This window comes from Thamnophis elegans, chromosome 2, assembly GCF_009769535.1.
Source record: "Thamnophis elegans isolate rThaEle1 chromosome 2, rThaEle1.pri, whole genome shotgun sequence".
Lineage (NCBI taxonomy): Eukaryota > Metazoa > Chordata > Lepidosauria > Squamata > Colubridae > Thamnophis > Thamnophis elegans.
Window position 1 is genome coordinate 152,307,765 of NC_045542.1, and position 143,202 is coordinate 152,450,966.

Below are 143,202 nucleotides of genomic sequence, written 5' to 3' on the forward strand. Positions count from 1 at the left end.
CTTTCTATCCCCCCCCCTCTCGTTAGTTCTTTCGGTAATTGGTAATTGGTCAAGATGGGCGACGCTGCATCTAATGGAATCTTTAGTTTCCTTTCATTCGACCATTGTGATTGGGGGGGGGGGACCTTTTAGAACGGCGTTTCTTGCTTTTCTCCCGCTTTCGCTTTGTAAAACACACGTACAGACAAACACACACGCGCGAACACACGTCTGAAACGCGCCCTTTTCCTAAAGAAGTCCTTCCAAGGGAGACGGGTCTACATCGCCGTCTAAGCTTCGCCCAATTCTTTGTAAATTACACAAGCCCTAGTGCGGATGTTACTTTTGTCTCGTCCCACCCGCGTGCTCTGAAGTGGATCGTTTCTGTGGAAGTCTCTTGTATAATCCTCCCGCCCAAATGTAGTATATATAACTATAATTTAGTGTTTGTATGAGTTTTCCCAGAAGCAGTGTAAAGAATTAAGAAGTGAAGCAGAAGGGTAATATTTCCATTAAATCAAATTCAACTGTTCGACATTCATCAAAAAAAAATTGCAAAACTGTTTCACAATAGTCTTCTTTCAGAGTTTTTTTTTTAATTTGCCAGTCTAGTCTCAGATGGTCTTTGTAATCCTCCATTCATATATTTAAAGCAGACGTAAAGTGAGATTTGGACATTAAGTGTGAAACCTACTGGGTCAGGCTGGACAGCCTCTTGGAGCCCTTTTACTTCTATATTAAAAGCCACATAGACAAGAGTTGGAACTTGCAAAAGAAACAGGAAGCCAGTGCCTAACCACAATGTCAAAATCTATGTCAAAAGTCCAAGGTTCAATTAAAGTTCGTTAATGACACGTACTCCATAAACAAAAGGAGAAGTAAAACCCCATCTCCTTATAAGGCTTTCTCCTTAAGGTAACCACTAAGAAATGTGTTAAGTATTTCCGTGTTGCAATGCTTTTGAAAATGTGTAAGAATGCCTGCTTCGATAATTAAGGTTGTTCAGAATTTGCAATGCTAGCCATGGGCTAGCTTTTCTGAACCTGGCTGCCAAATAAACTTTTCCTGTATCTTGAGAAGTCTTAACGCCTGTCATTTTCTGCAACATATTAACATATATTAACCCTAATTAGCTATTGAGACCAGCCTAGCTCAATTTGCTGCGGGATCTGATATCTTGCTCAAAAGATGCTATAGAGAGCATGAGAAACACTATGAATGAGGATGAAGGTTTGTTCTCCTAGCTTGTGGGTTGGTTTCCGAATGTTTCCTTTCCAGGCTAGGTAACATCCTCGGTGGAGTTTAGGGGATGCCTTAAACACTGAATATGTTACCTAGCCTGACAACGAAATGTTGGGAAACCAACCCACTAACTCAGAGAATAGCAACAGCAATAAACACTTAGACGTATATACTGCTTCACAGTGCTTTACAACCCTCTCTAAGTGGTTTACAGAATCACCATATCGCTCCCAACAATCTGGGTCCTCATTTTATCCACCTGGGAAGGATGGAAGGCTGAGTCAACCTTGAGCCTGGTGAGATTTGATGGGACCATTAGTTTACTTTGCATAACAAAGATAGGAGTAGGAGCCTTCTACAGAAACTCACCACATGGCATCTGGGAACTCAACCAAACTTGGTCTCAAAACACACCCTAGAGAGTTGCCTCTGCATGGCCCGATGGAAGTCTGACAACCAATCAGAATACATTTCTTATACAGGAACAGGAAAGGTGGGGCCGAACAGAGAGTATAAAGCCAGGAACTTTCAGCATCTGCTCTCTTTTTCTTCTTCACCCAACATCTGGATGCATGTGATCCCCCTTTTCTGTTCAGGAGCTCAAGCCATGTGATCCTGTCCACCATTAAACCATTTTTCCAAACAGCCTCCATGTTTCCAATGTTTTTTTCCCCACTTGGAGCTGAACCCAGGATATTTCTTCCAACAATAGGCTGAAATTACAGGACTACATAGCATTGCTACAAATGTTTTCTTCCACTTTAAAGGCATTGAAATTATCTCTCATTTTTTTCTAATAGTAAAGGCTCATTCTTGTTTTGGGCAAGGGACCCAGGATGGATAGATGGTGAACCCCCATGAAAAATATAAACAAATAATGAACCTTCACCTTCACCCTACACCCGAATTACAGATATTTGCCACTATTGCAAACACTATGAATGGCTAACCCTGCCCACTCCAACATCTGCCTTCCAACGTTCCTTCTGAGAAAGGCTGATCGAGCACGGGGAAAGTGAACCACCAGTACCCAAGAAAGAAGTCGCAAACTACTTCGGCCTCACATGTAGCAAGGTGGAAAAGGCAAAAAGCTGATGCTTAAAACAGGAACTTTTTTAAGAGGCTGAAATGTTTGAAAACTAAAAGAACCACAAAAAAGGGAGATAATAATAATCCTTTATTAAAAACCACATATTAAATTCTAAAAAAAACCACACTAGTTTTCACTTTTATTATGCAAAAGAATCACCTTGCCGTGATTATCAAGTGTGTGTATGTGTTCAAAATAACATCCCCTGAAATGATTGTGTTCAGCTCTATTTCTCCATATTGAGAGCTGTTCCCCGCATTAAAACTTTAATTGGAAGCCTCTGTTAAAAGATTAAAATGATAAAATAGCCGAGACTTTCTTTCTCAACACAACACCCTCCAATACTACTTGGGAATTTTGATCCCTCCAAGTCTGGTGGATTTCACAACAGGCATGGTTTCATTAAAAAGAACGTAGCAACTTTGTAAAAGATTGATTCCACATTTTCAGTTTGCACCTAAAATTCATCCCAAGGGTTTGGTGCTGAGGATGAGATGGAGGGGAAAAAGAGAGACAAAAGGAAACTGATGCTAAGAAAGATCGAGAGGCAGAAGGATCTGGTGGTGGGTTTTTCTGCCTTAGGGACAAATCGAGATACGGGTTTTCTTCCGGATCCAAAAAAAAGGGTAAATGGGTTCTCCAGCAAACGAAGTTACTGAGAAGGCATGGAGCAGGTTTCCTCTCTCGCCATCACAAAAAGCCACTCGGCCTCCATGGTAGTTCAGGGAGACTCGAATCTTCTTGATCTCCCAATGTATTGGCTCAGAGATTAACGCTGGGGGGTTTATGTACTCCCACAAGCTGCCATAACGCTTTGTCATTGCCCAGATCCCTTCCATTTTACAAAGGGCCTTAACACCCTTTCTCTTCACTGAACTTCGGGCAACTCCAACACCCCAGTCGCCCTCGTTTTCCACAGCAACTTCCCAATAATGCCTGCCGGTGACGAACCTCTCGCGCCCCAACACACACATCATGTGGTCAAATCTCCTGTTGTCCTGGACGAGTTGTTGGCTTTTTGTTCCCATCCAGCAGCTTTTAAGATCTTCTGAGAGGATGAGCCTGGGATGAGCTGTGTCCGGATCCAGAGTCACATTTGCTAGGAAGAAACACAATTACAGAAAGTCATCCCTAAGAGGGAAGCTGCACATCGAAAGCTCAAACTTTAATTAAAAAAATACTATCTGATATGCTTTTTGCTATGCCATGGGACTTATTCTTACCGATGAAGATGCAGAATTTTTTTTTTTTTTTAAAAAAAGATTTGTGTCTCCTGAAAATTGTAGGTAAAAATTAAGAGGATCCCAGTTAGAAAAGACTTTGATAAATTGGGGGAGAGAGGTTGCAATCACAAAACTATTGGATTTGTAGCCTGGAGAGGAGAGGTGACTTAATCAGTAAATAACCTTTCGTTAACTACAATAATAACAATGAAATGTTAATGGACAATATTTAATGATACATACAGGTGTGTTACCGGGGTGGGGAGGAATGCTTAGATATCTTACTTAACCGAATTAATTTTAGAACATGTCATAAAGGTGCGTGGCACGACATAACCGTGAACGTCAAAAGCGCGCCGACAACACCGCGGCGCTAAAACCGCGATGTCAAAAGCGCGCCCACAACAGCGCGCCGACAACAGCGCGCTGACAGAAGCGCGATTTAACTTAAGGTAAGGTTTAGGTTTAGGGTTAGGTTTAGGGTTAGGTTTAGGGTAGGTTTAGGGTAGGTTTAGGGTTAGGTTTAGGGTTAGGTTTAGGGTTATTTTTAGGGTTATGTTACAGCGCGCTTCTGTCGGCGCGCTGTTGTCGGCGCGCTGTTGTCGCGCGGTTTTGACGGTGCGGTTTTGTCACCGCGCTTTAGTCACACGCGCTTTAGTCTACCGCGGTTTTGTGGTGGAACCATAAAGGTGTAATGGTATTGGAGATCTATTGAAATTGCAAATGAACGCCAGTAGGTGGTTGTGTCTTCTAATATAAATGATTCTAGATAAAAACATGTTTAAACAATGGTAACCAAATGAGAATTATGGTACAAGGATAGTAAAATACATAACTTTTCTTTCTTGACTTAAAATGTACAACATTATTTGAATGAAGTATATGTAAGGACTGTGGAAGAAACGCACGGAATATATTTGTAACCAATCGATACGCTTTCAACAAGATATAACGAAAGATGATTTTTTTTCTTTTTTTTTTTTGTTAAACTAAAACAATAAAAAATTTTCTCAAAAAAAAAAACACTATTGGATTTGTCACTCTCAGAGAAATGCTGGCTTTCAGCAACATCCTCCAGTTCACCATCCAATGACGCTGTATTCTGACATGCTTGAAAAATGTGGATTATAGTTTGACGATCAAAAGGAGGGCATTTTGATAGTCAAATCAGAAATCGCAGAGAATGGTGTGGAGACCTAGAGGCGGAGCTCTTGCCTCACAATCAGGAGGCTGTGAGTTCGATCCTAGGTAGAGACAGATATTTCTCTCTCTGGGTATAATGAGAATCTATCTGCTGAACAAAACTCTGCATTGGTGACAGGAAGGGCATCCAGCTAGTAAACACTCAGCTCCATTCAGGTGTCCTGACTCCACCCCGCAAGGGATTCCCGGGTCTTTAAACAACGAACATAGGCAGAAACCACAGGACTAGGTAGCATTGCTATAAATGTTTTCTTCCAATTTAATGGCATTGAAATGATCTCTCTTTTTTTTTCTAATAGAAAAGGCTCATTCTTGTTTTGGGAAAGGGTCCCAGGATGGACAGATGGTAAACCCCCATGTAAAATATAAACAAAGAGGTTTGTGGTGATTTAGCCACCCCTCAGCCCCAGAGATATACCTTTATGAATCTGATATCCAGCTACCAAGACATCTAAGGGAATAGAGAAAGAGATTATGTAACCAAACACAACACTTCTTCGAACAAAATATAATTTGCTGTTAAAGTATTATAGACACTTCATTTCAAGATCACCTAACTAAACAATAGTTGAGCAGATTCTGAATATTAAATAATATTAAATATTAATATTAAATGTTTCCAAGCCTTCCAAATGATTTATAAAAATTAGAGTCATGTATCCTACAGGTTGTTGATGTTTGGCACAGAGAGGCACAGCAATATTAGATTTTTAAATCACAGACTAATTTATAATGCTGGTTCTGGCTAAGTGAGTTGTGTGAACTCAACTAACCAACAACCACAGTTAAACAACATGGTGTAACGTGATACTTGAATCCAAACTTTGCTTTCCCTAAATATGAAATGTTTTCATATTTCATATTCCTAGTTCTGGGTAGGCAAACGAAGCTCTGATGTCCAGTTACATACATAAAAAAGGTAAAGGTTCCCCTTGCACAGATGTGCTAGTCATTCCTGACTCTAGGAGGCGGTGCTCATCTCCGTTTCAAAGCCGAAGAGCCAGCACTGTCCGAAGATGTCTCCATGATCATGTGGCCGGCATGATTAAATGCCGACGGTGCACAGAACTCTGTTACCTTCCCACCAGAGGTGATTCCTATTTTTCTATTTGCATTTTTATGTGCTTTCGAACTGCTAGTTTGGCAGAAGATGGGACAAGTAACAGGAGCTCACTCTGTTACACGGCGGTAGGGATTTGAACCACCACACTGCCGAACTTTCTGATCGACAAGTTCAGCATCTCAACCACTGAGCCACCGCGTCCCTTAATTACATGCATAAGGCCTTGCAATTCTTCAGCAGAATTTGAAATTACCGGTAGACTTAGTTTCAAATGCAAGATTGTGTAATTCAAATATTAAGCAACTCCCTAAAATGCCTTCCTCTTGAAAATTTCAGGAAAAAAAGTCCTTCCCAATAATTCCTGGAGATGCCAAGAATTGAATCCAGGTTTTTTTTTTTCATAGAAAGCAAACACTATTTTTAATTGAGTTTTTTTTTTAAAGACAGTGAGTCTCTTAAAGGCACTGTGTGGATCTCATTCAGAAAGAAATCCTTGCTACCTCTCCAGCCTTCCTCCATTCCTTCCTCATGCCAATCTTATTTCCACTTAACAACTTTGATAGTAGAGTTCTGAAACAAAAGCTGATTAAGCCATTGTGATTGCTTCAAAATTCCTCCAAAAAAAGTAAAACTTTTGTAGAAAGTTACCCCCCCCTCCTAGAAAAATGAAATATCCTGGGAAATATTGAAAAGGCAGACCATATTTTCCAAGATCAGAAATGGAAGAACATGTTTTTAGGCAGGAAGCAGACTCACCATTAATACCCCCCCCACACACCTTTATCAATGGGCCATTTAAAAAGCCTGAGTCAGTCTATTCTACATATCAAAGATCTCCCCCTTCAGCTCCAGGGTGATGGGATTAAGTCATGATAGTATTAGCTCTTTACCCATCTCACCACAGGGCACCTGCAAGAAGCAAATGCTCAACCAAACCTGGACTCAAAGTTGCCCCTGCATGGCCCCATGGGAGCCTGACAACCAATCAGAATACAAGATCAAGATCAAAGGCCAGAGAGGGCATAAAACCAGGGGCTTTCAGCATCTCTGTCTCTTTTTCTTCTTCACCCAACATCTGGAAGCATGTGATCCCCTTTGCTGTTCAGGGGCTCAAGCCATATGATCCTGCCTATCATTAAACCATCTTTCCAGGCAGTCTCCATGTTTCCAGTGTCTTTTCCCCCACTTGGAACTGAATCCAGAAGGACGTTTCTTCCAACACTTTCTGCTCAAGTGGCCCTTAAATTCCCTACCGATCAGGCCCTCCTAGTTTTTCAATGGCCCCAGCATTTACCTGCACTAACCTCTGGCTCAGCATCTCTCCATCACCAATGATTATGTTTAGTTTCAGTCCTTTTCTTACCTTTGAATTGTTTCATGAGAATCCCTAGGAAGGCATTGAAATCAAATAAATCCCAGACTATCAATTTCATCCATGGAAGAATCGACACTGGATTCGTAAGTGTTTGCTTGCACCTAAGAAGAAATAAACAAACCGGTGGGGCCATCTTTTGGGGGGAATAGAAAAATCCAGGACAAGATTTGTCTTTATAGTGTTGAACATCCTCAGATCCAAAGCTGCCCAGTAGACTCGTTATGAAAAATGAACATTGTTCTCTGCTCTATAGATGAAAGGAAGTGAATAGGTTGCAACTGAAATTATAGGCCTGTGATGGAGAACCTTTTCGGCATCAAGTCCAAAAAGGAAGCATGCACACACGTATGCGCACTCATCTAACCTGCAACTCAGAAGAGGAGCTGCCCAGGGGGTATGCAATAGCAATAGCAATAGCAATAGCAATAGCAGTAGACTTATATACCGCTTCATAGGCCTTTCAGGCCTCTCTAAGCGGTTTACAGAGAGTCAGCATATTGCCCCCAACAATCTGGGTCCTCATTTTACCCACCTCGGAAGGATGGAAGGCTGAGTCAACCCTGAGCCGGTGAGATTTGAACCGCTGACCTGCTGATCTAGCAGTAGCCTGCAGTGCTGCATTTAACCACTGCGCCACCTTGGCTCCAATGCACACATTGGAAAACATGCATTGTGCAGCTAGTCTTTTGGTGGCTGGCGCACATGTGCGCGCGACGATCAGCTGGCCGACATGCACGCTTGCGGAAAATGGAAGGCCAGCTCTTCCAGTTTCTGGCACTGCCGCATGCACAAATCCCAGCTGATCGTCAGACACGCATGTGCGCCAGAAACCCGCAAGAGAAACGGGTAATGCCGCACGTGCCAGTCGACATGACTCCGCATGTCACTTTGGGCTTGCGTGCCAAAGGTTCGCCATCACGGTCATAGGCGATCAATATGTCTTAAAAGAGGCAGCCTCCAAACTTTGGTTCCCAGAGCCTTTCCTGAAGCATGGGGGAACCTACAATTATCAGTGAGTGGTTGAGAATGTTAGGGCCTTTTAAAGCTACCCAACCGTAACAAGATAGGAGCCAAACAAAGTGTATTTAAGCTGTAAAGGCTCCAGGCATCCATATTAATTCTTCAACTATCACTCTTACAAGGTACAGGCTTCATTCATGCCAGTGAAGTCATATCAACCACAAAGGACAAAATGTGATCCCAGACTCAAAAGGTCTGCCCGCCCCTTGGCCCCAAACTCTGATCCCTGTTTCCCACATTTGGGTGGATAGTTCCAGCTGGCTACACTTTTTCCTTTGAGAAGTCGTGGGAGACTTGATCATCTACAAGGTAATAAGCCTATTTTATTTATGGAATTTGCATCCCACCATCTGCCTAAGAATGGTAATCTAGGATGAAGCAGGTAAGAGGGATCAGTGTTAGGAATATAATTCTAACAGTTGGGTTGGCAATATATAAATCATGTAGCAATGTGTAGTGGCCCGGCAGGTGCCGTTGGAGCTGCCGCCAGACTCCGACAGCGAGGGGTCTTATGAGCCGGCCCTGGAGGAGGTGGAGGACCCTAGACAGGGTGCCGACTCTGAGCAGGGCGAGGAGAGACTGGTTGGCCACCAGGTGGCCCTGGAGCCTTGGATCAGAGGGAGTGATCAGTAAAACACTTGTGAGTTGTTTGGGGATGCATGCCGTCGAAGGGCTACTCAGGAACAACTGCGTAATTATAGGAGATGATTACGCTCAGTTGATGCTTATTAAGATCCTCTCCTGATTATAAAAGAGACTGCTTGTGCCACGCCCTTTTCAGAAGTCAACCTTCATGTTAAGGACTAACAAGAAACAAACATGGCAGGCTGGATTGCTGCCAGAGTTTGTTTGCACTGCTGCCAAGTTTTGTAGGACTTGCTGCCAGAGTGCTTATCTCTTTGCTTATGTGGCTTGCAGCCAACGAGAGGTTTGACTAATTAAAAGAAACCTTCTTATTTACGTTGGTTTCGGCTTTCGTTCCTGGACGGAGGAGGGGGGGATCAGAACACAATGCTATACCTGTTTCTTTAAAGCATACTGTAAAATGTGATTGGTTACTGTTTTTCCTCAATCAGCCATAAGAGGAAGCCAGAATGATTGTTAGCTCTCTGTTCGTTGGATGCTGGGCTGATCTGATCTGAGTGGAAGTGCCGTGAGCTATTGTACGTTTTGCAACTGCTAGCAAACTTTGAATGCCGGACTGTTTGTATGATTATGGACTATGTTATTTGGATTATTCCTTAACTGAAAGACATTGATGACTGACTGTCTTATCCGTGTATGACTTGGACTGTTTGATGGACTCTGATACCTCTATTTCCACGAAAGTAAAAGCCTATTTAAACTGCAGTGGTAACTGCATGCTGGTTTGTGTGATCTCCAACACAACTCTCACTACGCTTCTCTGAACGTACTCGCTTTCCCAACGGGGAGCTTACCTAACAATCAGGATAAAGTCTAGTGGTCCTAGGCAGAAACAAACGAGTAGGAAAGCTACTCAGGAATTCAAAAGCCCCCCCCCCCCCGCAAAAATTCATATTTAACCAGAACCACATGCAAAGTGGACTCCAAGACATGTCTCTTAGCCATCTATCATGATAAATAATTCTTTGTTGACTTCTCTTAAGATCATCATTGCTGATTATCCTCAATGATCTTCTGTTAAGAACACTGGATCGTCATTTAGATCATATTGTGAGCGGCAATGTTTAAGTTAAACTCTACTCATGTAACTTGGCTTGAATACGTGCAAATATAATTTGTATTAGATTGTCTAAACAAATTATGCAAATTTGATTATCTGTTGTGATAATCAAATACATATGTTTTCATTTTTGACATGTCAAAATTTCTTTTTTAAAGGTCTCAAATTGGAGCATCAACAAAAAAAAATGGGTTTCTATTATTCCACTAATTTGCACTAGTAGCACACATAAAAACAAAAAATTGACTGTGCCCTGGGCCTTGCCATTCTCCTTGTGTCCACAATTCCAATTTAGGGAGAAGTCAGCTTACCTCTTTAAAGTGCTTCCCACATCCTAGAAGAGAGAAAGAGTTAAAGTGGAAAGGAATTAGGTAGTTGTTCATATCAAAAGTGCCTCTCAAATCCCAGACTGGAATAATACTTGGAAATGTGACCATTGTGTTGTTTTATATCAACTTTCCCAAGCCTTTGTCTTCTCCAGATATGTGGAATTTCTCATCCCAGAATTCTCATCCTCAGCAATGCTGCTTGGGGGATTTTCATTATCCACACCAGTGGTGAGTTCCTACCAGTGGTGGGGTTCAAATAATTTAACAACCGGTTCTCTGCCCTAATGATTTCTTCCAACAACCAGTTCACCAAACTGCTCAGAAGCTTAACAACTGGTTCTCCCAAAGTGGTGCGAACTGGCTGAATCCCACCACTGGCTGCTACCGATTCGGATAGGTTCGGCCCAACAGGTAGTGGTTTGGCAACCTGGGTTGCTGGAACCGGTAGTGACCCAGGCCTGCCACACCGCAGAACCGGTTTTCCGGCTGCGCCATAGGCGCCACCATCTTATTTTTCGCTTCTGCACATACGCAGAACAATTTTTATTGCACTGTGCATGCGCGCATCAAGCGTGGGCGCAACATGCCCACAAACGAACCGGCAGTAGTGCCTGATGGAACCCACCCCTGAACCACACATCTTGAAGCAGCCAACTCAAAGAAGACAGTTCAGTATGCAAAAGAGGGACTTGTCAGCAATTTATACTGTAGGTCCTCCCAATTATACAGACTCTGCTTGGAGGGACGTGATGTGTCAACTTCTCCATTCATGTCTCAGTTGCAGAAAGAACTATTGCTCGACTTTAGCACCTGCCTTCCTCATTTCACTCTACTCTTCTCCTGCCCAGCTGAGAAAATCAAAGCTAGACTCTATCCTAATCTACATATTGGAGAGATATTGGGATGCTCAATGGGTATCCTGTGCAAGCCAAGATATTTCCGTTATAGATGCTGAAGTCTTCTACAATATTTCTCCAAGAAATGTTATTTCAGCCACTTCCATGGGCCTTTTCCCATGGAAAAAGTTGAAGGGCCCTCCATTCATCCTTCAGCAAAAAGCTATAGCCATAAAGTGGACTGTCCTTCTTTGTTGATGGCTATCCTCTCAATTCTCATTTGCTTCTCCCTTCCAAGATCATTGATGGGGAAAAAATTGGCAGATTCTACACACCTTGAGATTGGTCTTGGATGGTGTCAGAATAAGGGCATGCTATTTTAACACCAGTACAGCTGAGGATGCCCTGCATCTCTCTCTCTCTCCAATGATTGAGAATGAGATGAAGGCAACCTCATGAGGGCAAAGCAGAAAAATAGAAGCTATGTGCCACAATTAGATCCAAGTAGGAAAAAGTCCTCAGTACCTTTTTGGAATGTCCTCCATGTGTACTGGATTGCAGTAAAGTTGGTTAAGGTTTAAGGGATGTGCCCCAAGGACCACCTACCACACTCCCACAATCCATCTATATTTCTCGGACCATAGGTTGGGAATCATGGATTTAAAATCTGCTATAAGCCTTGGTCTTAATATCAAGGAAAGCCATCAAAAGACAATATAGAAAGAAATAGTAACAGCAGGATAACTGCAGTAACTACATTTCACAGAGCAAAAGGAGATAACAAACCCAGATTGTTTTGTTATGAAAACAAAGCAAAAATGTCTCAGCGAATTGCAAATGAATATAGGAAGGCTACTGTAGAATCAGGAAGGCCTCCAAGGATAATTACAGCAGCCAGGCAGATACATCTAGGGGAAACTGTTTTTCCAGATGTCTTTGTCCCAATTTTGGAATCTCTTACCTGCAGAAGCTCAACTGCTGATTGTTGGCACTTCTCCTTGACTGTCTGGATAAGTTCATCAAAAGTTGAGACTTCCCGGAATAAGACGGCTGCATGTTTAGCCTTTTCCCACATTATTCCCTTCTCTAAGTTTTCAATAACTCTAAGCAGCAGAAAGTGCTCTTGTTGTTCCAAAAACTGACGTATTCCATTAAATTCAGCTATGACAAATTGTCTCTCTTCTTCTAATTGTTGCTACAAGCAGCAGATGGAAAGAGGACAAATCAGCTTGGAAATGGCATTCAGCATTAGACACAAGACACCAGTTAGATGCCACAATGACAATTATGCAAACAATTCAAAGTAACACACTTTGTGATATCTGTGTGATGTTGTCTCGATGGGCATGTCACCATGAGAATAACTGTTTGTAAGGTACAGCATAAATTAAACAAGAGGCGCAAATTCACAAAATATACCCCACCCTTTGAAGTGAGATTGAGAAAGCAGATCCAAGGGCCAATAGGTTTTCTTCATTTGAAAACAGAGTAAAGGTAGTCCTCGATTTAACAACAGTTGATTTAGTGACCGTTCAAAATTACAATGGCACTGAAAAAAGTGACTTATGACCGTTTTTTGCATTTATGGCCATTGAAGCATCCACATGGTCATGTGATCAAAATTTGGATGCTTGTCAACTGGTTCATATTTATGATGGTTGCAAGGTCCTCGAGTCACATAATAACCTTTTGCAACCTTCTAATAAGCAAAATCAAAGGGGAAGTCAGATTCACTTAATACTTTGTGTTACCAGCTTAACGACTGTAGTGATTCACTTTACAAATCTGGCAGCTGGACTGAGTTTGTTTTTCCTTGAAGTTGTTTCACTTCTCCTCCAAGATTTTTCAGTTCAGTTCTTCAGAACTGAAGAAGCTTCTTAGATGAGAAGCAAAGCATCTTCAAAGAAAAACCAAGTAAGTCCAATTGCCTCTTGAAAAAGCACCTTTGGGATAACTTGGACAGAAGAACACTCAATAATCCAATGGTTGTATATTGCAAAATAAAAATTTTAAAAAATCCCACTCTGGCAAATCACCATGGTAAATTACTTCCGTATGGTTGAAAACAATATGGAATTGCCTATTTAGTCTCCAGGAATCAAAGCGAAGGGAAACTGCAAGATTTCCAAAATGCTGGTCCTTAGAATATTCATGGAGAACTAAACTATTTTAGGCAAGCATTTGAAAGAGCATTAAAAAAAAGCCATTTTTTAGTAAAGCATACAATTAGGGAGGCAGCTTCGGTTCTTTCGTCCGAGTGATATTTTGAAATCCTTTCTTTTTCATCCTTTAAAGTCCTCATGACGTTTAACAACTGGCCCTAGAAGAAGAAGAAAAGATATTGAGATAAACATTGAATACTAAGAGGATATCATCACAAGATAATCACCAAATAGTAGGAGGATATCCAGGGGCAGGGGTAAGCTTCAAAAGTTTTAGCAAGGGGGAAGAAGACGGGGCTTAGCAGTGAGAAGACGGAGTTTCAGGCTATTCCTGAAATTCCCCTATTCTGAAGGAATTTTTGGACGGGTCGAAGACCCTAGCTGTCCCGTAGAGACAGTGAAAGGTGAGGGGAGATCCAGTGACCTCAGAGATGATCGCAAAGTCTCTGGGGGGCGTGGAATTAACCCCTCCTGCCAACTCCTTTCTGGATTAGCTGTATGCTAACCGAAACTGCAGGTTGCCCCTAAGAATGGTATGAGTGGATTCAACTGGTAAGCTGATTTTATTACTCAAAGAGAGACGGTCCGCACTAAAATTTAAGCTAATTGGAACCAAAGAACAGAAGAATTTAGCGGCGAATTGGTTTTTTTTTTTAATGGATTTATGACTGGTGGTTACCCTATTTCTTAAACGCTTTAAGGAATTCTTCAACATTTCCCCCTGACTCTTTCTAAGTGGGTTGTAAAACTAACGATCTGACACTTTTATTGCTTGGCTGTGTTGGTCTAAGATCAGATAAGATCGCACAGCTCCCAGCGTGTTTTTACTTGCAAATATCTTAGAGTCTCTAACTACGACACAACATGGCGTCGAATTATATTCCCAAGGGCTCGCTTCATACACTCTTTTCTGCATTTCGAAAACTGTTTGATTCTTATCAAAGATTTGGAAAAAAATTGGATTATTTGACATTAAAACTTGAAGGAAAAGGTGAGAACGCTGAATGTTTGAATGTTCCTGAAATACAAATGAAAAATGTGAGAAATGACGTCTGTTCTATCTCGGAGGAAGGAAGAAATGCTATGCTGGAAAGGGGGGGAGCTAAAGAAACTACACTTTATGAAACATCATTGGCAGATTCCATAATTCCACCTTCGAGAATTAAAGTCATTTTGAAAAGTTTAACAAGCCTGGGACAACACTATTATCTCATCAGAGACATTCTGAGCAAAAAGGTGCGAAGATATCCCTGTTTGGACTTGCTTATAAAAACATTTGGTAAATCTATTCAACGAATGGCAATAGGACTGATAAGGTTTTGTTATTGGAGAGACATAGGCTGACAGATGGAAGAATACAACTTAAAATTAGCTAAATCTAATTACTCTTATTTGTAATAGATATAGCTGAATAATAACTGATATTGATAGTAATGTATATAATGTGGAGTTGATATGATAAATAATAATTGGATATGAGAAAGGAAGGTTAGAAATACTTTTGGACTATATATAAAGGTTATTAATTACAATAATTACCACTATTAAAAAATAAAATAAAATATATACAGTTAAATATTAATTAATATGGGGAAAATGTTATGATATATGATATAACTACATAAAGAAGGGAGAATGATAATAAACTATACTGCATGGAAGATGGACTTTTTGGTGTCAAATATTATGGATGCTCAGCTAAAATAGGATATGAGGATAATAGAGGATTTTACAAATAAGTAAATGAAATGTCAGCATGTGGTTATGGACTAAATCTTTGGCATAGTTAAGGTTGAAGGATGTTTGAATAACTGTAGTTAACTAAAAGTGGAGGTATAATGATGGCAATATGGTAAACATTTGAGTTAAGATATTTGAATTAATATGCATTAATGGAAGAGATGCACCAAAACATGTTGTAACCAGCTGTTATACTTTTTTTTATATAATATATACCTGTGTTGTTTTTTCTTTTTTTGTTTTTTTGTTTTTTCTTCCCTGCCTTGTCCTTTGTTCTTTTTGTCTTTTTTGTTCTTTTTTTTTTTGTTGGTTTTTTTTTTTATTTTTTTTCCCCACTGGTGTGGGCATGTATTGTTTAAGAGTATTATTATTATTAATATTTTAAAATAATAATTACAGTCAAATGAAAATGGATATACGACGATGGTGATATGTATGAATATCTGAGTTAAAACACTTGAGTTAACATGAGTTATGTTTGTTGACTGTGGAGGAGATGTACGAAAGTTTATTTGTGACCGACTGATACACTTTCTATAGCATGTAAAGAAGGATGTTGTACTTGTTTTAAATTAAAAATTAAAAAAATAATAATAATAATAATAATAAAGTTTTAGCAAGGGGTTCTCTGCCCTGTTGCTGGGTGGTCATGGCCATGGTGGGTATGGCCTAGTCAGCTTCCTGCACCACGGGGGGGGGGGGCTCTCCCCGGGCTCCGGAGGCTTTCCTTGAGCCTCCAGGAGGGCGAAAACGGCTCCGGAGGGTCCGGAGGATCTCTGATTTTTCATCCGCCTCAAATCTGTGCACTCCCTGCACTAACCTGCATCCAAAACGGGCTGCGTGGGGACTCCTGGGAGGGGCGGGGTGGGTGGGGCCAGTCAGGAGTGGGATTCAGGGGTTCTCCAAACTGCACAGAATCTTAGAGGTTCTCCCGAACCCCTGCAAACCTCCAGCAGCTCACCCCTGATATCATCAAAGATTGTAGCAGTCCCAGTTCTCTGACTTTTTCATCCATCCCAATTAATAATGATTTTAAAAAGCCTAATCAATTTTAAGCAGCAGAGCTCACCATATTTTTCAGTGTATAAAATGCACTCCCCTCCCCTCCGAAAAAAAAGTGGGTGGAAATGTCTGTGCGTCTTATAGAACTAATGTTGCCGAAGCCCCGCCAATCGCTGGCCCCTTCAGTCTCTGCCTCCCAGCAATTTGCCTCCTTGCAACAAACAGCAAACAGCCTGGTCAGCTTCAGCAAAGCTTAATTTAACACCAGCAGCTAATTGGTGGTTGGATCTACCTCCTGGAATACCCTAGGCTGCAGGGATTTCCGCCACCCATCGCCACCATCAGCGCTGTCACCTATCGCCATCTCGGTGCACCCCATTTTCGGCCTCCGCACGTCTTATTTTCAATCAGTTCCAGGTGATGGCGAGGCCAATTGCTGGGAGGCAGAAACAGATTTTTTTTCCCCCTTGTTTTGGTTTCCAAAGCTAGTTGTGCCTTATAGTCCAAAAGATGTGGGCAAACTTCCCAGTGGGAACAACTGGAAGAACAGCAACCTCTTCAATACTTTATAGTAGAGTTCCCCAACACTTCTGGCTTTGCGGACTGGCTGGGTAGGGTGGAGGAGGGGATGTGTGCAGCCATGCACACTCGCTTGCCCCTTCCGTCGACCGGCTCCTATTGGCTCAAGGCCTAGTAGTGGGCTGCGACCTATGGATTGGGGACCCGATTTAGAAAACCTCAAATGCCTGATATGGGCAGCTTCTATCAAAGATTCCCACTGTCAGGGTTCCAAGTAACACCCACAGCGAAATAAGACTCCGAGGCTTGAGTTTCCTCAAAGTTGCATTTTATTACAGATGTCCTACTGGCACATCAGGGAAAACCAGAATCTGAAAGCTTCCAGTTTTTACCCACCCAAAGGAAAGCTCAAGGTCCTGCCCAGCACCCTCATGTCCGTCACATGGTCCAATCAGGCACCGTCCCAACTGGAGATGCCTCTCTAGTCACGCCACTCCAGGTTCAGGGCAAGATGTCCTTGACACTCGGAGAAAGGAACGTTATTTTGACTACCGTATATACTCGAGTATAGGCCAACCCGAATATAAGCCGAGGCACCTAATTTTACCACAAAAAACTGGAAAAGTTATTGACTCGAGTATAAGCCTAGGGTGGGAAATGCAGCAGCTACCGGTAATGATGTCCCGTGCAGCCGCGGGAGCGATGTCCCGCCTCCTATGACACACGGCACAGTGATTCCTATCATTGGATCACTGTACCAGAGGAGGTGGGACATCGCTATGTGGCTGCTTGCCATAACAAGGAGGAGGTGGGACATTGTTGCAGAGCGGCAGGAGGGGGAGGAAGGGGAATCGTAAGACAGCCCTGCATTACATTAGAACGTGAGGAGGGGGGATGGTGCGGTGCGCGCTGCGCGGCAAACTGACACAGAGGGAGGGGAAACTCACAGGGGCGCCGGGCCATTCACGAGCGTCACCCAGCGGTATGGCCCCGCCCCTTTTTCTCCTCCATTTCGGGCAAATTTTTCACTGACTCGAGTATAAGCCAAGGCGGCTTTTTTCAGCCCAAAAAGTGGGCTGAAAAACTTGGCTTATACTTGAGTATATACGGTATATATCTCCCCTACTCCATATAACCACTACCACCACCATTTTCCCAGACCATTATATGTGGTAGGCTGAAGGCCCAACGCAAAAGATGGCTTCCAGAACTGACACCCACCTTGTACTCTCGGGCAGCTTCAGCCACAGGGACAACATCGTGAGTCAGATGCTCCTGAGGTGAATCACACATCGAACAGAAGAGGACGAGCTCATTCTTGCAGAAAGCCTTGAGAGCTGGAGGGTGTTTCTTACACACACGGCCCTCTGCTGTGATTTGCTTTATATCAAGACTCAACTCTTCAACCAGTTTTGTAATATTCGCCAGCTGGACGTTTGTTATGAAGCTCAGCTGAGGAGTGTTCTCCATACACTGAGGACAAGCAGTTATGGTGGGAAATTCGCCCCAGTAACTCTCAAGGCAGGAATGGCAGAAATTGTGCCCGCAGGCAAGCGTTGTCGGGTTTAAGAAACTCTTGAGACAAATGGAACACGTTAGTTCCCGTTGCAGCTTCCGTACAATCTCCTGCAGATCCATGGCTCTTCTTCTACCTGAGTTGGGAAAGCTAATGCAGTTTCTTTACTTGAGTGGCAAAAGGCAACAGGTGAAGGAGTTAATAGCAATATCCTGTGCTCTGGAGCTACAGAAAAAGAACAGATTCTTGTATTGGAAAAGAAAGGAACTAGGATCAGCATATTACAATCCCCACAATCATCCCTCCAAATAGGTGATCTTTCATTGTAGGAAGTTTACAAAAAAAACCTCTCCTTGAAAAATAAAATATCCTGGTGTTGGAAGAAATGTCCTTCTGGGTTCGGCTCCAAGTGGAGAAAAAGACACAGAGACATGGAGACATGGAGGCTGCTTGGAAAGATGGTTTTAATGGTGGACAGGACCACACGGCTTGAGTCCTGAACAGAAAAGGTGATCACATGCTTCAATGTTGGTGGAGAAGAGAAGAGTGGAAGAGAAGCTGAGTCCCCAGGTTTTATGCCCTCTCTGGCCTTTGATCTTGAGCTTGTATTCTGATTGGTTGCCAGACTCCCATGGGGCCATGCAGGGATAACTCTCTAGGCTGCGTTTTGAATCCAGATTTGGTTGAGTTTTCAGATGCCATGTGGGGAGTTGGGTAAAGAGCCAATATTATCATACCTTAATCCCATCATTCTGGAGCTGAAGGGGAGAACTCTTTATTATGTAAAGTGGACTAGCTCAGGCTTTAATGGCTCATTGATAAAGGGATTGGGCAGGAAGCTGCAGGCAGCTATTCTGTCTTTTAAAACATGTTTCTTCCTTTTCACACAGACTCACTCTTAATAGCCCCCACCTTAGTCAATGGGCCATTAAAATGCCTGAGCCAGTCTACTCTACATAACAAAGACATCCCCCTTCAACTCCTGGGTGAAGGGGTTAAGTCATGATAGTATTAGCCCTTTACCCATCTTCCCAGGAAACCTGGGAAGAAGCAATGCTCAACCAAACTTGGACACAAAGCACAGCGTAGAGAGTTGCTCCTGCATGGCCTATGGGAGTCTGACAACCAATCAGAATACAAGCTCAAGATCAAAGACCAAAGAGGGCATAAAACCAGGGACTTTCAGCATCTCTGCCTCTTTTTCTTCTTCACCCAACATTGAAGCATGTGATCCCCCTTTTCTGTCCAGGAGCTCAAGCCATATGACCTGTGCACCTTTAAACCATCTTTACAAGCAGCCTCCATATTTCCAGTGTCTCTTTCCCCACTTGGAACTAAAAGGACATTTCTTCCAACACCATTCAAAATATATGAATTACATTTTCAGTGTTTGGGTGGAATGCCAACCCCTGCCTTCAAAAAAGAGCCATGCATTAGGCCTATCCCCCTGCTACAATAACCCAACAACCCAAAGCATCTGAAGGCACATCAAGAAGCAATGGATGGAAACTTAAAGAAGGAGAGAAGCAACCTGCAATGAAGGAGAAACTTCCTAACCATCAGAACAATCAACCAGTGGAACAGCTTTACCTTCAGACGTGTTGTGGGTGCTCCATCACTAGAGGTTTTTAAGAAAAGTTTGGACAACCTGTCAGGGCTGCCTCCACTCCATCCCTAGGAAAAACCCTTGACTCCATAAATTTAGAGAAACTATGCTTTTACTAGGAACGAACTGAATGCAGCAATGGTCGGACACGATCTGGAGAAAATTCACGTGAAGAAACAAGAGGAGGAAAATTTCAGAGCCCATCCGCTCAGTAGCCAGGCAACCAAAGTTCAATCGTCAGCCAGAAATATGTTTTGAGAAAATCTGTGGTCCAAGTGCACTGTCCTCCTTCATACATTCCAAAGCCTGGACAGTTGGCCTTGAAAAATACTGAACAACTCAAGCTGGCCTCCCTGAGACCGGGTCTCCTCTCCGCCTCTCAGAAATTTCATTTCCATCTCCTGCAACACTTCCTCCACCACAGGGGTGGGTTCCTGCCAGTTCTAACCTCTTCTATAGAAGAGGTTCCATAAATCTACTATGCCGTTTAGAACTGGTTCCAGCTCCCTCCCCCTGCCCGTCCGCACATCATCAAGATGAAGAGCGAGAGGAGAGGAATTCTGGGAGTTGAAGTCCACAAGTCTTAAAGCTGTCAAGTTTGAACACCCCTGAGGTTTTTTTTTTTTTTCTAAAGGGTTAGGGTGCAAGGATCTTGTAACTTGACAGCTTTAACACTTGCACACTTCAATGCCAGAGTTCCTGAGCCAACATTTTGGTTGCTAATCAAGAGCGTTGTTAAGTGAGTTTCACCACATTTTACAAGTTGGCTGTGCCCACCCAGTCACATGGCTGGCAAACCACTCCCACAAAGCAGGCCACACCTACAGAAGAGGTTCTAAAAAAATTTGAAACCCACCACTGCTCCACCACCAACATTTCTTGGCAGCTGGCCGCAAGCTTAAAAGTGAAGCTGAAGACTGACACTATCACTTGTCTGAAATTGTATATTATCGCCTCCTTGAGGGGAATTGGCCTAGAAGTCTTCCAAGGTCCCTTCCCACTCTGTTATTTTGTTCTGTGCTAAAAAGGTACAATCAGCACAAAAGGTATTCTCAGAATCCTTCTGATGTTTTACTAGGAGACTATTGTGCTTCTCCTTTTACAATGTTATCTACACAACTACATAAATTGGGGGAGAAACAGCTACACTTTTCCAAAATGCTGTTTCCTTTCTTTTTTTCCATACCTCCCAGTCCATAAGCAACTATCATTTGCTCCATGACTTTTTAATAGATTTGGAAAATTCCCATTTTGAAAGTTGACCCTTGTTTACTGCTCCTCCCAAACTTGAAGGATCCACTTAAATTTGATTTTATTATATTTATATGCTGCCCTTTTCCCCCCGAAGTGGACTCAGGGCGGCTCACAATTCAAATCAGGGAAGGGGGGTACAGACAAAAAATAAAAACGAAACATAACAATGCATAATTTAAAAACACACAACAATCATACCATTCGAGACAGGGGCAACAGCTCTTTAGCCCCAGGCCTGTCGGAACAGCCAGGTTTTAAGGGCTTTGCGGAAGGCCTGGAGGGTGGTGAGGGTTCGAATCTCCATGGGGAGTTCGTTCCAGAGGGTCGGAGCAGCCACAGAGAAGGCTCTCCTCCGGGTAGTTGCCAGTCAACACTGGCCGGCGGATGGAATTCGGAGGAGGCCTAATCTGTGGGATCTAATCGGTCCTTATAAAGTTTATATATGTAATGTAAGATTCATTCACATGCATTGAAGGCTTCCATTTATCAACATGTCTGCCACAAGCCCAGATAAGCTAGTTTATTACTAGTTTGAGTAACAATATATAATTTCAGAAAACAATAACATTCAGAAAGTAATCTTTGTGTTCGTTATAGCAAAAATAAAGTTTTGTAGTGTCTTAAAGACCAATATTAGAGCAAATTATGTGGTAGCATTACTTTCGGAAACTGTCCATTTCATCAAATCCATGAAGTATTATTGTGTGCGTATCGCCTTTAAAGCAAAATGCTTAGTTAGAAAAGATGCTAACTAAATAAATTTAACACACACACACTACCTTCCTTTTGGGAGATGAAATTAGTAATCTGTAAAAATAAAGTAGATTAAATATAGGCAATGCAGACAGTTTGCCTTATCTGTAAATAACAACCATTCTCACAACACCAAATGTATCATGCTTATTATTTGAATAAAACAGTTAACGCTTGGGGTTTTTTTCTTCATGTGATCCATGAGTAACACAAATTAAAATCTACTAAATTACCTGAGTTCTATTAGGCATCTTTCAGTTTGTATTCTAAGTAGTCTTTAGACTTTTGGTCATTCAAGCAGCCACCACCAACATAAATTAAGAATATATTCTCCTTTCTAGCTCAACATTAATAGGATTACATCTAGGACTGAGGATTTCCAAAAAAAATAAAATAAAATAAATAAAGGCAGGATAACAAATAAAATTAAAATACAGTAACAAAAAAAGAACAAAAACCAAAGAAACTAAACCAAAATCAAATTCAATTTAATTCAATCAATTTGGGTCTAGTGGTTAAGTCACCATGCTGGAAAGCAGAAGACTGAGTTCTAATCCTGCCTTAGCCATGAAAACCAGCTGGGCAACTTTGGGCCAATCATTCCCTTTCAGCCCAACGCACCTCACAGGGTTGTTGTTGTGGGGAAAATAGGAGGAGGAAGGTGTTTTGGATAGATTTACTGCCTTAAGTTATTTGCAAAAATAACAAAGGCAGGATGCAAATAACTAAATAAACTGTCTCAAATTTTAGGTTTCCCTAAAAATAGTTAGAAATAGCAGGGGGAAAAAGTCCGGAATTTCTCCAAGAATTCTCTTGGAATACGCATCTTGGAACATCTTTTCAGCAATAGCAACAGGAATAATTTTTGCAAGCATCTTGGGAGGACATTGATTTAAAGCATTAATTTCTTAGAGCAAGAGATACTAAAGGAAACAGGACTAAAGCAGAAAGAGTCCAATTTAATACTTCTCAGGTTTGTTTTTAAAATGGCCTTTTCTGAAGCCACTCAGCTTTATAAATCAGGTTTTCATCATCACCAACGGGGAGACGCGCGTACAGACAAACATCACAAACCTACAAGGCGGCGCTCTTTCCCTCTACATAAAAAATCCCCTTTCCTACCCCTGTCTTTATAGGAAAATATTAAACTACCATTCCCGAAATGCTCTGCTGTGTCTGGCCTCGCCCACGCCGAGCAGCCGCTTCGGGATTGGAGCGTTAAACAAGAGAATTGAGCAAAAAGGCAATTATGATTGGCTGAAATCGGTAGCACATGTTGAGGGGGATCTTGGCCTTTCTTTTTGACAGACGCCCCGTTTCTTTCGGTTTTGCAAAAGTTTAGCTCATTGGAGGACGTAAGCAGGATGAAAATTTTTGCATGCGGCTTTTGAATGCAGTAGATTTATATATATATATATATATATATATATATATATATATATATATATATATATATATATATATATATATATATATATATATATATATATATATATATATATATAAAAAATATGTGTATATATATGTAAAAGAAGCAAATAGTGTGAGATGATTCATAAGATAATTAGAGCTACTTTTATTTTGCATCTCCTAAGTAGCGATTCTGATGTGAAACATAAGAATTAGTATATCCGGGATTAATGCAAGGGAAGTAACTGCTTGCTAGGAAAACTTTACTTGCAACTTTGTTCTGAGGAGCAGTGGATAAAAATGTAAAATGAGCAATTAAAAAACAGTAATCGTGACACTTCCCCGAGGCACCCTTTACTCAATTGAGGATACATTATCCTGAGAACAGAACATAAACATACAAATGTGTGTGATAATTTAGGATGTTTTTAATGTTAATATGTGTTAACGTAAATCTTAAAACTCTCACATTTTATTTCTGATTTACTGCTTAGCGATCATTATTAGTGGTATTTAATGTTTTTAATTGTAAAGCTTTCATCTCGGTTTTGCAAGGCAGTGTGAGGAAACTTTACTTTGAAGGGTGGAGCCTGTAAATATTTAAAATTCTTCAGTCACTTTGTATCTATAACAGTTGAATTGGCCTGAATCAATCCAGTATTGAATGAAGGCCTGTTCATTGAAAATATGGACCATAATCCAGCTCATTGATAGGACACATTGAGTGTGTGTGTGTGGGGTGTTCCCCAATTATTCAATCTAGAGAAAACAACTGGCCCAAAGTCTCCAACCAGTTTCTGTATTTAAACCAGTATCTCCCCACTCCTACAGCACCAAATTAATACTACCCTACAGTGACTCAAGCTGCCTCAAAGAAAAGGGTCAACCTCTTCTCCAAAGCAGCTTAAGGCAAGATAAGCAATGGATGGAAACAATACAATACAATACAATACAATACAATAGCAGAGTTGGAAGGGACCTTGGAGGTCTTCTAGCCCAACCCCCTGCCTAGGCAGGAAATCCTATACCATTCCAGACAAATGGCTATCCAACATCTTCTTAAAGACTTCCAGTGTTGGGGCATTCACAGCTTCTGGAGGCAAGCTGTTCCACTGATTAATTGTTCTAACTGTCAGGAAATTTCTCCTCAGTTCTAAGTTGCTTCTCTCCTTGATTAGCAATGGTTTCCAACCATTGCTTCTTGTTCTACTCTCAGGTGCCTTGGAGAATAGTTTGACTCCGAACTAATCGAAGAGAGTACCAACTAAGAACTAAGGAGAAATTTCCGGACAAAACAATTAATCAGTGGAACAATTTAGCCAGAGGTTTTGGGTTCTCCAACACTTGAAGTTGTTAAAAAGAGTTTGGACAACTATTTGTCTGAAATGGTTTCCTGGGGGTTGGACTAGACTAGAGGATCCCTAAGGTCCCTTCCAACTCTGTTATCGCACCTGGACCTCACATGGTGGGAAGAAGATTCAAACTTGGGTCTCCCCACTCCCAAGTTCAATACTTTCATTGCTACACCAAGATCATAGATAGATCGATACCAACAAAACCACAGGTTGATTCCTTAAATACGCCAATGGTAGTTTGTATTTCTCTCACAATCTGGATCAGTTTCCCAAATGCACTCACATGTGGGACAACATCCCTTATTGACAGACAGCAAAACCATTTTAATTGGCATTGGTCACTAAATGGGGAGCACAAAATTGAGTTTTTTCTGTATTTCCTGCTATGTGAGGAGCAGGGTGTATGAATTTTATTATGGTGTTGGAAGAAATGTCCTTCTGGGTTCAGTTCCAAGTGGGGAAAAAGACACTGGAAACATAGAGGCTACTTGGAAAGATGGTTTTAATAGTGGACAGGATCACATGGCTTGAGCTCCTGAACAGAAAAGGAGAATCACATGCTTCCAGATGTTGGGTGAAGAAGAAGAGAAGAGAGAGAGATGCTGAAAGTCCCTGGTTTTATGCCCTCTCTGGGCTTTGAACCTGAGCTTGTATTTTGATTGTCAGGCTCCCATGGGACCATGTAGGGGCAACTCTGTAGGCTGTCTTGAGTCCAGATTTGGTTGAGCATTGCTTCTTCCCAGGTGCCCTGTGGTGAGATGAGTAAAGGGCTAATACTATCATGTCTTAATCCCATCACCCTGGAGTTGAAGGGGGATATATTTGTTATGTAGAATAGACCAATTCAGGCTTTTTAAATGGCCCATTGACAAAGGTGGGGGCTATTAAGAGTGAGTCTGCTTCCCGCCTAAAACACATTTCTCCATTTCTGATCCAGGGAAATATAATATTCTTCCTTTTCAATATTTCCCAGGATATTTCATTTTTCTAGGGGGTGGGATTAACTTTCTACAATGGAAACAACGGATAATGGACAATTGTAACATTAATCTTTATAATAGTCACAGACTAGCAAATGCAGTTGTAACATACATTTTCTTAAGAAACTTAAGTGTAACAGAGTTACAACGATGAAATGCAAATACATTTTTAATTAAAGCTGTTATTTCTAAACCCTTTTTATTAGTTGTTTTATTTCACCAGATCCCGAAATAAAATAGCATACTGTTAAATCTTATCCTCCAAGAACTGAGTACTTTATCTGTACTTCCCCTATATGAGATGATATGATGCAAAGTAAAAGAAAAATATGACAAAATGAACTCTGTGTGCAGGCAAGACACAAAGGCATCCAATAGGAATTATGATGGAAATAATAATAGTAATCATGTTAACAAGTCCCTTGGGCTTTCGTTAAACAAATTGAATGTGCTGGAAGGGCTCTTACAAATGAAGAGTATGAGTTGATTTTTACAGTAAGGAATTAAAGTCCTGGCTCTCTAATTTAGTTGCTCCTACCCCTGAGGCAGCTGCTCTATTCATCTGCTGCTCTCATCAAAAAAGCCTCTTGGGAAATTGTCTTAAAAAGTGACAGAGTTGGTATCCAAGCAATGTTTATTGGCTTCATAAGCCACAGTTTCAAAGCTGAATACTTAACAGCAATTAAAGGGAAGGCAGGATTTCTTTTGATGTAATCATTCAGTCTTACCATATTAAATTCTGGATCTAAATCTGAGCAAGTGATATGTCTATGGAGATTCTCAGTCATCCAGGTCATGATTGCCTCAAAGGTGCTTTTTTCAAGAGGCAACTAGACAAACACCTTGAAAAAAAGTACTTTGGGACATGAGCAAGTTTATCCAAAAGGGAAATCCTGATCTGAACATTGGATCCTGTAGAAAGAACGACCAAACTCAGAGGAAGAGTGGGAGTAGGCGAAAGATAAGGGAAGAAGGAAAGGGAAGAAGGAAAGGGAAGGAGAGGAGGAAGGAAGGAAGTAGAGAAGGGAGGCAGGCAGAAAAGAAAGGGAAAATAAGGTGGTGTTACAACAGGAGGAAGCGATGGTAAATAAAGCAACCCAATGTATATTATAACCTATTAAATGAAATAATAAATGTATAAGAATGATAAATGTAAAGAAGAATACCAATTATGTGAATGTATACTTAAAATAGTATGTAAGACAACAAACACAAAAAAAAAGTTGGGGGGGCGACCAAACTCAGAAACAACTTGCATTGTTGCATGAAGGATAAAGAGTTTCAAAACAAAACCAACAGTGCTGATGTGTCAGGCCTGTCTCCGTTCAAAATCCCAAGAAAGAACACCCTCGACTCCATTGAAGTAGAGGTACTTTTACTGAGTTTGAAGCCATAGCAGCAAAAGAAAAGCAAGATCTGAGCCAAAAGGCACGAAAGGTATATATTGAAAGTTTCCCCAAATGCGTCCCCCACCCTGGGACCCAGGCTGAATGTCCAATCCACATCCCGCATAATGTCATGTGGGGCACATCTTCAGGTGTTTTTGTCCATCTGGAGTTCTAGGAAGGTTGGCCTTAACCAGTGGTGGGATTCAAAAAATTTTACTACTGGTTCTGTAGGCATGGTTTGGTGGGCGTGGCTGGTGGGTATGGCAGAGGAAGGATACTAAAAAATCCCCATTCCCTCCCCACTCCTGAGGGAAGGATACTACAAAATCCCCATTCCCTCCCCACTCCTGGGAGAAGGATACTACAAAATCCCCATTCCCTCCCCACTCCTGGGAGAAGGATACTGCAAAATCCCCATTCCCTCCCCACTCCTGGGAGAAGGATACTGCAAAATCCCCATTCCCTCCTCACTCCTGAGGGAAGGATACTGCAAAATCCCCATTCCCTGCCCATTCCTGGGGTGGGGGATACTGCAAAACCTCCATTCCCACCACACTCCAGGGGAAGGATACCACAAAATCCCCATTCCCTCCTCACTCTTGGGGGAAGGATACTGCAGAAACCCCATTCCTTCCTCACTCCAGGAGAAGGATCCTGCAAAATCCCCATTCCCTCCCTACTCCTGGGGGAAGGATCCTGCAAAATCCCCATTCCCTCCTCACTCCTGGGGGAAGGATACTGCAAAATCCCCATTCCTCACTCCTGGGGGAAGGATATTGCAAATCCCCATTCCCTCCTTACTCCTGGGGGAAAGATACTGCAAAAACCCCATTCCCTCCCCACCTCACTAAACTCTTTCCAGTTCTGTTCTCCTGTTCAGAGCAACAAAAGAACACCCAGTGGATCAGCTGGGACTCAGGAGGCAGCAAACAGATGGGGGCAGGGCCACTCAAAATTTTTGCTACCAATTTCCCAGCATCCCTCAGAACCGGCTAAATACCAACTCTGGCCTTGACTCCATTGCAAACAACTTTCAGCAGCACAGTAATTCTTGAAAGCAAACCTCCCTTTTAGTTCACATGCGCCTTCATCGCACCAGCATACTTCTCAAACCTCAATGCCATGTCACCCACTCCCCGTTACTATGGCAGCCGGTAGCAAGCAAGCATCAAAGGGAAAACCCAGGCTGGAGATCCGACTGACAAACAGTGCTGTTGTAACTTTGAACGGTTGCGAAATGAACTGTTGCATAGGTAGTCCTCGACTTACAACGGTTCATTTAATGACTGTCCAAAGTTATGCCAAGACTGAAAAAAGTGAGTTATGACCCTTAACAACCATTGCAGATCATCACAGAATCAAAATGCAGGTGCTTGGCATGTTACTCATATTTATGACGTTTGCAGTGTTCCAGTGGTCACATAATTTTCTTTTGAGGCCTTTTGACCAGCATACTCAATGAGGAAGCCAGATTCACTTAACAAACATGTTATTCACTTAACAACAGGAATGATTCACTTAACTGTGGCAAGAAAAGTCGTAAAGTGGGACAAAACACATTTGACAAATGTCTCACTGAGCAACATAAATTTTTCGGGCCAATTGTGGTTGTAAGTCAAGGACTAACTGTACCTGCACAATATTTTTCTAAAGCTGGGGGTGGGGGAGGAAAGGAAGCAGACATCAACTCAACCAGTTTTAATACATCTCAACACTGAAAACCATAACCATCGCATCAACTCGAGTTTCAGATACACAAACTTAAAACATTAACCCCGTGCTCTATGTGAAGCGTACATTTAGAGTTTGCATTAAAAGCTTCCCCTGTTTTTTAAAAAAAAGTCCTTTGGAAAGCTCCTTGGTTAGAAGCAAGAAGCTGGTGTTTTGAATGAATTAGATTCGGATAAGAATCCAAAATTTAAAAAAAAAGGCAAACTAAAAGTGTGGTTGATGTGTTGCTTGTCTCCTTTGTAAGGCTGCGTCATGGAAATTGGAGTGCGAGGCTTTTAAAAGCCACCAACATCCTTCCTTCCAGTCAACTTAGGGGGTCAGGGTGAGAACAGCCTTGTGAGAGAGGTGAAAAAAAGGAACAAAGGCCTCTTTGGAGGCTGTGTTTGTGTAGGTATGATGAAGTATTGTTGCTTCATCGGCGTCAAAGAAAGACAAATGCTTCCCGGGGTAATTTAAAAAGACCCGAATCTTTCTCGGCTCCTGATTGGGTTGCAGCGGAGAACAATTGTGAGTTTCAAAAGCAAAATAGTCACTGCCACGCTTCCCGATGGCCCAAATGCCACTTTTGGGCTCAATGGAGATGGTATTCTTCCTCTTCACAGATTTTTGAGCCACGCCCACTGTCCAGTCCCCCTCGTGGCCCATGGAAATGTCCCAATAGCTCCGGCCCTTCTTGAACTCCTCGCAGCCCAGCACAATGTGGCTCGTGTCAAATCGCTTACGACTCTTTGGAAACGATTGCTCCTCGTTTCCCAGCGTCACGCTTTTGCAGTCTGTCGATAGGAGGAGTAGAGGGTGAGCCGTCTTCTTGTCTAAAGTTATCACCGCTGGAGGAGGGAAGAAGTAAAAGATGCAGATAAGCAAGCATGACGGTTGGGGGAGCAATCTTGGAAGCAAACCCTGTGTTTCCCCAAAAATAAGACCTACCCCTGAAAATAAGACCTACCGCAAAACTACGACCAACCCCCCAAAATAAGACCTAGCCACAAAATAAGACCAACCCCGATTTTTAAGGGCGTGCCTAATATAAACCCTACCCCAAAGTCCCCATTCCCTCCCTACTCCCGGGGGAAGGATATTGCAAAATCCCCATTCTCTCCCCACTCCTGGGGGAAGGATACTGCAAAATCCCCATTCCCTCCCCACTCCCGTGGGAAGGATATTGCAAAATCCCCATTCCTTCCCCACTCCTGGGGGAAGGATACTGCAAAATCCCCATTCCCTCCCCACTCCCGGGGGAAGGATACTGCAAAATCCCCATTCCCTCCCCACTCCCGTGGGAAGGATATTGCAAAATCCCCATTCCTTCCCCACTCCTGGGGGAAGGATACTGCAAAATCCCCATTCCCTCCCCACTCCCGGGGGAAGGATACTGCAAAATCCCCATTCCCTCCTCACTCCCGTGGGAAGGATATTGCAAAATCCCCATTCCCTCCCCACTCCCAGGGGAAGGATACTGCAAAATCCCCATTCCCTCCCCACTCCCGTGGGAAGGATATTGCAAAATCCCCATTCCTTCCCCACTCCTGGGGGAAGGATACTGCAAAATCCCCATTCCCTCCCCACTCCCAGGGGAAGGATACTGCAAAATCCCCATTCCCTCCCCACTCCCGTGGGAAGGATACTGCAAAATCCCCATTCCCTCCCCACTCCCGTGGGAAGGATATTGCAAAATCCCCATTCCTTCCCCTCTCCTGGGGGAAGGATACTGCAAAATCCCCATTCCCTCCCCACTCCCGGGGGAAGGATACTGCAAAGTCCCCATTCCCTCCCCACTCCCGTGGGAAGGATATTGCAAAATCCCCATTCCCTCCCCACTCCTGGGGGAAGGATACTGTAAAATCCCCATTCCCTCCCCACTCTGGGGCCAGCCAGAGGTGGCATTTGCCAGTTCTCCGAACTACTCAAAAATTTCACTACCGGTTCTCCAGAACCTGCTGAATTTCACCCCTGAATTAGGGCATCCATCGGAACCCTGACACCCAAACATTTTTAGTCTTTACTCCCATGCATGTCTGGATCTAGTAAAAGTAATTTGAATAAAGCGCCAAACTCAGACTGAAAAAGATTTTAGTTATTTATCTACCTGTGCTGTTTATTTAGGTAGTCCTCACCTTACAACCATTTGTTTAGTGTCCGATCAAAGTTACAAGAGCACTGGAAAAGGTGGCTTATGGTCTTTTTTCACACTTACAACTGTTGGAGCATTCCCACGGTTACATGATCAAAATGAAGATGCTTGGCAACTGGCATGTATTTATGACGGTTGCAATCTCCCCGGTGTCATGTGATCCCCTTTTGCGACATTTTGACAAGCAAAGTCAACGGGGAAGCTGCTTTCACTCAACAGCGTTGTTACTAGTTTAACAACTATAGCAAGAAAGGTTGTAAAAAGGGGTAAAATTCACTTAACTGTCTCACTTAGCAACGGAAAATTTGGGCTCCATGGTGGCCACATAAGAGTTTCCAAAAGAAACTCTAACCAGGGAATAAAAAAATAAATCCATAACAAATAAAACCAATAGTTAAAACAATATAATCATAGCCCCACCTCCCTCTTTAAAAAAACCATCTTTAAAGTCACAGAAAGCTGGTGTGATCAAACGTGGATTCTCTTCTATCCTCTGCCTCTGAGGCAAATAACTTCTTTTTTAATTAAATGCCATTCAGATGGCAAGAAAGAGGATTTCTGCGGTGGTCCAGAGGTAGAGCTCTCGACTCACCATCAGGAGGCTGTGAGTTCGATGCTAGGTAGAGGGAGATATTTCTCTCTCTGGGCACAGTGAGAATATACCTGTTGAACAAAACTCTGCATTGGCAACAGGAAGGGCATCCAGCCAGTAAACACTCAGCTCCATTCAGTTGCCACCCCGCAAGGGAATTATGGGTTCATTAAAAGGTGATGATGAAGATGGCAAGAAAGAGGTCTGAACAGCCTCCCTCTCTCCTAATTTTGTCTATGCTAGTCCGGAAACTTACCTTGCTGCAGGGAGAACCCCAATTTCAGACTTTCTGGAGAAGAAAACAAAGTTTGATCATGCAGATTGTCTTCATTTGTTCTCTTTAATACTCTCTGTTACTCCCCCTGCTCCCTTAAGTCAAGAGTTCCCTCCCTAAAGTTTGTGAATCGTTTTATTTCAAAGATTTTTTTTTATTCTCTTACATACCAAGTATACATTTACGTAATTGTTATTCATTACATTTATCATTTTTATACATTTATTATTTCATTTAATAAGTTATAATGTACATTTTGGGTTGCTTTATTCACCATCCCTTCCTCCTTTTGTAACACCTCCTTGTTTTCCCTTTCTTTTCTCCCTCCCTTCTTTACTTTCTTCCTTCCTCCTCTCCTTCTCCTTCCTTCTTCCCTTACCTTTCTCCTACTCCTGCTCTTCCCCTTCCTACCCTCTCTCCTTCTCTCTCTCCCGCTTCCATCCTCCTCTCCTTACCTCTTTCTTCTTTCCCCCGTCTTCCTTTCATTCTCTCCTCCTCTCTCTCTTTCTTTTTTCTATTATTGTTGGTGTATATTTCAAAACTCAGTTTATGTTTCCTTGGGATGGTATTTCTGCCAACCCAAATATAATTTAGTACTATTTCTTATTCCCTTACCTTCATTAGTCTACCCTAGTTATGTTTTCCCCCTTTATATCTCACTCTTGAATATATAATTATATTTAATATTTTCTTTTTTGTTTTCCCCTTCTTCCCCCCCCTTTTCCATTTAATAGTGAATCATTTTATTTTAATGCAGCACCGAATAAGAAAATAACTGAGCTGACTTTATAAAGCACACAGGTGTGCAAAATAGCAAATAAATAACTTCTAAACTACAATACAAAGGTATTTGTTTAATGGGGCTTCGGGTGGTTGGTGTTAGAAGTGTGATAACTGAGAGAGTCTGGTACAGACTTACAACCACTCATTTAAATGCCTGTTCAAAGTTAACAACAGTTAACGGTGGAGTCCTTAGTTGCTGCCTGGAATACAGCGGCAGCGGGGGCTCTAAACCGGATTGCGCCTTTGCGATCTCTCCGAGGCAGCGGATCCAGGAGGGCTCCTTGGTTTACCAAGGAACTCCGGGAGATGAAGCGCCAAAAGAGATGCCTAGAGCGCCGCTGGAGGGCCAGTAAATCTGAGTCAGACCGAGCACTGATGAGAGCCTTTATCAGAGCCTATCTCGTGGCAATACAGGCGGCGAAATGTTCGCATTTTGCCGCCCTTATTGCATCTGCTGAATCACGCCCAGCCGCCTCGTTTAGAATAACCCGCTCCCTCTTGAAAGGGAGGGATGCGGATGACCCTTTACAAGGTAGAGCTGAGGAATTTGTTCAGTATTTAACGGATAAAGTCACTTGGATTCGGACAGAGCTGGACTCCAATTGCACGGTACCAGCCGAAGTACTGGGGGAAGGTCTTGAGCATACTTTATGGATTGATTTTCAACTTGCTTCTCCTGAGGAAGTGGACAAGGCCATGGGAGCGGTGAGTGCCTCCACTTGTATACTGGACCCGTGCCCCTCCTGGCTGGTCTCGACCAGCAGGGAGGTGACACGCGGCTGGATCCGGATGATAGTTAACACCTCTCTCCGGGAGGGAACTTTCCCGCTCCTCCTAAAGGATGCGGTGGTGAGACCCTGCCTGAAGAAACCTTTGCGGACCCAGCCATTTTGAGTAACTATCATCCAGTCTCCAACCTCCCCTTTGTAGGGAAGGTTGTTGAGAAAGTGGTGGCCTCTCAACTCCGACGGTCCTTGGATGAAACCGATTATCTGGATTCCTTTCAGTCGGGTTTCAGGCCTGGTTACAGCACGGAAACTGCTTTGGTCGCGCTGATCGATGATCTCTGGTGAGCCAGGGATAGGGGCCACCCCTCTATCCTTGTGCTCCTTGACCTCTCAGCGGCCTTTGATACCATCAACCATGATATCCTTCTGCGACGGTTGCGAGAGGTGGGAGTGGGAGGCACCATCCTCCAGTGGTTCTCCTCCTACCTCTCGGACAGGTCACAGTCGGTGTTGGTTGGAGGGCAGAGGTCGACCCCAAGGCCCCTCAATTATGGGGTGCCGCAGGGTTCGGTCCTGTCCCCCTCCTATTTAACATCTACATGAAGCCGCTGGGTGAGATCATACGCCGGCACGGGATTAAGTACCACCAATATGCGGACAATACGCAGTTGTATCTGTCCACCCCGTGCCAATTCAGCGAAGCAGTAGAAGTGATGTGCCAGTGCCTGGAGGCTGTTTAGGGTCTGGATGGGAGTAAACAAGTTGGCATTCAATCCAGACAAGACCGAGTGGCTACTGATGTTCCCTCCCAAAGATTGGCCAAATATTCCATCTCTCAGGCTGGGGGGGGGGTGAAATTATATGCCCCTCAGACAGGGTTCGCAATTTGGGAGTTCTCCTGGATCCCCAGCTGACTTTAGAACATCATTTGTCAGCTGTGACCAGGGGGACCTTTGCCCAGGTTCGCCTGGTGCACCAATTGCGACCCTACCTGGATCGGGAGGCCCTTCAGACAGTCACTCACGCCCTTGTGACCTCAAGACTGGATTACTGTAACGCGCTCTACATGGGGCTGCCCGTGAAGAGTGTTCGAAGACTCCAGCTGGTCCAGAACGCAGCCATGCGAGCGATCGTGGGTGCACTCAGGTACACCCACGTCACACCTATCCTCCACGAGCTGCACTGGCTACCCATTAGTCTCCGGATCCGCTTCAAGGTGCTGGTCGCTTCCTATAAAGCCCTTCATGGCATTGAACCTGGGTACCTGAGAGACTGCCTCCTGCCGATCACCTCCCATAGACTGATTACATCACACAGGTTAGGTCTTCTCCAGATCCCATCTGCCAGCCAATGTCAGCTGGCGACTCCCCGGGGGAGAGCCTTCTCTGTAGCAGCTCCAGCCCTCTGGAACGATCTCCCCGTGGAGATCCAGACCCTTACTACCCTCCCGGCCTTCCGCAAAGCCATTAAGTCCTGGCTGCTCCAGCAGGCCGGGGGGGCTTTCGAAATACCCAACCCCTCGGAAATTGTGACTGTTGTGTATTTTAATATGTTGTTTTGTGTATTATCCCCTTCTCTTGTTTTATTGTAAGCCGCCTGGAGTCCTTCGGGAGTGGGCGGCATACAAGATCAATAAAACTAAACTAAACTAAACTAAACTAGTAGTCCTGAAAAAAAATGACTTATGACTTTTTCATGTTTACAACCACTGTAGTGTCGGCATGGTCACATGATCACAATTTGGATGCTTGGGGACTGGTACCTACGACGGTTGCAGTGTCCCATGGTCATGTTTGCGACCTTCTGACAAGCCAAGTCAGATTCACTTAACAACCATGGTATTAATGACTCCAGGGATTCAATTAACAACCGTGGCAAGAATGGTCGTAAACTGGGATAAAACTCACTTAACAACTATCTCACTTGGCAACAGAAATGTTGGGCTCAATTGTGGTCCTTGTTCGGAGTATACTCCTAGTGTTGGGTAGGCAATATAGATGCATATACAACACCAAATGGTCGATGTTGCTTTAACTGGGTGAATGTACTTATCAGCTCTAATTAACTTTGCAATAAGAGGGAGTCAGGAAATCTCACTCTCTCTCTCTCTGCTTGTCCTATGCTTGATAACTACTTGCTCGCTTGATGACTGGAACGTGAACTGCGACTGTAAGCAATTGTTTGTTCTTTGAATTGTGTTTGGACAAATATCTAATATCACTGCTTGTGAAGCTATTGTTAGTAGTAAAGCTACTTGTTTTTACTAGCAGTGTCTGAGACTCTATTCGTGTGTTTTTTCTACTAGCGACGTTCCTTCTCTCTAGTTGTACATTCCGCTGCGCTACTTTCTGTCTCCCAATGGAGATACCCCTAACAGTCCTAAGTTGAGGACTGCCGGTATATATTGGCCAGCATCCTCTTTTACCTTGGAATTGCTTGAAGGCTTTCTTCAGAAAGATGTTAGCATCCCATACGTTCCATAGTTCCCACCGATTCTTAGGAGGGAAAAGCTTGAGATGTTGCAGAATCTCCTTCTTTTTACACCTGATGGGAAACAGGGTATTAATTCATTTTCTTTCTTTCTTTCATTCATTTATTTCTACTTATCGAGAATCTCCATATAGTAAAAGACAAGAAACGAAAAACAAAAAGGTAAGAAATATATACATAATTTCCAATCTCCCCTCCATAAATATTTTGCAAATCCCTTCAAGCCCCACCCCCTTCATTTAATCCACATTTGTAATCATTTTCAAATCCATGAATCATCCATTCACTTTTGTCTCCTTTTAGTAAAAGTCCATGTAAGGTTTCCTATTTTCCCCAAAAGTTTTCATTCCTTGTACTGTAGGAAGTTAGCATCCACCCACCCCTCCTAGAAAAATGAAATATTTTAGGAAATATTAAAAGGGCAAAATATTTCCCCTAAAAGGGAGGCAGAAACTCAGCCCCCTGCCCCCCCCCACCTTTGTCAATGGGCCATTAAGGACTGAGCCAGTCTATTCTACATAACAGGCAGAGCCATAATAGGAATCTCCTTCAGGCAGAGCCATAATGGGAATTGCCTAAAGCCCTTTCATTATATCTTCATTCAGCAAGAGTCAACCAAGCTTGGGACTCAGAACAGCCTACAGAGTTGTCCCTACAAGGCCCCATGGGAGTCTGACAACCAATCAGAATACAAGCTCAAATTCAAAAGCCCAATAGAGGGCATAAAACCAGGACACTCTCCGCATCTCTTCCCTTTTTGCCCAGCATATCAAGTCCTGTGATCCTGTTCATCAATAAACCTTCTTTCCAAGCAACTTCTGTGAATCCAGTGTCTTTTTCCTCACTTGGAACTGAACCCAGATGGACATTTCTTCCAACAGTACTTTAACCAAACAAATCAATTTTGCCTTTTCAGCAAACTCTTTACACTTTTACCATCCATTCCTCTATTGTGGGAATTTTGTAATCCTTCCACTGCAGGGCATACAATAAATGTACGGCAGTTACCATATAGAATATCAATCTACCATGAGTATTTTTCAATTCAGTGTCCAGAACTCCCAATAAAACAAGTCCTGATTCCCTTGAATATTAATTATAATTACTTTATTGTCATTGTACTTATAAACAAAGTATACCCTTACAACGAAATTCACATAACACCCAGAGACCAGGCCCAACACACATGACCAGTAGCTTTAAAATCTGTTTTCATGAAATGTTTTGAAAGACTGGTGTTGAACCATATTAAGGCAAGTCCTCCATCTATTTTGGACCAGGGCTGAAATCCAGCAGGTTCTGGAGAACCGGTAGCGGAAATTTTGAAGAGTTCGGAGAACCGGCAAACGCCACTTCTGGCTGGCCCCAGAGTTGGGTCGGAATGGAGATTTTGCAGTATCCTCCCCATGGAATGGGGTGGGAGTTGAGATTTTGCAGTATCCCTCCCCTGCCAGGCCTACTAAGCCATACCCACCAAGCCACACCATGCCCACCAAGCCATGCCCACAGAACCGGTAGTAAAAAAAAAATGAATTTCACCACTGCTTTGGACCCATACCAATTTGCTTATAGGAGTAATAGATCAACTGGTGATGCTATGTCTATTGTTGTCCATACTGTATTGAATCATTTGGAAAAAGGGGGAACATACGTAAGGTTGTTATTTGTGGATTACAGCTCTGCCTTTAACACCATTCTACCCAATAGGTTGTTTCTTAAAATGTCCAATTTGGGTATAAATCAGAGGATTTGTTTGTGGATAAAGGATTTGCTGACAGATAGATCACAGTCAATAAGGATGGGATCTCACCATTCTTCTACTCTGATACTAAGCACATTGTGTGCTAAGCCCCTTCCTTTTTTTCTCTGTTCACACATGACTGCACCCCATTGTATAACACCAACGCAATTATTAAATTTGCGGATGACACAACAGTAGTGGGGCTCAATAATAAGAACAATGAGTCTGCTTATAGAAAGGAAGTACAAGGGCTGACATTGTGGTGTAAAGAAAAAATAATCTTACACTTAACACCAAAAAAAATTAAAGAATTTATAACTGACTTCAGGAGGAAGAACGATGTACATATACCATTGTACATAAATGCCGAGGAGGTGGAGAGGGCTGTTTTCACCCTCCCCAGGCTTCAGGAAAGCCTCCAGAGCCTGGGGAAAATAAAAACTCCCCCCACATGGGCATGTGCGGGGAGGGTCACTCGCACATGTGCAGGTGGGTGGGGCACGCGTGCACACAATTTTGGCACGCCTTTAGAAAAAGATTAGCCCTCACTGACCTACATGATGAAATGAGCTACATTTTGGGAGCTGACATGATCCTCCGACATTTATATGTACAGTCCAGCTTTATGATGTCAGGTAGCTTTAGTTCCAATGCATTTCAAGAACAACAGGACAAGGAAATATACATTCAGCATTGCTGCACATATTATCTCTTGTTTTTTGGATCAACTTACCTTTCTAGAGTGCTGCTTACATCCTAGAAGAGAAAGAGAACAGTTTCAGTACCAGTCACAGACCATTCTGGAAGTTAAAAATGTTGATAGCAGCTCATATTTGGGCTCATCAAAGAACCATCCACTTAGCACAGGAAGGAGAACAGTTAAAGCTGGAATTATGATCACAATTTCTTGCACTCATAAGTTGAGGCACCACGTGACCAAATTCAGAGTTGCAACTGTTTATTTTTTACGACTGTCATTACATGAACATTGTGGTCATTAAGTGAATTCATTTTTCCCCATGGGCGTCATTTTGGGGGGGGGAGTTTTGCTGGAAATTGGAAGAAAACACTAGCCAAAAAATAATAATAATCACAAATTGCAGTCACATGACCACAGGACACTATAAAAAGCCATGAAGGTGAGCAGGTTGCCAAGTGCCCAAAAAGGTGATATCACAGTCCAACAGGTGTGCATGTGTGCAGCCATCATAACTCCAAAATCAGGTTGTTAGTAGGTCTAGGGCAGAGGTCAGCAAGCTTAAACACTCAAAGAGCCATTTGGACCCGTCTCCCACAGAAAACACCGGGAGCCCAAAACTAACATATGCAGTTGAATTAAACATTCTGTTTTCTTTTGAAACTTTTCTTTTCTTGGATTTATCCATAGTTGGCCTACTGGGGGGTTCAAAAAGCTCAGTAAATCGTATGGCAGCAGTTATCACACATTGACAATTGTGACGCAAGTTTTGAGCAATAGGGAGCCGCAACAGAAGGATAAACGAGCCACACGCGGCTCAAGAGCCCCGGATTGCTGACCCCTGGTCTAGGGAAGTCCACTGTAACTTCAAACAGCCATTAAGCAAGCTGTTTAGGATTACCTGTATTGGGAAATTGAGAAACCTGAATTAAAGACACCTTTGTGGAACAGGGCAACGGTTGAAGTTGCATTTCAGCACAGAAAAGGTGGGGCTTTTGTAGCCATCCAGTTACAACTGAACTAGACTTTCTAGCCAACAGCCAGGTCAATGGTGATAGATGGTAGGATTTGAAGATCAGAAAGATTTGGAACAGAATAACAGAGTTGGAAGGGACCTTGGAGGTCTTCTAGTCCAACCCCCAGCTTAGGCAGAAAACCCTGCACCACTTCAGACAAATGGTTGTCCAATCTCTTCTTAAAAACTTCCAGCATCCCACAACTTCTGGAGGCAAGTCGTTTCACTGATTAATTGTTCTAACTGTCAGGAAATTTCTCCTTAGTTCTAGGTTGCTTCTCTTCTTGATTAGTTTCCACCCATTGCTTCTTGTCCTGCCCTCAGGTGCTTTGGAAAATAGCTTGACTCCCTCTTCTTTATGGCAGCTCATGAGATATTGGAACATTGCTATCATGTCTCCCCTAGCCCTTCTTTTCATTAAACTAGACATACCCAATTTCCTGCAACTGTTGTTTTAGCCTCCAGTCCCCTAATCATCATTGTTGCTTTTCTCTTCACTCTTTCTAGAGTCTCAACATCTTTTTTTATATTGTGGCAAACAAAGGGTCTCTAATGGGCCTCAGGTTCCCACTCCTGCTAGGAGGAGCGTCACTAACTACAATGTGGAACATACTTCTGAGTAACCCACCTAATATTGTGCCAATGGGAATACGCAGACCAGGGGTGTCAAACTCAAGGCCCGGGGGCTGAATCCGGCCTGTGGGGTGCTTGGATCCCGCGGAGCCGCTCTGGAAACAGTGAAGGATTGGCCCGTGGTGCCTCTTCCAGCAAAAAATGGAGGTCGGGAGGGTCACAGATCTGTTTTCGTTGGCAAGAGTACTGCAGGCATCCCTAACACAAGTGATGTCGAGCTGGCCATGCCCATCCTGGCCACACCCATCCACCTGCCTTCCCCCTTCATGGGCAAACAAAACCCTGATGTGACCCTTAATGAAACCAAGTTTGACACCCCTGATATAGACCCTGGCAGTCTAGATGTAAATAAACTATAATTCCCAGCATTCAACCCCTTTTGAACATGCTCGTTTAGGCTGTTGGGAATTGAAGTTCACTGTCTGCAGAGCCCCAGGTTTCCAACTGATAAATAATGAACACAGGAGTAAGAATTTGGTGTATGGTCTCCTGCTTGGGTGGGGGGTTGGACTAGATAGCAATAGCAATAGCAGTTAGACTTATATACCACTTCATAGGGCTTTCAGCCCTCTCTAAGCGGTTTACAGAGTCAGCATATTGCCCCCAACAACAATCCGGGTCCTCATTTTACCCACCTCGGAAGGATGGAAGGCTGAGTCAACCCTGAGCCGGTGAGATTTGAACAGCCAAACTGCAGAACTGCAGTCAGCTGAAGTAGCCTGCAGTGCTGCATTTAACACTGTGCCACCTCGGCTCTCTGATGACCTACAAGGTCCCTTCCAACTCTACGTATCTATATTTAGTTATTGTGGTAATAAACCTCTGCTGGGAAATATCTCCCAGCTTACCTGCAGTAGGTCATTTGGTTGCTGGCCACATTTCTTTTGCAATTCTCGCATCATCTTATCGCAAGAAGAGAATTGCCAAAACAACTCATCCATTCGTTCCTCCTGTTTCTGGATGGCATTCTTCTCCACCTCGCTGATTTTGCTGTTCTGAGTATGTTCTTCGCTGTTCAGAAAGCGGCGTAGCTCCTCAAACCTATCCTCCACCACTTTCTTCATGGTCTGTGTCGCTTTCTATGGGAAGTACACACAAAGAAAAAGGTGTCAACCCTGAAGCTGGCCTGACTGAGGCCGTTTTGAGAGACTTCAGTGCTGACACATTGGAGAAGGATAGGAAGGGGGCAATAAAGATAGTTTGGGTGTTGTAGTCAAAGCAAAATAATTTCTCTTGGGAATCAAGGACATTCCTGCAGGGGCTTGGAAGGAGGGAACTGGAGTCACCTAGCAACCGGACATTATCCTGATTGAACCATGTGACTGATTGTTTTGAGAAAGTGACAAACTTTTACTTTGAGTTAGGTGAAAACCATGTGAATATTCAGAGTCAGTTTTCACCAGCTGGTGCCAATATGACACAGTTTAAGGAACTCAAGCCTCGGACTCTTTTTTCTTCCCAGCCTCCAGCCCTCTAGTCCACTAAATTGCTCTGCACTCTTTCTAAAGTCTCAACATCTTTTTAGCATCGTGGCAACCAAAACTGAATGCAGTATTTAGATTTATCCCATATTAGAGACCAGATTTCGAGTACCTCATGGATCAGATTCCTTCAAATGAAAGATGCCATTCTACACATTTACAAATTAAAAGGAATTCACTTAAAAAAAAAACTTATATAGTGACTTGCCAGCAACATCAACACTTACGATTATATCTAGGCTTTCTTTCTCTATAGACGATTTATGCTGCAGAATTGCACTTTTCTGATTCTCTATATAAACAAGGAGCTCACGGAAATAATCCTGAAAAGAAAGGAAAAAAAACATAAGTTTGTTGAGCGGATCATCTGTCATTAATAACAGGTTCCTTCATTAAAATCAGTAGGCAAATTGTTTGAGTTCCATCTCTTTTGCTTTAGAAAGCCACCACTTTCTTCACCACAAACAAACATTGCTTCAACGATGGCCTATTTTTCACTTTTTTGTTCCCCAGACTTCTTAGCTTGCCCATTCACTTGGGGCCAGGGGTGGGTTCCTGCCAGTTCTAATGTCTTCTATAGAAGAGGTTCCACAAATCTACAGTGCCGTTTAGAACCGGTTCCAGCTCCCGCCCCGCCCCGCCCATCCGCACATCATCAAGATGAAGAGCAAGAGGAGGAATTCTGGGAGTTGAAGTCCACAAGTCTTAAAGCTGTCAAGTTTGAACACCCCTGGGTTTTTTTTTCTAAAGGGTTAGGGGTGCAACTTGACAGCTTTAAGACTTGCGTGCTTCAAATGCCAGAGTTCCTGAGCCAAAATTTTGGTTGTTAAGCAAGAGCATTGTTAAGTGAGTTTCACCACATTTTACAAGTTGGCTACGCCCACCCAGTCACATGGCTGGCAAGCCATTCCCACCCAGTCACATGGCTGGCAAGCCACTCCCACTCAGGCACATGGTCAGCAAGCCACTCCCACAAAGCAGGCCACACCTACAGAAGAGGTTCTAAAAAAATTTAAAACCCACCACTGCTTGGGGCCAACTGAAGGTCAAAGAATCACACAAGATTACAATAAAAATGTGGAAAAAACGATGGCTTTCTTGGTGTTAGGGACTACAACATTCAAGAGCCCAAAATAGCTAGACCAAGATTTAAGAGGGAGACGCTGTAAGAGCAAAGTCATGTTAGGTACGTTTTTTGATTAACATGCAGGTAGTCCTCCACTTACAACAGTTTGTTTAGTGACCATTCAAAGTTACAATGGCATGGGAGGGAGGAGCCAGCTTTGCGATGATACATCGTGCGGACTCAACAGTCTGAGTCTGCAAATGACACTTTTGCCCCTGGACGGTCCGGCAGGACCTAAACTGTCCCGAAGAGACAGTGACTTGGAAGACAAAACCTTGCTGGTCGCAGCGACACCACAAAGTCCCTGATCGCCCCAAGGGAAGCGCTTCCAACCGGCAGCAAACAGGCAGCCCCCAGACTGACATAGTCGGAGACGGCTCCGGAAGGAAAGAAGAAGTGAAAGTGTTCCATCTGGTGAGGTTTTATTTTACTTTCAAAAGATTGCCCTAAGAAACCTTTTTTTTAAAGATAAATTAGTCCTCTAAGTGAGAATATAGCGGGGAATTTAATCCCTATTGGACTGCCTTAGAAAGTTACAACAGCACTGAAAAAAATGACTCGTGACCATTTTTCACTCTTATGAATGTTGCAGCATCTCCGTGCTCATGGGATCAAAATGTGAGTGCTTGGCAACTGACTCGTATTTATGACGGTTGCATATATCCCAGACTCGTGTGATCACCTTTTGCGACCTTCTAATAAGCAGAGTCAATAGGGAAGCCAGATTCACTTAACAACCGTGTTGCTAACTTAATAACTACAGTGATTCACTTAAACTAATGTGGCAAGAAAGGTCGTAAAATGGGCCAAAACTCACTTAATGACTATCTCACTTATCAACACAAATTTGGGGATCACCTGTGATCGTAAGTCGAGGACTACCTGTATTTTATTAAAAGGCAGAAGATTTTGAGAGCTGTAATTCACTTAAAATGGGATCAGTAATTTGGTGACATAGCGGGACCACATGTTGTCCAAACCTGCCTTAACCCAACCATAAGGTAAAGGTAAAGGTTCCCCTGGCACCTATGTGCTAGTCATTCCTGACTCTAGGGGGCGGTTGTCATCTCCGTTTCAAAGCCAAAGAGCCAGCACTGTCCAAAGAAGTCTCCATGATCATGTGGCTGGCATGACTAAATGCCGAAGGTGTGCGGAACGCTGTTACCTTCCCACCAAAGGTGGTTCCTATTTTTCTACTTGCAATTTTTTACGTGCTTTTGAACTGTTAGGTTGGCAGAAGCTGCGACAAGCGACGGGAGCTCACTCTGTTACGCAACGCTAGGGATTCGAACTGCCGACCTTTCTGATCAAGAAGCTCAGCATCTTAGCCACATCTCTCAACCCAACCATAGTTTAGGGCAAATAATGGAAGGAAGTGCACTACATACGGAAATTACCATGGGTGTCCAAAAGAAAAGCTTTTTAGAAATTAAACAAGCAAATAAATTAAAATCTGAGGTTTTTCAATTGTGCAGTACTTGTAACTATCCCATCAGCTTATCAAATCATTACACTATGTAATAAACTCCTTTGGAAGGAAAAATATATGCAACAGATGTGTTTGTGTTTCATGCTTTGCCATTCAAGGAGTCAAAAGGCATTTTGTTTTTTTACTCAGCAAATTGAAGAGAGTCCAGTTTTTAAAATTTTTCTTCATTTTTTTTAAAGAAATCCATTTAAGTCACTGTTTCCCCTCTTAGTAACTTTAAGATGTGTGGGGTCCTTGGTGCTCTCTGAGCTTGCTTGTTTTCTTGCAGATGTTTCATTACCCAGCTAGGTAATATAATCAGTGCTAGTTACCTAGTTTGGATAACGAAAGAGGTCTGCAAGAAAACAAGCAAGTTCAGAGAGCACCAAGGACCCCTCATGTCAACCCTGAGGTACAAATATTCACCTTTAAGATATGTGGATTTCAATTCCCATAATCCCACAACCAGCTTCTGACCCATGTTTTTGTCCACTTTTTTTTTTTTAAAAAAAAACAGACTATTATTATTCTAGCATTTCAAAAACAAGGATTTCCATCCACCCACCTTAAATTCCTGTGCTGCTTGCTCCAAGCATATCTTTTCTGGCACATTTACTCAGTTTCCCTGAAAATAAGGCCTCCTCGGATAATAAGCCCAATCGGGCTTTTGAGTGCATGGGCTAAAATAAGCCCTCCCCCAAAAATAAGCCCTCCCTGAAAATATTGCAACACAGCAGCAGCCATGAAGTGACCACACTCGCCGCCTCTTGCACCTCAAAAATAATAAGACCTCCCCGAAAATAAGGCCAAGTGCTTATTTCGGGGGGGGGGGGGGTCAAAAGAAAATAAGACCCTGTCTTATTTTCAGGGAAACAGGGTAAGTCATTGTTTACACACACACACACACACACACACTAATTTTAAGATGTGAGGGGTCCTTGGTGCTCTCTGAACTTGCTTGTTTTCTTGCAGACATTTCATTACCCAACTAGGTAACATCATCAGTGCTAGTTACCTAGTTTGGATAACGAAAGAGAGCTGCAGGAAAAGAAGCAAGCTCAGAGAGCACCAAGGACCCCACATTTCAACCCTGAGCTAAAAATATTCCCTTTAAAAATGTGTGGATTTCAATTCCCAGAATCCCACAGCCAGCTCCTGCCCCAGGTTTTTGTCCACATTTAAAAAAAAACACAAACCCAGATCATTATTATTCCAGCATTTTAGAAACAGAAGATTTCCATCTACCCACCTTAAATTCTTGGGTTGCTTGCTCCAAGGAGATCTTGACGTGACCTTCATGATCTTTGGATCCAGCACACCACTTGCAGAAGGGGGCTTGGTGATTCTTGCAGAAATATTTCCAAGGCGCCTGATGTTTCTCGCAGGCCTCTTTGCCTCCTGCCTCCTGCTTCCGCTGTTCGAGCAACCTTGCAAATTTTTCCAGGGATTTGTTTGGGAGAACCCCCTCCGTCCCGCTGGCCATTTTGCACTGGGGGCAAATGTACTGCAAAACAAACTCCCTCCAGTATTTCATAACGCAGTCGTGGCAGAAATTGTGCCCGCACTGAAGCAGCACGGGGTCTCTGAAATACTCCAAGCAGATGGAACAGGTCACTTCGGAGCAGAACGTCTTGATGGTGATCTCCTGACTCATGGTGCCGATGCCAAGAAGTTGAAGGCCATTTTGTTCTTCCTAGAGGATGTAATAATGCTTGAGCATCAAAGTTTAGGGAGAGTTCCCTTTTTTTGTTTACTTATTCATTTATTTTTGCCACTCCTGCAAAGGTCAACCGGAAATGGAAACTAGGGTGAGGTGGGATTGTCACCCATCTTGTTTGGTGGGATTGTCTTCCAATCCCACCAAAACATTTAGTTGTTAACAAAATAACTGAGTTGGAAGCAGGGGTGGGTTCCTGCCAGTTCTAAGCTCTTCTATAAAAGAGGTTCCACAAATCTACGGGGCCGTTTAGAACCGGTTCCAGTTCCCTCCCCTCACCCGTCCGCACATCATCAAGATGAAGAGCGAGAGGAGGAATTCTGGGAGTTGAAGTCCACAAGTCTTAAAGCTGTCAAGTTTCAACACCCCTGGAGGGTTTTTTTCTAAACGGTTAGGGGTGCAAGGGTCTTGTAACTTTACAGCTTTAAGACTTGCACACTTCAATGCCAGAGTTCCTGAGCCAACATGACTAGAGGAGGAATTCTGGGAGTTGAAGTCCACAAGTCTTAAAGCTGTCAAGTTTGAACACCCCTGGGTTTTTTTTCTAAAGGGTTAGGGGTGCAAGGGTCTTGTAACTTGACAGCTTTAAGACTTGTGTGCTTCAAATGCCAGAGTTCCTAAGCCAACATTTTGGTTTTTAAGCAAAGCATTGTTAAGTGAGTTTCGCCACATTTTACAAGTTGCCCATGCCCACCTAGTCACATGGCCAGCAAGCCACTCCCACAAAGCAGGCCACACCTACAGATATGGTTCTAAAAAAATTTGAAACCCACCACTGGTTGGAGGGGACCTTGGAGGTCTTCTAGTCCGAGGGTGTAAAATTGGATTTCTTCAATATCTGTTAAGTGAGTTTTGCCCCATTTTACAATGTTTCTTGCCACAGTCATTAAGTGAATCACAGCAGTGACTAAATTAGTAACCCGGTGGTTAAATGAATCTGGTTTCCCCGTTGACTTTGCTTTTCGGAAGGTTGCAAAAGGGGATCACATGATCCCAGGACACTGCAACTGTCATAAATGCAAGTCAGTTGTCAAACATCCGAATTTAGATCATGTGATCATAGAGATAATGCAAAGATCATAAGCATGAAAAATGGTCCTGTCCCTTTTTTCAGTGCCACTGTAAATTTGAATGGTCACTAAGAGAACTTATGTTGTAAGTTGAGGACTACCTCTATTTGGTTGTAAATATATTTAAAATCAAATAAGCACTTAGCTATTATATACTACTAAAATACTTAAATAATATTTGCTATTAATTAACACCATGTCATCTTTCCAAGGCCTCCAAGTCAATAAATAACACTGCAATTAATTTATTAATTATGCTGCCTTGCACATCATTACACCATGACACAGAGGCAACTCAGTTTGATTCCAAAACCTAGATGAGGGAATAGGAGGAGGGGCTTATCAAATTTGCAGATGACACTAAACTGGCAGGAATAGCGAATACTCCAGAAGATAAGCTCAGGATCCAAAAAGATCTCAACAAACTTGAACAATGGGCCCTATCCAACAAAATGAATTTCGATGTGGAGAAAAGCAAAGTTTTACATTTAGGCAGGAAAAATCACAGTACAGATTAGGTGAGACCTGGCTCAAAAACAGCCACTGTGACCGGGATCTTAAAGAGTCCTAGTGCAGTGGTCTCCAACCTTGGCAACTTTAAGACCTTTGGACTTCAACTCCCAGAGTTTCTCAGCCAGCAAAGCTGGCTGAGGAACTCTGGGAATTGAAGTCCACAAGTCTTAAAGTTACCAAGGTTGGAGACCACTGTCCTAGTGGATGATCACTTAATGATGAGCCAGCAGTGTACAACAGCAGTGAAAAATGCTAATACAATCCTGGGTTGTATAAACAGAGGCATAGAATCAAGATCGCGTGAAGTATAAGTACCACTTTATAAAATCCTAGTAAGACCACACCTGCAACCAATTTTGGTCACCATACCACAAAAAAGTTGAGACCTTGGAAAAAGTTCAGAGAAGAGCAACTAAGATGTTCAAAGGCCTGGAGACTAAAACATATGAAGAACGGCTGCAGGATTTGGCTAGTCTAATGAAAAGAAGGGCTAGGGGTGATATGATAGCAATATTCCAGTATTTGAGGGGCAGCCACAAAGAAGAGGGAGTTTCTCAACAGTGGTTAACTTAAGATGGGTGGACTTCAATTCCCAGAATTCTGAGAGTCAAAGTCCACTCATTTTAAACTTGTCAAAATTGAGAAACGCTGCACTATAGACTCTGTGGAAGGGCTGTGGAAGAGGGAGGAGGCTACCTTAAGTTTACCTTTCTCCAACTTGTAAAACACAAAGGGTCTCCCACCCAAAATTGTTTCCAGCTTGGATAAAGTCTTAGTAAGGCATATCTGGAGCACTGCATCCAGTTTTGGTCACATTACCCAAAAGTTGTTGCAACTTTGGAAAAAGTGCAAAGAAGATCAACTAAGATGATTAAGGACCTGGAGACTAAAACATGTGAGGAAAGGTTGCAGGATTTGGCTAGTCTAGAGAAAAGAAGGACTAGAGGTGACATGATAGCAATATTCCAGTATTTGAGAGGCAGCCACAAAGAAGAGGGAGTTAAATTATTCCACAAAGAACCAGAACCAGGACAAGGACAAGAAACAATGGTTGAAAACTAACCAAAGAGAGAAGCAACCTGCAATTAAGGAGAAACTTACTAAGGGTGAGGACAATTAACCAGTGGAACAGCTCTGCCTTCAGAAATTGTGGGTGCTTCTTCATCACTGAAGGGTTTTAAGAAGAAACTAGAAAGCCACTTATCTGAAATAGTATAGGTTCTTCTGCTTGAGCCGGGGGCTGGACTAGAAGACCTCCAAGGTCCCTTCCAGGTTCTATTCTATTCTAAGAAAACCCGGAGCCATTCAACAAACCAGATTTAAGACGAGAGAGAAATCCGTTTACTATATATACCCAAAGCCAGAAGCAAAATGTCCGGACCCGGCTGGTGGAAAGAGAAGGGCAGAGCGCATTCAGACACACGTGCGCCAGGAAGGGGAACCGGCGAACAGCGCAGAGAAAAAAATCGAAATCGCCGCGAAAACGACCCCTCCCTTTCATTAGGAGCCAAGCCTGCCCCGCCCAACCAGCCGCTGGCCACGCCCATCTGGAATCCTCATACTAGAATTTTCGGGGGTTTCCCCGCCCCTTGTCTTTGATCTTCCTGCTCGCCCGCTCCCACCCGCGCGGAGACGCTAACCGCGGATAAGAGCGCCTTGACTGTTTCCACCTTCCACCGGTGCATCTGAGCCAGGTGGCCTTGGAGTCGCGATTGGCCCACATTGGCAACACCGGTCACAGACAGAGCTCTTCTTTCCCGCGTTTTAAGCTTTTGGGGTGTGTTTTTTTTTCGTCTATGGAGGAAATTGGAAATAGATAAGTCCTTGACTCACCACCTCAATGGAGCCCAACGTTTCTTTTTTTTTTAATTGAAAATTTTAAAAAAGCTTTCACAAATATTTACCTCCCCTCCCCCACCCTCCCCACCCGAACCCAACCCCCCCCCCAACCTTCCCCCACCCCCTTCCCAGAGCAAATACAGGGTATAAATCTTTAACAAACATATTCTAAAATAAACTAAAAGAAAGTTAGTATCATCTTTCATTTGTGCTTTAACTCCTCTTTTGTTAGGCTAACTCTAAACAGAGTTCCTCATTCCTCGCTTATTCAGTCATAAACTATCTGGAATTTCTTAGTCCCGTATTTATTCTGAATATAGTCAATCCATCTTCTCCACTCCAGTTTATATTTCTCATCTGAGTGGTCCTTAAGCTACGCTGATATTTTAGCCATCTCTGCTAAGTTTGTTACTTTTAATGTCCGTTCTTGAATAGTAGGCAAATCTTCCTTCTTCCAGTATTGCGCCACCAATAGTCTCGCTGCCGTTATTAAGTACAAAATCAAGTTAGTCTCTATAACAGTACAATCAGTAGTTATAACTAACAGGAATAACTGAGGGGTAAACTTTATCCTCTTTTTAAAAATATTTTGCATAATCCACCATATTTTTATCCAGAATGCTTTAACCTTTTTACAAGTCCACCATATATGGTAATATGTGGCATCAGCACAATCACATCTCCAGCATTTAGGTTGTAAATTCGGATACATACAAGCCAGTTTTTTAGGATCTAAATGCCATCTATAAAACATCTTATAAAAATTCTCTCTCGGATTTTGTTTCTGTTGTTCAGTGAGACGTTTGTTGAGTTTTGCCCCCTTCTACGACCTTTCTTTCCACAGTTGTTAAGTGAATTGCTGCAGTTGGCAAGTTACTAACCTGGTTGTTAAGTGAATCTGGCTTCCCTGTTGACCTTGCTTGTCAGGAGGTCACAAAGGGGGATTCGCATGACCCCGGCACCCTGCAACCGTCATAAACATGAACCAGTTGCCAAGCGTCCAGATTTTGATCATTTGACCATGTGGATGCTGCAAAGGTCGTAACTCTGGAAAAACGGTCCCAAGTGCCTTTTTTCAGTGTCGTCGTAACTTTGGTCACTAAATGAACTGTTGTAAGTCAAGGACTACCTGTTTTGAAGGAACCTCTCTCTCCCCACCCAAGAAACACAACACATAGGCTTGGAAAGAGTTCCTTCTGTTTTCTAAGGGACTTTGAACGTTGCTGTTGGAGAAGACTTCTGTGGACAGGTGGACAACCAAAAAAACAATGGAAACCTTGGGCAGCTTTAAGATGTGTGGACTCCAACTCCCAGAATTCCCCAGCCAGCATAAGAGTTGAAATCCACACATCTAAAAATTGCCCAGGAGGGTTGAGAAACAAATCAACTCAAGAGTTCTTGCTGGAGGTATGAACCATCACGTTTGAATTACCCTGCTTTGGACACATTGCGAAAACCCAACTGTCTACAGAAGGCTCTGATGGTGAGAAAGTAAGCGAAAATAGGACCAGCAGCAGGGGGGGGGGGGGGAGAACACAGTGATGATGGGAGAACCCTTTGCAAAATCTGAGGGGCCAAGTTAAGGATAGATCAGTGATGGCTAACTTTTTTGTCGTGTTGTGCACGTGTACCCACAACCATAATGCAATGCAAGTGCAACATGTACACCTGTGCCCCACCCCCCTGTGCATGCACGCACAACACCCTGTGCTCTCTCCACACACACACACACACACAAGCATGCACGACCCCACCCCCACTCCATTTTGGCACCCTGCAGCCTCCTGGAACCAAAAATGGGCCACAGGGGGGCCCCCACACATGTCCCCTGTGCACACACGCATATCTCCTGCATGTGGCCCATCCCTGTCTATGCGCAGCAGAGACCTGAAAATCAGCTGGCCAGCAGGAGGTGTGCACGCATGCGCAGTAGAGCTGGGCTGGGGCGATAGCTTGCGTGCCCACAGAGAGGGCTCTGCTTGCCACTTGTGGCACATGTGCCATAGGTTTACCATCAAAGGATAGATCATGGGATGTCGCTATCCTATTACTCTGAGAATGCCTTTCTGCTGTTAGCAGGCCTTTGCTAGGCTGCACCTGGCAGCAGACCTTCTATAGGAAATGGTTTAGACAGGTAGCTAGGTAAGACTTGCAGAGTCTGCACATCTAGCCACACAGGACGGATATAGCCGACCACAAACTGTTCTTGACACCTGTTTGCTTGTTTTGTACTTGCTTGGAAAACAGCTAAAGTAGGGCACACGTGAAACTTAGGAAGCACGCAGTTATCAATTCTGTTATTGGTCTAGATGCATAATTTGTAACCAATAACATTTGCAAGGTTTGCAAACCTCATTTGCGTATGAAAGTTTATATATTCAGCTTTGCTACATAATAAAGTTGTCATTTCACCCAGAGAGATCTCGTGTCCTCAAGTTCTTTCTAGGATTGGCTTCGTGGGTGACCCCCCTTGATTGTTGTGCCCAGGTGCCGCCCTGGAGAAGCCGTTTCCTCCAGGGACGGACTGCGGTACTTCAATGGGAGAAAACCTATGTGGTTACTAGGAATAAACAGCAACTTAAGAGCCCATAATCATTTTTATTATCTTCCATAAACATTAGAGATCCATGGGAGAAATGTGGCTTATTCTGCTTTAAAGGCCTCCAGAAGTTGTGAATGCTCCAACATTGGATGTTTTTAAGATGTTGGATTTCCATTTGTCCGAAGTGGTGTAGGGTTTCCTGCCTAAGCTGAGGGTTGGACTAGAAGACCTCCAAGGTCCTTTCCAACTCTGTTATTGTATTCTAAATGGGGTTCAAACAACAGAAGAACTAGGATTTCATTGGCAGAATGAATCACCAGTAGCCAGTGGTGGGGTAGATAAGGGGCAAGCCAGAATTAGTTCAGCTTCATACCTGTTAAGCATTAAATATAGGCTACACAAGCCATAATCAGTTGGCCTTCAGTATATACCAAACTGTGGAGTCCTTGATGCCAAGAGAGGCTTTCTCACATGTTTCATTATCAAATGAGTGCCAGATGTCATTGCTTAGGTGGGTAATGAAATATCTGCAGGCAAACCACTAAGCTCAGAAAGCACCAAATACCCCTCCCCCACTGTTTACCCCAGCTGCAAGTATCCTCTTCTACTGATGTACCAAACCATAAGCCATGATTTACCACAAAGATTGGAGTGACCCAATCTTCTAGGCCAAATCCAAGCAAACTATTTTATATTAGTATACAGTAGAGGTGGGTTGCTCCTGGTTCGGCATGTGCAGAAGCATTGCACATGCGCAAGCACAAGCAAACCGGTAGTAAACTGGTTAGCAACCCACCACTTGTATACAGGCCTAGTGTGGCCTCTGTAGAAATTCAGCAGTGTCAGAGTTCAATAGCTTGTGAGTGACAGGGAATAGACTAACATCAAGTGCACAGTTCATATTTCCACTTTATGGAGATTGCAGAACCCCAGGCTAATCTTTTTCACAAGATTTTTTTTTTGGGGGGGGAGAGGGGGGGGAATGGCAAGAAGACAACAGGAGAAAACACAAGATGTATAAGCTATAAGGAAGCTATAAGAAACCTCACTGAATTTACCTCTAGTGATTCCCATTAGAGGCAAACTACTCTATAGGTAGCTGACTCTTCTTGCATCGTGTCACTCAAAATATGCACTGTGCCTAGTGTATGGAACTTGTAATTCAGCTACACTACAATTCCCAGCAGCCCCAGCCATGAGGTGTAACACAGCAACCTTGGACTCCTTGCTCTCTTTTAGGGAAATTCTGTTGGCTAAGTAAAATTGTCCACTTGGTTTGAATTTGTCCAAACTCGAGTTATCCCAACAAGTTTCATAGCTGGACTGTGTAAGAAGAGATTTGCTTCTTACCTTGCTCTCCTAGGCGGCCAAAATTTAGGAAATATTCAGTGGCATCTTTGAAAACTAACCCTTTTATTTAAAGCATAGATTTTCATGAACTGCCTCTGATGCCTTGCTTCACAGAATTAGTTTCAACTTAGAACTGAGGAGAAATTTCCTGACAGAACAATTCATCAGTGGAACAACTTGCCTCCAGAAGTTGTGAATGCTCCAACACTGGAAGTTTTTAAGGGGATGTTGGATAACATTTATCTGAAGTGGTGTAGGGTCTCCTGCCTAAGCAAGGGGTTGGACTAGAAGACCTCCAAGGCCCCTTCCTACTCTGTTATTCTATTCTATTTATCCCAGCACACATTTCTTCATATTTGAACAGGAAGCAAAATTGGAATTACTCCATGCAAAAAAGCAATTTGTACAGACGAGCAAAGGCTGAACGACAGAATCAGGCAAAGGTAGTCTCACTTTATTCATGCAAGTTTTATTTTGGGCTTCATAACAAGGGATGGGCTTAATCAAATCTGACAGCTTTAATTTTCACATCGCCAGTAATGGAGAAGTAGTCCACTGTATCGGTTTCCAGTCTATTTGGGAACATGATTTCTTCCCCCTTGTGCATTTTCACAAGGATTTGTTTGGTATCAAAGCAGATAAAGAGCTGGAAGATATGAAAAAGAAAGTCGCTTGAGATATAGTTTATTATATTGTTCAGACGCTATAAAGTTTTGTGAGAAAGAGGGCATCTGCTTGGTGTCATTCTTGAGACAGTAGGCTACAAATCTGCAGACTCTGAGTTCTAGTGCCATCTTGGGCACCAAGCCAGCTGGGTGACTTCGGGCCAGTCTCCCCGTCTCAAGGCCTGGGAAACAAACCCTTGCAAAGAAAACTGCCAGCACTTCTTCTGGGAGTCAAAAACCAGGAGTCAAAAGCTGACTTGAAAGCATACATAAAGACCATGCACACACACAAATAAAGATTGGAGCTTTAAAACCAAAATATTTCATTAGCTCCCTTGAATGTTCATCAGCTGGGATACAAATCATGTAAATACAGCAAACCTTGGTTAAAAGCTATCATTTCAAAGAAAGCAAATGTCCAGCTTTAGACAACACCTAAGGTAATTGCAAATTAGCTTGCCAGGTCAATTACATTCTTGTAATGGTAAACTATTAGTGCAATGGGTTCTAAAAAAACCTCATTTAATCCAGAAGACTTGAATTGGTTTTCAAGCAAATCCCTCCAATACAGCTTCCCCCACTCCATCTTGCCCAGAGATCTCAATCTTTCTGTTTATCTTGATAAGCTTACTTTGCTTTTATTGTGATTAGTTGTATGTAGACTTCAGTTTTCCTCAACCTGGTGCCCTCCAGGTCTGATAGCCATGCTGGGGGTGGGGGGTGGGGGTGGAGGTTGGCATCTGGAAGATACCAAGTGGAGGGGAGACCAACAGTTTTTCTTACCTTGAATTCTTCTCCCTGTTGGAAAGGGAATGCTGTCTGCCTGACTTCCATCCCCCATTCTCCACACGTTTTGGAATTGCAAATAATGGTCCTAACATCGCCCTTACTGTCAAAGCGAGGGTTGAAGTGAAGGGCCAGGTCAGATTCACTCTGGCCCAGGTTGATGGCAAAACTGGAAAGAACAAGTTTTGATCATTAGTAGATAGTCCAAGAAATCTATTCTGACATTCAGACCTCTATATCCAGAGTACATGTGCAAATATAGAAAGAAGACGTCCAGAGAAGTCCTACTTACAAAGGCTACTCTGGACTTTCATCTTTACTTCCCAAGTGCAAGGGAAGGATTAACCCTTTCTCTTCCTGCTAGAAAATATAGTCTGACTACATTAGAATAAATGTAAAGGTTCCCCTTGCACATATCTGCTAGTTGTTCCCAACTCTAGGGGGCAGTGCCCATCTCCGTTTCAAAGCTGAAGAGCCAGTGCTGTCCGAAGACGTCTCTGTGATCATGTGGCCAGCATGACTAAATGCCGAAGGCGCACAGAATGCTGTTACCTTCCCACTAAAAGTGGTGCCTATTTTTCTATTTGCATTTTTACATGCTTTCGAACTGCTAAGTTGGCAGAAGCTGGGACAAGTAATGGGAGCTCACTTCCATTACATGGAAACTTGGCAACTTTGAAAAACACTGTCCTTGCACTCAACATGCACATGCAAAAATATCTGAATTGTAGAACAATTTCAAGCTGAAGCTTTTTTCAAGTCGAAGACCAATAGGCTTCATTTTCTATGTGTTTTAAAAATGGTGCTTGAAGGAGTTTATATTATTTGACATTCATTAAGGGTCATTATATAACCATGCAAAGACAATTCATTGTTACATTAAAAAAAAAAACTACCCAGGTTCTCCAAAAAATTTCAACAAATGATAATTTAAAGGACATGTAGGGGTCCAACTATCGACTGAACAAAAATGATTTCAGTGTCCCTTTATCGCAGAATGAATTCAACCCAATATCCTTCCAACCCAATATTCTTTGTGATGTAATTACAATTCTATTATTGACAAACCTTTCAGCATTTACTTCTATCCTGCCTTTCACTTTGATGCAACCCCCAGGCTTGATTTTCGCTTGAGCGACCAGTTGCTAAAAAACAAGAAGAGCAGGGCGTGAGAATTGCCAAACTTCTAGCCCAAAACAGAAAAGAACATTAAACAATATTCTGTAATTATCTCACGGCTGATAACAATTGAAAGCACAGGAGGAAAAAATTAGGAAAGAAAACTTCCCCTAAAGTTTTAAACTAGAACTTCTATTTAAAGCAACATACAGGATTTCTTGGACAGATGTTGTACTACCGTAAGTCCTTTTCCAGTTCATTTTTTTGGAACAGTTCTTTTCATGCAAAAAAAAGCACGTGTTCCTCCTTTGTGCTTATATGTGCTTCCCTTGTTATTTTTATAGATTAAAAGACACAAGACAGATCTATCTAAAAAACAATTACACATATTTCAAATTCTGGAAGTGTTTTCACAGAAATCTAAAAATGATTTTCCACCCACTTCAGAGTTTCCACAAATTTTCCATCTCAACTGTATATAGACCATAGCTAAATTCTCACATCACAGTGTGATTTTCACATGGTTTCATGAATAAACCACAATTGACTAGATTTGTACATCCTACTAACCTATTTGTGTTAGCTTTCTCAGGCACAACAGAGAGGAGACATGACTAATTCTAGTTTGTTGTAAAGCTACATTAACAGAATCTTGCAAGTCTGAACATAGGATTTTTTCCCCATCTTTTTTATAGCCTGAGAAATTAAGGATGGTCCCTCCACCCCAGCCTCTTTCTCTGCCCATTACGGACCTACATGGTATGCCCACACTTATCTGAATGTTCCCTAGGCAGCATTACTTCATTCTGCGTTTCAAGGTCTTTCTCACATCCCATTATAATTTGTATTTTGCAACCTAAAAATGTTTGGCTTGCACATGTTAAGCCAAAGGTATGCAAACCCAATTAAATTTTAGCATGAATCCATGTAGCTTGTTTTGTTTGGCTAAGTTCCTGTAAACTTAATTGCTGATGAATAAAGTCACCCTAGCTAGGTAGAAAACAACTACTATACATGAAGCTCAATACATACAGCTTTCCATAACAATTTTATGTCAGGAAAAGAAGAAAAACAAGCCTGAAATTCAGTATGAGACTTCAGCTGTGTTGAAACCCAGGAGATCAAGTAATTGGGGCAGTTTGGTAGTTTAGCTTAGGAAGTACAACACATTTATGCAAAGGTATGTAGTACAACGTTTGTGCACACTGCAGAGAAAAGAGAGAATGTTTTCTCACAGTGAGAAGTCAAGTTTTGCTAAGGAGAACAATTAGTGAGATATCCAAAGCACTGGAAAATAAATATGTCTTTGTTCACTACATAATCCTATTATACACATAAGGGTAAGGAGCGTTCAATTCACAATGCTCTAAAAATGATTGGATCAAAATGTGGAAAAGAAACCCGACAGGCTGGGTTAATTATCCATAGCGTCCGTGTTTCTCAGCAGTGGTTAATTTAAGATGGGTGGACTTCAATTCCCAGAATTCTGAGAGTCAAAGTCCACTCATTTTAAACTTGCCAAAATTGAGAAACGCTGCACTATAGACTCTCCCACCAGGGCTGTGGAAGAGGGAGGAGGCTACCTTACGTTTACCTTTCTCCAACTTGTAAAACACAAAGGGTCTCCCACCCAAAATTGTTTCCAGCTTGGATAAAGTCTTAGTAAGGCCACACACACCGGATTCCATCTGCCAGCCAATGTCGGCTGGCGACTCCCTGGGGGAGAGCCTTCTCTGTTGCAGCTCCAGCCCTTTGGAAGGACCTCCCCATGGAGATCCAGACCCTTACTACTCTCCCGGCCTTCCGCAAAGCCACTAAGTCCTGGCTGCTCCAGCAGGCCGTGGGGCTGTTGAAGTACCCAGCCCCACGGTAACTATGAATGTTGTGTATTTTAAAGTGTTGTTTTGTCTATTTATCCCCCTTCCCTTGTTTATTGCAAGCAGCCCGGAGTGGGCGGCATACAAGACCAATAAACTACTAATAAACTACTTGGAGCACTGCATCCAGTTTTGGTCACATTACCCAAAAGTTGTTGCAACTTTGGAAAAAGTGCAAAGAAGAGCAACTAAGATGATTAAGGGCCTGGAGATTAAAACATATGAAGAATAGTTGCAGGGTTTGGCTAGTCTAGAAAAAAGAAGGACTAGTGGGTGACCCCATAGCCATCTTCCAGTATTTGAGGGGCTGCCACAAAAAAAAGTTGGAAGGTCAACTTATTTTCCAAAGCATCAGAAGCCAGGACAATAAGCAATGGATGGAAACTAACCAAAGAGAGGAGCAACCTGGAATCAAGGAGAAACTTCCTAACAGTGAGGACAATTAACCAGTGGAACAGCTTGCCACCAGAGGTTATAGGTGCTTCATCACTGGAAGTTTTTAAGAAGAGACTGGGCGGCCACCTATCTGAAATGGTGTAGGGTCTCTGTTTGAGAAGGGGGTTGGACTAGACCTCCTCCAAGGTCCCTTCCAGCTCTATTCTGATTGAAATCTGACCAAGATTGGACCGGCACCCACCAATAAATCCAATAAATGTTCCCTTTAGTTTATTTTAATATGAGCTCCAATATAACTTTTGCACTTCTGGCAAAATGCTTAAACTTGTTTTACACCAAACTTCTAAACCAATGTGTGTATTTTTTTTTCAACTTCGCAAATGGGTGGATTCCAATTTCCATGCTGGCTAGGAGTTGAAGTCCGCCCGTTTTCAAGTTGCCAAACCTCAACAAAACCGTCCTAAACGCTACAATCATGTTACTCTCATCTCTTCCTTTCCCCGCTGCGCAACATCAACAGTTCTGTATCCCAGGAAAAAAAACAATAGTACATATGTGTGTATACACACACATTGCCTTTTCTACTCACCACTGCCATCGTTTGTTTCGATTTCTCGGAGAAGTCGCTGCACGCCCTGCAAACCAAATCAAACACCCTTAATTGTCCCAGGCTCTTTCCCCGCAACCTTGAAATAGCTTTCAGCTGCAGGTGCTTTTTTTTACTACCAGCCAATCAGGAGTGAAACGCCGAGCACCAATTAACAAGATGGGAAAACGGATCTACGGATTTTTCCAGGTGGGATTATGAGCGTTCCTCAACGGAGCCACGAGAGGGCGGATGCATAAGAGTGCGTTAAAATTGACATTTAAAAAAATAGAAATAATAATAAAAAGTGTTTGGAATCTCCACGATCTATTCGCGGCTTGCTTGGGCAGAAATCTATCTTTTTGAAAGTATACAGAGAAAGGTATTTAGACTACAGCTCCCAGAATTCCCCTTGATCATTCCCAGGAATTTTTTTTTTTTATGGGGGCAAAAGGAGAGCCGTATGAATACAATTCCCAGCAGCCTTTCGGAGCACGGCTAACCCATGGTCTTTCGCCAGGCCGAAATTCTGATTTGTGGACAATGAGTGGCGTGTTGCGGATTGGCTGCATTGGGAATGGGACTAGATTTGCACAAGGAGACCTTCTTAGCAGGGGGCGCGGGGTGTACATTTTTGCAAACCAGGTTTTACGCGGATCTCAGGTGGAAATGTTAATTATTCCTATTTAATGAAAGAACCGCAAGGGAAACCCGTGAAGAGACTGCAGCCAGAATTGCAAGCATAGGAATTGTAGGAGAGTCCACGGGAGCCAAAAATATTGACACTTCAGCCGAAAACTTCAACTAAGTGTTTTTGCGGATAGGAAAAGAAAGGCAGAAAGGAAACCAGACAATATTTCTTTCGAAATTATCCTCCGTTTTGTAATTTCCCCTCAAAATATTAGTGCCATCATTAAGATATCTCACAAGGCAAGTTAACAGTTTTAAATCCAGAATGGCAGATTTAAACTATAATCTATGTATCTGCTGAATCACTGAGACAGGTTTAGAGTAAATGGGATTTATGAACAATTTTGGAAGCAATTCCCTTACAGATTCGTTTTTCCCAAGTGTATAAAAAATGGAAGGCAAGTTGCTGGCGATAGAAAAAGATGCCAGTCCATATGCATCCTTGTTTATTGGAAGCATTTTTCTGCCCACTCTTTAAAAAAACTTTCAAGCAATGTGTACATTTGAGTAGGGAGCCAGCTCTTCCCTAAAGGGGACTGCAACACAGTAGATTTTTCATGATTTAAAGCAACTAAGGAGAGAGAATTTGGTCTAATCATGGCTAAGGAATCAGGCTAGAGACTGGGAGTTCCACCATAGGCACAAAGCTAGCTGGGTGATCTTTGGGCCAGCCAGTCATTCTCAGCCCTGAGAAGCAGGTAACCATTTCAGGTAGTTTCCATAAATTGAGAAAAAAAATACTGGCTCAAAAGCAAACTCTCACACAAAACATCCAGCAGCTGTGATAAGAATCCATGCATTGGAGCCCAACATCAGTGAAGGACTGATTTAGATTAACAGTATAGAATAGTAAAATAATAGAATAAAAAAGTCTGAGACCCCAACATACACTAAAGTGGATATTTTCAAGATAAAACTATCATGTTGGAAGCCCGTCTTTAGTGAGGGCCACATAGAATGGACTTTGTAATACTTGCAATTGGGTTTTGTAGTAGTTGCACTGGCTAATCTATCTTTCTTTCTTTTAAATGCAGTGTTAATAAATGGTCATAAGTCTAACTAACCTAACAAGAATTTAAAAAGAGTTTCTTAGAAAAACCAGAACCTTGCCAAAGTGCTTGATACATTGTACATAAAACAATTTCCTTTTCGGTTGTTCCCAAGCCTGTTTCTTTTGGTTTTATTCAGAATGCCGTGCTTTTTTTTCAATTCTTACGCTTACATATTATGGGATGTCTAATTTTTCATGATGCAACTGGACAGATAACTTTTCCTAAACCAATCAACATTTTCTTGATTGGCAGGTTCCTTCCTCAGTCTAAAGAGAAGACCTCTTAAATTGAAACTTTTCTACTAAATCGTGAATTAAATTATGATCTCATTTGCTTAATTGAGGTGTAGCATACTGAAGCATGTACCTAGGAGCCATATTTCACTATCATTGCCCAAAGGAAATGTCACAGAAATATACATTGGGCAAGGCAGAGTGGAGGGTTTTGTCCACTACACACACACAAATGAGGTTTTGCATAATACCGTTATGGACAAAAGACAAAGTCCATGGAAACCAAAACTTGGTTCAGAATGATTAGGAGGATTTGGGGATCAGCGGACATGTGTTGGTTTAAATCAGGAATCCTGGGCACACGTTTGGGAATTTCTCCTCAGCGTTTCAAGTGCTGTTCAAGTGCCTCTTGCCTCCTGCTAGCACAATTTATTAAGAGATTGATCATTTAATCCGCGCTACAAAGAATGTATCCAATCCCACTTAGGGAAACTCCCCCCCTCTCCCTTTGCATAATGCTGCTCTTCCATCACAGCCCCTTCTTCCTACTCAACTCCCCCCCCCCCAAGACTGTCTTAACGCATGGGCCTGATGGGCATTTGCTTGCAGGCCCCACCATGAGCATAGGGGTCCCATACTAATCTCTGTATGTTAACCCTTCAATGCACAAGATATCCTATAGATACAGTAACTGATTTGATTTGATTTTGATTTGATTTGTTTATTTATAGGCCGCCCTTTTCCCTGAGGGGACTCAGGGCGGCTTACAATCAAAAAAGGGAAGGGGAGTGTAGGACAATACCAAAAAGAGATGTGCACAAAGTAAATTAGACAGTAAAACTCAACATTCACTCAGCATTCGGGAGGGGCGAAAATAAGATTATCCCCAGGCCTGACGGGCTAGCCAGTTCTTGAGGGCTGTGCGGAAGGCCTGGACGGTGGTGAGGGTACGAATCTCCACGGGGAGATTGTTCCATAGTGTCGGAGCCGCAACAGAGAAGGCTCTCCTCCGAGTAGTCGCCAGTCGGCACTGACTGGCGGATGGGATACGGAGGAGGCCAACTCTATGCGATCTGATGGGACGCAGGGAGGTAATTGGCAGAAGGCGGTCTCTCAAATAGCCAGATCCACTACCATGGAGCGCTTTATAGGTGGTGAGTAAGACCTTGAAGTGCACCCGGAGACCAACAGGTAGCCAGTGCAGCTCACGGAGGATCGGTGTTATGTGGGCGAACCGTGGTGCGCCCACGATCACTCGCGCGGCCGCATTCTGGACTAGCTGAAGTCTTCGGATGCTCTTCAAGGGCAGCCCCATGTAGAGCACATTACAGTATTCCAGCCTAGAGATCACAAGGGCTCGAGTGACTGTTGTGAAGGCCTCCCGATTCAGGTAGGGCCGCAACTGGCGCACCAGGCGAACCTGGGCAAATGCCCCCCTGGTCACAGCTGAGAGATGGTGGTCAAAAGTTAGCTGTGAATCCAGGAGGACTCCCAAGTTGCGGGGCCCTTTCTGAGGGGTATAAATTTTGCCCCCCCAGCCTGAGTGATGGTATGTTGGTCAAATTTTGGGAGGGAAACACAACAGCCACTCGGTCTTGTCTGGGTTGAGTATCAGCTTGTTTGCTCTCATCCAGTCTTTAACGGCTTCCAGTCCCCGGTTCATCACGTCCACCGCTTCATTGAGTTGGCACGGGGCGGACAGATACAACTGTGTATCGTCCGCATATTGGTGGTATTTTATCCCGTGCCTTCGGATGATCTCGCCCAGCGGTTTCATGTAAATGTTAAATAGTAGGGGGGATAGGACCGACCCCTGCGGCACCCCATAGGTTAGGGGCCTCAGGGACGATCTCTGCCCCCCCACTAACACCGACTGCGACCTGTCCGAGAGATAGGAGGAGAACCACTGCAAGACAGTGCCGCCCACCCCTATCTCCCGCAGTCGTCGCAGAAGGATACCATGGTCGATGGTATCGAAAGCCGCTGAGAGGTCCAGGAGAACTAGGATGGAAGCATGGCCTCCATCCCTAGCTCTCCAGAGATCATCAGTCAATGCGACCAAAGCGGTTTCTGTGCTGTAACCGGGTCTGAAGCTAGACTGGAAGGGGTCAAGATAGTTAGCTTCCTCCAAGGTACGCTGAAGCTGGAGAGCCACCACCTTCTCAACAACCTTCCCTACAAAGGGGAGGTTGGAGACTGGACGATAGTTATTAAGAACAGCTGGATCCAGAGACGGCTTCTTCAGGAGGGGTCTTACCACCGCTGTCTTGAGCGCGGTGGGAAAGTACCCCTCCCGAAGAGAAGCGGTAACAACCGCCTGGATCCAGCCTCGTGTCACCTCACTGCTGTTGGCAACCAGCCAGGAGGGACACGGGTCCAGTATGCAGGTGGAGGCACTCACAGCTCGCATAGCCTTGTCCACATCCCCAGAGGCAACTTCCTGAAACTCAACCCAGAGATGGTTTGCCAAGTTTTCTCCTTGTGTCTCGGCTGGATCTACTGGGGTGGAGTCCAGGTCCGCTCGAAACCGGGCAACTTTGTCCGCCAAGAACTGGACATACTCCTCAGCCTTACCCTGTAAGGAGTCCCCCGTCTCCCTCCTATTTAGGAGGGAGCGGGTTATCCTAAACAGGGCGGCTGGGCGGGACTCGGCGGACGCTACCAAGGAGGCAATGTATGTTCTTTTTGTTGTTCTTAAAGTCCGAATATACTCCTTGGTGCATGCTGTTAAAAGTGCCCGTTTCGACTCGGACCTATCGGACCTCCACGAGTGCTCTAGGCGTCTCCTCCGGCGCTTTACCTCCCGGAGTTCCTCAGTGAACCAAGGAGGCCTCCGGGGGCCGCTGACCCGGAGGGGCCGTAGCGGCGCAATCCGGTCTAGAGACTCCGAAGCTGCCGAGTGCCAGGCAGCGACGAGGGTCTCCGCCGAACTGTGGGCGAGGGTATCAGGAATAACCCCAAGCTCCGTCTGGAACCTAACAGGATCCATCAGTCGCTTGGGGCGGAACCAGCTGGTCGGTTCCTCCTCCCTACGGTGGGGGTTTGGCCTCCGGAAGTCTAGCCTCAGTAGGTAGTGGTCTGACCACGACAGGGGTATGATCTCAATACCCCTCAGACCAAGATCGTAACTCCACTGCTCCGAGAGGAATACGAGGTCAAGCGTGTGACCCACTGAGTGAGTTGGGCCTCGAATTACTTGAGTCAAGCCCATGGCTGTCATGGAAGCCATGAACTCCTGCGCTCCATCAGAGTGTTCACCGAGCGAAGGCAAGTTAAAGTCCCCCAGGACTATAAGTCTAGGGAACTCAACCGCTAGCTCGGCTACTGACTCGAGGAGCGAGGGGAGGGCTGCTGCAACGTAGTTGGGAGGCAGGTACGTAAGCAGCAAACCCACTTGACCCTTGAGGTCCAGCTTCACTAGCAGGGACTCACACCCGACAAGCTCCGGAGCAGGGATCCTACGAGGTACTAAAGACTCCCGGACTACAATAGCCACACCGCCACCCCTTCCCTGGGCTCTTGGCTGGTGTAGCACCTGAAATCCGGCTGGGCACATCTCAACGAGGGGGACTCCTCCCTCAGGGCCCAGCCATGTCTCAGTAATACATGCCAGGTCTGCGCCCTCATCTGTTATCAAGTCCCGGATGAGGGGGGCCTTATGAACAACAGACCTGGCATTTAGCGACAGCAGCCTGAGACCAGGGTCCTGAACACCCGCGCCATCTGACCTTGGAGTGGGACTCCCAGGGCCGGAAGGAGGGATCTCTATAACACAGCGAGCCCTCCTTCCCCGATGATGGCCTGCCCTAAAGTCCCCGCCATATCTGCCTCTCCCTGTTATGACCGCAATGCTCCGACCCTCTCCCGTGGATATAGCCCCCCCCAACCACCCCGATGGCCCCCACATACCCCGCCAGGTCCTCCGAATCAGTCATACCCAAACTCTCACACAGACAGTCCTCACTAAAAAAGTTAAAAACACAAATACAACTATATAATAATAAAAAGTGAGATCATTCATATCATCTCAAACAATCCCATGCACTCAACATACCGATTAAAAGAAATATAGGAAAAAGTTGCGCAGTTCGTAATAGTCCAAAGGTGCCTTCCACCTCTCCTGAGGAGGATAGCACCTTAATGGGAGCACCGCTAAGGAGACCAATATCGTCCAAGGGAGGGGAGGATGGGGGACAAGGTGGATCTGTGCAGCAGCTGTAACAGGGGGAGTCAAGGGGCTAACCATAGTGGAGAAAGTCTGATGGTTAAGTTCAATTCCAGCCATCCCCTTGATGTTATTTCCAGGTTAAGTCCTAGGGTGGGGAAAGAGTATCTGTCTCTGATGGAAAAAGACAGGGGGAAGATGTTGTAATCACCAATCACACTCTCCTTCAATTCCGTCCCCTCGAGCAGTTTCCTCCCTCACCAGTTCTCTTCTTTTGGTTACAGCGTGGAGGCAGAGTAGATCTAAATATCAGCAGCAGCAGCGAGAGCCGGAAGGCCAATCATGATGGTCAAAGGCCCAATATACAGAAGTCAGTTCACAACAAGAGTCGTACCAATCGTACCAGCCCACTTAGTAGTCTAAGCCCAAGATTGAAAAAAAAAGCTTCGTCCAAGGTGGAAGGAGGGGGGGGTGCCCCATTCAGCAGCTGGCCCCCGGCATTCTCAAAGGGGCCTCAGCAAACCAGAGAGTTATCAGGCCAACAACGACATAATGATGGTTATGGTAGTCGGGGCGGTAATCGTAGTTAAGTCAGGCTCCCCCCAAAAGCAGCTGGGCCGTACGGTCTTCCAAGCCGCTAAGCCGCGGCGATCTCACAGCCAGCGGGCCAGCGAGCCAACAGACAACAGTGGTCGCGGCAGCCAGCAATAATCGGGGGAGGATCAGAACTCCCCTAGCAGCTCGGCCGCAGAGTCTTGTAACAGCTGAGCCGCGGCGTTCTCAAGCGGCAGCCAGCAATATCGGGGGAAGATCAGGACATCCAGTAAGCACTGGATGGCTTACTGAGTATTATTGTGTTTTTCAAGCCTTATGTATTGTTCAAATGTTTATCATGTGGATTAGTTGTTGCTCCACAGTATGTTTTTAATGTTTCAACATCGGTTTTGTTGGAAGTGTTTCATTAGATACATGTTTAATTTTACTGACCATTTACATTTTTATTCCTGAGAGTAGTTGTTGTAGGGGCTCCAGTACGCTGCTTTGCCTGGGCCCCATAATGCTGTTAAGATGGCCCTGCCCTCCCTCTGCATTGCTTCGCTAATCCGATATTTAGTGCTGACCACGCAACTTTCAAGGCCAACAGCTTAGAGAGGTGATTTAAATAAAAGCCTCAAGAAACATATTTTCTTCAGCGCTCCATCTACCATTGCCTGAAAGCTGAATAGAAGAACTGGAAGAAACTTTGGAGGTCTTCTAGTCCACCCCACTGCTCAAGCAGGAGGGGTGGCTCAGTGAAGACACTGAGCTTGTTGATCAGAAAGGTCAGCAGTTTGGTGGTTCGAATCTCTAATACAGGTCTCCTGTGTGAGCAGGGGTTGGAATAGATGACCTCCAAGGTCCCTTCCAACTGTGTTATTGTCACATACACCAGTCTGAAAGGCTTTTAAGCTTCAGTCAGATCCAAATGCTGTGGAGGGCGCTTTCCTGCTGCCAACGGGGAAATCTTGGGTCCACGTTGCCCCATTCTCTTTATGGGTTTCCTCAGTCTACGTGGTTTCTCCACCTCTGAGCGTCCGAATAACTGAAGCACAATGAAATTGTACAATCCGCGACGAACCCTAAGAGAAATGGACCAGGTTGCTGATATTTGTATTCCCTCTCCCATTAGCTTCTGTTGAAAACGACAAGGCTCTTAAACCTAATCCCGGGGAATGCCGGGAGTTGTAGTCACTCCAGGCACCTTCCTTTTCACACAGTTTCAGTTCACTAAAATTGGACATGAAGATGCTGTTGCTGATACTCTGTTGCTGAAAATTATGTCTGTCTATCTACCCATCATATCCATCTTCCCTCCATACCTTTATCCATCTAATCTCCCACATGCCTTCTATTTGAAATCTAAGGGGTAATCATTCAATTAGGTGACGAGAAAGAATTGACACCAGTAGCTGAAAGCATCCTCACAACCATTTTTACACTGGATCTGTCATGCCCCAGCATAGAGTGAGTGAGTGAGTGAGTGAGTGAGTGGTGTGTGTGTGTGTGTGTGTGTGTTGTTGTTGCTCTTTAGCCCCATCTAGTGGCCCAAGAGGCAAATAACAATCTATTGTTTTGAAGCTGAACCAACAACCTCTTTTACCCATTAGCCCACACTCTCAAAACAAGTGCACACTGGGAAGGCAGACTCCGTTTTCTTTTAGCATTTGGAGGAGGCACAAGCACCAGGAAGAATCTCTGCTACTCTGTGGCACATGTTCATCCAAGGACAAACCCACATCCCCCCAACACGCACACACACACACACACACACACAGCATCACTGTTAAGATTTAGATTCCCTGTATTTGTTAATTGTTATGTTCAGCAGCAACTCAATATTGCCTATCTTGTATTTGGGTCTTATTATATGTATTCCTATTTTCCCCTAGTTTCACCCTCCCGTTCCTTTAACAAAGCATCCAGATCGACACACGCGGTCCATTTTATTGGAGGTACAGGTAGGTTTAGCTGCACGCAGAGTAACGTGTAATGAGGAGAGAATAGTGAAACAGCAGCTACCCAGCAAGTGGGATCTAGGATCACGAGTATACTGAGACCTGCTACTCTGGCAAAGCAGCTACCTGCACATGGCAATACAGCAGCCTCTAGACCAGGGATAACGAACCTTTTTGGCACCAAATGCCAAAAAGGTCACATGGAAGCATCGTGGAAGCCAAACCTCTGGGTTCTGGTGCACATGCATACCCAACAATCAGCTGGCTGGCATGCATGTGTGCACTGGTTTTTGGCACTGCCACGCGTGCAAAGAACAGCTGATAGTCATGTATGCATGTGTTCCAGAAACCCAGAAAACAAAAAGGCAAGGCCGCGCGTGCCGGGTGACATGCTTCGTGTACCACTTTGGGCATGCGTGCTATAGGTTCACAATCATGGCTCTAGACAGTCAAGCACTTCCAGGAGATACTATGTCACAGACTCGGGCCTCTTCATACAAAATCTAATCTCTAGTTCTTCTAAGCAGTCCTCAGCAAGTAATGCACTTGCCATTGCCGGAGCAAAGACTGAAGCAGCAAAAGCACGAGCAGCCTTTGCTGAACGGGAAACGGAAATGAAAGAGAGAGAGCAATTAGAGGCAACCCTGGAAATGCAGAAAGCTGTGTTAGAAGCAGACTGAGAGAGGCTGGCCACAGAGAAAGAAGTAACAGCTGCCACAGGCGAAGTCAACACATTAGAAAGAGCTGCATATTCTGACCACGAGTGCAGTGAAGGCAGCAACATGCTTGGGCCAGAAGCCGAACCTCAAGATCCCCTGCAACGCACTTCAGAGTATGTCTATCAGCACCCCCAGGTCAAGTAGCAATGCTCACCTCGATGGAAAAGACAACCTTCAAGAAGCAAGCCAAAGATGCTACTCAGCACCACTCCAGGCCAATGACAAATCTCAAGCCTACAAATGAGAAAACTCCAAGCAAAGCTGCACCTCCGATAGCAGAACACCCCACCCCACAAAACCAGGTACTTGAGCCTGCTATGTACTTTGAATAAACTTTGTTTGCAAGAATTAAAGATAACCTGAAATCATCCTACAGTACATGGCAATATCCTTCACTTTGGGAAATCATGAGAGAAGCCAGGGAAGAGAAAAAGGGGAAGAAATTACCAAAAGTTCTATGGATTTGGAGGGGTGAAGGAAAGATCTAACGGCTTAACACCTGGTAGAAGTCACTTGGCTAAAACACATACCTTACTTTCTACAAAAGGCTGTCACTGGAGAGATGGGAGTTTGTTGGTTTTTGAGTTTGAGGTTTTACTTCTCTAAGCCACCCAGAGTCACGGTGAATGAATTGGGCAAAGTGACTGGAAAGCAGAGTCAGCAACAATAGGAGACGTGATAGCAACAGTACCACTCCCGAACATGAATAAAGCAAAAGCATTGTAGGCCACTGAATTTCCTATTGTGCAAAGTATGAAGAGCTAGTCTAAAGCTAGTAGAGGTTAGTGAGGAATAGTATCTTAGAGGGTTATACAATTAAACTGTTAGTAATTTGACAGGAAATCCAACTTCTCTTTAATGTATCAACAGCTCATAAATCAAAGAGCTTGGGAATATAAATGATGATGCTCTGTGCTAGAAATATTATCTCACTAAATATTTCTAATTCGCTCTTCCCTCATGGCAATTCACACAGAGTGTCCAGCACACAGAATTTCTTGTTGCTTTGATCTTTTCCTTCCAAGTTGAATTTCATATAAGTCTTTCTTCTGGTCCTTCTATCAGAGGCATTGTTCAAGGTGCGTTTCTGGGTTGAAAGGATTAGCTGATGGGGGTGGGGTGTTCCTGGGTTGAAAGGATTAGCTGATGGGGGTGGGGTGTTCCTTTCATATTCCTGTCAAGGAACTGGAGCGAATAACCCTGCCACACAGCAGCACTTGGGTCTCGAACGCAGCGTGAGTCACGTTCCTTTCTGCTGATTAATGACTACAATGAAGTTATTTGAATATAATTCTAACTCAATCAAAATTAATTAATTATTTATTTAAAACTCTACTTACGCAAATAGTTCATCTTCTTTCACTCTTTATAAACATACTCACGTGGACAATTATTGTGAAATAAAAATGCATGAGTGGTACGTTATATTACATTTACAATTAAGAATCTGGGATTCTGCCAAAATAATTCAGCGCTTTCAGGTTTATTTTTCTGGTATAATCGTATGTATTTTTCCTTTTTAATTCTTTACTTTATTCTATAGCATTCCTTGCCAAAATGTAGTCCTTTCTCTTGGACAAAAAAAGGACCTTAATTCTCACCTTTTACATTTTAATTTTTTTTATTTTAAAAAACAAAAAAAAAAGCCCCCACAAAATTATGACATTCAAGTTGGCTACCGAATGTATCTGTCACAGTCTGTGTTTCTGGGAATTAACAGAAATTGTTTTATTATTCATTTTAACCACGCACCAGAAATGAGACTAAAAATCAGGCCGAAAGTGACAAACAGTCCATAGGGGACTTCACCAAAAATCAAAGTATGAGCAGCCCTGAATGGAGTTAAAGGAAGTTTTCAGGGAAGGATCCTGGGCACCTGGATACAGAAGATCAACGGATAGTTTTGACTGGGCTCTTGAAATTGCTGGCGGCCTGAAGCTGCAGCTGATAAGCCATAGGATGGATCTTGAATCCATAAAGTCTGAAAGAAATAAAGGAATTAAAATAAAGTGGGATGGGGAAGAAAGGAAGATGTAAAAGTCTGGCCCAAATAACCAACATATATTTTGAGTTAAATTATAGACTTTGTCAGATTTCAGTATGAATACTTTGGTTCAAATAAGGAATCATGGATTTTTTTTTTAAATGGGAAATTTGATACAAGTGGGAATTGGCCCAATGTTATACCTACAAGCCTCAGGAAAGTAACTTTGGCTTAAGTTTACTTAACTTCCCAAGGATACAAAAAGCACAGTAAAATCAGGGTTTCCACAGTATGGTTTAGAAGAAAATATTTTCTCTGCATAAAGTCTTATTATACATCTCAACTCAGATGTACTGATTTTGCTGGTTTATTTTGAGGAAAAAATATATACTTTAAAATATGGCCCCATAATGATAAGATTCTTCTCTTTTTCTGGCAGCATAGTATCTCAAACTGGATTTGGAATAGGAAGAGAATTATTATGTTATCATGCCTCATTTATTCAGAGAATGAGTTGTTTATAAACAATTAAAATTTGATCTAACAAAAGCATACTCTTCTGTATTACATATATATTTCCATTGTTATTTACAAAATAGTTGTTTAAATTGTCATATGAACTACCAGTATCTGCCTTTGTTTTATATGTACTGCTTCTTTCCATTTCCTTCCTCTCTTTTAACTCAATCACATTGTCAACTACTTCTCTTATACTCTGTGTCTGTCTATTCTTTTAGCTTCTGGCCCACCTGTCACTTTTATAGGAAAGTGTCCTATTAACACTTTCACTGCTATTCTATTATTTCATCACATTTAACAATGATTTGAACTGCACCACTTCTTGAGCAAAATACTGGGAAGCAGCACTGCCAGCACTTATAACAGTATTGCTTAACATTGCTATGTTTCAACATTCACCGAGTCCCTGAAAACAACCATATCACTAACATCCCAGGCTCTGGCTAATGTTGAAATGAGAATTTACGAGGTCCAAGATCAGTTGCAAGTAAGCACTGACAACACAAAAACCAGACCTGTGTTCAAGTCTTTTTTTTCAGCAGCATAGAGGTGTCTACTTTGTCTGACAAGTCTCTAGTGCAACTCCTTTCTTTCGTTTTCTTTCTTTCTTTCTTTCTTTCTTTCTCTCTCTCTCTCTCTCTCTCTTTCCTTCATTTCTTTCTTGGGGGGACAGCAATAACATTAGAGATGTAGCAGAATATATTCAGTATATTCTGCTACACATTTGATGAGGCCTTACCTGGGCACAAACTGATTGGCTGGTCGCTTCGGCCGATATTCAGGATGCACCATGAACAACATGTGAGGAAAACCAGTTCCAAAATAGGCACCATCTGTGTGATGATGGCGGGAAGATTTGGGAGTATAGACATCCATACATTTGGGGCAGTACAGTTTGACCATAGCTTCCCCTGGGATATCAGATAAACCTAGCAGTGAAGACAAAGCACAGTAAGATCAAATTCAGAAATTAAATTAGTTTAAAGAAGTTACTTGATTGGCTTCTGGAACAGACTTACCGCAACCTGACTTCCATCCACAGTCCCCTCCACAGTCCCCAGATCTTACAGTTTGCACGTTTCCAAAATGGACGATTCAAGAATTTAGTTCTAAAAGAGCCTGAACTGAAAGCATTCTATGATTGCATCTGCCCATTATTTCACCCTGATTCTGTAGCCCAGTTTTTTTTTCTTCATCTCCTCCTATAAAATAGATCCCTTACATTAGCTCCAATTCACTTCTTCCATAATATAACATACTCACCAATGGGCAGCATAGGCTGATTCTCACAATAAACTCGTGGACAGTATCCAAAGTCTCCCTGTTGGTATTTCTCAAGCTAGAAATAGAGAAGGAGAAAAAGTATAGAAAATACAATCACTCCATAAATTGAAAAGGAACTGATTTGCTGGCTCAGGGCAGAGAAATCTTTAAGGCAAATCTTTAAGGAAGCTGCACTTGGCAATTAACTCAATCATCTAGATCAGGGGGTCCCCAACCCCCGGAAGTAGCAGATGAACATGCGTGTATGTTCAAATCTCCATTAGTGCAAGCGATGGGCGTGTGTGCAATCGCTTGTGCAAATGAAGCTGCATAAAAACGCATTCACCCACCACTCATGCAGAACCATCTCCTCTCTCCCACTCCCGCTGCCAGTCTACAAAGCCAGAAAGGTTGGGGACTGCTGATCAAGATGCATCTGCAGTATACATTAAAATTTTACTCTTTTTTAAGTTTTATAATCTCTGATTGGGAATCTGTCCAGGAACATAAAGAAAGATTTTATAGAGTACCCGCTTGCCAAATAGCATGGATAATTACCATCTGGGCAATACCACGGTTTGTGAGGATATAGCGGGCATGAATAAGTCCATAGAGCATTTCAGCTGCCTGTTCGATCAAGTCACTCTGGTTAGGATTATCCTCCAGCTCTTCATCTGCAAGAGAAAGGGAAGAAAGTGCTCTGCTGCAATGCACTGTGACATTGACAAAGAGGGAGAAAGTTGTACTTTCCTACTGAAGCATTATTATATATTGATTCTACATTGTTAACTCACTTCTACTGTTATGCATTTACTTAGTATTTTCTTAACCATTGTTGTCTTTTACTCTATTCCTGCCACACTAAATTGTAATTGTAACTCACAATGTAATACAATTGGCAAAATATTTTGTTTGGTTTACTTTAACAAATTAAGGTCAGATAAATCCGTGTTATCTATTTCTCAAACATGGTAGGTTCCTATGTCATTTCTCAGATGTTTCAAATCAACAAACTTTTAAGTGTGTATTTCTCCTACTCCTTTTACATTCTTGCTGTTATTCTTAGCGTTTATTTTTATACACATTAAGATCAATGAGAGAGTGAGCTGTTGCACTAGTTAAAGGCACCAGGCTAGAAACTGAGTTCTAACGTTGCCTTAAGTATAAAAATGGTTTGATGACTTAGGGTCAGGCCCTTTCTCTTAGCCCTAGAAAGAAGGCAATGGCAAACCAATACCAGAAACATTGCCAAGAAAACTGCAAGAAATTGTCCATATAGTTGCCAGGAATCAAGACTTACTTGAAGGCACAAAATAAAACAGAAAAGAAAACAAGAGACAATATTTTATATTTTGAGTGCCCTGCAGAATTTTAATAGAAAACTGAGTGCCCTGCAGAATTTTAATAGAAAACTGGAAAATAATTTTTAAATCCTGCTTTTGTGGACTGAATCAGGATTCATTTTAGATTACCGGGCCCTCAGAGAATTAATATTTATGAAGACAGTTGAACAATGGTGGTTAGTAATAGCATATTGTTTAACCTGTTGCTTCTATTCTTATGACATGAAACAGAAAAAAGAACGCAAAGCATGGTTTCTGGAATTCTTTCCAAAGCCTTTGCCAGCTATTGCCATAGTTTTCTGCTTTCTCCGCATAGTGCATCTGTACATGTCCGCTGTAACATGGGGCCCAGGCTACAAATGCTCTGCTGTCAGTCATGTGACTGGGAGGAAGAAAAGATGGGAACCCTAGAAGGAAGCAGTCAAGAGCATTCCATGCTGCTGACCAACTGCATCTTCCAAAATTGGAGGAATATTTTCCTCTAAAACCTTAAATCCAACTCATTTTCAAGTTCAATCTCCTTTTATTGGCTTTTTGCCCCGGACGCTTATACATCAAATTTGGACCCATTCTGTTTTGTTTTCAGAGAGTGATTCTGGTGACAGATAGTGAAACAAGATTCAATTCCAAATGTTCTACATGTAATACTCAACTTACAAAGATTCATTTAGTGATGTTCAAAATTATAACAGCACTGGAAAAAGTGATTTATGACCAGTTTTCACACACAGACCATTGTAGCATTCCCATGGTCATGTGATCAAAATTTGGGTGACTGGCAACTGGCATATATTTAGGACAGTTGCAATGTTCTGGGGTCAGGTAATTACTATTTGTAACCTTCCCAGCCAGCTTCAAACTAGAAAAGTCAATGGGGGAAGCCAGATCTGCTTAATGACTGCACTGATTCACTTAACAACTTAACCACAATGATTCATTTAACATCTACGGCAAAAAGACTGTAAAAGGGGCACAACTCATTTAAGTGCCTTCCTTATCAATGGAACTTTTGGGCTCAATTGTGGTTGTAAATCAAGTACCACCTATTTTGAAAAATTGGAAAGAAAAGGGATGTCTGAAGATTATGAATCCCAATATTTTCTACCGTGGTTATCAAAAACTTCCCATATTGTCAACCTGTGACAATTCATCATATTTCTGATCCTGATTACATACGTATGAAGAGTTTCCAGTGGCATATCCAATGAGCCCTGATTAGGTTCATCAAAGTGTCTTGAGTAATGGCTATTGCATGTATATGTCAAGTGCATGTTGCTAAGCATGTGTATCAACATCAAGGAGGGAGGCATAGCAGGGTCAAGAGGTTACAATCCACTAATCAAAAGTCCCTGTCATACCAGAATATAAACTAACAACAAACAGCACCCCTTACTAGCACTGATGATGTTACTTTGTTAAAGGTAATGAACATTCTACCAGAAAACAAGCAAGCTCAGAGAGCACCAAGGGCCCCTCAGTCCCTGTAATGTCAAGTAATCCATGATACAAACAGATTCAGATCGTTTCCCACCTGGTTCCAAATCAAGGATCATATCCAAAGCCTGGCGATAGTGGGGAACTTGTTCATTGAGGCCGGTTAAATTGAACTTGTCTTGGATGTAGTCTTCATCCACCTGAAAACAAATAGAAACCAGGATCAATTGATCTTGACTTCTCAAGTGTCTGTACGTTACTTCCTCAAGGTATATTAAGACCCAAGTTAACACACATCTGAAATTGGCTGCAGCTCCTATTTATTTAAAACCCTCTATCATCTCTCTCAATATGTTGTTCAAATATTTTTCTAAAAAACTGGACAATGCTAATTTGCAGCATTGTCCACATACACATTTAGTGGACAATACTTCCCAACTCACCTCACAGAAGAACTCATTGCCACGCAAGCCACAAAACCAGGAAATCCAAGATACCTCCTCAGAGCTACTCATCTTCCCGTCCTCTAAGAGAAAGAGAGGAACAGAAGCATCCTCAGTATTAACGGCGATCACTCACAAATTCTTTGTGGGGAAATCTTCCTACACAAAACAATCTACAGACATAGGATTTTTCAGCTCATGTTCCCCAACCCTTGCTTTACGCTGGCCGATAAACTACCGTCTTGCATCTGTGCATGGGAACCAAGGCTACATAAGAATCCCATAAGCTGTTTCTTCTTTGCAAATAGAAACCCACTTCCGACTTACCACTGCTTTTTTTCAGAGTGGTAATATCTTCCCGTTACCGCACCATTTTGCAAGAAACATGCAATCGACTCTCTTCCTTCCTTTTTTCGGTTTTTATTTTTTTAGCGCCCGGCACACATCTTCGCTGCCACCCACTCTCCACCTCCGCTCTTCCCTGAATATTAACTGGAGAACTCCATTACATTATCTGGCCATGCCTCCCCCACTATGATTTTCCCTAAATCTACAGCCCAATAACTCACCCCAAAAGGCACGACTGCCTCAAGGAGAGGGACGCGGGGTGCAAACAAGCTTTGGACCAGTAAGGCCTCTTCTCAGCTTCAACAGCGCACGCGCTACATTCGCCGATGAAACGGCATCACGGGATTGCAGTACTTCGGCATAAGGAGACTGGACAAACAGGAAACGGGGAACTACTAGTCCCACAGTGCAACGGAGAAGGAAATGAACGCTGCTGGTGATGGGTAGTTAGTCCTAACTTCCTTTCAATCGCAGCTGTTTTGCCCAGAACCCATTTGTAAGCGAAGGACTCTTCCCGATAAACCTTTCGGTGATTGTAGAGGGGAGGGGGGAGTTTGCATGGTAACATCAACGAGCTACATTCACCAAATATGATGCTGTGCTTTGAATGAGCACCCGAACTTGCAGAAAAACAACACGAATGTTTGATCGAAACTCGCTTGGGGAGGTAAGTGTGTCATAACCTTTTTGGGAATCATAATCGGATTAACATGGGGAAGGAAGGAAGGGGTGGTTTAGATCATAAATCGGGTTATCACTCGTGAGCAAGGAAGCGATTCGAATTGGACATCGGTTCGAAAGTATAATTTATTCTACTGTAGTTTTTCAACCCTTTTACAAATAGGAGGGCGGGAGGGCAACCCAGAATTTTAGGGGCTTTACTATCGTTTCCCTTCCGTGCCAGCTGTTCTCTCTCCGGTCCCAGTTCGCGCTGATGCACACGGATGTGAACTGAATGAAGAGCTAGCGATGTATCATTTCAGTGTCTTCATTGTCATTGCTGGCAGTTGTCCTTGTTTTGGGTTCCTTTCCCTAATTCTTGATCTTTGGCAGTCTCTCTCTTTTCCCATTGCTCCTCAACTTCTTTGATTTCATTCCGCGGTTCCTCTAGTTCCCTGTCATTGAGGTTTGGGACCTCAGTGTGATTCCTGATGTTCTTCTTGGAAATGATCATGGAAACTGGTTGGCTTTCTTCTGCTGCTGCTTTAGCTTACCTTGGTACTTGGTACATGAGCAATTTATGGCTTGTTTCATGGTGATCCCTTAGCCGGCTTTGTTGCTATAACTGAATCCTGACATTGTCTTGTTTTACAACTTTTCCTGACACAATTAAGGGAATCGCTGCAGTTGCTAAGCTAGTCACACGGTTGTTCAGTGAATCTGGCTTCCCCTTTGACTTTGCTTGCTGGAAAGTCGCAAAAGGGGATCACATGACATAACCCAGGGACAATGCAGCTGTCATAAATATAACCCAGTTGCCAAGCATCTGAATTTTGATCATGTGACCATGGGGATGATGTAATGGTCATAAGTGTGGAAAACGGTCATAAGTCACTTTTTTCAGTGCTGTTGCAACTTCAGTCACTAAAAGAACGATGGTAGGTCGAGGACTACCTGTGCTCCATGTGGTGATGTCCAGATATTGGTTGTTGGTCAGTTTAGTTGTCAGTAAATTGCCTCCAGGATCTTCTTATATCCCTTCTCTTGAATATAAGTGCCTGGCTGCTTTAACTGGTCAGCAGGGATCACCTTGACACTTCTGGTAATCTTGCTGGGAGCTCATATTCTGCCTTAGGCTCCTTAGGCATCCTTCACTCAGCTCTCCCAGCCTCACCTCACTATGATACAGTATAGCAGGATTTGTGGATGATGGGTACCCACTGGTAGCTAAATACAATTGGACACTGCTCCCACTAACCCACCAAATTACATATAGGACCAAAAAAGAAAGCACATGGTCATACTTCGGTGTTATATCGAGTGAAAGCAGTAAATAGCAGTGAATATGGGATACAGGGAGTTCTTGACTTACGACCACAATTGAGTCCAAAGTTTCTGTTGCTGAATGAGACAGTTAAATGAGATCTGCATCATTTTATGCCCTTTCTTGTCACAGTTGTTAAATGGATCACTGCAGTTGTTAACTTAGTGATGGTTGTTAAGTGAATCTGGCTTCCCCACTGACTTTGTCAGAAGGTCACAAAAGGGGATCACACAACTCCTGGACACTGCAACAGTGTTAAGTGTGAGAAATGGTCCTAAGTCACATTTTTTTAGTGGCGTTGTAACTTTGAACAGTTAATAAACAAACTGTTGTAAGTCGAGAACTACCTGTATTGCCTAATTCTAAAAATGTGACAGGAAAAGTGCAATGAGATAGAGATGCAAGCCAGAGTATGCTGTTTTCAAAATAGTTAGCTTTTGAAAGATTAACACTATTTTAGCTGGCTCCACTTGTGGCTGATTTCCATTTCTTTGCACATTCCTTTTTAACCATGATTCTATCATCAACATTGTATCTATCTGGACCAAAACAGAAGTGATCCATACAAAGAATGAACAGTCCTTTAATTATGGGAGCTTGAATTAAATCCAGAACTCCCTCTCTACAGTGCAAATTGTGCAAATCACAAACCTGAGCTTGCTTGGGTTTTTTTTTTCTTTGGCTGACATTTCATTACCCAAACTGGGAAACATCATCAGTGCTAGTAAGGAGTGCAGTTTGCTATGAGGTTTATATTCTACAATATAATATAAGCTGACCGCAAACTGCTCTCCTTATTAACACTGATGATATTACCTAGTTTGGGTAATGAAATGTCTGTAAGAAAACAAACTCAGAGCGCACCAAGGACCCCTCATTTTAACCTTGAGCTACAAATATTCTCCTTCATTGAATTCACAAACCATTATTATAAAAGAATATAGTAGCTAAGAGGGATAGCAAAAATCAGAGTTATCCCAGTTTTAATTCGAAGACTACATAAGAAGGAAGTCCAAAAGCTGCTTATTTTTCAAGAGGCAACTGGACTTTCTGGTTTTTCTTTGAAGATGTTTAACTTCTCATTCAAGAAGCTTCTTCAGCTTCCCCACCATCCAGTCAGAGGTGAAGAAGCTTCTTGGATGAGAAGTGAAACATCTTCAAAGAAAAACTAGAAAGTCCAGTTGCCTTTTGAAAAAGCACCTTTGGGACAACCATGACCTGAGAACCTCCATAGACATATAAGAAAGAAGCAAACCCAACTTCCCTGACTTCAATGCTGACCTCCCTTTCCCAATAAGTTACCATCACGGATGCTGGTGCTGCTTCGCCGGCTCATCCTGTCTGCAGTAGTACTTCTCAAAATGGCTGTCATGTTTTCTGTATTAATTAGCCATGCCTGTTTAATGGGAAAATGAGGAAAACATCCATCATCAACATGTTCAGTAAAGTATAATCATCACATATAAGTAATGTTTGGATTGCTTGGGGTATTTTTTTTTTAACCAACTGCCCTCTGAGATGGATTCTAGATACGCAAGATACCTATAGTGTACTTTTAGATTGCTTACATTGAAAGTTGCTTGGATTCCTCATCCTGAAAAATTAGGAAATTAAAAATTGTAACACTGTTCTGGATTTTAACTTTTGACAGGACTTTTTTTAAAAAATAGATTCAAAATGTTAATAACCAATTGTGGCTTCTGGTTACAGTGGTCATATGTCTTTTATTATTGTTATATAGAACAGCGCTTTATTTTAGAAAGATGTCATTTTATTTACATTTTGGGCTTTTGCTCTTGAATTTTCCTTTGTAAACCAAAGCTATAAACATAAACTTTTTTTTAATCCTCAGGAATCTTTATCAGATTTATTCCTTTTTCTGGTTTTTCCTTTTTTTTCTTCCATAAAATCTGTTAACTGAGGAAATGCAGCCAGTAAACAAGCTTTAAAACTTTTGGAAATCTTATTTTCTTACAAGTGAAAGGTGGCACAGTGTCGACTTTTGAGAGCAATTGCTTTCTTAAAATATCCATTTAAAAAGGCTATGCTTGAAAAATGACATAGTATTGGCGAATTGGGCCTAAAGGTGCGAATTAGGAAAAACCTTCAGAGGTCTGGCAGGAAAAGGCGGGAAAAAGCAGGACCCTTTGCGGGCCAAAGTGAGCATGCGCATGGAGAGCACGCGTGACTGCGCATGCCTCACGTCAACGGCTCCCAAGCATCCCTTACCTCCGCTATTTCAAACCCTTTCCTCAGTAGTGTGGAAGGCTCCCTTTTTTACATCCGTACACTTTGTGCTACTCTGTGCTTTTAATTCACCCACCCCGTTTCAAAAAAGTGCTGGAGGATAAGTCGAGCTTGCGTGTAAAGTTGGAGCATCCGCCGCGCCTACGTAGCGTTTTCGCGCGTTGCTAGGCAACCGAACGGGCACTTCCGTTTGGGGGGAAACAATCCTTCAGGAATCGCGTGTTGCTCTGATGTCTTAAGAGGAACCTTAGAGATACACAGTTAAAGTGACACGCGACGGTAAACTTCAGGGTTAAAGAGACAGGGTTTTTCCCCCCCCCTCCAATAAACTTTGTTAGATTAACCTGCGGAATCTGTTTCCACTTTTCGTAACTATGGCTAACACTTAGTTCTTGCTGTGCAAGAAAACCAATTTCGTTGTATTTAAGTACAATGACAATAAAGATTATACTATACTATACTAAAAGGGCTGATATTTTATGGTATAGAAAATATCCATCGTTCTTTTACTATTGAAGGGAGTTTGCAATTATTTTTTTCTCTAGGCCTGGGTTTCTTGTTGACAACTTTTAAGATATGTCTGAGGAATTCTGAGAGCTGGTCCACGTGTGTTAAAGTTACTAAGGTTGAGAAACATGCTCTAGGGCAGGGAGGTCAAATCTTGGCAATTTTAAGATCTATGGACTTCAACTCCCAGAATTCCCCAATCAGCCATGCTGCTGGGGAATTCTGGGAATTAAAGTACACAAATCTTAAAAATTGCCAAGATCTGTTCTCCCTACGTTAGGGTATCTTTCAACAAAATGGTGCAGTTCGGACAGATATGATGATTATTGAATATTATTGACTCCATCTTGATATTATTAATGTTAATAATATTGACTCTCGTGCTCTAAAAGTGGAAAAAACATGTCAATAAAAACAAAAACAATGTTAGGGATGGCAAAATAACAGACTAGGTTATTTCGTTTTCTGAGTTTTCTTTACTTCAGTCCTCTAGAGCAGTGTTTCTCAACCTTGGCAACTTGAAGATGTCTGGACTTCAACTCCCAGAATTCGCTGGCTGGGGAATTCGCTCGCTTTTCTGGATAGCATCTATTTCTTGCATAATTGTTGAAATTGATCAGTATAGACCAGGGGTGTCAAACGCAAGGCTGGGGGCTGGATCTGGCCCGGGAGTTGCTTAGATCTGGCATGCGGGGCCGCCCTGGAAATAGTAAAGGACTGGCCCATGGTGCCTCTGCCAGCGAAAACAGAGCTCGTGAGGGCTGTGCAGAGCTGTCCCGATCTCAGTTTTCGCTGAGAGAGGGTTGCAGGAGGCCATCGCAGCTGAAAACGGAGTTCGGGAGCCTGTTTTTGCTGGTAGAACCCTCGGGCCACCACAGGCACCTCTGACACAAGTGATGTCATGCTGACCACATCCATCTTGACCACACCCACCACAGCCCCCCCCCCCTCCCTGGACCCTGATGTGGCCCTTAATGACACGCCTGGTATAGCTATGCCTATGAGGTACCCTGTAGAAATGTTCGGTTTGAATTCTCACTAAATCCAGATAACCACAATAGCTAGATTTATTACTTTTAATGAGAGGAAAAAAGCACCGATCTTCAGGAGGTTTGTGGGCTTGATGCCACATTGTGCAGTGCTACGAAATGTAAAGGCAGTGCACGGTTTTCTGTGGTAAATAATTGGTGTTTTTTTTTAATGTAAGTATCTTGTTTTTCTCTTCCAACCGTTTGTAGGGTTGCAGCTTTGCAGCCAGAGCCATTCTGCTTCAACATGAACCACGGTGAACAACTGATCGCCTTCACTCGTGCCCGGAAGAATCGGATCTTGGCGAGATGGACACATTCAGAAAAAAAAGAGAAGTTCTTGCATCACCAACCAGGAAGGGGAGACTTTATCTGGTGAAGCCGTGCGTAACTTTTACGAGAGCCTGGCACTTACAAGTAGCTCCAAAAGAGTGTTACAGAGGAAACCAAGGGTAGCTCGTGTCCTCCGTCGGCCAGCGCAGGTGTCTCCTTGCACCCCGAGCTGCCCAGAACAAACCGACACCCGCAAAGGGAATCAGCTCTTGAAAGCCGCTCAAGACGGCAACCTGAAGTCTCTCCAAAAGCTTGTGGAGAAGGAAGGGTGTGATGTGAATTATAAAGATGGATTTGACTGGACAGCCATCATGTGTGCAGCCTATGCTGGACGAGAGGAAGCGGTACGTTATCTTTTGAGACATGAGGCTGCTTGGGAGGGAGTTTGTGAGTCACAAGGCCGGGATGCTATGGATCTGGCTGAAGATGCTGGACACGAAGAGGTGGTCAGCATCCTTCGGGAGAGCAAAAGGCCTCAAGTGAAGAATGAATCCCCCAGGTGAGTTCTCCTGTTTCAGTGTTCATCCAATTTTCCTGAAGGAGGAAATGCCCTCGAGTGCCTTTGCTTCTGAATGTTGCTATGCAACATTTTGACCACTGAGGTAGGCCAAAATCAAATCCAAAATTGTCAAAAGTTTAAAAAGTTGACCTCGCGGTTATCAAACTCAAGGCCTGGGGGCCGAATCCAGCTAACAGGGTACTTAGCTCTGGCCCACGGGGCTGCCTTGGAAACAGTGAAGGACTGGCCCAGTGCCTCTGCCAGTGAAAATGGAGCGCGGGAGGGCTCTGTGCTGCCCTCCCGAGCTCCATTTTTGCTGGCAGAGGGTTGCGGGAGGCCTTTGCAGCCAAAATGGAGCGCGGAGCCCGTTTTCACTGGAAGAGTGCTCAAGCCTCCACAGGCGCCCCTGACATGAGTGACATCAAGCTGGCCATACCCACCCCAGCCACGCCCACTCCAGCCCCCCAAAGTCAAACACAACCCTGATGCGGCCCTCAATGAAATCAAGTTTTACATCCCTGGTTTACCCTAATATTGATTTATAGTTATTGCACTAATGGGTGCAGGTATAGCAAAGCAAAGATCATTAAATCCATTTTATGCCATGAACAGTTTTTCTTCTCTTCAGGCCTTAATATGCTGTGATAGCAATAGCACTTAGCGATAGACATGTACTGCTTCATAGTGCTTGTTGATTTAATGTTTCTTGCTTTTTTACTTTTGTATTTTGATTTTGTATGCTGCCCAGAGTCCTCTGGAGCTGGGTGGCCAATACATTTAAATAAATGCTATTTTAAACTAATTCAGGCTACTAGGCCATGAAGGCCCATCACTGAACATTCCAAATTATAAGTAGTTCTTCCAGGGTGCCAGCAGATAGAAGACAACGTGGCCCTTCCTTTAAGCATCAGCTGCATCTTTTATATCACTGAAGATTAATTACATTTTTATTATTGAATTTGGGGCAGTGTTTGGCTAGATACAAATAGGTAACATTGAATTCATCTCCTGGAATTTATTCTGAAGTGGAAATCTTGCTGTGCAGCGTAATTATTGCCAATAAAGACCTGGGATGATACCAAGTCTGGGCTAAGCAAGGTTAATTTGAAAAAAAAAATTGCCATGGTCTAATTAAGGGGTGTCAAACTCAAGGCCTGGGGCTTGATACGGCCCGCGGGGTGCTTAAATCTGGCCTGCAGAGCCTCCCTGGAAACAGCAAAAAACCAGCCCGCAGTGCCTCAGCCCAGCTCAGGCTGACTAGATGCTGATCTACAATCTGGTGGCAGTTGTTTTCGTTGGCAGAGTGCTGCAGGAGGCCGTCGCAGCTGAAAACAGTAGCGCCCTTCCAGAGCTCCATTTTCTCTGGCAGAGTGTTAGCAAAACAAACTTGCTTGCCCTCCGCTGCCTAGGGCTGAGGGATAGCGAGGCTCTTCTAGAGGAGAAGGGTTTGGTGTTCTCCCTGGTCTCGCCTTCCTCCGCTGGAGACAGTGGATCCCTTTAGCCCACCTGGGCCTCCACAGGCGCCCCCGACATGAGTGACATCGAGCCGGCCCTGCCCACCACAGCCATGCCCCCTGTCCCTCCAAGGTCAACCCCAGCCCTGGTGAGACTCTCAATGAAATCGTTTGTTTGACACCCCTGGTCTAATGCTATTCATAGATAGAATTTCAGAAAAGAGGGGAACTTTTCTCAAGAATAAAAAACTGCAGCCGGGCTCCCATCTCCCATGACCATCTTTTGGTGTGACTCAAGTTACAGTATGTGCAAAAGTGGCTTGCCTTGTTTCAAATCCTTTCCCTTCTTTCTGCAGTTTACCAGCCGAGAGAAAATACTGCGAAGTGTGTCGGGCACACTATAGCGAGGACACTGTGGCCCTCCATGAGCGTTCCACCGCCCACCTTTTCAACCGACGTGACCCACTGCCTTCCACCCGCTACTGCATCCCTGAGAGTAACGTGGGCTTCCAACTGATGGTCAAAGGTGGCTGGGATAAAGAGACAGGATTGGGGCCAGACGGGGCTGGTCGCAAGTTCCCTATTAAGACTGTCCTCAAGAGGGATCAGAAGGGCCTCGGCTTCTGCAGTAACCTCAAACCCAAGGTTACCCATTTCAGACCTCACGACCCTTGTGCTATAGAGGAACCTGGGAAACGACAATCCAGAAAGGAACGAGCAACAACGGTGGGGAAACGGGAGGCCTGCCGCAGAGAGGCCAAGGCCGCAGCTTGGGAACGCGACCTCCGGACTTACATGAACTTTGATCTTTGAACCGTTTTGGGACAGTTGGTGATCCTGAGAAGGGCATATCCAGCTATGAGTTGTGCATCATAATAAAGCCTGTCTTAAATCATGGTTTACTGCAGTGATGGCTAACCTTTTTGTCGTTGCCTGCTAAAAGCGTGCATGTGTGCGCCTGCACCAATAATGTGATGCGCACATGGCACCGCAACACGCACCCCTGCACATGCGTGTGCGACACCCCTGCTCACCCCCGTACATGCATGAACAACACTCCCTGCCCTGTTTTGGGCCTAGCAGGCCTCCATGCAGTCTCCTGGGAGCAAAAATGGGCCGGGGGGCTCCACACACACCACACGCCCCATTTGGGGCCTAGCAGGCCTCCATGCAGCCTCCTGAAAGCAAAAATGGGCCGGGGGGGAGCTCCACACACACCCCACACCCCATTTTGGGCCTAGCAGGCCTCCCTGCAGCCTCCTGGGAGCAAAAATGGGCCAGGGGGCTCCACATACACCTCGCGCCCCATTTTGGGCCTAGCAGGCCTCCCTGCACCCTCCTAGCATCAAAATGTGCCATGGGGTGGCGGTGCATGTGAACCCCCCTGCTCCCCCGCACATGTGCCCAACGCATGCACGGCAGAGATCCAAAAATCGTATGGCCGGTGAGAGTCATGCACGCACGCGCAGTGGAGCTGAGCTGGGGCGACCACTCTCGTACCTGCAGTGAGGGCTCTGCGTGCTACCTGTGGCTCACCATCATGGATTTATTGACTATATATACATTGGCTCTGGGTACTGTAACAGTCTTGGCCACTTTGTTATTGAACACGTGGTGTGACCAGCCACTGAGTCCTTGTTGTCTTTTCAGTCTAATTCAAGCCTTTCTCAACTGTGGCAACTTTGAAGTGTGTGGACTTCTAACTCCCAGCATTTTCATGCTGTCTGGGGAATTCTGGGAGCTGAAGTCCATACATCTTAAAAGTTGCCAAGGTTGAAAAGCACTGAACTAATATGTAGCAGAGAAGAAAATGAAACAGGGAAGAAATCCATAGGAGGAAAGCAGAAATTACTGGTTTTTTGACTTTATACAGTTTAATGTATGCTTTACATGCCTTAAAAATGAATAAACAATAAACTTTACAATCTGAACTATTTTGTGGAATTGAGGAAGAAAATAATGTACAGTGGGAAGAAGTGGATTGACCCCACTGCATGTTACTTCAGCTACTTGGAAATGTATTAATTACCCTGGAACTGATAGGTTATAAGCCACTTAGAACTGGAAGAGTAGGTAACATATACAGTATCTTTTGATAAAGGCATCCTATAGATCTGGGGTCCCCTACCTTTTGGACCTCAGGGATCACTAAATTCATAATTTTAAATCCCACTGACCACTAATATGATCTGCCTAATGGGTGTGGGGGGGCGTGGCAAGGTGGACATGTGACTGGGTGGGTGTGGGCAACTTGATGTCACTCAAGTTGGTCGAGGGGCGCCTCCCTGGCCTCTTACACAGCACCCTCCTGCCAGCCACTCCTCACCCGCCTTAGGACCCCAATAGGAAGCAGTTGTTAAGAGCTAAGCAGCCACCATGAGAAAGAGTTAGCAAAATAGCTGGCTCAGTTAAAATTGGATCTGACCGAGAGGGAGGCTCAGCAGAAGCACCTCACTGAGGATTACAAGCATAGGCTTTCCAAGCAGAGGGAAAACATGGGGGAATGCAAGGCCGGGTACTGACGCCTGGAGGCTCACTGGGCTGAGATGGTCAGCCAGTTCCAGGCCATGATGCAATCTCACTGGAACAAGGCCCTCCGGCTCTTTGCCACCAGCAGCGCTTCCCTCCAGCCTTTTGCCCAAAGCCCCACACCAGGAGGCTGAAGCAGACCCCAAGTCAGAATTTCTGCCCCCCTCCGACCCGCACAAAAAAAAACCCAAAAGGAGAGACACTCTGCAGCAACACAAATGTTCATTGCACGGTTCCACCGCAGGGGGTATAGTTTGAGGACCTCTGATTTAGTGCAATGTAAAAAATGCAAATAATTTTTCTGCGGACCACCAAAATTTTCTCACAGACCACCAGTTGGTGACCACTGCTATAGACATCCAAATGTTTTTACACTGTTTGATAAGAATTTTTAAGTTCTGTATATTTCAGATTGTATAAAATAAAAACCATGAATCTGAAAATTATTTCAAATACCAAGGTAAATTGAGATGATAGGGACAATGGAATATATCTCTGCTAATTAATATAAATGTAAAAAAAATAGAGTAAATGGAAGAATGAGAACATTCAAGACATGTAAATGTAGAAAATAGTCAACATGTTCTTGGTTGCCAGGAAGGAAAGAACATCCCATTCTAAAGCTATTTGAAAGGATAGAAAAATAGAGATGCAGTGAATTGTGTTGATGTAGAACACTTTTAATTATATTTTCTATTCTCTTTCTCCTCCCTTTCTTCTTTCAGGCATGTAGTTTTTTGGGGTTTATTGTTTCTTAGTCCTTTTCTGTGTTCTATACAATCCTGCCTATTCAAAAGGAAATAGTACATTGATTTGTTTTTTTTGTCTGCTTGAACCACACACACACACAACAAAGAATCTGCTATTTCAAACAACAATGGCTGGGAAGGCGTCTTCAGCATGAATTCCCATTTTATACTGATGGAAGAAATGTCCTTTTTAGGTTCAGTTCCAAGTGGGGGGAAAGACACTGGAAACATGGAGGCTGCTTGGAAAGATGGTTTAATGGTGGATAGGATCACATGGCTTCAGCTCTTGAACAGAAAAGGGGGGCCACATGCTTTCAGATGTTGGGTGAAGAAGAAAAAGAGACAGAGATGCTGAAAGTTCCAGGTTTTATGTCCTCTCTGACTTTTGATCTTGAGCTTGTATTCTGATTGGTTGTCAGACTCCCATGGGGCCACGCAGGGGCAACTCTGTAGGCTGTGTTTTGAATCCAAGTTTGGTTGAGCATTGCTTCTTCCCAGGTGCCCTGTGTTGAGATGGGTAAAAGGGCTAATACTATCATGCCTTTATCCCATCACCCTGGATCTGAAAAGGGGGAGGTATTTGTTATGTAGAATAGACTGGTTCAGGTCTTTTAATGGTCCATTGTCAAAGGTGGGAGCTATTAAGAGTGAGTTTGCTTCCTGCCTAAACACGTTTCTCCATTTCTGATCCAGGGAGATATAATATTCTGCCTTTTCAATATTTCCCAGGATATTTCATTTCTCTAGAAGAGAGGTGGGTTTTAACTTCCTACAATACTACTCCTAATTTTCACATTTCCTTTTGGCAGATATTTATAAACAGATATACTGAGGTAATCCCAAACCCATCTCTTTAGGACTACTATATTTGGGTTAAAAAAAAACCTGGGTAACCAATAGATGGCAGCAGTGTGAAGATTTTTTTCCCCCCTTACCAATTTGCTCTTGTTTGCTACTCATCTCCTTTTGCAGCCCGGCAATAGTAGCCTATATAAAATTAAGAAAGTGATTCAGACCCACAGGAAGTTTCTAATTCCCATTCCTTTCATCTCACAATATGTTCGCTTGCTGGGAAGGGTGGAGACTGCACTTCAATACATCTGGAGGACGGAAATTTAGGGTTACAACATTACCTCGCTACTGCTTTTCTTCCCTCCCCAACCCGCCTGCTTTGTGCTTCCAGTTCTGGTTTCCTAGTCGGACTCTTAAACGCCGGACACCAAGTATGGTCATGGACAAACCATCGCTGATGTTTTAGAGAACTGCTTGAAGGTACTTCCGCCCTTACTTACCTCTTATTTATTCCATTTCCTGTATGAACGCCGGGTGCTTTTGTGTATCAACTAGAAATTTGCTAAGGTAATCTCGATTTATGGAAGAAGGGAGGGTGTATTAAAGGAAAAGGATGCTCTGGGGTGGGGTGGGAGGGAAAGGAAGGGGAAGGGGAAGAAATTAACTGCCCAGGAATCCAGAATGAGAATAAAGAAAAAGTGCATTTCAACGAGCTAAATTCAGTACAGATAATGCTGTGCTTTGAATGAGCACCCGACCTTGCAGAAAAACAACACGAACGTTTGATCGAAACTCGCTTGGGGAGGTAAGTGTGTGATAACCTTTTTGGGAATCATAATCGGATTAACACGGGGAAGGAAGGAAGGGGTGGTTTAGATCATAAACCGGGTTATCACTCGTGAGCAAGGAAGCGATTCGAATTGGACATCGGTTCGAAAGTATAATTTATTCTACTGTACTTTTTCAACCCTTTTACAAATAGGAGGGCGGGAGGGCAACCCAGAAGTTTAGGGGCTTTACTATCATTTCCCTACCGTGCCAGCTGTTTTCTCTCCGGTCCCTGTTCGCGCTGATGCACACGGTTCTGAACTGAATGAAGAGCTAGCGATGTATCATTTTAGTGTCTTCATTGTCATTGCTGGCAGTTGTCCGTGTTTTGGGTTTCTTTCCCTAATTCTTGATCTTTGGTAGTCTCTCTTTTCACATTCCTCCTTAACCTCCTTGATTTCAATCCACAGGTTCCTCTAGTTCCCCGTCATTGAGGTTCGGGACCTCAGCGTGATTCCTGATGTTTTTGAAAATGGTAGTTGTGTGCTCAAGATCCTGGAAACTGGTTGGTTTTCTTCTGCTGTTTCAGTTTAACTTGGTACTTAGTATTTGACCAGTTCGTGGCCTGTTCCACACTGGTCAACTCTTTGGTGCTATAACTGAATCCTTGTACCAATAATAGAGTCACTTCCCTCTCAGTGAGCTTCACGGTTTCATTTTATACTAAAAATGGTAGAATGATAAGAGTTGAAGATTCTGCTTCAGAGGTAGAAGAAGGGTGAGTAAAATGGAGGCATGGGGTGAAGGTGCCTGAAGAATTAAAGGCAACTCCCAAAGCAGCAGGATTTAGGATATGCTGAATGGAATGGAATTCAATTCTTTATTGGCCAGGTGTAATTGGACACATAAGGAATTTGTCTTTGGTGCATATGCTCTCAGTGTACATACAGAAAAAATAGAATAGAATACATTCATCAAGAAACACTTAGTGATAGTCATAGGTTTCATAAGCAATCAAATTATACTAGGAAACAAATAAAACAATATAAAATTTAAAGATACAAGCAACATGGTTATAGCCATAAGTGGAAAGAGATAGGTACTAGGAAAGAGATAGGTACTAGGAAGGAAGAGAATAATAATAATAATAATACAGTCTTAGTAGATAATTTGACAGTGTTGTGGGGATGTTTAGCAGAGTGATGGCATTCAGGGGAAAACTCTCCTTGTGTCTAGTTGTTCTGGTGTGCAGTGCCCTACAGCGTTGTTTTGAGGGTAGAAGTTGAAACCATTTATGTCCAGGATGTGAGGGATCTGTAGATATTTTCTCAGCCCTCTTTTTGATTCGTGCAGTGTACAGGTCCTCAATGGAAGGCAGGTTGGCAGTAATTGTTTTTTCTGCAGTTCCAATAATCCGTTGAAGAAAAAAACAACAAGGTTTTTTTCCTTTTTTTTTTTTTAAGATAGGCTTGGTTCTTAATCTGATATACCTATTTTTAAGATATGAGTTCTGACAAATGTATCTTTTTCTACTGGCAGCATTCAGCTCTGACACCAAACACCTCTTTCTATATTCTCTCCCTTATGCGTGCTGTCCCACTTTAGTTTACCTTGAAAAGATTTGTATTGCTCAACAGCAAATTATCTTGATGTATGACAGACATCCACAGACCAAAGTCTCTTGCTTAATCCAAAGATTCTCTGTCTGTCTTCTCTGATGTTGTGTCTACGCTGTGGAATATTACTCTCCAAAGGTTTGGAAGATCCTTACCCTTCTGTCTGTCTTGTTGGGTTCGAGAGCAGACAATTATGGAGGCACAGATGACAGACTCAATAATTCCTCTGTGGAACAGAATCAGCAACTCTTTGGGCAGTTTGAACTTTCTGAGTAGGTGCAGAAAGAACATTCTTTGTTGTGCTTTTTTGATGACATTTTTGATGTTAGGTGTCCACTTTCGGTCCTAAGATAAAGGGCAAGTGTCTTCTTGCAGCTGGTCCAGGAAGATCAAGGATGTTTTGATTAATTTGGGGGTTCATCAGTTCTAGGTGCCCCCCCACCCCTAATCTCTCACTCTCCTTTCTCCCATTACTGAGCCTAGAGAAGGAATTTTGGCATTTTGCATGGAGAGGTAATGGAGCTGGAGGTCTCTGCTAACCCAATGGGTTAGAACTGCTGCTTTTCATGACTTGCAGAACTATTTATTGTTATTTTGTATTTTTATAAAGTATATATTCCCCTCTGACTAGAATATCTCTGAACATTTCAGCAGAAAATATATTTCATTTTATATTTTTTATTACACACAAACACACCCACACCCACACACACAGTACCCCAAATGGGTCCTAGCCTGGTGCCAAAGCCAATAAAAATAAAAACCACCAGGCACGAAGAATGGCATTTCCAGCTTCTTTTATTGGAGGACTCCAGCAAAGGTGTTTCAGCAGCTAAAGGAGCCAAGACCTCGAACAATGCACAAGCACAAATTTTATACAGTTATGAGCAAGGAAGTTAATGCCCTAAGAATCACTCATTGGTTCCTGGATACACTTTTCTTTTGATTGGATTCTTCTACTTTACCCTCCTTCTTCATACATCACATGTCTGTGTTAATAAGCTGTCTTATCAAAAGTGCTTTACTATTATAATAAGCTAGAGGATATCAAAAGTTTATGCATCTACCTGCCTTAGCTATAGCAGCCTTCTAGGGTGTCCTTCTAACTTGTCACTTTCTTGTTGGTAGGCAGTAGTGTCCCCACCATTTGCTATACACATTGCAGCTGCAACTTTCTGCCTCAGCAATTCATTTAATAAACTTTACTAATTCCAACCTCAATCCTTCCTTCTCTTTCTCTCTCTGCCCCTCCCTCCCTCCCTTCCCCCCCTCTCTCTCACACACACACTTAAGACAGCAGACATATCTAATATTGCTGCCACTTGTTTGATGGCTTGGGCTGAGACTGAGGGATTGATATTGAATTTTCTCCAGGCTTGTTGGTGAGAGTTCTGGTGCCCGTCTGGTTCCATGGCACTGAGGTACCAGCGCCGCTTATGGCGCTATGTGGAACGCGGCCGCCGTCACAAGTTGCACAGGCTCCTGCGGCATCACAGAGACGTCTTGGACCTGGGCGAAAGGAAGGGACACAAAAACCACACACCCTTGCACCGATGCTGTGCCCTCCTGGACCGCAAAGCTGCCGCCCTTTTGCTGAAGTACGGGGCAGACCCCTCTCTCCCGGACCACCAGGGAGACACAGCTCTGCATTTGGCTGCCCGGCAAGTGGCACGTGGAGGAGATCATGGTGAGACGAACCTTTAAAACTTTGTTTTGTGGCTTAGTTAAAATACGAGGACATCTGCTTCAAAAAAATAAATAAAACAATGGAGATCTCTCATCTACTGTACTATATGGAGATAGTAGATAGGACTGTCGCATAAAGTAATATATTGTTGCAAGATAGAATAGAACCATGATGGTGAACCTATGGCAAAGGTGATGATGGTGAACCTATGGCAAAGGTAGCACACAGAGCCCTCTCTGCTGGCACAAACGCCGTTGCCCCTCGTCCGATCTCCGTGGTGTTTCTTTTGTGAGCTTCTGTTTCCTTGCAAACGATGAAAGAGAAGCTCATGAAAGAAAAAGATCTTAACTCCTGCCACGCTGCCGGTGATGGGATGCCCCACCTCCCACCTGCCAGCTGGTCTTTGGCTCTCTGCTGCGCATATGTGCATGTTCGCACCCATGCACATTCACGCATGTCTGCACATGCGCACATTCGTGCATGTATGCATGCATAAATGCATGTCTACGCATGTGCATGTTCGCGCGTTCACATGTGCACACACGCCCTTCAGTTTGTGCATGCGCATGGGCGCAGTTTGGGCTCTCAGTGTCTAAAAGGTTCGCCATCAGTGGAATAGAACAAGGGACCTTGGAGACGCCCCTTGGGGGCAAAGGATTGACGTGGGAACTATTCCTATATTTTGCTCACCTAGGTGAATAACATGAGGCCCTCAATGGAATCAATGGTAGCGGCTTCATTTGGCGCAATATTTATCCATTTGATTATTTGTTAAAGGAGTTGCACATGCATGCTTGGAAGTCATGCGTGCATGTGGGGGACGGGCACACACCACATCCCATTTTTGGGCCTAGGAGGCTTCAGGGAGGCCTGCTAAGCCCAAAACGGGCCTTTGGGAATCATGCGCGCACGCGTAGGGGTGGGGGTCGTGGAGGGACATGTGCAAGCACAGGGGTGGGGTTGGTGTCAGATGCGCGTTGCATTTTGAGTGTGGGCATGTGCAAGCATGCACATTTGGCACATGACGACAAAAAGGTTAGCCATCACTAGCACAAGCTTTCTCGATCAAAGAATTTTATTTCATTTTCATTTTCATTTTATACAATCACTTATATACTGTGCATAAAAAAAAGAAAAAAGGAAGAAAAAAAACCCAACATAACACTTCATTCCCCCATACACCCTCTCTTCTCCCCCTCCAACTTTCCTTTCACCCCTCCAGCATTCCCCTCTTCTACTTCCCTACCCCCTCAGACGTCTCCCCCTCCCTCCATTTCACCCTCCTTACATTCCCTCTCACTCCCTCTTTACTTCTCCCTTCTCTTTCCCTCTTCTCCTCACTTTGGTGTATCCATACAATTCAATTTGTTTTTTACAATAAAAGTAGAAAAAGAAAAAAGAAAAAAAAAAAAGAAAAACGAGCCACAGTACACAAGTGAATTCTTATTGTTCTAAGGATTGAAACTGTAATTCCACCCTCCCCCCTCCCCCCTATAATCCCCCCTCCCCAACCCCCTTACGGCTTCGCAGGTCCCATACCCGGCATAATTCTTTAACAAGCATTTGAGTATAATAAGGCCAGCTAACTTTAAAATTAAAAAAATAAGATAAAAGTAAAGCCAAAAAGAAAAAGGAAAAATAGTAGAAAATAAGAAATAAACAAAAAAAAAAACACCCACACTCACACACAAAAAGAAGAAAGAAACAAAAAGGGTCAATAAACCCACTACGTTAACACAGCTTCCCATTATCTGTAAATCTTAAACAATGTGACTCATTCCAAATTTCGATTATTTTGCTACTTGCAGGGTTTCAAACTGTATTAGAGCCAGGTAAGTTGATCAATTAGAATTCCCCAACTAAAAGTCTCCTTGCTTTGTCTATCTATTCAGACCTTTAATTTATCTCTTTTTTATCCAAATATCCAAACCTTTCTATAACACCATTAAACTCAAATACTTCTTTCATTTTTCATTTCCAACACCTCCCTTTCTATCCTTACCCACCTCCACATGTAAATTTTTTACCTTCCACCCTGCCTTTATCCATATCCACATATATATTTTATCCACATTCATTGCTCCTCCCATGTTTACTCCACTTTCCTGAAGATTCTCCGACCAATCTTTCTTAACCTTATATTGATATAGCAACTCAAACAAACATCAGCTTGCGTTCTAGCCCCAGGTAATCTAATTAAACTTTCGCTGCCCTTCCCTCTCCCACGCACCTCCCAACTCCGTTCGTCCCAAACCGCAACTCAAAAAGATCACAATTTCCGCTCTCCTCGCCTAAAAAAATAGTTCATGCACAATTTGAGTTAGAGTTCAGACAAAACTTCTGTACAATATGTGTCCACAATCAGCAACGCTTCTTTCAGTCTCCATGTCTCATCATCGATATGCCACTTTTCCATTTTATCCCAGACGGAAATCATAAAACTTTACAAACATCGCTTAGTCTTTATTCCTTAGTCTTCTGCCCTTCCGGAAGAGAAAAACAACACCCTCCGCCTTGTAGCCACGTGTCTCGCTGTTTGTCTTCTCCTTCTCCTTGTCTCTCCCCAGATCCGGATGAATCAGGAAGTCCCGCCTTCAGGGTCTCGTAGTAAAATTTTCGGGCTTCACAAACGGAGTTAATGCGGTGTTTTTGGTTGCCAAATGTAACTGTAATACCAGCTGGGACTTCCCATTTGTATGAAATCTGAGAGTTTCTGAGTTCTTCGGTTAAGAAAGCGTACTGTCTTCTTGTTCTTAATATTTGAAATGGTATCTCTTTAAAAACAATCAAGTCTTCCCCATCAATTCTCAACCTCTTTCCGTAGAGCCTCTGTATTATCTCATTTCTAGATTCCCTTGTAGTAAAGTATATTATTATGTCCCTCGGAAGCTGTCGCTGTTTTGCTACCCAGGAATTCTGGCGGTAAATTCTTTGAATCTGCCAATCAAAGTTAAGTCCCGGACTTCCCACCAAGCGACTGAAAGCCTCAAAGAATGTCTGTTTCAAATTCTCCTGTTGGTTTTCACGCAGTCCTCTAACTCGTATCGCAAAGGCAGTCTTGTTATAATTTATCATGACAAGTTCTTTTTGGGCAGATTCAATTTCCTGTTCTAACGTTTGAATTTTTGATATCAGATTAAGGTTAGTTTCTTCCAAAAGTTCCAATTTGTCCTCTGTTTCAGCAATATAATCTGTCATGACTGTCATTACACCGATCATATCCTGCTTTGCCTGAGCAATTTTAGCATCAAATTGATCACATAAATCCGATATCAGTTGATTAATCTCCTGTCTGAAATCATTAAGCGTTTTGAGAAGGAATTCTTGTGTTAGCAAATCTCCCGTGGAGGGTGTAGGAGACAAGGGTAGCGCCTTCATAGCAGTTTTTGGAGATATGTTATTAAGGAAGCGCTTCTGTTTAGATTTGGGAGCCATTCCAGAATAAAAATAAAAGACAAGCAATCAAGCGAGCCAAAAATCAAAGTCTGTGCTCCCCTCAGTTAATCTTTTAGCAATTAGTACGGAGAAGCCTTCAGGAGGGTAGGGTCAACTAGCTCCGTCAGATCAAACACAAAAGCTACGAGATCGCCATCTTGTGACGCAGCTAAAAAAGAAAGGGAGCCTTTTGCGAAATTGAAGCTGGTATTTTAAATAGTAATAGAAGAAATTCCTCGGGAATGGTCCCCGCCCGGATTGGCTTTTAAATAGCTTAGCTTTGTCCTGGGGGGGAGGCAATCTGCCTAGGCTGCAAAAAAGGCAGCGGCCGGAGTAAAGGCTCAGCTAATGTTGAATCTCTTCTCCATTCACAGCAAAAAAAAAGCTATGAATTACAAAGAGATCCTAACGACTGACCTCCTCCCTGCCCCTTTCTGCCAGAAAGGGGAGATATCTATAGATCTTATAAGATATACGAACCAGAGTCCTGGCAGGAGCTTTTTTTTGGCTCCCGACGGCGGCAGCTCCTCCCCTCGAAGCCACTAGCACAAGCTTTCATAGGCCGCAATCCAATTCATTAGATTCGCTGAGGGAGTAACCAAAAATTATATATCGGTAATAATTTGTGCGTCTAAAGAAGGAGTTTGTGGTTTACTAGAGTTATGCGAGTTATGCAGTTATATTATTAGTCTTTCAAGGTTTGTGAGGCACTGCGCTCAATAGTCTTAATATGCTGGTTTTGGTAAGAGAAGCCCGTTTTACTACAGAGTTTACAGTCGGTGTAGCAAACTATGAATATTCAAAACACAACTTGCTGCAATTTTCGCAGACCCCACTAAGTGGCGCTGCTCATTAACATTGATCTTTCTTCTCAGCCTATGAAGATCTGTTCGTACCTTTGCGAATCAACTGTCCATCTGCCATGAGCATCAAGAACAGAGCTGGGAAGACCCCGGGGGACCTCTTGAACACAGCAGCGGAAGAGAAATGGGTATCAGTAACCCTCCAGTAAGGGTGTCAGTAGGAAGAGATGGTAGAAACTTGAAAGGAATGAAAACTTAATGGAGAAGGTGGGGGGGGGGAGAAAAGAAAGAGAAAAAGATCCATATCATTTATTTTAATCATTATTACTTTCATGTTTCGAAATAGTATTTTAGGACCATCGATGTTGCATAAACTTCTTACGTGTTTCTTATTGATAAAGAGGGAGGGAAGGGAAAGGGAAAGGAAAGAGGGGAGAGGAAAGGAAAAGAGAGGAGAGAAGACTGGGAGAGGAGAGGAAAGGGGAGAGGAGAGAGGAAAGGAGAGGAAAGAGGGGAGAGGAGAGGGAGAGGAGAAGAGAGCGGGGAGAAGAAAGAGGGGAGAGAAGAGAGGAGAGAGGGAGAGGAGAAGAGAGGGGGAAAAGAAAGAGAGGAGAGGAAAGAGGAAAGGAAAGAGGGGAGAGGAGAGAGGGCGAGAGGAAAGGAGAGGAGAAGAGAGGGGGAGAGGAAAGAGGAAAGGAAAAAGGGGAGAGGAGAGGAAAGAGGGGAGAGGAAAGGAAAGGAGGGAGAGAGGAAAGAGGAAAGAAGGGAGAAGAAAGAAAAGGAATGGAGAGGAAAGGAGAGGAGAGAAAAGGAGAAAGGAAAGGAGAGGTGGGGGGAAGAAAGAGGAAAGGGAAGAGGGGAGAAGAAAGAAAAGGAGGGGAGACGAAAGGAAAGGAGAAGAGGAGAGGGGGAGAGGAAAGGAAAAAAGGGAGAGGAGAATAAAGAGGTGAGAAGAAAGGAGAGGAGGGGGGACAGGAGAGGAAAGGAAAAGAGAGGAGGGGGAAGAGGAAAGAGGAAAGGAAAGAGGGGAGAAGAAACAAAAGGAGGGGAGAGGAGAGGAGAAGGAGGAGAGGAAAGGAAGAAGGAAGGATCGTCAACTGTTTCTGTTTTGTTGTTTTATCTCAAACAAAGAGTGATATATTTTAATTCCCCACAGTGCCCTGAGGCAACACTTGAGGAAAATGAGGCAGAAACTGAGGCTGAGAGAGAATGGCGATGCAAACTTCTCAACGAATGTGAGGACGAGTTTCAAGAGACCCCATGGCAGCATGAAGGTAAAGCTAGACTTTCCTTAGAAGTGAAGATCTCACAGTCCCATCAGGTGGTCTACCCTGTGGAGGTCTGAGCCATGATCGCGACAGATGAGTTTGTGGAGTTGCCACTAAGAAAGGTTAGCGCAGTGGTTAGAATGCTGTATTGTAGGCTAACTCTGCCCAAAACCAGGAATTCCATCCTGACCGGCTCCAGTTTGGCTCATCCTTCCGAAGTTGATAAAATGAGGACCCAGATTGTTTGGGGGTGATATGCTGACTCTGTAAACGGCTTAGAGGGGGCTGAAAAGCGATATGTAAGTCCTATTGCTACTGCTACTTAGACCAAGTTGTCAGGACCCCTAGACTTTTTTTTAAAAAAAAATAGCAGTAGACTTATAGCAATAGCAGTAGACTTATATACCGCTTCATAGGGCTTTCAGCCCTCTCTAAGCGGTTTACAGAGAGTCAGCATATTGCCCCCAACAATCTGGGTCCTCATTTTACCCACCTCGGAAGGATGGAAGGCTGAGTCAACCCTGAGCCGGTGAGATTTGAACCGCTGAACTGCTGATCTAGCAGTAGCCTGCAGTGCTGCATTTAACCACTGCGCCACCTTGAGGGAAATAATTCCCTCAATCAGTTTGGCCAGAGATTCTGCCTAGTTTTCATTTTCTGAAGCACCCATTTTGCTGTTATTTAAACAATTTGCAGCATCAGCTGCAGTGGAGCAGTGGTAGGAGTGCAGTACTGCAGGCTTCTTCTGCTGACTGCCGGCTGACTGCAATTTGGCAGTTCAAATCTCACCAGGCTCAAGGTTGACTCAGCCTTCCATCCCTCTCAGGTGGGTAAAAGGAGGACTCAGATTGTTGGGGGCAAATATGCTGACTCTGTAAACCACTTAGAGAGGGCTGTAAAGCACTGTGAAGCGGTATATAAATTGAAGCACTATTGCTATTTTGGGCTTTGGAAGCTCCCTTGTTCTACTGTCTTAAAAAGTAAGAGAGTTGTGGCATCAGCTAGATTTGGAAGGGACCTTCACAGAGCATGATGCATCCCCTGGCTTATTTCCTCGTTCTTTTTCAGAAGATTTCTCTACTGGTCCCAACTCAGAAACGTTCGAGGAATGGACTGAACGCATACGCCGAGAATACGGGCAGAAACGTAGGCAAGAAGAGGAACAGCGTTACCGGAGGCCTAAAAAAGAAACTACAAAGCCTTCCGTTCAACTCCAGCGCTTGGAGCAAGAACACCTGGAGTACCTAAAGCGTGCCCAAGCCAAGGAGGAAGAGATTCAGGCAGGCAAGAGAAGGCGTTACGAGGAAGGATGCAGCCGTGTCTTCTCCTCCTCAGACAGTTCACATTCATTGTGTTACAAGGACATTCCCTGGCCTAGCTTGACTGGGACTCCTGAGGAAATGGCCGCGGCAGCCCTTCGTGGTGTAGATCCTTCAGACAGAGGTGCTTATCGGCGCTTCCTTCGGCGTCAGCAGGCTTTGTGGCATCCGGATAAGTTTGCACAACGTTGCGGCACACGCTTGGCCGAACAGGATCGCCGTTGGATCTTGGACACTGTCACAGCGTTGTCCCAAGCTTTCAATCGCTTGGCTGAAGCAGCCAAATAAACCTGGCTGCTTGTCGACATCAGTATTTCTCGGCCTCGGGTACTTCAAGATGCATGGACTTCGACTCCCAGAATTCCCCAGACGGCATGCCGTCTGGGGAATTCTGGGAGTCGAAGTCCATGCATCTTGAAGTACCTGAGGCTGAGAAACACTGGTCTACGTGACTAAAATGTGTTAGGATACTTGAAGAGAGAGAAGATGTCTTGTTTTCTTTGCCTTGTTTATAAACAAAAAAACCCCTATAAACTGTTGCTTTTGAAAGTCTTTGAATGGCCTAGGGCGACTTGAGTATTCTTTGTTGAGGGTAATTATGTATGAACACACACACCCCATGGTTGAGTTTCATAGATAAGCCAGATCAATATGGCTTTGTTGAAAATCATTTTAAAAATATGGCCTAATACTGGGATGGCGAACCTATGGCACGCGGAGCCATTTATCAGGGCACATGAGGCATTGGCCTGAGCAGCTGGCCAGTGCGCATGCACGTGCTGGCCAGCTGACTTCGGCCTTCTTTTGAGGCCGTTTTTCGCCCTCAAGTGCGAAAAATCGGCCCTACGGGCAAACCGAAAATCCAGGTACAGACTTCCGGTTTAGTTGTAGGACCGTTTTTCGCCCTCTGGAGTCTTCAGGGGCCTTCAGGAGGCTTCCCTGAAGGCTCTGGGGGGCAAAAACTGGCCCTACAGACAAACCAGAAGTCCAGTTTGCTCGTAGGACTGATTTTTGCCCTCCAGAGCCTTCAGGGAAGCCTCCTAAAGGCCCCTGAAGGCTCCGGAGGGCGAAAAAGGACCCTATGGACAAACCAGAAGTCACAATTCCCCAACATCTGGGTTCCCCATAGGTCCATTTTTAGCCCTCTGGAGCCTTCATGATGAATGCCCCATAGGGCAAAAACCGGCCCTACGAGCACACTGGAAATGACTTCCAGTTTGTCCATAGATCTGATTTTCGCCCTCCAGAGCCTTCGAGGAAGCCTCCTGAAGGCTCCAGAGGTTAAAAACCGGCCCTATGGACAAACCAGAAGTCACCATTCCCGAATTTCCAGGTTCCCAGTATTTCCATTTTTTTGCCCTCAGGGGGCTTCAGGGAAGCTTCGGAGGGTGTCCGGGGGGGGGGGGGGAGGCTGTTTTCGCCCTCCCCAGGCTCCTAGAAAGCCTCTGGAGCCTGGGGAGGGTGAAACAAATGTGCCAAAAGCAGGAGGTGCACTGTTGCACGCACATGCGTGGGTGGGTGGATGCGCGTGTGCATAGCATTATGAGTGTGGCACACGCATGAACACCACCACCCCCCCCGTGCTCCCCCTGCCTTTGGCACGGGAGCCAAAAAAATTTCACCATCACTGGCTTAGTACATTCAGCCAGCCCCAGTCTTCTGCACATGCATATCTTGGTTGGAATCTCAGCCAATGAAAATGTGATGCCCACTAGCTGCGTTGTCATTTGATCTTACAAGGAAAGATCTGAGTTAGAGATCAGCATTTGAAGAGCAGTAGTTTAGTTTCCTCACCCGATGAGAGTCCCAATAGATAGCCCAGATCAGGAAATCAGTACCACAGAAAGGCTAAAACTTCATTTGTTCCGAATGGCTATCCAGATAGTCCTCTGAGTTATGACTGTAATGGAGCCTGCCTATCACAGTTGTAAGATGTCAATTGAACCATTGGTTTTTCTATGGACGTGATTTTTGCAGCGTAAGTTAAATGCTGTTTTGAGCAAAACCGTCATAAAACATCATCACGTGATGATGGGGCACTGCAAATGGCCATAAACATGGCACAAATTGCCAAGTGCCCAGAGTGTGTTCATCTGACCACTTAGACTTTATTGTCCTGTGAATTTACACTAATTGGTATACGTATATTAAAATGAAATTTTGTTGCACGCAGCTCTCAAACTCTCTCTACCTCCAATATACAGTACATAAACATGACTAAATAAATAAATAAACGAAAACAAAATTATGCATATAACTACATATATGACACAGAGAAACAACACAGTGTCAGGTGCTGCTTCATTTAATAATCAGGAAAGAAACCACTCAACTCCATTTGTTTGAAATTAAGTGTACTTTTACTAATTACAAACGAATAGTAGCAAAGCTAAGCTGAATCTGGTTAATTAGGCGCGAAAGCAAAGAATATCATGTACAGGTCAATCCCCTCCCCTTGGCACCCTAGTCCATAGTCCAATTATAATTCACCCAACTGTCAGGTGGGAGATATCTTCAAAAAATATCATCAGGGTGGAATGCTGGACAGTTAACCTTGGCGGGAAACTCCCTTCCTCCACATGCGCAATGGATGGTCAGGACAGCGTCTAGAATATTCCTCCAGCACATAATGATTCCCCTCCCAAATACCATTTCCTCCCCATTTCATGGCAGCCGAAGCAGCAGCAAAGCAAAGGCTGACACACAGTCTAGTTCGGATGTATTCATGTACATGGCGAGAAAAATGAATCCTGTGAGACGGATGGCGTAGGGAACAAAGCTATTGCAGAATCTGGTAGTCCTGCTAGAAATACTTCAAAACCTCCCAGAGGAGAGCAACAGAAACAGACTGAGAAGTGGGTGGGTGGGGTCTCTAATAATGCTTCGAGCTCTAATCACATAGCTCTTATAAGCAGTATCCTGAATGACAGGAAGTGAGCTTCCTATACTCTTCTCGGCTGCCGTTACCACTCTCTGTATGGACTTTCTATCTGAGGCACTGGGTAGGCAGGGGCGCTTGACCATCAGAACTTTGAATCCATGTCATAAATGTTCTCCAGTTGGGTCCGTTGGAATGTGGACTGGTTGATAAGTGACTCACCATAAGTTGAGGACTACCTATAATAACAGAATCTTTACAAGTCTGATTGCTTTGTCAGAGAATTATAAGGCATTAATGAGGTCCATTATCTGGATAATTCCAGACTAAAAAAAAGCCCTTCAGCCCGGTTAATTGGGCAACAGATTCTGCATTTTCATTAGAATTAATAGTAGTATGGACTACACAGGTAGTCCTCAATTTAATGACCACATTTGGGCCCAACATTTCTGTGGCTAAGTGAAACATTTGTTAAGCGAGTTTTGCCCCATTTTACGACCTTTCTTGCCACAGTTGTTAAGGGAATCTGGTTTCTCCATTGACTCAGCTTGTCAGAAAGTCGCGAAAGGCGACTTTCATATGTCCCCAGGACACTGCAACCATCATAAACATGAGTCAGTGACTAAGTGTCTGAATTTTGATCACAGGGATGCTGGAACGGTCGTAAGTATGAAAAACGGTCATAAGTCACTTTTTTCAGTGCTGTTGCAAGTTTGAATGGTCACTAAATGAATTATTGTAAGCCGGGGACTATCTGTAATGAAAATGGCATTGATGGAGAGATCCAGGATGTGCCTCCCACTAGAGGAGCCTTTCTTCCATCTTCAGGGTAGGAATACCACCTTGTCTTTGATACTCAAACTTTCCATGGTGCCTGTTCTGTTGTTATTCACACAACCCACCTGGCCACACACTCAGATATCACAAATGTGAGGCAAACATGTAATTCAGTGGTAGTCAACCTGGTCCCTACCGCCCACTAGGGGGCGTTCCAGCTTTCATGGTGGGCGGTATGGGTTTTGTCCGATATTGAAGCACTTTCCTTTTTAAAATTTAATTGACTTCCCTACTTTATAAATCATCATTACTGTGGAACCAGTGGGCGGTTAGAAAATTTTACTACTAACAGAGATACATAAGTGGGCGGTAGGTATAAAAAGGTTGACTACCCCTGATCTAATTTGTGCACCAGCTCATTCTGGATGAGGCTGAATTACCAAGTTTTCTCCTGGGTCTGAATTTATGGTGCCCTTTCTAGATTTCAAGAGTTATACAAAATAGTTGGGAAGAGAGGGATAGGAGAGAGGGTAAGGGGGGAAGATGAGGAGGATGAGGATAAGGAGGAGTGGAATGTAGAGAGAGGAGAAGGAGAAAGGAAGGGGAAGTAGGGTAGGAAAGGATGATGGAGGGAAGATAGGAAGTTGGAGAGAGGTAGTAGAAAGAGATGTATGGAGAGTAGAAGAGCTATAATGGGTTTTTATTTTTCTGGGCATTGTTGAAAAGAGGAACTGATGTAATTATCTTTTAATACTATATGATACTGGCTATGTATAGTATACATGTGATTGTATGTTATGAAAATGGAAATAAAAATTAAAAAACAAGAGTTATACAAAATTGTTAAGGTTCCTGATGCTGTGAATCTTTTAATGTTTTAACATTACATCTGTAGAGATTCTCAGTCATCCAAAGGTATTTTTCAGGAGGCAACTGGATTTTCTTGGGGTTTTTTTTTTGGGGGGGGGGCGGGAAGATGTTTCACTTCTCATCCAAGAAGCTTCTTCAGCTCTTGACAGGATAGTTTATCTGATAAACCTCCAAGTACTTCCAAAGACCCAGCCAAAAAGGATGCAGATTACCAGCTGTCTGCAAGGAATATAAATCCTTCCAATTTATTTGTGAAATTGTTAATGGCATTTAATCATCCTTCATGAGTCAGTGAAGAATATTTCCAGATGATGCAAAAGGAAACTGTTGTGAACTGTACAATGAAGAGGTCAAACCGTGCCTTCTTCAGAAAACATGCCTACTCTGGAGAGCTCTTAGTTCTTCACTGCTTACATCACGGTTTACACATTTGTGTATACAGACACAATACGAACCAATACTGTAGCTGAAGCTTATACCACTACAGGCATAAAATCTCACCATAAAACTCAAAGGTTCTAGACAGATAGAAGGGCAAATAATTCTCAGCATTGTAGAAGTATTTGAAGATTCAGCCTAAATGGTAACAATCCATACATATCATTTACTGAGGAATCCTTAGAAGAAGGGGAAGTTTGGGGACAATTGGTTGACGAGAGGACAGACGCACTTTGAAGAATTTCCCCAAGAAAATCCAAAAGGGGAAAACATGATTAAAAGCATGTTCTCAGAAGCAGCTTTTGGAAAACTGAAATTCAGGAACAGTTTCCGCCCGTTACTAGTTTGGAGTCATTGTTATTTCTGTTGGCTTTAATGAGGGATAGGAAATAACAATGAAGGAAGCAGGAAATGGATGCGTGTTGTGCTCCAACTTTTGAATAGAATCTGAAAATAGCAGAATTTTGCCCAGGAATCCAGTGACCGAAAAGAGAGTGACAGAATATAGTGACAAAAAAGAGAATGAAGATGGGGAAAGTGGGAGAGAGAGAAGGTGAGAGAAAGAGGGAGAGGGAGGGAGGGAGAGAGAGGGGGGAGGGAGGAAGAGAGAGAGAGAGAGAAGGAAAAGAAGAAGGGTGTGTAAGAGAGTAAAGAAGGGGTACATTTTCTGGAAAAACCTCCAGATAGCCAACAATGGAAGGAGCTGGAGAGGTCAGTGATAAAGGCCAGATATCTTTTTCAAGTTTATACACAAATACTTTTTTTTATTTCATTCATCAGAATCTACAAGTACAAGAGAGTCCTCAAGTTATGACCACAATTTAGCTCCAAATTTCTGTTGCTAAGGCAGACAAGTGTTAAGTGGGTTTTGCCCTGTTTCACAACCTTTCTTGCCACAGTTGTTAAGTGAATTACAGCAGTTATTATGGTAGGAACGTGGTTGTTAAGTCAGTCTGGCTTCCCCCTTGATTTTGCTTGTCAGAAGTTCGCAAAAGGGGATCACATGACCCCCTGGACACTACAAGGTCATAAATGTGAACCAATTGCCATGATCCCATGACCATGGGGATACTGCAACAGTCGTTAAGTGTGAAAAATGGTCATAAATCACTTTTTTCAATGCCATTGTTGACTTTGAACGGTCACTAAGCAAACTGTTGTAAGTCGAGGACTACCTGCACTTTAGAAAAAAGCCCTTGAAATGCAGCACCATGTTGTCATATTAATGGAGGATTTGGAAAAGTGTACAGATATAGAGTAGATTCACAGGAAAACACGTTGGTCTTGATGAAACCAGAATTCTCTTTGGATTAATTGCAGAAAAAGAGCCGAGGTGGCGTAGTGCTTACTTAGTACTACTAGTTGTAGTTCGGCAGTTCAAATCTCACTGACTAAAGGTTGACTCCGCCGTCCATCCTTCAGAGGTGAGTAAAATGAGGACCCTGATTGTTGGGGGTCAATACGCTGACTCTGTAAACCCCTTAGAGAGGGCTGTAAAAGCACTGTGAAGCGGTATATAAGTCTAAGTGCTATTGCTAATAATAAGCAGTAGGAACTTCCAGGCTTTGGGGGGTGGAAATCCACGCCTTTGTGACTTTTGGACAGATGGGGGTCTGTTTGGAACATTTTTGATCTCAAAGGGGGCAGATGAAAAAAAGGTCAATTTTCACCACTACAAACTTCCTTCTGTTGTAGGAGTAGTCGAACAATCCCTTTTCATCTAGTTTTGCATGAAAATGTCAAGCTGTGTCCACAACAGATATTGTCAGGGCAGCACAAGTAACGCACAGAGTGACACTTCTGCTGCAGGTCTAAGGAAGGAAATCTTTGAGAGGAAGTCACGCTAAAAAAAAAAAAAAAAGCAATGGAAATCACCTCCCAACTTCTTAAGAATCTTCTTGCAGATTCCGAGTGGCAGAGTTCCAGTCATTAAATCCAAACAGACTTGTCAATTGTTTGCTTTTGAGGTGGGGAGAATTATAAAACAGACACCCCAAGCAACAGAAAAAGGAATCGGTGTTTTATACGTAATATTAATAGAATAACCTTGTAAGATCATCTAGTGATTCTAGTCCAACCCCCTGCTCAAGCAGGAGACCCTACACCATTTCTAACAAATCGCTGTGTAGTCTCTTCTTGAAAGCTTCCAATGATGAAGCATCCACAACTTCTGAAGGCAAGCTCTACCATTGGTTGATTGTTCTCACTATCAGAAAGTTTCTCCTTATTTCTAGGTTGAATCTCTCCTTGATAGGTTTTCATCCATTACTCCTTGTCTGGTCTTCAGGTGCTTTGGAAAACAGGTTGACCCCCTCCTCTCTGTGGCAGACCCTCAAATATTGGAACATTGCTATCCTGTCTCGCCTGGTCCTTCTCTGCACTAGACTAGCTATGCCCTGTTCTTGTTCTTCATATATTTTAGCCTCTCTAATCATCTTTGTTGCTCTTCTCTGCACTCTTTCTAGAGTCTCAACATCTTTTTTATAGTGTGGTGACCAAAACTGGATGCAGTGTGGTCTTATTAGGGCTTTATAGAGTATTAACTTCAACCTTCCAGAGCGTGTAAAGCAAAATCCTTGTTCTGAGCCTCCTGTCCAACAATTCTGGCTCGGTTTGAAATCCAGCCACCCCCACAACCACTTGGCAGCTGGTTGGGAAATTATATGTCTCACCCAGTGGTGGGTTTCATACATTTTTAGAACCTCTTCTGTAGGTGTGGCCTGCTTTGTGGGAGTGGCTTGCAACCATGTGACTGGGTGGGCGTGACCAACTTGTAAAATATGGTGAAACTCACTTAACAACGCTCTTGCTTAGCAACCAAAATGTTGGCTCAGAAACTCTGGCATTTGAAACACACAAGTATTAAAGCTGTCAAGTTACAAGACCCTTGCACCCCTAACCCTTTAGAAAAAAAAACCCCAGGGGTGTTCAAACTTGACAGCTTTAAGACTTGTGGACTTCAACTCCCAGAATTCCTCCTCTCGCTCTTCATCTTGATGATGTGCAGATGGGCGGGGGGGAGGGAGCTGGAACCGGTTCTAAACGGCACTGTAGATTTGTGGAAGAGGTTAGAACTGGCAGGAACCCACCCCTGGTCTGACCATTGGAGAGTTATTGCTCCCAATGGAAAGAAACCAACAGTTGCCTACAATTGTTACATGTGTTTGGTGATGTTCAGATGTTGATCCATGGGCTGAGACTGCTGTACATTAACCAACAGGTTTTTCAGGCTGCTGGGGTTATCCCCTAAAGCAATCTTTTCCTGCATGTGGACTTTGATATCCACCGTGCTTCTTCAAGAATCCATAGGTAGTCCTCAATTTACGGCCAATCACTTAATTGACCAGTTGAAATTATAATGGACCTCCCTGGCAGTGTTTATGACCCATTTCTGCTGCCTCCCCCGCTGCCATCGTCACATGACCACATACTTTACCAGGTTTTTGACAAAACCTGACATTTACAACCAGTTTTTGGCGAAACTGGCCCGTAACAAACCATTGGTCCCCTTAACTGCAGCGATCACTTAAAAATCACAGCTTTTGCTCAACAGTGGCCGCAAAAAAAAAATCATAAAATTGTGTCAGTCACGTGGGTAACATGTTTTACAACCATTCACTACTTATAGCTGTCATGTGCAGGCTCCATTATGGTCATAAGATGAGGACTGTATGTAGATGTAGGTGAAATGTTTCTTTTAGGTTCAGTGGGTCTCATTTCCCTGGAATCGATTTACAAGGTTATTCTGCATGGGATGGAAATTTGCTCTGGATTTCTCTTTGGGAATAGAGTTGAAGACAGGACCACTTTGGTGTTCAAACCACGAAGCAACTCCTTGTCCTGTCAAAAACCCCTTTTATTAATTGACTGTGAATTCTGCTCATTCACATCCAGCAAAGTCTTTCAAGGGAGGATTTACAGTCACAGACCTTATCTGTCCTGGAGAGCTGACAGGCCGATATCTGCAAAACCTGGCAAGGAGTCTCTGAGAGTCACGAACCAATTAATCAAACTAATTGTCTCCTGCAAACCCCACTCCCCTTTCACTCCTCTTTTATTTCCTGGGGGGGGGGGGGCATTCATCGACCACCTGTGGCCTTATTGCCAAGTCGACCCCTGTTCTTTAGCTGTTCCCTTTGTCTGGCAACTCTGCACATCAGAGGTGGGTTGCTAATCTTTTTATTACCAGTTAGGAAGGGAAGGAAGGAAGGAAGGAAGGAAGGAAGGAAGGGGAAGGGAAGGGAAGGGAAGGGAAGGGAGGAGGGAGGGGGAGGGAGGGAAGGGAAGGGAAGGGGAAGGAAGGAAGGGAAGGAAGGAGGGAGGGAAGGAGGGAGGACAAGCAAAAGACTCAAAATATTTCTCTCTGGACTTCTCTACAATGAGTTGAATTTAGCTGACTCTCCTTATCTTACTTGAAATTCTCCCTGTATGATTCTTCCCTTGCTTTGTTTTCTTCATATTATCCTTTTCCCAAGAAACTTCTTTTTCTATCTGGAAATATCACTTCACTGGTTTCCAAAGGAAATTGCTCACTATAACCTACCCATGTACGATGTAAGCACCATTACACCTCTGATTAATTCTTGTGCTTTGGAACTGGCTGCCCATATGCTGAGTTCTGGATTTTGGCCTTTGGATAGGATGATTAAGCCCATCCTCCTATGGGATGTGAGCCAAAAGGAACCATCCTGGACAGGCTGAAAGTCCAATAATTCTCCTGCCGTAGAGATCAACAGGTTCAACTTAATTAGTGACAGCTTATCATGATGATCTTTTGTTGGGGTTGGCCAAGAAAGTTGTCCTCCTACACTCACTCACACATACTTAGTGAGCAGATTGACAGCAGACTGACCCAGAATAGTGTTTTTCAACCTTGGGAACTTGAAGGTGTGTGGACTGCAACCTCCAGAATTCTGGGAATTGAAGTTTCTGCGTCATCAAGTTGCCAAGATGGAAGAAACACTGGTTCAGAACATCTGGAGAAAAACATTGGATTCAGGTGATGCTGAGGGCACAGGTAAACCACCAATTGACCTCAACAACTCTCAGAAAGAGGGCTAGTGACCACATGACTGCAAGGAATATAAATCCTTCCGTTCCCTACCATTCTGTAAGAACAGAAGAAGCTTCTTGGATGAGAAGCGAAACATCTTCAAAAGGAAAAAACAAGAATGTCCAGTTGCCTCTTGAAAAAGCAGATTTGGGATGGCCAGGATTGTGAAACACTGTTCGAGGCAGATCCAAAGGAACTTCCCTCCTTCTCACAGAATGAGACAAATGACCTGGTTCAGACATTGCACTTGTGAAAAGGCACCTTTGTGGCAACCATGACCTGGATGACTGAGAGTCTCTACAGACTTTTAGCTACACAATGTGGGATGGACACCCCTTTGAATGGTGTGGGAGTAGGAGCAGATTTCCAGAGAACAAAATTACAGGAACCATTTGCACTACTCAGGTGACCCCCGAGGACACAGATAAACCTCCCAGTGGCCTCAATGGCCCTATAAAAGGATGCAAATGACCAGCTTGTCTGCAAGGAATATAAATCCTTCCATTCCTCACCATCCTGTCAGAGCTGAAGAAGCTTCTTGGATGAGAAGTGGAACCTATTCAAACAAGAAAAAACAAGAAAGTCCAGTTGCCTCCCGAAAAGGCACCTTTGGGACAGCCATCACCTGGATGACTGAGAATCTCTACAGACTTTTAGCTTTACAGTTTGGGATGAACACCCTTTGAATGGTGTGGGAGTAGGAGTGGATTTCCAGAGAAAAAATTGCAGATTACAGGAACCATTTGTATTACTCAGGTGACCTTGAGGACACAGATAACATCCCCAGGATACAAGGATGCAAATGACCACCTGTCTGCAAGGAATATAAATCCTTCCATTCACCATCATTCTGTCAGAACCAAAGAAGCTTCTTGGATGAGAAGTGAAACATCTTCTTGAAAAACAAGAAAGTCCAGTTGCCTTTTGAAAAGGCACTTTTGGGGACAACGATGACCTGGATGACTGAGAAATGTCATTGACATCTGGAGAAAACCACAGAGGATATGATTGGATGTGAAAGATCGATTGTCCACTCTGAATCTGGTCAAAGGGGGAGGGGGGATTACTAGGGATGGCGGTGGAAACCATCAAATAGCTGACATTCTCTAAGTAAGTTATAGTATCTCTGGAATCTACAAAAACAAAAATTCTCTGATTGCAAGCCAGAAGCAATTCCTCCATTTCACAACCCTCCGAGAAATGATATTGATCTCTCATGGGGCCTCCTGGAAGGAAGGAAACCACTGTCTGGACTCATCCTTTCAAGAACGAGAAAACACGATGGAAGAGCGTCTCTCTTTAATGTCGCTTTTAACCAAGAGCTCAATTTCCTGGAATGCTTTTAGCAAAGCCATCTCGCCTTCCGGATTCATGTATACAATCGTGGCCAAGCATTTATTAAGGCTCTCAGGAGGCGGGATTGAGTGGGAGATGTCGGAAATATTTTTTCTCTCTCCGTTGAGAGAGTGGGGGGATTCTGACATTTCCATCACAATCTCTTCACACAAACTGTTATACAACTGGATACTCGATTTCCTTATTGAGAGGCCCCAGTTTCGGGCGAGTTTGAAAAAAAAGTTTCCAATGCCATCTCCTTGAGTACGGGTTTCCCACATTTCCTGCGTCGGATGAGGAGAGCACATATTTCTCCTTCTGTCCTGGCCACAGAGGCACAATTGAGAGTGTTTTAACAAACAGCATCATTGTCTTGGTTGTTGGCAGCAGTGCCAGATAGAAAGTCCATACAGAAAGTGGTAAGGACAGCTGAGAAGATCATAGGAAGCTCGCTTCTTGTAATTCAGGATGCTGCTTATTAAGTGCTATGTGCTTAGAGCTTGAAGCATTGTTAGAGACCCTACACACCCACTTCAAGGTCTGTTTCTGTTGCTCCCTTCTGGGAGGAGGTTTCAAAGTATTTCTAGTAGCACTCCCAGATTAACAGCTTTATTCCCAAGGCCATCCATCTGGTAAACTCACAAGATTCGTTTTTCTTGCCATGTACATGAATATATCCGAACTAGACTGTGTCGCTTCTCTGTGTCATATAATATATGTGGTTATATGCATATTACTGTATTTATTTATTTATATTTTTGTCATGTTTATGTAGCATATATTGGAGGTGGTGACCATTTGAGAGCTGGATACAACGAAATTTCATTTTATTGTATGCTGATTAGGGTATATTTAAAGCGACAATAAAAGTTACTCTAAGTCTAAAGTCTTCTAAACTGGCTCAATAAAGCAGTTTGTGCGAAGGGAAATCCCAATTACATTGACCTTTGGGATTGCTGATTAATTTAAGTATCATGAAGGTGAAGTGTGAAGCCTTGAAGATCATTTCAAACCCTGAGCTATAATTTGATGGGGCCCCTAAACAAGGGGCCAACTACAAGGAATTGCGGGTAGTTCTCAACTTTCAACCATTCATTTAATGACTGCTCGAAGTTGCAACAGTACTGAAAAAAGTGACTGAGGACCAGTTTTGACACTTATGACTGTTGCAGCATTTCCCACAATTTTGTATGCTTGGCAAACAAACGTATAACATTGATAAATGTTTCAGCATCCTGGACTCTGGTGAGTGTCATTTGCAAACCTCTTAGGGAGTTTCTGACAAGCAAAGTCAATGGGGGAAGCCAGATTTGCTTAACAACCGCATGATTCACTTAAAAGCTTCAGCGATTTGCTTAACTGCCATGGCAAAAAGGTTGTAAAATGGGGCACAACTCAACTGTCTTACTTAGTTATGGAAAGGTTGGTCATTAAGAGTTACCTGTATCCTATCGCACTGCATGTCAAGTGCCAGGGGAATCAGAAGATCCAGCCAGTTCAAATGGGCATAAAGATTTACTGTAAGCTTAAGCTTTCTACAAGAATCTGAACTATGAACAATCAAAGCAATTTGGTGGTAGATAAGGAATTCACAGTGGGCCGGACTTAGATACTCATGACTGATTATGCATTTGATTCCTCTGTCCCAGGACTCAATCTAGTCATCTCCTACATTGCTCTTCTGTAAGAAAATTAGTTATGAGTAAAATAAGAGGGTTAAGAATGGTGAAACCTAAATGAAATACAATAGGAGGGGAAATAATATAAGGTGAGCGATATCGATTGATGATTGCTAATATAAAAAACAGGAAGTTCCTGTTCGCACTGTATTGTATAAATGTGGTGTACGTCTAATTTTTGTGTGTGTGTATTTTACATGTTTGTTAATAAAAATCTTTTTAAAAAAAGAAAAAGAAAGAAAATTATTTTGTCAGGTGACGTGAAAGTGTTGTTTTGCAGTTGGGTGAATACCTGTTTGACTCATCTCAGCTTGGTATCTATTAAGACACCCAAAACCATTATAAATGTCATGTTGCCCACTATGATTTCCAATCCTCACCCCATCCTAATACCTATGTTTTTGATTTCTTCCATTGAACTGTAGGAGTTTAAATTCAGCTTTGCTAATTTACCATGCTGGTTTCCGCTCATTGTTTCAACTTTTACCCAGACTCTTTTGAAACTGGCTGCTCTCCTCTAGATTATTTGCAATTCCTTCTGGGTTTTTTTTGTCATTTGCAAATTCTGATACAGGTGGTCCCTAACTTACTACCACAATTAAGCCCGAAATATCCATTGCTAAGCAAGACAGTTGTTTCAGTGAACTGGGTCCCATTTTATAACCTTTTTTCAGTGGCAGGATTCAGCCAGTTCGGGCTGATTCGGGCGAACCCGAGGTTAATTTTACATCTGGTTCACTAAACCAATTTTTGCAAGGACTGGCTGGCCCCGCCATCCCCTCCCCTCCCTCCCAGGAGTCTCCACGCAGCCCGTCCATCATGCCAGGTAATTGCAGGGCCCGAGTGGAGGCTCCGGGAGAGTGAAAAATGGGCCTCTGGAAGTTCCGGAAGTCTGGAAATAGGCCTGTTTCCGGCCTCCGGAGGGCCTCTGGAGCCTGGGGGAGGCTGTTTTCGCCCTCCTGGAGGCTCAGAGAAAGTCTCCAGAGTCTGGGGAGGGCAAAAATGCCCCCCCTGTGGTGCAGTAGGCTGAATAGGCCACACCCACCATGCCCACGCCCACCCAGCAACCACCAGAGAACCGGCTGCTAATATTTTTCAATCCCACCTCTGCCTTTTTTTTTCCACCATTGTTAAGCGAATCTCTGTAGTTGTTAAGTGAATCATGCAGTTATTAAACGAATCTGTCTTCCCCCATTGACTTTGCTTGTCAGAAACCAGTTGGGAAGGTTAGAAATAGCAATAGCACTTAGATTTATATACCGCTTCACAGTGCTTTACAGACCCCCTCTAAGCGGTTTACAGAGTCAGCCTATTAGTCCCCAACAATCTGGGTCCTCATTTTACCTACCTCGGAAGGATGGAAGGCTGAGTCAACCTTGAGTCAGTCAGGATCGAACTGCTGGCAATCGGCAGTCGGGAGAATTATCCTGCAATACTACATTCTAACCACTGCACCACCATGGCTCATGGTGATGATGCTGATCACATGATCCTGGAACACTGCAATCATCAGAGGTACATGCCAGACCCCCCCCACGCCCAGATTTTGATCACATGACCATGGAGATACTGCAATGCTCGTAAGCGTGAAGACCAGTCATAAGTCACTTCCTACAGTGCCATTATACCATTGGCTGAACAAGTGATTGTAAGTCAAGGACTATCTATAATCGTATTTTCCAACCCAATAAATAATTTACGAATACATTGAACACCATAGAAATAGCAGTTAGCAGTTAGACTTATATACCGCTTCATAGGGCTTTCAGCCCTCTCTAAGCGGTTTACAGAGTCAGCATATTGCCCCCAACAACAATCCGGGTCCTCATTTTACCCACCTCAGAAGGATGGAAGGCTGAGTCAACCCTGAGCCCGTGAGATTTGAACAGCCAAACTGCAGAACTGCAGTCAGCTGAAGCAGCCTGCAGTGCTGCATTTAACCACTGCGCCACCTCGGCTCTTAGAAATTAGCCAGAGCTATTTGATATAGTGCACTTCCTTCCAGATTTAGGCTGAACTACTGAGAAGAGGATGTTTCATGCTTGATTCATCTATGATCGCATAACCCAACTCACATTTTGCCATCTTCCCGATTAGTCCTCATGGATGACTTTGCTGAATGCTTTGGTAAAATTAAGGGGAATTCTAATCAGGAGGCTACCAGTTTATTAAAGTTCATATTGACTATCCATAACAGTATCTGTTGCATCTTGCAAAACCTTGGAGCCAATTCAGTGGGTTGCAGCTGCCTCATACGTTTGTTGACGGTGTCAGATCTACTGTAGGTCCAGTTCTTCCTGGAGGAGCTCAAGACTTAAATGCTCTTTGTAAATGCTAAGAATGAAAGGAAATGTATGAAAAGAGAAAAGGCTTTAGGCAGATCTCTCAATATATAGAATAGAATAGAATAGAATAGAGGAGAGGAGAGGAGAGGAGAGGAGAAGAGAATAACGGAGTTGGAAGGGATCTTGGAGGTCTTCTAGTCCAACCCTCTGCTTAGGCAGGAAACCCTACACCATTTCAGACAAATGGTTGTCTAATCTCTCCTTTAAAACTCCCAGGGTTTAAATCTCCAGCATTTACATCTTCTGGAAGCATCATGTTGTTCCACTGATTAACTGTTTAATTGATTAATTAATTTGAAAGGCTGTCACAAGGAAGAAGGTATTGAATTATTTTCCATAATTCTCGAAGGTAGGAGCAAAATCAGTTTAAGAGTTTAGATCTTTCACTGAAGATCACAGTTTAGATCTTCACAGAAAGATCTAGGGATGTTATGAAGATTTTTGCCCTGTGCATGGGGCTGAATTAGAAGACCACTAAGATTTCTTCCAATTTTATGATTATTTCCTCCCACATACACATAAAAAATCCCGTGAAAATGGTTAGAGTGAAAGAGATTTAAGTCACTAAATCTCTAGGGCTGAGGGTAGAATTAACAGAGTCTACCGCAACAACTACACCAATGTTTCTCAACTTTAACAATTTTAAGATGTCTAGACCTCAACTTCCAGAATTCCCCAGTCTGGCAGACATCCAGACATCTCAAATTCACCATGGTTGAGAATCAATGGACTAACACCAGAGGTGGTATTCAGCAGGTTCTGACCAGTTCTGGAGAACCGGTAGTGGAAATTTTGAATAGTTCGGAGAACCAGTAAATGCCACCTCTGACTGACCCCGCCCCCATCTATTCTCTGCCTCCCAAGTCCCAGCTGATGGGGAGGGAATGGGGATTTCACCATATTCTTCCCCTGGAGTAGGGAGGGAATGGAGATTTTACAGTATCCTTCCTGTGGAATGGGGAGAGAATGGCGATTTTGCAGTATCCTTCCCCTGGAGTGGGGAGGGAATGGAACTTTTGCAGTAACCTTCCGCTGGAGTGGGGAGGGAATGGAGATTTTACAGTATCCTTCCCCTAGAGAGGGGAGGGCATGGGGATTTTGCAGTAACCTTCCCCTGGAGTGGGAAAGGAATGGGGATTTTGTAGTATCCTTCCCCTAGAGTGGGGAGGGAATGGGCATTTTGCAGTATCCTTCCCCTGGAGTGGGGAGGGAATGGGCATTTTGCAGTATCTTTCTGGAATGGGGAGGGAATGGAGATTTTACAGTATCCTTCCCCTGGAGTGGGGAGGGAATGGGCATTTTGCAGTATCCTTCCCCTGGAGTGGGGAGGGAATGGGCATTTTGCAGTATCCTTCTGGAATGGGGAGGGAATGGAGATTTTACAGTATCCTTCCCCTGGAGTGGGGAGGGAATGGAGGTTTTGCAGTATCCTTCTGTTGCCATGCCCATCATGCCACAGCCATAGAACTGGTACTAAATTTTTTTGAATCCCACCACTGACCAACACCACATAGTCTCTTTGCATAACAGTGAATAGGGCATTGTGAAATGGGAGAATACTGTGCCCCTGAATTAACAAGTAATTCTACCAGACAAGAATGACATAACAAACCACAAAGGCAGAAGTGTAATACGGTTAAAGAAATATGATTCAGATTTTATAAATTTTCCGAGACTTGTCATCAATATTCTGGAAATACAAAGGAAGGATTTTCTTGGCTCTTGAGAGCCCCAGTACCATATCTTTCTGACAACAGCACTTGCTTCACTAGTAAACTATATGCAAACAAGACATGCAAAAATCTTGATGAAAAACAGGACATGGTGAGAAAGTCCTCTCTAGTTCGTAGATAGCTATTCCTAATTCAGCCAGAAAAGCTCTATGTATTTGACCTTGTCATTATTGGAGTTATATAGTAAACTGCTGTTGGAAGAAATGTCCTTCTGGGTTCAGTTCCAAGTGGGGAAAAAGACACTGGAAACATGGAAGCTGCTTGGAAAGAAGGTTTAATGGTGGACAGGATCACATGGCTTGAGCTCCTGAACAGAAAAGGGGGATCACATCAGGGATGGGTTGCTGCCAGAATTATTGCCAGTTCAGCGCACCAAAATTTTTGCCACACACAGCCTCCCCAACAGAGGTGGGTTCCTACCAGTTCGCACCTATTCGGTAGAACCGGTTCGTCAAATCTACCAAACCGGTTAGAAGAGGTTCCACCAGTGGACCCGGAAAGCAGGCCACACCTACAGAAGAGGTTCCAAAAATTTTTGAAACCCACCACTGGCAAGGATCTTGTAACTTCACAGCTTTAAGACTTGCATGCTTCAATGCCAGAGTTTTTGAATAGCTACTTGAACCGACCTAAGTACTAATTCATAATTTCATATCCGGTCACATGGGTGGCGAGCCACTCCCACAAAGGAGGCCACACCCACAGAGTAGGTTCCAACAATTTTTGAAACCCACCACTGCTCCCCAAGCTTTGTTTTTGCTGGCAGAAGGCTTCAGGAGGCCATTGCAGCCTAAAACGGAGTCTCGATGAGTGATGTTGAGTTGGCCACCGCCACCCTGGCAATGCACCCCCCAGACTCCCGAGTCCAAACACAACCCTGATGTGGCCCTCAATGAAATCTAGTTTGATACCTCTGCTTTAAGTGAAAGATGTTCTAGAGCAGTGGTGAAATTCATTTTTTTTTTACTACCAGTTCTGTGGGCCTGGCTTGGTGGGCGTGGCAGGGGGAAGGACACTGCAAAATCTCCATTCCCTCCCCACTCTGGGGCCAGCCAGAGGTGGCATTCGCTGGTTCTCTGAACTACTCACAATTTCCGCTATTGGTTCTCCAGAACCTGTCAGAACCTGCCAGATTTCATCCCTGTTCTAGAGCCAATAATGAAAGCAAGTCGAGAAGTACCTACACGGGAGGACTTGAAATAACGAGGCAAAGCATTTGTGATGCACATGAGAAGGAGAGCAAGAGTCTTATGAAAGGATCAGAGAGAGGAGTCATACTGTAGCAACATTTTTAGTTGCCCAAAATCCCCTTTCAATGTTCATGGTGGGGTTCCACTGAAATAATGATCTGTTAAGACAGTGGGTCTCAACCTTCCTAATGCCCCGACCCTTTAATACAGTTCCTCATGTTGTGGTGAAATTATTTTATATTTTCTGTATTTTTTTTAAAAAAAATGTGTTTTCCAATGGTCTTAGGTGACCCCTGTGAAAGGGTAGTTCGACCCCTAAAGGGGTACCGACCCACAGGTTGAGAACCACTGTGTTAAGACCTGATAACCAAGGAATTGGTTGACAGCTTTATATTATTCAAGCGATATCTCTCAGTGGGAGAGAAAATGACCCAAGATGGTTCACCGAATGCTTTGAGATGACTCATCAACACTCCCTCTCTCATCCAGTCAGACATGAGGAGGAGGAAGAAGAAGAAGATCAGGTTGTTTTGATAAGCAAATAAACTAACAAGCCTGCAGTTGCTCTGTGGGAGTGAGAGAGCGAAGTCTATCAGAACTCTATGGGAACATGGATGATCATTCCTCCAAGCCTCCTGGGGAAAATACAAGCAGTCCTCACAACCTCAATTAAATCCAACATTTCTGTTGTTAATGAGAAATTTGCCAAGTGAGTTTTGCCCCATTTTACGATCTTTCCTGCCACCGTTGTTAAGTGAAACACTGCGGTTGATAAGTTAATCAGGCGGGTTGTTAAGGGAATCTGATATCCCCAATGACTTTGCTTGTCAGAAGGTTGCAAAGGGGCTCTGGCACACAACAACGGTCATAACTACGAACCGGTTACTATGCGTCTGAATTTTGATCACATGATCCTGGGGTTGCTGCAAAGGTCGTGACCGCGAAAAACAGTCACGTCACTTCTTTCGGTGTCATTGTAACTTTGAATGGCCACTAAATGAACTGTTGTCGGTCAACAATATCTCTTGCTGAGGGAGAGGGGGGGAAGGAGAAATCATACAAATAGTCCTTGAGATAGAACTGCAATGGAGCCTGACAATTGCCATCATATGTTGTAACCGTTGTAAAACAGGTCAGTCACATGATTTTTGCAACCTTTTCTGCAAAAGCGGCAGTTGTAATGCCCTGATCATTAAGCAAATCAATGGTTCTCTAGGGGCACCATTATAAAATGCACTGTCGGGATGCTGCAAACAGCTGTAATTGCAGCTATATTGCCCGGTGCCCGAAGTCAAAACTTCGAATCTGAGTCATAAACAATGTCCTACCTGTCAACGACGTATTGAACTTCAACCACAATAATACACGGGCAAACAATCGATACAAACTCCAAGCTCAATTGCAGAAAATACGACTTCAACAACAGAGTGGTCAACGCCTGGAATGCTCTACCTGACTCCGTTGTTACATCCTCAACACCCCCACAGCTTCAACCTTAAACAGTCTACTGTGGACTTCACCCCATTCCTAAGAGTTCCGTAAAGGGGGGCGTGCATACGTGCACCAGCGTGCCTACCGTCCCTGTCCTACTGTCCTTATTTACTTGTACTTATTTCCTTCATTTATTCCATGTTCATCCTTATACTACCTTGTACAAGCTTGACAAACAAACAAACAGACAAATAAATAAAATCCTCTTTTTTCAGGGCTGCTGCAAATTCAACTGGTTGCTAAGTGAATGATGGTAAGCCAAGGTCCTCCTGTATGTGATAATCACATTCCCCAGAGATTAGAGAAAACCCCACCCTACTAGGATTAAGATTAAGATTAAGATTTAGTTTATTTGTATGCCGCCCTTCTCCGGGAGGGACTCAGGGCGGCGAACAACTCAAAGGGGGGGGGGAAAGGGAACATAAAACACAATACACGTGATTAAAATAAGCAAGAATCATACAACCATATAAGTCGAGAGGGGTGGGGAACTCATCAACCCCAGGCCTGCCGGCACAGCCAGGTTTTGACGGCTTTCCGGAAGGCCTGGAGAAAGGTGAGGGTCCGAATCTCCGCGGGGAGTTTGTTCCAAAGGGCCGGAGCTGCCACAGAGAAGGCCCTCCCCCGGGTAGTAGCCAGGTGGCATTGGCTGGTGGACGGAACCCGGAGGAGGCCGACCCTGTGTGATCTAACGGGTCTTTGGGAGGTAATTGGCAGCAGGCGGTCTCTCAAGTACGATTCTGGGAAGCTCTTAGGATCTGACTCTCTGGAGAACCTTTGGGGCTTTTGATCAAGGAGAGATTCAACCTAGAAGTAAAGAGGAACTTTCTGACAGTGAGAGCAATCAACCAATGGAACAGAAGTTGCCTTGGGAAGTTGTGGGAGCTTCATCACTGGAGGCTTTCAAGAAGAGACTGGATTGCCATCTGTCAGAAATGGTGTGCGGCCATGATGGCGAACCTATGGCACACATGCCAGAGGTGGCATGCAGAGCCCTCTCTGTAGGCATGCAAACCGTCGCCAGCTGCTCTTCTGGGTTTCATCACATGTATGCACGCCAGACAGCTGCTCTCTTCTGGGTTCTGCTCATTTTCACTATATCAGTGATGGTTAATCTTTTCGGCACCAAGTGCCAAAACTGGAACTGGAGCACCGGAACCCAGAAAAGAACAGCTGCTTGGTGAGCATGCATGCCCGACCAGCTCTCCGGCTTGCATGTGTGCGTGACAGAACCCGAAAAAGCATGTGCACCGGTCAGCTGCTCTCTTCTGGGTCCCACTGCTCTGGCGCTCCAATTCTGGCACTTGGTGGCAAAAAGGTTAACCATCACTGGGGGAAGGGTCTCCTGCTTGGGCGGGGAGTTGGACTAGATGACCTACAAGGTCCCTTCCAGCTCTGTTAATCCATAAACCGGGCTGAGATGGATTTTGATTTGCTCCTGAGATGATGTCCACATAGAACATAGTCTTCTGATTGTATGCTGCCTTTTGATGGCTACTTCCAGGGTTGTTTGAGGCTTTAATCTTGACTACTTGCTTCCGGAGAGTGAGCCATTCCGAGTTCCTAGTGACTGGCATGACCTTTAAGTCTAAAGTGAGCAATAAAAAGAGCAGAAATATTCCCAAGAAAGAAAAGCTTAGAGATCATTTGCATCTCAGCAGTTCTCGCCATGTAGAGTGTAGCCACACTTCCCAAGAAGGGAAGTGATGAATTATTTCAGAATCCAAATTTACATGGGGGCAAATTCTGCATTTGGAGTTTTATTAAGGCAACACATTCATTTTTATTAAGGCAACGCAAGCATTATTCCAGTTGCCACATAGAAGAGGAGATCAACGTCTATGGAGACTCTCAGTCATCCAGGTCACGGTTTTCCCAAAGATGCTTTTTCAAATGGCAAACTAGACTTTCTTTTTTTCTTTTTCTTTCTTTCTTTTTCTTTCTTTCTTTTTCTTTCTTTCTTTTTCTTTCTTTTTTGTTAGAAAAATAAAAAAAAAGTCTAGTTGCCTTTTGAAAAGCACCTTTGGGACAAGAGGGCATCAATTTATTTCCAAAACACCAGAAGGCCAGATAAGAAACAACGGATGGAAACTACCATATTTTTTGGAGTATAAGATCAGGGGTGGGTTTCAACTGGTTCGCGGCGTTCCCTGCGAACCGGTTGGTCGGCGAACCCGGAAGTAAGTAACTTCCGGGAACGGCGAAGGGCCCACCCGCCCGCCCGCGCTCCTTACCCGGTTTTGACGAATTCTGCGCTTCCACGCATGCGCAGGATGCATACAGCGCCTGCGCGATCCTCCAGGAGCAGCTGGAGCATCGCACAGACGCTAGTACGCATGCGTGCGCCGCGCGTGTGCACGAGGACGCCGCCGGCCCCGTTCCAACCGAACTGGTTGGAACGAGGCGAGAACCCCACCCCTGTATAAGATGCACCTTTTCCCCCCGCTTAAAAGAGCGTGGAAATGTTGCTGCGTCTTATACACCATTATACAGCTATTTTTGGCCTCACAAAGTCTCGCCCCTGCACCCCATTTTTGTGGAAAACAGGTGAAAAATGGGCCGTTTTTTGCAAAAACAGAGGCATTTTTGCCTTCCCCGAGTCCTGCTGAAGCCTGCAGAGTGCTCCTGGGGGCCAGGGAGAACAAAAACTTTTTTTTTCTTACTTACCTCTTTGAAATCTTTGTGCATCTTATATACCAGTGCGTCTTATAATCCAAAAAATAATTAGTAATCAAGGAGAGAAGCAACCTGGAATTAAGGAGAAACTTCCTAACAATGAGGACAATTAACCAGCTTTGCCTTCAGAAGTTGGGGTGCTTCATCACTGGGTGCTTTTAAGAAGAGACAGGACAGTCACCTGTCTGATATGGTATAGGGCCGTGATGGTGAGCCTATGGCATGCATGCCACAGGTGGCACGCAGAGCCCTCTCTGCGAGCCCACGAGCTATCGCCCCACCTCAGCTCCACCACACATGTGCGTGCCTCCCGCTGGCTAGCTGGTTTGCAGGTCTCTGCTGCACATGCGCACAGCTCATGCGGGAGACATGCACACGTTCAGGGGGTGGGGAGCATGGGAGGTGACACATACGTGGGGGGGTTGCGTGTGCATGCAAGTGGGCGAGGCACATGCACGTGTCACATGTGCATGAGCACGGGAATGCAGGGGGTTGTGCATGCATGCACGGGGGCATATGGTGCGGGTGGTCACACATGCATTGCATTATGGGTGCGCTTTCATCACGCAGCAACGAAAAGCTTAGCCATCACTGGTGTAGGGTCTCCTGCTTGAGGAGGGGGGGTTGGACTAGAAGACCTCCAAGGTCTCTTCCAGCTCTATTCTGATTGATTGATTAATCAATTGATTGCTGTCCTGAAGTGCCCCAATAAAATTTTGGCCCTCGTATGGAATGTTGATTTCAAAACAATATCAAAGCAGACCCATTTCCCCCCCACCCCAACAATAAAGTGAACTAACTCTGATCAAATGTAAACAGAACAGTACTTCCTCTGATCTTGCCAGGCATTGTGAAAATAGGCATGTTCCTGATTCTGAAGGAAGGTGCGCTTTCACAGACAGACTCCTGAGAAAGTGGGAAGGCATGAGTTTCTTCCTTTCCCAGCTTCACTTGTGGGAAAATCTGGCATTGCGCATTTGTTTAGAACTGAGTTGGCTGATTTCCAAGGGACAATTTCAACTTCCTCTGTGTGATGTCAAGTCCAATGGATTGGCTAAGCGTGAGTTCTGGAGTGAAATCAAGTACAGCTGTGGTCCCACCTGCCTTCTAAAGCCCCCTGAAGCTTCTTGGTTTCTTGCTTAACACTCTTTCAGCTAGTACAGCCAAAGATGGAGACTGCTTAAAGGGACAGACAAAATATCCAGCTAGGCGGGTGCACAGAAAAAGTTCTGGCAAGGGGTTTCAACTAAAACAGCAGCAGCAGCAGCAACAATAATAATATAATCTTAAGAAGGTACTTGGTCAATACCCATGACGCTGGCAGCAACCCGTATCAACCATTAGCACCAGTCAATGATATTTGTGATACATTTTTAAATGTTCAGTTGACTGAGTTTCATGTTTAATGAATAGAAGTTTATAACACAACAACAACAACAACAAGACATTAATCATCACACTGCAAACGGGAAGAATATATATATTTTTCCCCTTGAGTTTTTAAGCGAATTCACACGCTTTGCCAATGCAATATGCAAATTTGGTGATGAATTTCTCAGCTAAAAAGATTGTGCAAAGTGTGTACATTGGTGCATATTGCTGTTTAGAAGGAAGCGTGCTGTGTGTTGAGAAATGGTTATTTGGGGAAGTTGCATTAAAAACAAACTGTCTGTCTCCAGATTAGCGTTCTTAGCGTGGGTAAAACAGCAGGAGTTTGGTTAGGGAAAGTCTAGATTGTAGTTGTACTTATGAATCACTAGCCAAAATTGACCATATTAGCCTTTACCATTGGCAAGGAATGCTGCGTGGGGCATAATTGTAATTGAGGATAATAAGCTATACCAGTGATGGCTAATCGTTTTGTTGTCGGGGGTGCTGAAAGCATGCACGTGCACCCCCGCGCTCCCCCATGCATGCATGTGCATCTCCTGCATGCACCCTTCCCTCCGCGCATGCATGGCAGAGACCCAGAAACAAGCTGGCCGGGCGGTGGAGCTGAGCTGGGATGATGGTTTGCGTGCCTGCAGAGAGAGCTCACATGCCATTGGGTCACCATCATGGACCTATGCCATCACCAAATTGTGACCGTGGGGCGAAAACTAATCTATCCCACAGTCCAGTTGCCTCCTGAAAAAGCACCTTTGGGAACAACCATGACCTGGATGACTGAGAATCTCTACAGACTTTCAGTTATACAATTTGGGATGAACACCATTTAAATGGTGTGGGAATAGGCATGGATTTCCAGGGGAGGTGGGAATTGCAGCCACAGGAACCATTTGCACTACTCAGGTGACCCTGAGGACACAAATAAACCTCCAACTGCTTCAACGATCCTCTAAAATAGCAGTCACCAACTGGTGTTGCGTGAGAAAATTTTGGTGGGTCCGCAGAAAAAATATTTGCATTTTTTATATTGCACTTCATCAGAGGTCCTCAAACTACACCCCTTGGGGTGGAACCATGCAATGAACATTTGTCTTGCTGCAGAGTGTCTCTCCTTTTGGGGTCTTTTTGTGCTGGTCGGAGGGGGGCAGAAATTCCAACTTGGGGTCTGCTTCAGCCTCCTGGTGTGGGGCTTTGGGCGAAGGCTGGAGGGAAGCGCCACTGGTGGCGAAGAGCCGGAGGGCCGCGTTCCAGTGGGACTGCATCATGGCCTGGAACTGGCTGACTATCTCAGCCCGCTGAGCCTCCAGTATCTGGCCTTGCACTCCCGCAGGTCTTTGCTCTGCTTGGAAAGCCTAAGCTCATAATCCTCAGTGGGGTGCTTCTGCTGAGCCTCCTTCTCAGTCAGATTCAATTTGAACCGAGCCAGCTGTTTTGCCAACTCTTTCTCATGGTAGGCTGCTTAGCTCCAACAACTGCTTCCTATTGGCGCCCTAAGGAGCCCAGGCGAGCAGGCAGGGGTGGAAACAAAATAAAAATAAAAGCAGTAAATCTGAACTGAGAGTACAGCATGGTAAAAGGGAGATTTTTAGAGATTTGGATGGGAATGAAGGCGGGATTAAAATGAGTGCTAGGAATGTTAGCATCCAGGAAAAAAATGGTGGCGTGATCAGTGCTATGAGAATGATGAAAAGTTGTAATGCCACAGATAATGATGATGTAATTAGAGAAGCGTTAAAACACAGATGCGGTTTCCTGAGGAAGTGGTTTTAAGCTGGGAAGGACACAGATTGAGGTCAGATATTTCTTTTACAACCGGTCACTGAGCAATGCATGAGTGTGAGAGAAAGCCTCCTGTACATTTTCTTGATTGAGAAAAAATATATAGCAATAGCATGTAGACTTACCGTGTGTTTTGGAGTATAAGATACACCGGAGTTTAAGATGCACCAAGGTTTTGAAGAGGCAAATTTTAAAAAAAGGTTTTGCCTTCGGCAAACCTCCCCAAATCGGCCTGTTTTTCGCAAAAACGGGCCCGTTTTTTTTTAAAGGGCATGAATAGCCTTTAGGAGGCTTATAGAATGTTCCTGGGGGCTGGGGGGGAATTGAGCAAAAAATGACCCTCCCCAGCCCCCAGGAGCACTCTATAATAAGGTGACCAGACGTCCCGCTTTTGGCGGGACACCCCCGCCTTTTGATGCATATTCCCGCGTCCCGCCCGCTTTTTAAAAAGGCACGCTTTTTTTGGCGCGCGCAGCTCCCGCCCATCAGCTGCTGGGCTGGCTCATCCTTTCGTTCTATGCTACCTACAAATTTAAGCCAGCCCCAGCCTGCCGCTCATTGATTTGATTGGCTGGACTCCAGCCAATCAGTGAGCTGGCCAACCAGGTCACTGATTGGCTGGACTCCTTAGCTGAGGGCGCATGCGCGAGTTTCCATTTTTATTTCGTCTTTCTTTCTTGTTGGGGTTGCAGCTGCTGAGCTTACTCACTGGTGGTGAGTAAATAAATAAATAATGTATTATTTTATTCTGATAATTTTATTGTCTATTGTCTCGGTCACGGACGGAGCTTTGTGGCGGCGCCTGTGCTGTGCGCTTGCCTTCCTGGCTTCCCAGCGACCACGCCGCAAGTCTGCGAGGCGTGGTCGCGTCCCGCCGCCCTCCCCTGCGGCTCTCGTGCCGCAGAGTCCGTTTTTCAGCCTTGCTGCCCTTGCAGACAACTTTCACTCGCTTCCGCGGCTCTCTCGCCGCCCGGCAGAAGCCACGTGGAAGTTCTCTGGGCGAGGTGAAAAACAGCCGCCGCCCCGCCCGCCCTCCCGGCTGGGCTGGCTTAAATTTGTAGGTAGCCTGGTAGCATAACGAAACGATAAGCCAGTCTGGGCGGGGAGCCTCCCCCGCCCATCAGCTGCTAGCTAGCTCGCTGGGCTGGCTCATCGTTTCGTTCTATGCTACCTACAAATTTAAGCCAGCCCAGCCTCCCTCTCACTAATTTGATTGGCCTGGACTCCAGCCAATCAGTGAGCTGGCTGGGATGGAAAATTTTCAGCACGCCACATGCTGAAAATTTTCCATCCCAACCAGCTCACTGATTGGCTGGACTCCTTAGCTGAGGGCGCATGCGCGAGTTTCCATTTTATTTCGTCTTTCTTTCTTGTTGGGGTTGCAGCTGCTGCGCTTACTCACTGGTGGTGAGTAAATAAATAAATAATGTATTATTTTATTCTGATAATTTTATTGTAATTTTATTATAATTTAATTTTATTTAAGGAGAGAGGAGGAGGAGGGGGGGGAAAGCACCGGCGTTGCTGGTCGCCGCGTGCTCCCTCGCTCGGGGCGGAGAGCGGAGATGGGGGGGAACACCCGGCGTTGCTGGTCGCCGCGTGCTCCCTCGCTCGGGGCGGAGAGAGGAGGAGGGGGGGGAAAACACCGGCGTTGCTGGTCGCGCGTGCTCCCTCGCTCGGGGCGGAGGGAGAGGGAGGAGGGGGGGGAAACCCGGCGTTGCTGGTCGCCGCTTGCTCCCCTGCTCGGGGCGGAGAGCGGAGGATGGGGGGGGAAAACACGGCGTTGCTGGTCGCCGCGCGCTCCCTCGCTCGGGGCATGAGAGGAGGCGGAGGGGTGGAAACACACGAGTTGCTGGTCGCGCTGCGGCCTCCCTCGCTCGGGGTGGAGAGAGGAGATGGGGGCGAAAACACGGCGTTGCTGGTCGCGCGCGCTCCCTCGCTCGGGCGGAGAGCGGAGATGGGGGGGGGAGAAACACGGCGTTGCTGGTCGCCGCGTGTCCCTCGCTCGGGGAGGAGAGAGGAGATGGGGGGGGAAAACACCGGCGTTGCTGGTCGCCGCGTGCTCCCTCGCTCGGGGCGGAGAGAGGAGGTGGGGGGGGAAAACACCGGCGTTGCTGGTCGCCGCGTGCTCCCTCGCTCGGGGCGGAGAGAGGAGGAGGGGGGGAAAACACCGGCGTTGCTGGTCGCCGCGTGCTTCCCTCGCTCGGGGCGGAGAGAGGAGGAGGGGGGGGAAACACCGGCGTTGCTGGTCGCCGCGTGCTCCCTCGCTCGGGGCGGAGAGAGGAGGAGGGGGGGGGGAAAGCACCGGCGTTGCTGGTCGCCGCGCGCTCCCTCGCTCGCGGCCAGGCTTTGGTCCCGCCTTTCCCGCTCTGCGTGGGAGAATGTGTGTGTGTGTGTGTGTGAGAGAGAGATTGTGTGTGTGTGTGGTGAGAGAGAGAGAGATTGTGTGGGAAAGCCAACGTGGGAAAGTCCTTTGCAGGCGGCTAGAACTGGCCGCCCGCAAAGGACTTCCCCAGACTGGGAGAGATATTTTAAAAAAAACGGCGGTCCTTTTAGCTCGCTTTGTTGCTTGGTTTGCTGCAGCCCTGGGGAGCCATGGAGAGGGCGAGTCAGAGGCAGCCCAGCACCTGGCGTCCCCCCCCCTCGGCGGCACCGAGATGGCTCTCCTGGACGCCTGACCTGCCGGTATCTCCCCCCTCCCGTTTTCCGCCTTCCGGAAGCCCATCGCTTCGGGCGCTTCAGCTCTTTCCTCCCATCCCTCGCCCTGCTTTCTGCTCGAACGGAATATCTTCTGCTGCCTCCTCCTCCCCCAACAGCACTGCCGGATTTGCCGCCCAACGCTGCGGCTGAGGGTGAAGCCGCCAAAGCTCCCGCCAGCATCCTGCTTAGGTGAGGTGTTCCGAGCGGAGGGGGAGGCAGGCACAGCCGCCGCTGCCATGGGTGGGGGCGCCTGCGGGAGCTTTGGCGGCTTCACCTCGGCTGCAGCGCTGGGCAGCAAATGTGGTGGTCCTCTTGGAGGAGGAGGGGGGAGCGGCAGGAGTTATTCTGGTGGGGGGGAGGCTCGTTGGCATCTTCAGCGGCCGCCCTGCCCCTGTGAAAAAACCCGAAGATGGAGCAGATGATGGTCGCCGCCACATGACTGGAGGAGGAATTCTGGGAGTTGAAGTCCACAGTCTTAAGCTGTCAGGTTTGAAGATCCCTGTGTTTTTTTTCCCTAAAGGGTTAGGGGTGCAAGGATCTTGTAACTTGACAGCTTTAAGACTGCATGCTTCACTGCCAGAGTTTCTGAGCCAATATGACTGGAGGAGGAATTCTGGGAGTGAAGTCCACAGTCTTAAGCTGTCAGGTTTGAAGATCCCTGTGTTCCTAATAGAAAGAGTTCAGGTTTCCAATCTAACTTAACCTTTGTTATTTCTTCCAACCAATTTTTGATCCTTTTCCAGAATTTTTTTGCCTCTTCACAAGTCCACCATAAATGATAATATGTGCCATGATGTATTGAATCACATTTCCAGAAATTTAGCGAGGTATTTGTTGAAATTTTGGCCAACCTTGACGGTGCCAGATGCCATCTATAATAAAGCATTTTGTACTGGTTTTCCTTGTATGGGATTGATAGTGTCATTCTTAAATTTATTCCCCAAATTTTTCCCATTTGTCTAGTTCAATGTTATAGCCAAAGTTCTGTGCCCATTTTATCATTGGTTCTTTTACAATTTCCTCTTCCATTTGATACTTCAAGAGGAATTTGTATATTTTCCCTATCATCTTTCTGTCCAGACTTTGAATAATTTATCCAATTCGTGTGGTTCTGTTTCAATACCATATATTTTAGTGTCTTTATTGTATTTAGTTTTAATTTGGAGGTAGGTTAGCCAATCACCCTTTCATATTCTGATCTGCCAATTCTTCAATTGTTTTTAAATGTCCCTGTCTGTCAATTAGATCTCTGTATCTTAGAATTTTGTTCCAATCTGTAAAATTGGGTGTGTCGTTCTTTCTGTTGGTGATAGCCAATTTGGGGTTTTCACATAGTGGATTTTTTGATTTTTGAGCCATTGTTGCAGTAAAGTTCTAATTAAATGATTTTGAAAGTATTTGTGCGTTTTATGTTTGTCATTCATTCCATAAGAATTATGCCAGCCTGCCTGCAGGTCATGGCCTTCTAAGATCAGAATTCTTTTATTCTTTAACTCAATCCAATCCTTCATCATTGTCATTGTTACTGCAGTTGTGTATATATAGGCTCCCTGTGTGCTTCCATCCATCCCTACGAAGATCTGCTGACTCTGCCTGCCTGCTGGTAAGTGAGCTGGGTTTTTTTCTTTTATTTTTTAATGTATTTTAAAATAATATTTTATTTATTGTGCATATGATTTTTAAAAATAGTGTTATTCTGTGTTGATTCTTTTTTTAAATTGTCTTAAACTATTTAAAAAAAGATTCTATCCAAAATAAATTGAAACAAGCCATTTTTAAAATTTCTATGCACAATACTTTGAAATGGACTCAGGAGTCATGATTGACACTGAGTGAATTTGCACTTTTCATAATCAGGAAGATACAATGGCATTGAAAAAAGTGACTGATGACCCATTTTTCACACTTAGCGACCATTTTCACACTTAGCGACCGTTGTGGCATCCTCATGGTTACGCGATCAAAATGTTGATGTTTGGCAACGGATTCGTATTCTGATGATAGTTTGAATGGTGACAGTATAAATTATTGCTGGTGTAATACTTAACAATGGTTTTAAGGATTTCTTTTATTTATAAATACCTTTTTTATTATTTTGGGGGGATTTTTACTTTTAAATTGTTTATAAAATGTATTTACTACAAGAAATGTTCCTTTTGCAAATGTGATCTTTGCAAATCTTGTGATGCAATATGTTCAGACCAGGTTTATGTGTCTCAAAGTGGCTGCTATTCTATGGGCAGGCCAGGTTGGTGCAAGGCAGCTTTGCCAGATTTGGTGTGTTTCACCCTCATTGAATTTTATATCGTATAAAGAATGGAAGGAGGAAGGAAGAGAAAAAAGGAGGAAGGGAGTGAGTGAGGAAAGAAGAGGATGGAAGGAGGGAGGAAGGAAGGAAGAGAGGGAAAGAGCAGAAGACAGATAAGGTGAAGGTAGATAAGCAAGAGGAATGAAGGAAGAAGTGAGGAGTCTCGAGGAGGGGGAAAACATTAGTGACCAAAGTTACAATGGCATTGAAAAAAGTGACTGATGACCATTTTTCACACTTAGCGACCGTTGCGACCATTTTTCACACTTAGCGACCGTTTGCAGCATCCTCATGGTCACGTGATCAAAATTTTGTTGGCAACAGATTCGTATTTATGCTGGTTTCAGTGTCCCGGGGTGACCTTTTGACAAAAAATTTTTTTTAATCAAGCCCCCCCCCCCCACCCCCCCCGGTCAAGGGTGTCCCTCTTTTCCAATCTGAAAATCTGGTTCACCTTACTCTATAACCCTCCTAAGAGCTATGCATGGCCATTTTTGCGAAGGGGTGTGGTTTTGGGAGGCAAAAAATGCTGTATTCAGTGATAAGACACACCCAGATTTTCAGCCTCTTTTTTGAGGGAAAAGAGTCTTATACTCCGAAAAATACGGTATGTACCACGTACAGTGCTTTTACAGCCCTCTCTAGTTGTATGTATTTTGTCCCCAACAATGTATAGTACAAGTAGTCCTCGGCTTATGACCGCAACTGAGCCCCAAAATTTCTACTGCTAAGCAGGGACAGTTGTTCAGTGAGTTTTCTCCTGTTTTATGACTGTTCTTGTTACAGTTGTTAAGCGAATCACTGCAGATGTTCAGTTAGTAACATGGGTGTTCAGTGAATCTGGCTTCTCCATTGACTTACTTGTCAGAAGGTCGCAAAAGGTGATTCCCATGACCCTGGGACACTGCAACTGTCACAAATACAGGCTAATGACCAGAGGAATGCAGAGTCATTAGTGTGGAAAACAGCCACGGGGTTGATTCAGTGTCGTTGTAACTTTGAATGGCTACTAAACAACTGGCTAGAAAGATGAGGGCCACCTGTAAGTGAATAAATGGGGATTAAAGGAGGTGTGGCCTGAATATAGAGTTCCAAGCACTTGATTAAACGTGAAGAATACAGCAAATGATGAAACTGAAGTACGCATGAGGATATATGGGAAGATTAGCAAATGGCTCAACAGTGAGCAGGAAGTATGACATAGGTATGCAATGGTCTCTTGCTGTTTGATGCATGCATGGATAACCGTGATGCTTTATTTGACAGACACATGCGGTTAACTGGTCGACACATGACATGCAACATTAGACGCTGATTGGCTGGGGAAGCTCATGACACATTTACTAATTATGCCATGTGATTGGCTAAGGACATCTGCTTAGAAAAAGGCCTATTATCTATCTATCTATCTATCTATCTATCTATCTATCTATCTATCTATCAATCATCTATCATCTATCTCTATCTATCCATCCATCCATCCATCCATAAAACCATCATCATCCATCCATTTATAATCCATCCATCCATCATCCATCATCCATCATCTATCAATCCATCTATCCATCCATCATCCATCATCCATCATCCATCCATCCATCCACCCATCCATCCATGTATAATCCATCCATCAATCATCCATCATCTATCCATCCATTCATCCATCTATAATCCATCCATCCATTATCCATCGTCTATCTATCTATCCACCCATCCATCTATAATCCATCATCCATCCATCCATCCATCCATCCATCATCCATCCATCTATAATCCATCCATCCATTATCCATCATCTATCCATCCATCCATTCATCCATCCATCCATCCATCCATCCATCTATAATCCATCCATCCATCATGCATCATCCATCATGCATCATCCATCATGCATCATCCATTATCCATCATCCATCCACATCCATCATCCATCCATCCATCCATCATCTATCCATCACCCATCCATCTCCATCCATCTATCTATCTATCTATCTATCTATCTATCTATCTATCTATCTATCTATCTATCTATCATCTCTATGTATGTGTATGTATGTTTATGTATGTGTATATGTGTGTGTGTATGTGTATATGTACAGGTAATCGTGACTTACAACAGTTCATTTAGTGACTGTTCAAATTACAACAGCACTGAAAAAAGGGTCTTATTACCATTTTTCACACTTACAACAATTGTAGCATCCCCATGGTCATGTGATTTGCATTAGAATTCTTGACAATAGGTTCATATTTGTGACAGCTGCAGTGTCCTGGGATCATGAGACCATTTTTTGCAACCTTCTGACAGGCAAAGTCAATGGTGAAGCCAGATTCACTTAACAATCAGGTTATTAACTTAACAACTGGTGTGATTTCCTTAACAAATACGGCAAGGTAAGTCGTAAAAAGAAACAAACTCACTTGACACATTTCTCGCTTAGCAACATAAATTCTGGGCTCAATTGTGGTTGTAAGTCAAGGACTACTTGTATATGTATACATGTGTATGTATATGCATATAAACATAGTTTGTTAGTGTGTATAGAATAATTTGCAGTCAATTTAGTTGGCATGTGTCCTGCAGTGAGGAGGATGGATCTAAAAATTAGTATATCAAAGGCCAAGGGATTGTCAGGGAAACAATTGGGTAAACAATGTCTGTCAGAGTTTGTTGCAGCAAATCACATCCAGAAAGCACAAACAGGTAACTGATTCAGCAGGATTCATTCACTTCTCTTTATATATAATATAACACATGAAGTAAATATACAATACCAAAAGCAGGTTTTCCAACATGGTAGCAAATACAAGCAAACACAGGCAGAGGATGAGAACAGTTTCTGTTTCAGTTAGAGCAGCAGACTAGTTTTGAGCTCAGCACAGACTCAGAGCTGCAGAGCTAAACCACGTCCAGGCTACGGGAAGTAGCAGCAGTCCAAAAAATGAGCCCATTTTTAGCCTCCGGAGAGCCTCCGGAGTCCGGGAAGGCCGTTTTAGCCCTCCTGCAAACCAGGGTGGGTTTCAAAAATTGTTCGAACCTACTCTGTGGGTGTGGCCTCCTTTGTGGGAGTGGCTTGCCACCCATGTGACCGGATGGGAGTGGCTTGCCACCCATGTGACCGGATATGAAGATGCCAACAACACTTGTCAGAACCACCTTAAATTACCTCACACACAGCACTGGCATGCATAAGAATAGGATGTAAACTTGTTTTTTAAAAGGCATCTTTGGTTTGCGCTAAAACACACTTCAACATACGGAATGTCCTGATTGCACCACAACGCAGTAGTCATCTTTATCTTTCACAGAGGCACTGAGTTTTATAAATATGAGCATGATAGTGTAGAATAATCATATCCAAGGACCAGTGGTGGGTTCAAAAAAATTTGGAACCTCTTCTGTAGGTGTGGCCTGCTTTCCGGGTCCACTGGTGGAACCTCTTCTAACCGGTTCGGTAGATTTGATGAACCGGTTCTACCGAATAGGTGCGAACTGGTAGGAACCCACCTCTGCTGCAAACCCTCCAAAGCCTCCAAAGCCTGGGAAGGACACACACACAACACACGCACGTTGCCATAGTGCAGGCGTCCGAGTACGCCACGCCCCCATGGCCACGCCCACCAGCAACGGGCAGAGAACCAGTTGCTAAATTTTTCAATCCCACCCTGGGAATGAAGCTTGCCTTCAGAAGCTGTGGGTGCGCCATCACTGGAGGTTTTTAAAAAGATACTGGACAGCCACATATCTGGAATGGTATAGGCCAGGGTTTCCTGCCCAAGCAGGAGGTTGGACTAGAAGACCTCCAAGGTCCCTTCCAACTCTGTTATTCTCTTCTCTTCTCAATGGTATAGACAGTCTCTTCCTTCAAATGGGGGATGGACTAGAAGACCTCCAAGATCCCTTCCAGCTCTATTCTCACAAGAGATTTCACCAGCAACCTTCTTCATCAACTTCATCTTCTGTTCTTCATAATGAAAATAAACAAGCAAACTCTACTTGTCCGGCTTGATTTTCACCTAAAAGCAGCATTTAAAAACAAAATGCATTTTAATTCTAGTCAATTGTGCAATTTTTTTAAAAAAGGGATGACTTCAGGGTTTTCTTCTTCTTCTTTTAATCTATTTACGCAAGCATTTGCGGTCGAGCTGTAATCTTTTAATCCGTTTCTAATTAGTTTCACTAAACAAAGAACAAATGTGGACAAATAGAGAGGACAAAATGCAATGCAATGTTGCGCCAAGACCAGTGGTGTGTTTGTAAGCTGGTGTGATTTCACAATTCACATGTATGATGCTGCCCGTGCTCACAACAATAAATAAAGTGCTACCTTGCAGATTTAAAAAAATACAATACAATACAAATACAATAGCAGAGTTGGAAGGGACCTTGGAGGTCTTCTAGTCCAACCCCCTGCATTAGCAAGGAAATCTTATACTGTTTCAGACAAATGGCTATCCAACATCTTCCTAAAGACTTCCAGCGTTGGGGCATTCACAACTTCTGGAGGCAAGCTGTTCCACTGATTAATGTTCTGTCAGGAAATGTCTCCTCACTTCTAAGTTGCTTCTCCCCTGATAGTTTCCACCCATTGCTTCTTGTTCTACCCTCAGGTGCCTTGGCGAATAGTTTGACTCCCTCTTCTTTGTGGCAATCCCTGAGATATTGGAACAGTACTATCATGTCTCCCCTAGTCCTTCTTCTCTTAAACTAATGAACGACTGTAAGCCAAGGATTAACTATATCAATATGTATAACAATAAAAAGGGAAAAAGGAAATGTTTCCCTTTTTATGTTATACATCTTGATATAATTAAACCTCGTCTTACAGTTGTTCATTTAGTGACCAGTCAAAGTTTACAACAGCACTGCAAAAATGATTTATGATGTTTTGTTCACACTTTCAACCACTGCAACATCTGCATGGTCACGGGATCCAAATTCAGCCGCTTGACAGCTGACTCATATTTATGATGGTTGCAGAGTCCCGGGTTCATGTGATCCCCTTTTGCAACTTCCGACACGCAAAGTCAATGAGGGAAGCCAGGTTCACTTAACAACTGCGTTACTAACTTAACAATTGCAGTGATTCACTTAACTGTGGCAAGAAAGGTCGTAAAATGAGGCCTATTTAACAAATGTCTCACTTAGCCACAGAAATTTTGGCCTCGATTGCGGTCGTAAGCTGAACGGCCTGACCATTCCATGGTTTCCAAACGGTAATATGATTAGAGAGGATTAACACTCACGATTTAGATATCTCAGAGCATTGAAAAAGAAAACAAATCCCATTAATAGGAATAACCATTTAGGGCGTCAATATTACAAGCATAAAATCATTTGTTGTTGTTTTTTAAATCTGAAACCAAATCCACATTACAAATTGATGATATGATCATGGTTTCAGTTTTAAGCTAATTACTTAATATTAAAATCCCCATTGTATGGTTCTATGCACACACACACACAGTGCTAAAATTTAAAAAAAGGAAGACATGAAGTAAATTTAACAAACGTAAAAGTAGCTAAAATATTTTTTTAAAAATTGGGCCCCGTTAAAAGCCAGTGGTTTTAGTTATTTTATTTTACTTTTTGTTTTGTTTGTTTTGTTTTGCTTTGTTTTACTGTCCTGTCCTGTACTTTATTTTATTTTTTTAATTTTTATTTCTATATATACATTCACAATTATATGATCTAACTGTTATTAATGTATTTGTAACAATTTTTCTCCCCTACAGTTGACAATATAATTGAAATTGCTTTCTTACCATCCCATAAACCCATCTTATTTTACAACAATCTCCTTCTTCTTCCTTCCTTCCTCCTTCCTTCTCCTTTCTTCTCTGCTTCTCTCCTTCCTCTCCTTCCTTCCCTCCCTCCTTCCCCCTTCCCTCCCTCCTTTCTTCTCTCCTTCTCTCCTTCCCTCCTTCCTTCCCCCTTTCTTCTCTGCTTCCCTCCTTCCTTCCCTCCTTGCTTCCCTCCCTCCTTTATTTTATTTATTATTTTATTTTATTTTACTTTTTATTTTATTTGTTTTGCTTTGCTTTGTTTTACTCTACTGTCCTGTACTTTATTTTATTTATTATTTATTTTATTTTACTTCTTCATTTATTTTACTTCTTTATTTTATTTTACTTCTTTATTTTATTTTACTTTTATTTTATTTTACTTTTTATTTTATTTTACTTTTTTATTTTATTTTATTTATTGCTTTGCTTTACTTTCCATGGTATGTCATTTCCTATACAAGCAAATGGATTGTGATTTTTGTTGTCTGCTGATAGGTGTTTCCCCTTTCCAAGTTTGAGCACAAGACCTTGCATGAAGGATGGTAAACCACAAGAATCTTTCTGATGGGTTTTGGATTGCTTTTGGTTTTGGTTTGGTGTGAAATATATTTCTGACATTTGAGATTTCTTTTGCTTAAGGGCTTTGACGAAGATTTCCAGGAACAGAAGATGCTTACAATTAGTTCCAGAGAAATTGCAAGCATCACATTTCCTGTCTTTTGGTCTCTCAAGACTTTCTAAATCTTCGCCAGGTTTTCAAAATGCTGCTGTTTGCTGGTCTCCCACCTTCAGTGGCGATATATCCATCCTTATCATCATCATTCGCTTGTTTCTATCTTGGCATGGTCTGTTATACAGCTAGTCCTCAATGTAGGATCAAAACTGAGCCCAACATTTCTGTTGCTAAGTGAGACACCTGTTAAATGACCCAAAGGAGCTTTTCAGGAGGCAACTGGACTTTCTGATGCTTCTTTTGAAGATGTTTCACTTCTCATCCAATAAGCTTATTCAGCTCTGACAGAATGGTGGGGGAATGGAAGGATTTATATTCCTTGCAGAAAGCTGGTCATTTGCATCCTTTTAGAGAGTCATTGAGGCCACTTGGAGGTTGATTTGTGTCCTCAGGCTCACCTGAGTGGTGCAAATTGGTTCCTGTAGCCTGCATTTTTTTCCCCTCTGGAAATCCACTCCTACTCCAACAGCATTCAAAGGGGTGTCCATCCCACATGTGTAGCTCAAAGTCTGTAGAGATTCTCAGTCATCCAGACCATGGTTGTCCCAAAGGTGCTTTTTCAGGAGGCAAGTGGACTTCCATGTTTTTTTTCTCTTTGAAGATGTTTTGCTTCTCATCCAAAAAGCTTCTTGCACTCTGACAGGATGACTAGCTGTCTGCAAGATATATAATCCTTCCATTCCCCGCTATCCTGTCAGAGCTGAAGAAGCTTCTTGGATGAGAAGTGAAACGTCTTCAAAGAGAAAAAACAAGACTGTCCAGTTGCCTCCTGAAAAAGCACCTTTGGGACCACCATGATCTGGATGACTGAGAATCTCTACAGAATTATTAAATGAGTTTTGCTCCGCTTTATACCTTTCTTGCCACCAGTTATAAGTGAATCATGCAGTTGTTAATATAGTCATACTTCCCCATTGACTTTGCTTGTCAGAAATTCGCAAAAGGAGATCACATGAGCCCGGGACATTGCAACCGTCATAAATATGAGTCAGTGGCCAAGCATCTGAATATTAATCACATGCCCATGGGGACCCTCAAACATCCGTAAGTGTGAAAAACAGTCATAAGTCCCTTTTTTCAGTGCCATTTTTAACTAGTGAACAGTCACTAAATGAAATATTGTAACTTATGACCCTTGCAGCATCTCCATGGTCATGTGATCAAATTGAGACGCCTGACAATGGACTCATATTTATGACAGTTGCAGTCTCCCAAAGTCATGTGATCACCTTTGACAAGCAAAATCAAGGAGGGAGGCAAGATTCACTTAACAACCAGGTTGCCTAACTTATCAATAGCAGTGGTCGTAAAATGGACCAAAACTCACTTAACAAATGCCTCACTTAACAATATTTTGGGCTCAATTGTGATTGTAAGTCAAGAACTACCTGTATTCCATTTCTCCTCACTCAGTCCATTTTAAAACATTGTTGTTTTTGTTAGTAGCGAAGTTGTGTCCAAACCCATCGCGACCCCATGGACAACGTTCCTTCAGGCCTTCCTGTCCTCTACCATCCTCTGGAGGGTATTTAGGCTCATGCCTACTTCTTTGGTGACTCCATCCAGCTATCTCATTCTCTGTTGTCCCTTCTTCTTTTGCCCTACATCTTTCCCAGCATTAGGCTCTTCTCCAGTGAGTCCTTTCCTTCTCATTAGATGGCCAAAGTATTTGAGTTTCCTCTTCAGAATCTGACCTCCTAAAGAGCAGTCAGGGTGATCTCCTCTAGGACTGACTGCTTTGATCGCCTTGCAGTCCAAGGGACTCGGAGTCTTCTCCAGCACCATAGTTCAAAGGCCTCCGTTCTTCCTTCCTTATGGTCCAACTTTCACAGCCATACATTGCAATTGGGAAAACCATAGCCTTAACTATTCACACTTTTGTTGGCAGGGTGATGTCTCTGCTTTTAGTATGCTGTCTAGATTTGCCATAGCTTTCCACCCCAGGAGCAAGCGCCTTTTAATTTCTTGGCTAATGTTCTTTTAAAACATTACCAATGGACAATATTTCAGCTTCTGAATGAACCCATTCAGTGACAGAATTCCCTAATGCAGGTTATCCCATAACAAAGTAACTTAGGAACTTTTTCCTGGTACTCCAGTGGAGTCTGCTTTCTGATATCTGAAATCTGTATCCCATATTTTGCATTTGAGGATGATATTTCACAACACCTCTACGTCATTGAAAAGGATTGTCTCATCTCTTCAATCAGCTTTTTCACTTGTAAAAACTTGTGATTCATAAGGATAACTCAAGGATGAGGCAAGTACAAGAAGCAACGAATGGAAACTAATCAGGGAGAGAAGCAACGTAAACTAAGGAGAAATTTCTTAATGAGAACAATAATCAGCAGAACGACTTGCCTCCAGGTGTTGTGGGTGCTCCATCACTGGAGGTGTTTTAAAAAGAAATTGAACAACCATTTGTCTGGAATGGGTGTAGGTTTCGTTCTTGAGCAGGCGGGTTGGACTAGAAGACCTCCAAAGTTCCTTCCAATTCTGTTGTTCTATTAACTCTCTCCAAAATCTCTTAGTGTCTCCTCATAGGCAACTAAGATGTGAAAACTTCCATTCCCAGAATTCCCCAACCAGTCTGGCTTGCTAAGAATTCTGGGAGTTGATATCCACACATCTTTTATTTATTTATTTACTTTATATATAAAATACAAAAATACAATAGAAAACAGTAGGAAAAGGGGGGGAGGAAAAGGGAAAGGAAAGTGTAGGGAAAGGAGGGGAAAGCAAGGAAAGACATTGATTTCCAACTCTCATTGGTGAAATAAAATAAGTTAATAGCATTCAAAGCGCAGCTTTTTACATAATAGTATAACTAGCCTTTCTATAACAAGTAACCAATCCGATCGGTAAATGTCTATGGGATTCTCAGTCATCCAGATCATGGTTGTCCTAAGGGGCTTTTTTCAAGAGGCAACTGGGCTTTCTTGGTGTTTTTTTTTAAAGATGTTTCACTTCAGGTCTGAGCTGATGGTGCTTCTTGGCTGAGAAGCGAAACATCTTCAAAGAAAACCAGAAAGTCCAGTTGCCTCTTGAAAAAAGCACCTCTGGGACGGCCTTCTAATCGGTGAAACCCAAAATCAAAGTTTCATTTTTTGTCCACCTCAAGGACAAAGTCCAGAAGTGGTTTCCAAGTAGAAATAAACGTAATTGTGGGTTTTTTTCTTTAATCAAAGCCATCTCTGCTAGATGTCCAACATCTTAAAGTTGCTAAGATGAAGAAACACTTAGAGCACTAGCCTAGAAACCAGAAGACACTCTGAGGTCTAGTCCTGCCTGAGACATGAAAGCCAGCTGGGCAGTGGTGATATTCAGCCGGTTCGGACTGGTTCAAGCGAATCGGTAGTGGTGACCTGCGGATGGGTGGGCCTACCCCACCCATCTCCCCTGGCGCTATGCCATCCTATTTAGCCACTTTTTCTAAGCCACAAGCATGTGTGCAAGCCATGCATACAAGCAAAGCACATGGATAGAAGGCCGGGGAAGTGCATTTGGTTCCACCACAAATCTGCGAAGCCCTTATCCGCGGAGACATAGCGTGAAGACTAATTCGCGCCGTTCAAAGCGCTAAGGAAAAACGCGACCCTACCGCGATGACATAATCGCGGAGGGCAAATCCGCGCATTCCCAAGCACTCAGTACCCTAAACCTAACCCTAAACCTAACCCTAAACCTAACCTTAAACCTAACCCTAAACTTAACCCTAAACCTAACCCTAACCCTAAACCTAACCCTAAACCTAACCCTAAACCTAACCCTAAAACAAACCCTAAAACAAACCCTAAAACAAACCCCTAAACCTAATCCTAACCCTTACCTTAATTGAAATCAGCTTTCTGCCGCGGCACCGTATTAAAGCGCCCTTCTGTTGCCGCGCTGTTGTCGCTGTTATCACCGCTATTTTGACGAGTGCCGTTTTGTCATGCCACGGCGCATTTGCCCCCACATTGTCAGTGCATGGCAAACCGTTGGTTCAATTATATGAAACCCACCTCTGCACCTTGGTGACATTGGGCTAATTCCTCTCTCTTAGCCCATGACATAAGGCTCGGGCAAAAAGCCAGTCAATCAATTCCTATCACAACCAATGGTTAAATACGAGTCCTTGTACATGCAGAAAAAGACTAGGAAGAGAAAAAAATAATTGGGGCAACCTAAAATTACATTTGATTGTTTAGCTTATAGACATTTCTGAGTCACGTTCAAAGCCCATAATGAGTTATGGTTTCAAAATCCTTTTTCACACCGGCTGTTCTTAACTCTGGCATCCCCCATTCTAAATTGGTACATTCGATTTCAATTTCCTCTGAGCTTTGCATTTCACTGGGTTAAATTTCATTCAGCCAAAAGACTCAGGGGGAAAGCAGCTATGGGAAACAGAATGGTTTTACCAGAAGACAGTCAGTCAATCTGTTCCTCCACCACCACCCCTCTCTGAAAGGATGAAGCTATTTATATATAATCATCTAGATGTGTTGGAAGAAATGTCCTTTTGGGTTCAGTTCCAAGTGGGGAAAAAGACACTCGATTCATGGAAGTTGCTTGGAAAGAAGGTTTATTGATGGTGGACAGGAATACATGGTTTGAAGCAGTGGTGGGTTCCTCTCCCCGTCGCTACTGGTACGCTGTGCATGGGGCCGAGCGTCCTGATCGTGCACACTCCACCGCCCCTGCTGCTCGCGCTGCGCACACATGCGCACTCCACCGCCCCTGCGACACCCAGTGTTTGTCAGAGGTTGCGCAGGTGCCACACACTGTGTGTGCGTGCGCAATTGGCCCAGTTGCTTTAAAAATAGGTATGGAACATGGGCAGGCGGGTAGGCCAAACAAGCCACCGTACCAGTACGGTGGCCGCTGCTCCCAGCTACTATTGGTATGCCTGTACTAGGCCATACCGGCTGGAACCCACCACTGGTTTGAAGTCCTGGGGGGAAAAGGGAAGAGATGCTGAGAGTCCCTGGGTTTTATGCCCTCTCTGGGCTTTTGATTTTGACCTTGTGTTCTGATTGGTTGTCAGACTCCCATGGGGCCATGCAGGGGCAACTCTGTAGGCTGTCCTGAGTCCCAAGCTTGGTTGAGCCTTGCTGGGTGATGTTGTAATGAAAAGGCTTTGCGATTCCTATTACGGTTCTGCTTGAAGGAGGTAGAGCTTTGTTATGTAGAATAGACTGGCTCAGCCTTAATGGCCCATTGACAAAGGTGAGGGAGTGGGGAACTGAATTTCTGCCTCCCTTTTAGGGGAAATATTCTGCCCTTTTAATATTTTCTAAAATATTTAATTTTCCTAGGAGAGGATGTGGATGCTAATTTCCTACACCAGGAAAGAGGTATTGAGGGCAGCTAACTTGCAGCTCAATGAAGGAATCCAAATTGTTAATACCGTGCTGCCCCCAAATTATGAATTTGAAACACCCTAGGAGCTATTGCAAAAGATCTTATTGTCAGAGGTGTCCAAAGCAAACCACTACATTGGAGGGGGGGAAAAGAGTCAGAATGTGCACCACAATATTATAATGCGGTTGTCGTTCACATGGTTCACTCCTTGTATGATTGCCTGCAGAATCAATGATGCAAGCACAAAAGAGAGAAGATTTGCATCACAACATCACAATAGAGTTTTTGGCCCCCTTTTCGTCTCCAAGGGATGTTCCTCTTCATTGCTTGCTTCTTCCCTACCAGAAAGTCACAGATTCTCGTAATGAGCTGTGGGGGTGCAGTGGTTAGAATGCAGCATTGCGGACGAATTCTGCCAACTTCTAGGAGTTCGATCCTCACCAGCTCAAGGTTGACTCAACCTTTCCATCCTTCCGAGGTTGGCAAAATGAGGAGCCAGATTGTGGGGGTGATAGGCTGACTCTGTAAATCACTTAGAGAGGTTCTGTGGAGCAGTATATAAGTCTAGTGCTATTGCTATTGCTTTGCTGCATTTGACTTGATTCGAATCTAGTATCAGTGCACATGGCAGGAGAACCTGTATTCTCTGGATCCTGCTTATCTTGTGAAACATACCAGAGATTGTTATGAATCAAGCATCTGAAAGCAGAACAAGCAGCAGTGGATAGAAGCTAATCAAGGAGAGGACCAACTATAGATAACAGAGTTGGAAGGGACTTTGGAGGTCTTCTAGTCCAACCCCTTGCTTAGGCAGGAAACCCTACACCACTTCAGACACATGGTTATCCAACCTCTTCTTTAAAACTTCCAGTGTTGGAACATTCACAATCTCTGGAGGCAAGTTGTTCCACTGATTAATTGTTCTACCAGGAAATTTTTCCTTAGTTCTCGGTTGCTTCTCTTCTTGATTAGTTTTCATCATTAGTTTCCATCTGGGCAGGCCATGTTGCCAGGATGCCAGACCATCACATCCCTAATCAGCTCCTCGTGCTAACTTTTTTTAAAAATAGTCTTTATTGGTTATACATTTTTTTAAATAATACAGCATTAAACATACAAACCCTCCCTTCCCCCCACCCCCCGGTAACAGTCATTCACAGCCCAATTTTTTTCCTTCCTCATTGTTTAGTCTCTAACCGGCATCTTCTCGTTACAAAATTCAGGGATCTATTACAATACACACATTCACTTTTAGTTCCCATTGTTAGCAGCTGCTATTAACTTTCCCCGTTTTAAGTCCCTGCTGTTCTCTTTGTCGCCCATATATACCATAGGTTCTAGCTAAGATAATGTTCCATTTCTCCTTTGTCCCTCAGCCAACCCGTCATTCTGTCCATTTCTGCACATTCATAAATCTTTTTAATTAGGCACCTTCCGATCGTATGTTAGTAGATTTCCAAAATTGCGCATAGGTTATTCTTGTGGCCACAATTATATGTAGGCTCAAATGCCATATAGTTTTACTCATGTTTTCTGGTTTTATGCTTAGTAAAAATTCTCGGGTTTCCATTCCATGTTTGCCCCGGTAACCTCTTTTAGCCAGTTTTGAATCCTCTCCAGTATTTCGTGGCCTCAGTACAGGACCACCAAATATGGTAGAATGTGCCATCCCTTCTTCCACATTTCCAACAAAGTGGGGATAACCCAGGAAACATTTTGGCTAACCTCGTTGGGGGGAAGTGCCATCTATAAATCAGCTCCTCTATGGTGAGCTGTCTCAAGGAAAGCAATCACACGGGAGACAAGGAACGCGATACAAAGCGATGCTGCAAAAATTATAACTGTGAAAAACGGTCATAAGTCACTCTTTTTTCAGGGCTATTGTAACTTTGAATGGCCACTTAATGAACTGTTGTAAGTTGAGGACTAGCTGTAGTATAGGTTTCCTGCTTGAGCAGGGGGTTGGACTAGAAGATCTCCCAGGCCTCTTCCAACACTCTGTTATAGTTCCTGAATTAAGAACAGAGGAAGGGATGCACCAAGCTGAGCCTTTTGTTGCTTCCCAGGTGTTATCCAGATGTTCACAATTAGTTCATTCCTGCTTTCTTGCCAAGTATTGCGGAGGGCAGCGGAAAGATATTGACCTGGCCACTCTCCAAGCCTGATAAAGGTCGGTAATTGTGAACCATCTGAAAGACTGTGGGAGAAGAAAGACTTTGCTGGAGAGGAATTCACTGTCAATTAAATGAAAGGGGTTTATCAGGACGAGGACTTGGCTTCGCGCTGCTGGGGAAACCTAGGTCAGAACATAAAGTTGCCAAGGTTCAGAAATATTGACTTAAGGCAGGGGTGTCCAAACTTGGGAACTTTAAGGCTTGTGGACTTCAACTCCCAGAATTCCCCAGCCAGCTGGCTGGGGAATTCTGGGAGTGAAGTCCATAAGCCTTAAAGTTCCCAAGTTTGGACACCCCTGACCTAAGGAATGGCTGTGAGCATCTGGCACATCTCAGCAACAACTAAAGGCACAGGCTGGCTTGTGTGAGCAGCTCAAGTGTGCAAACCAGAGGTGGGTTCCTACCAGTTCGCACCTATTCGGTAGAACCGGTTCGTCAATCTACCGAACCGGTTAGAAGAGGTTCCACCAGTGGACCCGGAAAGCAGGCCACACCCACAGAAGAGGTTCCAAAATTATTTGAAACCCACCACTGGTCCTTGGATATGATTATTCTACACTATCATGCTCATATTTATAAAATTCAGTGCCTCTGTGAAAGGTAAGGATGACTACTGCATTTGTGGTGCAATCAGAACATTGTGTGTGTTGAAGTTGTTTTAACGCAAACCAAAGATGCCTTTTAAAAAACAAGTTTACATCATATTCTTATGCAT

At 43.7% G+C, this 143,202-nt stretch overlaps 6 protein-coding genes across 10 annotated transcripts; 2 read left to right on the forward strand and 4 right to left on the reverse strand.

Moving 5' to 3' along the window:
• Positions 1-2,889: 2,889 nt before the first annotated feature.
• LOC116524093 (zinc finger protein RFP-like) lies at positions 2,890-18,126 on the reverse strand. Its single transcript, XM_032239177.1, has 7 exons — positions 17,710-18,126; positions 13,290-13,385; positions 12,027-12,260; positions 10,212-10,234; positions 7,164-7,276; positions 5,156-5,188; positions 2,890-3,410 (listed from the first exon to the last, which is right to left on the reverse strand). Exons 1-7 carry the CDS (start codon positions 18,124-18,126, stop codon positions 2,890-2,892), a joined length of 1,437 nt encoding a protein of 478 aa, XP_032095068.1.
• A 10,458-nt stretch (positions 18,127-28,584) lies between these two features.
• Positions 28,585-45,327, reverse strand: LOC116524094 (E3 ubiquitin-protein ligase TRIM39-like). Its single transcript, XM_032239178.1, has 6 exons — positions 44,890-45,327; positions 41,274-41,369; positions 40,414-40,644; positions 37,954-37,976; positions 35,415-35,533; positions 28,585-29,398 (listed from the first exon to the last, which is right to left on the reverse strand). The coding sequence occupies exons 1-6, from the start codon at positions 45,292-45,294 to the stop codon at positions 28,791-28,793; spliced, it is 1,482 nt and encodes a 493-aa protein (XP_032095069.1). The 5' UTR covers positions 45,295-45,327; the 3' UTR covers positions 28,585-28,790.
• Positions 45,328-53,104: 7,777 nt separating this feature from the next.
• Positions 53,105-58,470, reverse strand: LOC116502722 (galectin-1-like). The gene is made up of 4 exons (XM_032208621.1): positions 58,104-58,470; positions 55,191-55,267; positions 54,120-54,291; positions 53,105-53,317 (listed from the first exon to the last, which is right to left on the reverse strand). The coding sequence occupies exons 1-4, from the start codon at positions 58,110-58,112 to the stop codon at positions 53,171-53,173; spliced, it is 405 nt and encodes a 134-aa protein (XP_032064512.1). The 5' UTR covers positions 58,113-58,470; the 3' UTR covers positions 53,105-53,170.
• Positions 58,471-68,918: 10,448 nt separating this feature from the next.
• Positions 68,919-75,150, reverse strand: CSNK2B (casein kinase 2 beta). Its single transcript, XM_032210297.1, has 7 exons — positions 75,010-75,150; positions 74,441-74,523; positions 74,095-74,197; positions 71,779-71,894; positions 71,221-71,296; positions 70,697-70,886; positions 68,919-69,435 (listed from the first exon to the last, which is right to left on the reverse strand). Exons 2-7 carry the CDS (start codon positions 74,510-74,512, stop codon positions 69,345-69,347), a joined length of 648 nt encoding a protein of 215 aa, XP_032066188.1. The 5' UTR covers positions 74,513-74,523; positions 75,010-75,150; the 3' UTR covers positions 68,919-69,344.
• Positions 75,151-75,236: 86 nt separating this feature from the next.
• On the forward strand, positions 75,237-83,737 carry GPANK1 (G-patch domain and ankyrin repeats 1). The gene is given in 4 exon segments (XM_032210296.1): positions 75,237-75,455; positions 80,765-80,848; positions 80,850-81,386; positions 83,197-83,737. Coding segments are annotated over 3 exon segments (1,041 nt in total). The 5' UTR covers positions 75,237-75,455; positions 80,765-80,801; the 3' UTR covers positions 83,654-83,737.
• Positions 83,738-87,412: 3,675 nt separating this feature from the next.
• Positions 87,413-98,135, forward strand: NFKBIL1 (NFKB inhibitor like 1). 5 transcript variants are annotated; one of them, XM_032208630.1, is made up of 6 exons: positions 87,413-87,477; positions 88,149-88,243; positions 90,669-90,981; positions 95,292-95,407; positions 96,376-96,493; positions 97,556-98,135. In XM_032208630.1, the coding sequence occupies exons 3-6, from the start codon at positions 90,705-90,707 to the stop codon at positions 98,092-98,094; spliced, it is 1,050 nt and encodes a 349-aa protein (XP_032064521.1). In that variant the 5' UTR covers positions 87,413-87,477; positions 88,149-88,243; positions 90,669-90,704; the 3' UTR covers positions 98,095-98,135. The 5 variants fall into 5 exon arrangements, with proteins under 5 accessions (XP_032064521.1, XP_032064525.1, XP_032064524.1 ...); XM_032208634.1 differs by having other exon boundaries at positions 97,559-98,135; XM_032208631.1 differs by lacking the exon at positions 87,413-87,477 and adding an exon at positions 87,570-87,715.
• Positions 98,136-143,202: the final 45,067 nt, after the last annotated feature.

Excerpts from the sequence above, each read along its gene's own strand:
- LOC116524093 (XM_032239177.1), bottom strand. The coding sequence starts at position 18,126 with ATGGATCTGCAGGAGATTGTACGGAAGCTGCAACGGGAACTAACGTGT. Across the intron at positions 12,261-13,289 it reads CCGAAGCTGCCTCCCTAATT|CAACAATTAGAAGAAGAGAG; the intron begins GTATGCTTTACT and ends TGCTGCTTGTAG. Across the intron at positions 5,189-7,163 it reads TCTCATGAAACAATTCAAAG|ATGTCTTGGTAGCTGGATAT; the intron begins GTAAGAAAAGGA and ends CTATTCCCTTAG.
- LOC116524094 (XM_032239178.1), bottom strand. The coding sequence starts at position 45,294 with ATGAGTCAGGAGATCACCATCAAGACGTTCTGCTCCGAAGTGACCTGT. Across the intron at positions 37,977-40,413 it reads AACCAAATGACCTACTGCAG|GATGTAAGCAGCACTCTAGA; the intron begins GTAAGCTGGGAG and ends TTTCTCTTCTAG. Across the intron at positions 35,534-37,953 it reads GTAAGCAGCACTCTAGAAAG|GTGTAAAAAGAAGGAGATTC; the intron begins GTAAGTTGATCC and ends GTTTCCCATCAG.
- LOC116502722 (XM_032208621.1), bottom strand. Across the intron at positions 54,292-55,190 it reads ATAGAAGTAAATGCTGAAAG|TTTTGCCATCAACCTGGGCC; the intron begins GTTTGTCAATAA and ends TGTTCTTTCCAG. Across the intron at positions 53,318-54,119 it reads AACAGGGAGAAGAATTCAAG|CTCTTTATCTGCTTTGATAC; the intron begins GTAAGAAAAACT and ends CATATCTTCCAG.
- CSNK2B (XM_032210297.1), bottom strand. The coding sequence starts at position 74,512 with ATGAGTAGCTCTGAGGAGGTATCTTGGATTTCCTGGTTTTGTGGCTTG. Across the intron at positions 71,895-74,094 it reads GATCCTTGATTTGGAACCAG|ATGAAGAGCTGGAGGATAAT; the intron begins GTGGGAAACGAT and ends TTTCTCTTGCAG. Across the intron at positions 70,887-71,220 it reads TCAGCCTATGCTGCCCATTG|GTTTATCTGATATCCCAGGG; the intron begins GTGAGTATGTTA and ends CTTCACTGCTAG.
- NFKBIL1 (XM_032208630.1), top strand. The coding sequence starts at position 90,705 with ATGGCACTGAGGTACCAGCGCCGCTTATGGCGCTATGTGGAACGCGGC. Across the intron at positions 90,982-95,291 it reads GGCACGTGGAGGAGATCATG|CCTATGAAGATCTGTTCGTA; the intron begins GTGAGACGAACC and ends CTTTCTTCTCAG. Across the intron at positions 96,494-97,555 it reads GACCCCATGGCAGCATGAAG|AAGATTTCTCTACTGGTCCC; the intron begins GTAAAGCTAGAC and ends GTTCTTTTTCAG.